The sequence below is a fragment of the Ptychodera flava genome, chromosome 19, assembly GCF_041260155.1.
Source record: "Ptychodera flava strain L36383 chromosome 19, AS_Pfla_20210202, whole genome shotgun sequence".
Taxonomy (NCBI): domain Eukaryota; kingdom Metazoa; phylum Hemichordata; class Enteropneusta; family Ptychoderidae; genus Ptychodera; species Ptychodera flava.
Window position 1 is genome coordinate 32546832 of NC_091946.1, and position 116792 is coordinate 32663623.

Sequence of the window (116792 nt, forward strand, 5' to 3'; positions counted from 1 at the left end):
TCGTAGCATCAGTGATCATAATCAGAAAAGTGGGAAAAATACATCGTAACTCACAATTGTAGTGTTTATAGAACGGGGGAATTCTTTACTCCATTCGAAGAAAGCATAACGCGCCTTATGGGCGATCTGAGTATGTGAATAGAAGCAGTGCGTGCTGTATTTTGAAAGCATTGGTGATTTGAGTGGAAACGTCTTTCGTACAGTTATTTTTTTCGCATTTTCCATCATTTTTGTTCAAAACGAAATTCTGAAATTATCCTGTGAGCTTCAACGCTACCAAAGGGATATAAGTTAAATGAATGAGCAATTTAAAGGATAATCCCACTGTCATTAATCTTATGAATAAAAGATAACCTTTCAACAATCATGACAAAAATTATAATAACAGTAATCACAGTCTAAATCCCATCAATCATTCATTTTTATCACGATCGATGTCCCTTTTTAAAAAAGTTTTCATCCTCTTCATGTTAAACTCCTTTCATCTTTGAAAAATTTTTAATCACAGTTTAGGACAGTCACTGTGCTTGCCTTTGAGTAATGAATGATCTCGGTTTGTCGTTCCATGTTCCATTTCGTGATTCCAAGACATTAAAATTTGATTTGATTTGATTTATTTATTTATTTAGCACTGTTAAAAAACCATAAAATACAAAAAAGAAACAGGACAAACACGAACGTGCTGGGATAACACAGAAAAGTTAAAAACTTATTTCCACTGTGGTCCCACAAGAAATTTGTTGTCATTGTTCTTTTAGCTTGTATCGAGCACAGAATATTTTGCCTTTTATAATTGTGTTGTAATTTCGCATCTAGGGCAGATATTCGGACGCTCAAATTTTTCCAATTCTTCTGTGGTCTATCGATTGCGGGGACTCATTTTGAACCTCTTGGAGGGAGAAAAGTTTTTGGGTTTTTTTTAAATCGAAAATTGCATTTTTCTTCATAGAGTTAATACTAGAATGGCAGTCATGTTGAATTTCAAATATCTGTAAATCTTGGGTGATTAGTATCTCTACTTTGAGCAAGTATTTGAGTATTTTATTCTGGAGGCGCATACTACCTTAATCTATCTTGTTATTGGGTATTGCCTGCTGGATGAAGTACGAATATGTCAACTCCTGATATCTCCATGCCTTGGCCCTAACCCCGTTTGTATTGAGGTCAATTCGAATAGTTGGTCTAAAGGCACACTGTTTGCGTAAGTTTAATCCTTTGATCTTCTTTGAAAAGTTGTGTTCAGTTAATAAATTTGTCGACAGATAAGGCTGATAAAAAGTTGGCCTTTAACCGTTTCACCCCCAGTTCCCTGTATACAGGTCCAACTTTACCATTGAAAACAATGGATTTGGGACAAACTATGGTGGGTGAAAGGGTTAAACCTAATTGTTAGGATGAAAAACTTCAATAGGCCTACCTTTTCGTGTAAACTTATTTTGTCGTAGGTCTCATATACGTGAACGAAAATTTGACGTTATCATTATGTTTCAAAGATAATCTTTCTCCCCACAAATATTGCAAATAAATACTGTGTTCGCTTGTACAGTTATCCAAAAATACGACGAATTGTAATGTTTTACCATAAATAGACAGTACAGCATCTGGCAAAGCGTTTTGATGCGGCGCCACGAGAGACACAATGGCTCTCCAAAAAAAGCTGCGGGTAAAGTGAATTTTTTGCGATTTCTTCAAGACATTTACAAAAATACGACAATTTTGTGAAGATGTGAAGATACATTTTCCTGTCTACGATTATTGCTATGTATCGTACCATGTGTACTTTTTTGCAGGCAGACTGGGTCGAATAGATCATTTTTTACCAAGGAAACTACAGAGTAATATCATCCTTAAACAGAAATGGTGTTAATACCCACAGTGCACAGCAAGGCACTTTTAAGTTGATCGGCCCTTAATTAGTGAGATTCTGTCATACAAGTTTCTTTATGGAAATCCAATTTATCATAGCAGATAGAAAATATTGTGTAAGAAGAATGGAGTGACAGAACCACGCGATAAGTCTCGATGTTAGGTTGATCAGATGTATATTTGTGAATATGCTAAACTCGCCGAATGCATTTATACTCAACTTCCTCAATAATGTCTTCCTTGACTTTCTAGAATCTTCATATCTATATAGAGATAACTTCACAACAGATGACCACACAACGGCTCTCAGTCTTCAGCAGGGTGTCTCTCAACTTCAAGTCTGTCTATTCCCGGATATTTTCCTCTCTTCTCTAGTTTTTTCTGTCTCTTCTTTTTCCTCCTCAGTTGCACAGCGCCCCGAAGGATCTTCTTTGCACAGCCCTGCTGATTCTGAGATTAACACATATCACTTTAGATTACTTCTCTTTATTGCGTAAATAAAGTTTTCACCGGCCTAGTTTTGTGAAAACTGGGAATCTTCTTTTCTTAAATTGAGATAGCACAGGGATGGCAGCAATTTTTAATTATAATATGAGCAATGTGCTTCTTTAGCACCAAATTAGCACGGTGACCCCCGATTTTTATGCTTGATTTTGAAATAGAATGATTGAAAGTTGGCTCGAGAAAAGTTTGAGCATAAATTTAAGTCTTCCATTGTCGAGGCGCGAATTAACTGAACAAGACAGTATCTTACAAGTTCATATCTCTTGCAATATCTTTCCACTACTGTCTCTGCAAATAGTTCCTCTATGGCGCAGACCTCAGTAAACAAAATTCTTTCACATACCGATTTCGGGGTAAATTTTTGGTTGTCGAAAGTCATTAATATTAAAATTTTAAAGTAGCTTACATCGACCTCGGCCATCCGCAGAAACGAGTCCAGATACCAAATTGACTCTAGACAACAACCGTCGAAAAGTGCCTTTAGGTTTTACGAGATTCTTGTGACCTTACTATGGTTCATATTCTGTACGTTTAGAAACTTCTTCAGCAAATTTCAGAGCTATTTGTCCGACAGTATGGTGTTCTTGTGAAAGCTAACTCTCTCCCTCTGAGGCGAGTCTTCATTGCAATCGAAGCTGTTTTCAAGAGGTGTGCACTGCTCGTGGAATTGGCAATTAAGGTACACTACGAAATAATAGCGAGATTGTACGACTATCTGTCGGATGTGATCATTAGGTCAGTAAGTATAGTTATGTGCGCAAGTTCCCGGTTGAACAAGAGCCGAGATTTTGACTGTCAAAAATAAGCGGATGGAAAAATTAAAAAATTGAAAGCATTTTTGAAACTAATAGAGCTGTTCATAGTTGAAGGCAGCTAAGGGACTTGACAGAAATTATAGGGGGAGGGCCGGTGCGTTTTTGGGGTGGTACGCCATTTTTCGGGCAACAATTTTTGAAGGGTCATGAAGTTTCACATGCTTTGGGAGGAGGGTCACAATTTTGACTTAACAGTAAGAAGGCAAGATGTAGCCGATGTAAGTCCTTTACCCAAAAATACCAAATCATAATACATGTGGGTCTATTGGACAAATTATTAACAATATACCCCAACAAACAAGCTATATCTGTACATTTATATATGTTTAATAGTTCATGTAGGCCTAAATGTACTAAGCATGAAGTAGGAGGTAAAAGGTGGATGTGTGCATAAAATAATTTAGTTTTTGGATTTCATCAAAAATGTTGATTCAGTCTATGAGAAAACTATGAATAATTTTTTTACGATACTAAAGTAGCTAAATCTTTGCGTTTATATGTGTTTGACAATGGACACAAATGTACTTGATTAGAATATTGTTGTTTGATAATGCAGATGTAAACAGCAAATATGATACTGGAATTTCACCAATCGAAAAAATATTAACTCATTTCTCATGGTAGTCTAGGGGTAAACTGTTTAACATGTTCCCTAGAAACCTGCTATATCTGTGCATTGATATGTGTAATGTTGTTCAATAGTGGCTTTTAGGCTGGAATAAGTTTCTTGACAAACAATAATAGTGTCCTCTCTACAACTACAATCCAAACTATAAATGAAGGTAAACCGCGCCCTACAGCTCCTGTCCCTATTGTTTATTGTGAAATTTGATCTCTTCGTCATCGAATAACTTGAAAGCTTGCATAAAACTGATTATTTGCAAAGATTAAAAAGTATTCTTTCAAAGTTCAAAGGTCAAATGAGAAATAATATGTATGAAGGTATTACTGTATGGACTGTAAATTGCAGGGGGTCACTTGTTTTCTCACCGACGCTTTTGAAGGGTCACTATTTTTTGTACAACATCATTTTGAAAATCACTGGCCCTACCCCCCTACCGTAATTTGTGTCCAGTACCTAAGAACCGCTTTGCGTGCACCCATTACAATGCCGCCACCTATCGCCGAAAGAAAGTCGAACACATTATAAGCCTGAGATCATTCCTTCTCATCGAAGTCGGATCCCCTTCACATAGAATTTCTATCGCCCCTACCCCCTTTACGTGGAATTTCTAAAGAGTTCACCATAACATACAAATGTTGGCAATAAAAAGAACCAGTTTTAGGTCAGTACAGTTGCTTACTTTCTGAAAATCTTAGAAATATAGGATTTCAAAATATATTTATATGTTGCACCATAATGGCAAAAATTTTCCTTTTCGTCGTTGTGCAAAGCACAAATTAGTCGCTGCAGCATTTTCCAAACATACGTGCATCACTCCCACACCCAATTTCTCTCTGCCTTTCTCCGATCCCGTCTCTGTTTTTCGAGTATGTTTGTTTGTTTGATTAATCTATTTCTGTTTTGGTTGTTTTTGACATAATTTGGGGATGGCGAATTTAAATGAACGTATGAAAAATGCTGGTTCATGGAGTAATTTGTGTCCCTTATAGTTAAACTTGACTTTCTGGATATATTTCGACTCGGAGAGAGAATTCAAGGTTACTTTGATTTGTTTTAAAAGTAGCACATGTTACGTGACTGACTGAATCATTAGAACTGGTTGGGGCCATTTTTGAACTCAAAAATCCTGGCCTTTATAATCTTAACTACAATATTTTTTCGTTTCTTGTATGCCGGACATTATAACACGTCGAAGCTCACTACGTGGGGGGGGGGAGGGGGGGCAGAGAAAAAATTGATCTTAGGTGGCTAACATCGTCAATGTATCTAATGGAGTTTTAAGGTATGTTAACTTCCAGCAGAGGAAGGCAAAGTTCACCATTTTTATTAGTCGATGATACTACTGTTTTGAGTGCCTACATAAAATTATAGGTAACGCGATCGGTGTAAAATGGGGCAGTAGATATCAGAGAAAATGTGGCAGACGTTCTGAAAACTGATCGAATGAAAGAGATGTAGTGACTGGTCGATCGCTCTACCGTGAACGTGATCGTTCATCAATCGAACCTTTACAAGATGGTTATTGACCTTGATGCCGCGCAATAAGAAGGATAAATGAACTGCATGGTAAGATTTCACTCTATGAAAAACTTGAAAGTCATTGGATGGTACTGCCTGCGGTTGGTATTCAGTGAACGAGAAAGCTTTGAATTGCAGCAGAAAGTCAAATGTCGTAATTTCTGCCTAAACAAATGCGCTTTATGCCGCAGTGCCAACACGTGAGGCTCGTTTGCAATTGCAAGCATCTTTGTCTGAGTTCTATGTGACAGTTCTATGTTGCTTATATGAGAGAGAGAGAGAGAGAGAGAGAGAGAGAGAGAGAGAGAGAGATTACAGACCTGTCTCTAATTTACCGGCTATTCTAAAGCCACTGAAAGCCATGTTCACTCTCATACTTTGTATGTCTAATCGATTGTTTAAATTCATCCCATGTCACCTCAGAAAAATTCTGTATTACAGTTAAATTAATTCAGTTTGCTATAAATTACTGTTGTGTAGTTTTGGGAAATACACCTGTAAAGACAATTAGAGAGTGTAAAAAGATGCAGAAATGAGCATTGAGAGTTCCTCTTAATGTTGATCTAAATACCTTAACCAGTTCACTCGTTGACGCAGCCAGTGTTTTTTTTTTTATGTTAAACAACGCATTTATTATTTTACATGTGTTTTAGCCTACAAATGTCTATCGAAGCCTATGTAGAGGTCAGAGAAAGTTGTACCATTTAATGATGTTCATAGTTACCAGACACGCTCTGCTTCTACACGTAAATTGCTTCTCCCTCAATTCCATCCAGAAACAGGGCAGACAAGTTCTCTATGCGTGCTTCAAATTTTTCTGGAATTCGCTACCTGATGATGTTTGTTGTAGCCACAATCTCGAAACTTTTAAAGTTCGGCTAAAACGCTTAATTAGGGATAATGTAGACAAAGAGAACTTTCGTTTTCTTTCATTCGTTTATCTTTGTACGGCGCGCCAAATGTTTCAAAACTATTTATCGATTCAGTGCAAAAATAAACTGTTTTTTCTCAATTGAAATAAAAATTCGGTCTCATTAGGAAGGAAATAAGTAAGAAAAGTATAATTAAAAAATAAAAGACAGAAATGCCATTTAATACTTCATTTTAACTTGAGAAAAAATCTTTTAAGCGTAATTAGGAAATAAACAATTTTCAACGATTTGAAAAAGTCATACATCCATACTTATCGACATACATACACGTATAATAGTTCGCGAAAAAGGTGCAATGAGTGCTGATTTTACAAAAAGAAAAAAGAAAAATATGTTATACAGTGATACGTCCAAAAAATTCACAAGAAAATCACTAAAATCACTACTAACACTCGGAAAAAATAGTACAAAAATAAAAACGTGAACCACATACAGAAAATAATTGTAAAAGAATCAGACAAAAAAAGCCATGCACACATAAAATTATTTATGTACTTCAGAAAATTAAAAAGCACTACGTCTCATAATAAACGTATTATAGATAATCAAAAATATAATATGAATCACCAGCCGCTTTGACAGTAAAGAGAGAAAATCAGAGAAAAAATTCGGCAGTGATGGCTCTAGACAAAAGTGGATCTCATCTACAAAAAATAAAATAAAATAAAATAAAAACGAAAAAAATAAAAAATGCCATGAACAGAGATACAAAAAAAACCCCGTAGGCCTGTGGAAAAAAAAAATAAATGAGGACTCGCCACAGCAAAAAAAAAAAAAAGAAAAAGAAAAAAAAGAAAAAAAACAAGCACTCGCCACAGAAAAAACAAGCCCGAAATTACAATTATTTTATTCAAAAAACTCATGGTTCACGGTTCCTTCGATCGATGAATCCCCAACAGCGGGAATCCGATCACCACATACTCCAATGTTTGACGAAATATTAATTGAGCATTTCAGTGATAACGTGACATCTTGAAACCTAGCTCTGTTTGGCTGGGCCCTGCTCTACTTGAAACCATACTTGATGAAATGAAGTGGGCAATATCACCTAAAGAACGTCCAAGTTAACAGTGAATAGTTCCAGAGAGTCAAGTTAACTGAGCCAATTTCAGGCAGTCCACAGGTCAGATCACGAGCGAGACGTACAACCCATGACCCTTCATAGCAACACTGCGAACATATCGATGCCTTAGGCGCGGTATGGCAGGGAGCCCACTGCAGGCCTTCCACCGAGCCGCACTGTCATCGCCGTTTGGCCTACATGATTTCTACATAGTTTTATACGTATGGTTCGATACATCGGGTTCAAATACCATGATAATAAACCACCTCGTTGTTTGCTAATTCCTCGTCTATCCTCAAAGATCACCCAAATCATGATAAAATGAATAGTTTTGAAGAAATCTGCCGCGTGTTGAGAGAACGTCCATCGCTTTCCGTGTTCGACAAGACAAGCGGCGCAACTGTACAAGCCTTACCTTACGACTACGAGTATGGCGAGAGTGTCCGGCCTTCGCAACGCCAGACACTCTCACTATACTCGCAGGGCTAGACAGGCACATACACGACATGTCGATCCCCATTGCAGAAATCTTTATATCCACACAGTCCAATATATGGAGCTACGATATTTGTGCAGTAGCCTATACATAGCTCTTGGTGGCAGGGCAGGGCTGTGAGTTACCGGCGTTATACGGCCTGGCCGTATAACGCCGGTGTTATACGGCCTGCCGTATCCGGTAACTCACAGCCCGGCCTTGCTGCGGTTCCGTAGCCCTACCACTCCCTTTGCTGGTTGTGTTGAGCTACAGTATACAGAGAAATAGCGGCTGCTTGATCAGTGTTTGTCAAGTCGGGCGCGTTCGCGTTCTACAGGTACTAGTGAAAACGTTGCCTCGAATTTAAACGGAGTGTTTCAGCCCGAGTATTTTTGCCTTTGCCACACTCCGTTTAGAGGCTAAACCCACGTGATACGTGTGTGGTTCGATACATAGCGGCCGCTGCTAGCTTTGCATGGCAGGGCTGTGTACGTGTTACCGGCGTTATACGGGAGGCCGTGTCACGCCGGTAACACACAGCCCTGCCATGCAGAACTAGGCCGCAGCGTGCTGCGTGGTATGCAATTTTACTATGCATACCCACACGGCGGCCGCTGTGTATCGAACCACACGTAACCGTGGGCTAGCGGCAAGCCATCGTTTTGTTGGGGTTTGGGCACAGACTGTCTATGGTTTGGGAGAGGCGGCCCTACACTTTACAGCGAGGGGATCGCTGGTTGCCGGCGTGTAGGCCTACTGTACTAGCGACGGGACCGCCGGCCGCCGGCTTACCACCTCGAGTGTACATTGGAGCGAGGGGACCGCTGGCAGCCGACGAACCACCACGAGTGTTTTGTCCACTTTTAACCAAAACTGGTAACTGTTTAATATAGAATGGGACGTGTCGGTAACTTGGACGTCCATGAGATGATATTGAAGACTAGAAGCTGAGAGTTATCGCTGAAATACCCCAAAATATCATGTCCAACATCCGAGTGTGATGATCCCAAACCCTCTGGCATTAAACTAACAATCATGACGTTGACAATTATTCAATTTTCATGTTGGGCTTTTTCTGCGGGGTGTCCCACTCTGTTTTCTGTTCTCGAACGGGCCTCTTTTTTTTCTACTGAGTTTTTTTTCTTTTTTTGGTAACCTCTTTTTTTTTTCTTTTTTTTTTGTAACCTCGCTTTGGTTTTTTTCCCAAGCTGACCTCGTTTTGGTTTCTTTACAGCCTCAACGCCGGCGCGATCTCGGTCGACTTTTCAATTGTGATTCTCTTTCTTTTTTTAGTCAGACCTGATGGTGGTTCGTTTTGTTTATTGTAGTAGTGCAAGTACTATTGGTGGTTTTGTTTTTAATCATTTCAATATTTTTTGTGTGTGCTTGATTTTTTTTTCCCTTATAATCAGCATTCATTGCACCTTTATATCAAATACACGTGTATGTGTACGTCAATAAGTATGGGAGTGTGGTATTTCCAATTTTTGAAAAGTTTATCTTCTCATTACGGTTTAAAGAATATTTTACAATTAAGCATTACATAACATTCTGCCCTTTTTGCAATAATACTTTTCTCGTTTATTTTCTTCCGTAACTCCATCGAATTTTTATTTCAATCAAGAAAGACGGTTGCACGTCATCTTTATCTGTACAGGCACATTCAAATATTTAATGACACGTATTTTCAAATGAATGCTATTTTTATGAAAAGGTACATTAATAAAATGCAATGATATGGACGAAAGAACTTTTTTCTTTATTATTCATACACGTTTAAGACTTTTTTTTAGAAAGAAAATTTGACAGTTTATTTTTACTCGATGACGATAAATATTTTTGAAACATTTTGCGCGCCCGTAGCTTTGTTCTCTTTTTACAATTTGTGTGCTTTTAAATTTTGTAAATATTTTATCACTTATCGGATTTTAATTTCCGTGTGTGTGATTAGGACCCCGTGGAAGATTACAGCCTTATTGGGTAATTGTAACTCGATTTGAGCTTGTAAATGTGCAATCCTTCAATGTAAAATAAAATAAATGTGAAATAAATCGCTGGCGTTTGAGTTTTTATAGTGAGCATGGCCCAGTAAAGTCTGGCGATAAGTATTTATATTCTGCCATGGAGGGCGCTATCACAAAATTTGACTCAGGACGGAAAAGTAGGAAAAAGCAGCTGTGTCCGACTTCAAGGAAAGCATGCATTCCCAGAATAACAGATATGTTGCATACTTACTCGATGCGGAACAATTCACTACTGGTCGGGGATATCTAGAATGATCCGCCTCATCAATTACTTTCTCTACCAAAGATCAGAGCTGATCAGACGGTTCCAAATGGCGCCTGTCGTCTCTTACTTCCCAACGGACAGCATCAGTTAATCTTCACCAGCCCTGTGGCTTCTACAGATGAGCCTTCATGTTACTTTTGTCCCCTTTTAATCTACAATATTTGTCCCCTTAAATATACAGCATGGCCCTATTGAGACGGAAAGACATCTAGACCTTCGCCAAAGAAAGCTCATCTAATCATGCATATTTTCTCAATGTGACAATTAAAAAATCTAAAATTTGATGGTTAATAAATATGTTACCTGTTTTTAAAAGCTTCACTCATCCTTTGACATAATGTTCTTTACACTTACATGAAGACACCTCGTTTTACAAGGTTGATGTCTGTATTTATACATGCACTGAAATTAACAAAGTTATTATATGAAAATCTACATAATTGTCCTGTGACAGACTCATTATTTGCCTGTCAGAAAACTATTAACAATGCAGAAGAAAACTTTTATAGCTATCTATCTTCCAAGGTATGTTTTGAAAGAAAGATTTTTACACGAACTGTATTTAAAGGTCACGCTTTAAGGATCTTTTCTAAAGATGGTTCAGGTTTCCTTAGAGGGATTTGTGAACTCGTGCATCTGAATTGAGAAAGTGTCAATGGAATTTACACAAAGCAAAAAACAATTCTCATGTAAACCTTTGCGAAAAAGCTTATTCCAAATGAATTGTTCACCCAGGCTGTAAGTTCGGCATGATTGTGTTGGTTCATTCATCATTTTAAAATCTTGTAAATTAATTTCAAACACAGGAAAGACAGTCGTAACAAGAAAAATAACCATGCATTTGGCTGTGAAACAGTACAAGTAGCTCTTGTGAAAATTTGTAAGCATGTCCCAACCAGTATCTTCGAACTGACATTGGTGAGTAATTACATAGTGACTGGAAATTTCAAGACATGGTAGGGTAGATGCATCATTTCCCCGAGTCACTGATAACAACATTTTCGGTATTTGAACACACAATTGTTGATTAATGAAATAATGTCTCCTTTCCCCATTCCTATTAAAGCTATGTTTCAGTGGCTATGGAATTGGTAACCTGGGTGAACAGCTAACACAGTGAGCGATTAGATTTCTCTCAAGGTAGGGTCACCGAGTTCAATAAGGCGAGATAAGGCTATTCAAGGTTAGAACTGGACCATCCTATGATGTTGACGATTTCTACAAAGACTGGTGTAAACTAACACTAGGTGCATGAAATACTGGACAATTGCTTTACTCTGGCACTGTCAAAGAAGAAGTCATGTTTTAGTGTGATATGCAGAAAAAATAGCTAATAGAATATTTTGCTCTTTCCCAACTCCATGTATTTTTCTTTATAGACTTTACCGTGACAGTTCATCTTTAGAAAGTTCCAGTTTCGTTTTGTATTTGTGAATAATATGATACTTAACTAATATGTGCCCACTACAAATGCTGCATATGAATTACAAAGATGCTGCCTCTAAAACTTCGCTACAATTGGCTCCTGACAAGAAAGTACAGTAATACCTTTAGGTAGCAACAGGGATCGACACAATATAACCTTTTTGAACAGAATGTCAATGCAGAGCTGAAGAAGATGAACACGTTTAAATGCATCCTTATTCAACAGCCTCCACAAATTGTTTTCACAAAGGTTAGGGTGATTTACATAACATGTCATTACTATACATCTACAATCAAGAACAATAGAATTTTGCGTGCTCTGAGAAAGCTGTACGAAACTCACTTACAATAACATTGACTGTATCCAGGCGTCAAAAAGTGCAGAGCATTCTACAAGGCGTCTGTGCATTCACTTATTGAAAGTTTCAATGGGCCCACTTTGACGATTGCCAGAATGTCTGTACGATAGGTGAATAGTGTCATTGCACAAACAAGGGCCATCACCTTTTTAACGTCACATTTACGAATTTAAGATAATAATGATGTTATGTCGAAAATACTGCAAATTTGTTTATGTAGTATGCGATATCGTTATGCAATATGCTTAGACTTTAGCCATGGTTATATTCCTTAGTGCTCGTCATGTACTTCTGTCAGTACCATGGCTTTCCTTAAACTAGAATAGTATATCTTTCCAAACAGTTTAAATTAAAAAATGCACTGTACAATGTAAAGGCATGCCTTGAATCTGTTCCATACGAAATCTTCTTCGAAGAATCTTATAAGAATCTTACAAGATTATTATAAGTATTTTATGCAAATTACGTGAAACCAATTTTTACTAGTAACATTATAAGAAACAAAAAAATTCTTACTCATTTATGGAAATTTCTTACTCATTTTTCATCCAACTTATTTGCTTTTAAAATTACGAAAGAAATTAAGTTTCTTATAAGATTTAAGAATCTTTTATAAGATTCTTATAGAATCTTTTCTAGATTCTTATGAGCTCTTATAAGAAGAAATCGTACGGAGCATGTCTCTTTTTGTGCTACGAATTTATAGTCATGCATGATCCATGGGACCAGCTACATTTCCTGGCATTATAGAAATTCAGTCATGTGTGGTTAGAGGAGCCAATCATTGATTTCAACGTTTGAGGCCATGAAATAAGCGGTCTCTAAAACTGTACAGTAGTACTATGCTTATGTGAGCAAGTATGGCTGACACACTTCCTTTACCACATATGGATATATGCAAAATGTGCTGTATCTAGGTAACTTGTAACAGCCATTATTGAGGCTAGATATTGATCATGACGTAGAACTATTGACAGCTATGGTGAAAAATTGGAATATGTTCGACATATATTTTCCCAGATCTTCTGGAAATACGCACATTCCTTTACGACATAACTTTAGACCTGCCTAGGTCATGGATTGAAAGTGGTAAATCTAATGTTACTTTTGAAGAAATACCAGGACCAAGAGTCGGACAACCAATGATCCTAGAACTCTGAAAAAGAACCTCACAGTGGCCTTTTGGATAAAAAGTAACTAGAGCATGTGGAAAGAAACCAAGATTTAGAAACGAACGCCAACATTTTATGAATGAATAAAGAACACTTCATTAAATCACTGAAATCTTCGAAAACTGCCTTTATCCCAGAAAATGTAATTAGAACTGATATGAATAATTTTAATGAAGAATAAAATTATGAAAAGATTGACAGATCATTGAGACATGTTTACTTCATAACACTTACTATGTGACCAAAATACATCACTATTTACATTCAACAAACCATATTGTCGTCCGTATATGAATAATACGCAACATCATAATCAACTTTTAAACATCTTGAACTGAAACGAAACATTTCTAATACTTCAAAATATTGGGACTCTACCATGACCAGACAACAGCATTCATTATGGCACCACCACCGTCATTTCTAAATAATAAGAGAATCGAGAAAGATATAAAACCCATGTCCTCCTTTGCAGAAGTCTGACTTTAACTACGACTACAACTTGCCGAATTAAAATTAAGTTCACACTCAAAGGGTTTTTGCTGACTATGGAAATTAAGATTTCTGATTGAAAAAAAGTAAATATGAATGTACATTATTATATTGGCTTCAAAGTATCTTCCTATAAACTTACTATCTTTCTAGGTCACCTGTGGTTTCTACACTGCCTATATAAAAAGACGTTATCTCTGACGGTACTGCTTAAAGTGTCTGAGTCACCCTCTACAGGCTATAGAATGGTCAAACCCTGTGCACGGAGTAACTAAGGGTGATCCAATGAGTCTTTGCAGAGATAGGGAAAGAGGTGTAATATTATTGGATGTATTCAATTCTCAGTAACCGTTACAATTAACTTGTGAGTTATGTACTACTTAAACACACCTCTATTATAGAAAATCTTGATTTTTCGATAATTCCCAGCAGCTAACAATCACGTTTTGTGCCATAAATTTACAGACAAAACAAACTTTGAATTCTCTCTTTGGAGTTTTAAAGTTTTGTTGTCCTATGCGGTTGGTGAGAGTTCACTTATCTGTTTTATCAAGTAAGTCTTCTCGTCATTGAATTGTTCGTCGTCTGTCCTGTCGTTGTGGAAGTCACCCAAGAACTCCACCAGTTTCTCTTTATTCTTCAAGAGGATGTCCAGGATTGGCTGGGTCTTGTTAGGATTTGCTACAAATACCTATCAATCAATCAATCAAATAATCAATTAATCAATCAATCAATCAATCATCAATCAATCAATCAATTAATCAATCAACCTATCATAGTCCAGTCGGGAACAAAGAATCCGTAGGATAAAAATAAAGCAATGAATCGTCATTTTCAATGTATATATGGTCTCGTACTTATTTGTATGTTATTGATCAACAACAACAGTTAAACTTGCATAGTTCTATGATTGACACTCTTTGATGCAAACATCAAGTAAAACTACAATGCAACTGTAGAATCCGAAGAAAGCCATGCAATTACTGGTACTTCTGAATACCTTACCTCATCACTTATCTTACTAATACATATAACATGTGTATTCACGTTTTTTGAAGCTACTTTAGTCTACCAGTGGCAAATTTACAGAGACGTGAACAGCGAATACAGTCCTCATGGAGTATCATTGTGTCTGTCTGTTGCCATAATAATGGCACAACTCGGGTATTAGACATAGCAGATGATACGCACACTATATGGTGTTTACACAGGCAGGTGGTCACTTTAGCTGATTGAACGTTTGATGCAGGATGTTTTATTTTTGTGTCTATGGATCTGCCACTCGCAGGTAATACTCAAAACAACATCTCCAATGTAGTTAGAATCAGAGATTTGACAAAGTAATCATGTAAATTATCTCACCGTCAACTCTCCATTGAAGTTTACCTGACAGTGTTTGACATACCTTGAAGACATGAAAGGCTTCAAATTGGATATTCCGGCTCTTGTCACGAAGAAAGTCCATCATTAACTTCAAATTGTCAGGATTACCAATATACTTTGTCATCACTGCGAGGTTATGTCTACCTAGTAGGAGCTCACTCAGCAGCTGAAAATCAGAAGTTTTTAACAAGAATTTAAACTGTGGCAACAGAAAATACTTGATTTTAATAAATATTGTTTTTTGCTGTGCCTATACAGCAAATTGTGAATGAGTTACAACTGGAAAATTGAACTGTAAATTAGACAGTACACTGTGATGAAACACAGGCAAGACACAGCAGCAACAGAGAGATATTGTGTCATTGTGTTATTTCACAATGTATTAGCCCAGGGGTTGTTCACAAAATGCCCTGTACAATTATGTTACTGTACAGAGCTTGCTGTTTTATTTCAAACAATGCAATCACTACTATTTATCTAAGCCTATGGTGGTAACATATTATTATACTGTAAATTATTGCATAGGAAATCAGAAATTTCTTCAAAAATGATTTCTTTAAGCTTAGAAGGTATAAAGTTTTAACGGTAGTTCTCTTGCATAACATGTGACACCAAGGAAGATTAATATCACTCAGATGCAATGATTCAAGGCAATGAAGTAGATTTTTTATAAAAGAAGGTGACTGCCTGACGGCGGCATCCAGGGATGATATAGCCTGTGGTGTCGGATACGAACAATGGACGTTCTCAAAACCCGGCTGAATTCTCAAAAAGTATTCATTTCATCGTGATTTTGGCGAGGTTTTTGAATTTATTGGATTGGAGAAATCATAAATCCAAGACAACAAACGGCGATGGGAGCCCTACATCGAGACCCCGCTAGACTGTGCCTGAGGCATCGCTTAATTATGGAAAGGCTGTGCAGAGCAAGGGAACCTTTAAGATGCAATGGGTAGCACATGCTATAAACAGTACTCCTTCGTGTATTGCTATGATTAGTGGTACTTCTCGTGATCTGAACTGTGGACTATCTGAAACTATTCACAGTTGACCTGGACGTCCTTCAAGTAATATTGCAGACTAAAATACATCAAGTATGGTTTCAAGATGAAAGTTATCGCTGAAATGCTCAAAATAAAGCGTTAAACATTGGAGTATGGTGACCATCATACCAGGCCTGTAGTTGTGGGGGATTCATCGATCAAAAAATACGTGACCCATGACGTCTTTCAATTAATTTCTTTTGCATGTTTGTTTTTTTTTTCTGTGGCGTGTGCCTGTTTGCATTTTTTTGCTGGCCGTGATATGTAATATGTGTTTTCACTCCTTTAGTTAGTGATGTGGACTTTTATCTGGCCTCATCACAGTCGATTTTTGAACTATAACTCTCCTTTTTTAACTATAACTTTCTCCTTTTTTACAGTCAACCCGGATGGTGATTCATGTTTATTTTTTATTTTTAATATATATTTTTTATGAGAGGAAGTGCCGCTCTTTTACTTTTTATTTATTGAAATAACATTTTTTTTGCATGTACTTATTCGTTTCTTTTATAATCAGCACTCATTGCACTTCTTATGCAAACTATGTCACGAGAATGTATGTCAATAAGTATGGGTGTATGGCTTTTTCAAAATCGTTGCAAAGTGTTGATTTCCTCATTAAGTTTTAATAATATCTTAAAAATAATTATTAAATACAGAGTTGTCTTTTTGGAATATCTTTTTATTTGCTTTCTTATACAAATTTGTCTTTTTTTTTGAATATCTTTTTACTTGCTTTTTTAATTCTCCCGCTTGCAATTCAATCAAGAAATACAAGTGCGCGCGATCTTGAACAGGTACAGACATATTCATACAGCTGATAAAATGAGATCATGTCATTTTGAATCAAATACTTTTCTCTGTGTTGGTCTATGCATTCTTTAAAATAATTTATTCAAATATAAAAAACTATCACAGTTTATTTTATACTGTAACGATCATATTTTTGAAACATTTGGTTCGCCCTACTTCAAGATATATATGAACTATGTTTACATGAAGAAACAAAGGCCTGATGTCAGTAAATGTAAAATATGTGAACTATGTACAAGATTGCTACTATTCCATATTATAAAATTAGGGAGTATAATTTTGATTTACGACAAAAACAGTTAAAATCACCTTGTTTTCTAACGATTTCATTTTAGTTTGACACCTAATACAGTTACCATTCCAGTGCTTAATAAATCGCAACATTATGTACATAAAATTTGTTTAGGTGTAAGAAAATCTTTTCACGATATGTAATGACTTTGTCATTTCAACATAATCAAAATACGATATAGTACAACCACTAAAGGGAGCCTTCATGCCAAATTTCAAACCGGCATGGGAAGTGGTTCTTGTAAAGATATTCTTTAATCGAATATAAAAGAACGCTAAAACAAAATTGTTCGATTGAAACCATCTTTATTCATCTCCTTCGGACTTGACAATATATGTATTAGAACATTTGTTTGGCTTTGCAAACCAAATTTCAAATAAATACAGTAGACTTTGTCTGAAAAAGAAAACTGTTTGATAAAAGAAAACAGTCAAAAATACAAAAAGAAGACATTTCTATGAAAATAGAAATACCTATCTTGGGTAAGTGAGACATAAAGTCACTATTTCAGTTTTGCCGCTCATTTGCAGATTTTTCGTTTTTTGTAATTATAACTTGATTTAAAAATAATTTTCATCTTTTGTTCAGCAGCTCTACAACCTAATGATGTGTAGGATTCTGAAATTTTTGGAATCAGACCATTGAAGTAATAAGTTATTTAGCATTTTTTGACCCGAAACACCAATAATTATTCCAAAAATACAATATTGCACGTTCCTTCACGATTTGAAGAAAAGTCGTGTAGATCATCGCTAAGAATCCGATATCAAATTTCAGAGCAACCCGACAAATGGTGTTGGACAGAGAAAAAGTTTGACAAAAAACAGAAAAAATTGATCAACAAATACAAATACAAATACTTCACCATCATTTCAACAAATCTTACCTTACCTACTTCATCCCTTAGAACATGCCTGCCAATTTCAGACAATCGGTTTCACAGAAGATGTTTTGACCCAAAATTGGGGAATTGCCTCTAAGTTACGGAAGACGAGAATGTCAACACAACTAGAAAACACATGTGTGAGGGTAACCCGAAAAACATGCACACGAAATTTTAGAGTGCAAGATGTTTTTTACCAAAACGGAAAAATTACCGAAGAAATATGAGCATACAAATTTCACCAGAATTTGAAGACAGTTAAGTAAGGTTTCCTAAAAATACCCAGCACACCAGATCTGCAATTAATTCTTGCGGTCAAGACAACAATAAGATATGCATTTACTAACCCACAATTTGCCTTGCACAAAGTACTAGACCTAACATATTGTAGCTCGTTTTATTCAATAAAACACCATCAACAAAACAAACATGGCTGTCTGAAAGCCATATCAGATCATATTGATAAAATAATTTACGTCAAATGTGAGTTACAGTGTGCGTTGTGCCTTGTGCCAAGTTTGAAAGACATGTCTTACTTTAGGCTGTAGACATCAATTACAGGAAACGCCATTTTGGGTTATATCACAAAACCGACGTGAATAATCATGACATAGGGAGTAATCCTTGTACGAAGCTGTAAAGAAATCGCTCCGGCCTTCACTGAGAAATTTGCGTAAACAGACGCCTTGATGCACGCATGGACGCAGGGACACGACAAAATCTGTAAATGCCCACGGACTAAAAATCAGGGGTCATGGGCAAAGTTTTCTGTTAGAGAACCAAATGGTTCCCCAAAATTTACCGATATTTGAAATTCAAAATGGCCACAATCCCTGTGCTAACTGTATCAGGAAAAAAAGAAAAGTTTTGAGTTTCAAAAAACTAAGACTGTGAAAAAAATCCTTTATTTCAAGAGCTTTAAAAGGAGCTCTTTGAGGGGAGGATCAGAAAGGATTTTTAAAATTTGCAAGTCCGAATAGCTGTCCCCGAGACGCGTTTTACCTTAAGAGAGCAGGGATTTCTCTCTTCATGATTTTCATATTTTCTTGTGTTGAGACATTTTATTCACTCCCGTTTTTCCATACTCACCTTCAGTGACTGTGCCTTTAATATAACGTTGGATGAATCCAGAAGACCTCTATACAAACCAAATACTCTTGTATAATTTTCGTCCAGGAATTGGGCACACAGGGTCTTGTGTCTTGTCAGGAGATCCTACAGAGCGACGTGAAAATGCAACTTAGCCCGACTTTCTAACTTTGAACTGCACAAACCACTAAAACCAAAAAAACTTGAACTTTAAAGAAACAGCTGCGCTACTTTACCTTGAATGTGGCGAATGCATCTGATGCAAGGTCAAAGGTTGACATCTCCACGTACTTGAATAAATTGTAGAATTCTTCAGATTGGAGGAGAATCTTTGCTAAAGGCTCATATAGTACACATTCTCTGAGAATAACACCACAGTTCAGGGCTATTTCTTGGTTTTCATACCTGTTGAAGATGCAAGACAGAAAAAAGTCCACATTGTATGATATGTGTGATTTTTTTTGTTTATCTCTAAACATTCAAGTTGTGGCAATATTCCGATATTTTTTCTTTCTGCAGCTGTCTATTCTTTTCCCAAGTAATGTCAAAATGCTTAGTGCACAACTTGTAAAAGCAGCTTGTATGCCGATGTATTGAATGTCCATTATATACTGTTGACAACTGAATTTAGGTCTGCACCGATACCAAGTTTGTACTTTGTATTTCAATCTCTTGAAGGCAGATTTAAAGGATATATCTTTGTTTTCTTTCTATGCTAAGTGTTTTGTTACGTGTGTTTTAGAATATGTGAGATAATTTATTGTATGCAAATGCTCTCATTAATTTGTGATGTTTCGAATTAAGGATCATCTCAAACATCCCTAGCTCTGCTCTTTTTTCTGATAAATAACAAAGACCAGAAACATGTCTTTCATCCTTGCCTGCACAAGTTTATGAAGTATTTCGGAAATTCATGTTTCTTGCAGATTTCAAGCACTAACTGGCAATACTCTGTCTCAAAACAGTATGACTTTTACAACGTACACCTGCTTATCGTACAGAGTTTTAAGCCTTCCTACTTACTTTGGCCTCACATGCATGTGTCTTGTCATTGTAACTCATCAAACCTTTGTAGGAAACAGTTACTTACCCTTTAAGAAGAATAAATAGAATTTCCTTCTTTGCGGTGATGTACTCCACCGTGGGTGACCGAGTGCCTATCTGTCTTCTCAGTACCTTTTTAAAAATTTGTGCCACATCTTTCTTTGCCTGTGGGAATGGTGTAAAGAGATCAATATTCCAGATTAGATTACCTAGGCATCTGATTGATTCCATGGATTTAAAGGTCGAAAGAAAATGAAACTCGCAAAGAATAACTTACACAGATATCATTTATACACTAACCAAAATCAAAGGAATGCGCCCCTATAAAATCAATGTCTAAGTTTCTATTTTATACTTTGCCATATGTTTGTGCATTTGGGTTTATGAATGTAAACTTACCTTGTGAGACTTATAGTTAAATGTAAATCGTTTCAATTTGACAAGGTGTCATTTGTGTGGTAAATAAACCTTTCATTACTATTAGCATTACTTTTAATTTTAATTTTCACAAGACTTTTTATTTTGTCAGTTCAGCCTGGTTCTATTCAGCACTGTCACTTTTTACATAAAGGGCCGGTAGGTGAAACTTTTAATTTTTTCACTCAAGTTTTTGCATTTAATGCCAACTACGGTTTCTTGTTCTTATCTCTAAAGCATGTTGAAACACATACCTTTTGACTTGTCAACATGTGTCTATATGTGTACAATGTGCTGCTGTTACTGCTTACGTCGATTACGTTTGAGTTCTAGTCTACATTAGATTTCACTTGTCTACAAAAACAATCAAGTCTACAAATACAGTGAGAGGACAGGCTGAATAAAATACTGTGTATGTAACTATGCTAAGGGGAGTAAAAGGAGTAACTGAAGCTGACATCCATATATCTTTCTTTCATGAATTTGACTTTGTTTGTACCGTCTATTTACTGTCTGTTCTGTGCTGTTTTGTGTCTATGTTTACAACTATTGTCTTACAAATTTGACCTAGTGTTATTGGATTATGGATTGGTATGATTGCGATTATTAAAAACAAAACATGTGAAAAATCTTCAAAAGTTTAAAGCTATTGGTTTCATAAAGCCATGTTCATAAGGCAGTCTTGGCAGACACACACTTTGCAGAAGTAACATTTATATGTGTTAAATGTTCGTATTTGTGATGTTGGTTCAGCACTTATTCTTGTTTTCTGCTTTCTGTTATACCATGAACGGCAAGGGTGCGGCATTTATTTTAGTGGAAACAGCTAAGTGCGGTACCTTTTGCTGTATGCATCTGTGCAAAAATTAAAGTGCCTTGAACTTCTCATACCTTTGATAAAATAAAAGATTTAGCAGACAAAATTCATCTCTGTGAAAAAGGGAATTAATTAGGCAGTTCAATGAAACATATTTGCTGGAAGAGAATTCATCTTTCATTAGGGCGTAACATGCCGCCAGGTACATCGTTGAGAGTTCGACATATGACAAGCGTTATTTCCCCAATAGTCTATGTCAGAAAAATCAGAGGTCACAAAATCTGTGTCACTTGTTTTAATTGCTGGTTGTTTCTGTTTATAGCAAGACTAACAGAGGTGACCGCGTAAATCCATTCCATCAATAATGAATCCTTTGTGCACACTCGAGTACTCAGTAGTGAGACAGAATCTCCTGTACCCGTGTATGTGATAACTTTAACATTGAGACTGAATATTAGCTGACACAGAGGGCATTATGCTTCAATCACAAGAACCAGTATAGGATATTTGTGGACAATTATAACAAGAGAACCAAAAAAGGTAACTTTGAAAAATTGCCCTGATATGTACGGCATGGCAAACGTGAACTATACTTTGTGCACTTAATTTTTGAAATCATTCAAACCAAAACTCAGAAAGTATTTCCACCTGACCATCGGGCATGTAACTGAAAAAGTTTGCTGCCCAGCGGGATTAACCTACCTCGGGCAGACGGACAAGCATTCATTTACTACTCTGTTAAAACATAGACCCTCGAGATTTTCTGGAGGGTCTATGGTTCAAAATGGCAAAAATCATTGCAGTTATGGTTTGGTATGAGTGTAGACAGTTACGTTAAGCTTCCTATTCCACTTTTTATGGATACTGTATGTAACAAGAAGCCCCCTTAGAAAACCCTTTCAGTTCATAATAAATGATATGTGTTGATTATTTTTCATCCGTGCCATACACACGATCCATGGCAAATACATTGTTCATGAAAAGTGATTATCATCAATTCGCATAAATGAATAATTATCATTACACAATTTTCATAAATATAAGAAAGATTATACCACTTTAATAAATAAATCCATGCAGAACATCATTTACTCATGACACTTGACACTGAATAGCAAACTGGTATACAAAATTTTGAAATAAATATCAGAAAGTGCTTTTGAATGGAATTCAAACTATCTGGCAATTTTCCTGTTGAGTGAAACTCTGAAGGAAAATTCTGATTTTTTCAAAATAATTTACTGTTTTATAACATGCGTGGACTTATACTTGTTTGCAAAATGCATGATTTCTCACTTTAGTATTTTGTTCAAAGGTTTAATGCAGAGTTTGCCAACCACCACAAGAACCAGAAGTACACGGGATTTGGTTTTTGTCCCCCAAAATGTGTGCAGTGACATCTTATTTTCATTCTTAATTGTGAGAAAGAACTAGTTTCATAATTCAGAGATAATTTCCTTGAGCACAGTGCATTTGATGAGTGACAGATTCAAAGCTACACACTAAAGGGAGCCAACACATGTACAATGTACTGCATGAAGAGTATGGCTGGATAATAGAATTCAGTGAGGAATACTATGGTTGATAATATCAAGACCCTTCAGAGATTTGATGATTACTTTTGAAATGTGCAAGCATATATCTCTACAGCTGTCGCAAGATTCGGATTCGCAGACATTAGCTCAGATAGTACAATAATTTTTTCACAGATCATGAAGGGACCTTTTGATACATAAAAATGATATCCCAGCAGTCCAATAACTGTAAGATTCTGCAACATTCATTTCAAGAGGTTAATGAAAATACTGCAGTGAATGAACCCTCGGAATCTGGCCACACAATAAAGTCAATATAGAGGAAACGCACCTCAAAGCCAATCTTCTGCAGGTTGTTTACAAGATTGAGTAATATATCAAGGTTGTAAAATTCTTGCACTAGCTGGGCTACCAATTCAGGTTGTGGTTCCTGATCTCCAGTGCCGTACAGAATATTCATCATCTCTGCCAGAATTTTAGAAACATCTTCTGATGCCTGTGGGATAATAACGACACATGATTTCAGTCACTGCAATATTGAATATGGAAGAACGTACCTCAGTTAATGCATTGTTTTTGTGGACTCGATTGGATTGTTATTTTGTTGCAGTGAAAATCGAGATTTGCAATTCAAAACATCTGCACACTTTAGGTCATGTGTTTCTCTGATTTAAATTAAAAATTAAAATTGTGACTCCGGACTGATTGTTCTTCACTGTAAGAGAACAGTTTTCAGAAGAGGCTAAACAAGAAAAGATGATATGACACATAGCAATGTTTACCGGTATATGTAAGCGTTATTCTTGCCGGTAACATATTCTTATTGCCACATAATTCTCACTTCATAAAAATCGCCAAGGAACACTTTACTACCTATGCACATATTAACATTCGACAGGAACACTTCGAATACATGAGGTTCTTCAGTCCATATTATTACTAATCGCCTATAATATATTTTAACCATCAACTGAGAACTACTGCATTCAGTGGCAATTAAGGCAGCATCAGATACAATCAGGAGCCGCTTAGTGAAATTAACTGACTATCACTGCAAGCTAATATTCAGAAAGCTTTGATAAGGTCATTTAGTATTCTATTGTTTTCAGAATGAACGCCAAGTGAAGATGAAATTGTTTCAGGTTCTAAAAATGCTGTTGTCTATTTCATATATTTGCATATTTATTATTTTTAAAAAGCATGCTTCTTCATTTCACATTTCACATTAAAGGGCATTGGCCCACCATTATTTCTTGTTTATTATTTTAAGACACATTTTCCTTTATTCAAATGGGATTTCACACACAAGACAATTAGACGTCATCATTCTCTAATTTACAAAATATAATCAATATAACTATTTAAGTCTATGAACAAAATCATATTCTTATCTTATCGTCAATCCACACCTGCAAGATTCCACTCCGTTTTAGCTAACCATATAAGCATTTCACATATCAAGGCTGGTCACATTTGATGTGGAAATGTTTTAGTTAGGAACTCGATAAACTTGGTCAGACCGACAGATGGATGGACAGACAGACTGACTGACATACACAGACTATCATAGTGATATCATTGGGCCCCTAGTGTGTCTTGGCCAACAGACAGTGACAAAGAATCATTAGAACTATTGATACATGTAACAAATAGCTGGATGTCTTAATAAAATAATAAAATACACAGGCATTCGGGACGCTTACATTGCATCAATTCGATTAGTTTTTTGTACATGTACATTTTATACTTATATGATAATTTTAGGGCAATCATCCAGCAATCCAGTCTCTATGTTGATAAATATGTTAGATTTTGTCGGCAAAAAGCTACCGTTTCTCGATTTTCCATAAACAGTAGATATTTACATTTTGCCCATACTACCGATACATGGAGAGATTTTAATATACATGCATTGACTCAGACACCCTACAAGGTAAAGTAAACACTGTTTTGTTCTGTCTCAAATACACCTGGAGCATCTACTTTTGGAACAACTTACAAAACCAAACACATAATGGTGACGACATTGAGATCACTTTCAGCATGATTTTCACTGTTCCTTTCCAATCTTGGCCAGGCTTGGCATCATAAACTGAGATGCATTGTTCATTGTGTGCTCAAAGACATTGTTGTTCACCATATTTACATAAAGAGATACAGAAACCAGATGGCAGGAAATATAAAATATGTGAACTATTTACAACCTTGATACTCTTCAACATTATATTGATAAAACTATGGAATATATTTGACTGGAGACCAAACCTGTTAAAATACCTTCAGCTTTGCTTTCTAATGATTTTTTACTCCAAATTAGTTATGGAACTACAACTCAAAATAAACTACATAGGAAAATCTATTAAATTATTGCAATAGTTCATCTCATTCTAACTTGACAAAATATATTTATGAGAACATTTGCAGAGATTGCAAACAAATCTTTAAATCAATACAGTGAACCTATCTGAAAGAATATTTTTTCGTCAAACATTGAGAAAAGAAAAACTTCAAAAAATTCCAAAATGAAGCTATGCATATGAACATTGACAAAAAAATCTGTCTTGGGTAACTAACACTGAAAACTCTTTTTTTTTCAGTTTTCCTGCTCATTTTAATATCATTGGTAAACATCTGTATGTTCTTGTACAGATAACTTCATTTGAAAAAAATCCCATCCATTATTCATCTTGCGTCTGCAGAACAAATAATGTGCAGTGTTTCTCTAAATTTTGCTATCGAACTGTTCTAGGAATAAGTCATTTGGTATTTCGTGACCAAAAGCAACTACAAGTGTCAAAAAAATACAATAAAGAAAGATTTTTCATTATTTGAACAAAAGTCATGTAGATCATCCCGAAGGACCTCATATCGAATATCAAAGCAACCTGACAGGCAGAAAGGACTATGCATAAAAACAAAAAAATAGATAGATAGATAGATAGATACATACATACATACATACATACATACATACATACATACATACATACATACATACATACATACATACATACATACATACATACATACATACATACATACATGCATGCATGCATGCATGCATACATACATACATACATACATACATACATACATACATACATACATACATACATACATACATACATACATACATACATACATACATCGACAAGATAGATATACAGACATACAAACATACAAACGCCACCAACTTACTATATAAGCTCGGTTTGGTAAGTATACATGTAACAAATGTGAGCTAAAAACCATTATTTACCAAAGTGAACATCATCTTCCACCAAGCTACAAGGCCCAGGAGATGTAAGATACAGACTATCACAATACTTGGGATATTTCATAAATCAATGTGATTTTGTACACTTGGAGTAAACACAGAGAAGTCTGGGTAGAAACATTTGTGGCCCAGTTCAATAAATTATGAAAACGTTCTTTTAAGCACCACATTTCTCTCAATTTCCATATGAAAAAAGTTTCATTGAGAGAGGAGTTAGCGTTTTTGATATGTTTTGCAGAGCATGATATTGATATGTTTCGATTGAATACCGAACTATCTTCATCTCGTCATCATTTACCCGATGTGATTATAAGCCAGCGGCTTTCCCTTATGCACTTGTAGCCTTATCTGCCTCCTCTACGGAAACACAACTATGGGAACGCCCTGGGCTAGCATGTATATCACTGCCGCTAATTGTCATTCAGAGTCATATCATTCACCTGCAATATTCAAATCATCACTTCCTATTGACTTGTCTTTAAGTAGAACATGAAACATGTGTAGTAAAATATGCAAGTACACCATGGATACTCAACTACCTCTCTCTATGCAGTGGATGATAAGCTGATAAATCTCACCCTGATTGAGTACAAGTATTCATAAATCTTGCCTACCTGATAACAGAGTTGGTGTTTTGAATCACACAAAAGAGACACTGATTAATTTGCAGCACTCATTACCTTTTCCACTTTCTTGTCACCCGTGTTTCCATTCTGCAGTACGACCAGGGCGTCCCTGAGAACCTTGGCCAGCTCCTGGGGGCTCTTGATTGCGCTACCAAAGAGAGGCATTGTGATTAAGTTATCAAAGTCGTATTACCTCTCCACCACAGAGAATGTACTTTTCAGGTTCCTGGTACTCTGGCCCCTTGCTACTGACAGCACTGGAAGGGAATCAAAAAGAGAAAGTGTATACATGAGTATAGACGGGAATACAGAATCACAAATCAATAGTTTGAGCACTGTACGGCAATAAAATATGTACGTACCTGTACTATGTGCAAATGATGCGAATGTGAAACTAAAATGGATACCACAATGTAAGACCAGGGTCTATGGTTACATCGCTACTTAATTTGCATGTGAAACACAAACAAGCTAATGATTTGTAAAACAAGCATTGTTAGGGAGCCATCATTATTTACGGCCTGGGGGTTAGAATCACTCAGAAAATTGAAAACTACAAGGGGGTTACTTAAAATGTGGAAAGGAAGAAGGGGGTACTCAATGTTTGGAAAAGGTACCGAAACATTTAGTACAACTACGCAATGATATATAAAAATCGCAGAAAAGTATGAAAAACACAATAGATTATAAAATTGCACAAACATGGTACAATTTGATCTATGTCTACCAAGTATCTTAACTATCATTACTAAATGAGGATTTTTTCAGTATTTCCTAATAAAAACTGTTTACTTGCCTAATCAAGCATGAGAAACATCTACTTTCCATTCTATAGGGTACTGATTTCCAGAGAATGCATGAAGCTAAATTCTAAAACTATACAAAACGTTGGACTGCCTCGATGACAAACCCATCTTTTATTGCAAGAAAATAATTTCCCATAATATAGTCCAAAAATACCTGAGCAATAAAGATATTTTGTATCTTTTAACCAATTGTAAATTTAGGCCCGGCTTTACTTTAAAGTTTTATTTTTGTTTTCTTAAATTGTTTATTTTCTGTCCTCTTTAATACAAACTTTGGCAATCTCATGATAAACATAATATTGAAGAAACAAAGTTAATGACCATCTAATATAATATGTTTTACTCTTAAACGTTAAACATAAAGAAGAGGCCATGGGGGAAATGCTATCAGCAGATACCATTGTTAATGCACAAGATCTAGGACAAAACTGAACTGTTGTGAATCCATCCTTTACTATCACAGAAACATACACTTCAATTGACTTAAGTTCGATACCCGTTTTGACATTTAACCATACCGTTCAGGTTTTCATTAGAAGCCAGCAGTCGGAAAAATGGCACGGCTGGTGAGGTCATTTCTCTGACTGTAAGATCTTAATTCGATCTTAGTTCTTGCACAGATTCATTTTAACGTTCCTGTTTTTACATTGCGTCGTGCTGTTCATTTTAGACCAGTGTCAGCACGTACGAATATCTTGAAACACTCATTTCTATCACGATCTCAGACATATTTTAATTCTATCAGTAACAAGCAAAATTTAGATATTTTTAATAACTTTAGTAATTTTCATCATGGATTATGTAAGATCTTTTTTCTCAATAATTACTTTTATCTGGATGTATTTCTGTGTATCTTTCACGGTGTTGCTGTTTTTTATGCGAATTCTGTTTGTTTGTTTTCATTGTAACTGTTATACATTTATTGTTTTGTATTATACTTTTATTTTCAAACGAACCTGTTATTGGGGCAACCTGTTGGTTCGAGATCAAATAAATAAATAAATAAATAAATAAAGAGGCAAGCAAACAAATAATGGATTAGGAAAAATACTGACTCTGACTGTTGGTCAATTAATATCGTTTACAGAGTGTAAGACTTTGGTAAGACAGAATAAAATAAAGACTGCTCCCTTATAATACAGTACACTTGCTTACGTAATCAACCTTTGGTTTTTCATAACGAAGGACGGTGTTCTGCACAGCTTGAAAAACATTACAGGGAGTTTGATAATTTACATAACAATGCATGCTTTGGTTGGCTATCAAACCCGGCATTAAGGTATGTCTTTATTCAACACTACATGTACACAACAAAACAAGTTTTGTCTACAGATGACAACATCAGCTATTATTAGTAAGTCAGGTAACATTATTCAACACTATTATTTACAATATCTACTTATGTACTGGTAAGATAGCATAATTCTCTAAAACCCCTGTGGCATCACCTGTGGTTCATTTTTGAATAGGTATGTTGTTACAGAATGTTGAGACAGGGACACAAAGGTCCTGGTACTGTAGTTTGTTCTGCAACTTGTTCCGTACAAATAACAGCATTTCAAATCCGAAGTTAATTCTCCATTATCTTTAGAGTTTTTTGTTATTTTATTTGTGTTTTGCTAGTTGCATAGAGTTTCTTGTTCAACTCCCTGCTCAAGTCAAACGTTGATTGGCAAAATTGTAAATTGCTTGTGTGTGATATGTCCAGTGCCACTATTGAAAAAACGAATTACTGTCTTGGCTGCATTCTTTTTTATTCATCTTTTCTGTTGCTGGACACTAAAGTATGGCTGGCAAGAAGTCATATAGCTCTTAGTTTTGAAGTTGTGTTCTTTTAAACATGAGAGAAAAATTGACAAGTTTTGGAGAATCATTTCATTCAACCGCAGGAGATAATGACCAGCAGGAAAATCATGCACTCAAACTGGAAACACTCGGCTGAAAACAAAATACAAAATAGTAAAAGCTCTTCTTGCTGAAATTATGAGACACTCTGTTTCTGGTAAATTTGGCGGTCAAAATGAAGTGTGATTCAATGAAGTACAAACTCTGTGACCACTTTGGGGAAAAAGACTCACGTTTATGCTAATGCACACGGAGGCAATTCCATTGCTTGGTTCATAGTTCTGCAAAGAAGGGATTTTGCGCACAGTTCGTAGAACCTTCTACAAAGAAGGATATTTAGTAAGGGCGGACCATTAGATCTTGGGAGGGGGGGTGGTCAAAAACAGAAAAAAAAATTTTCAGAGCAGAAAGTTAGGGGAAAAAAATCTTCAAACTAGTTTGCAAAATAAAAAAAAATAAATAAGAAGACAAAGGCGTAAAAAAATCTGCAAAAGTCTTTAAAATTTTGAATTTTTTTTAGATTTTACTGACAGAAAGCAACTTTCTGTATTTTTTAGTACATCCTCCAGGCACATTTTTAATTTTAATTTATACATTTAGAGTGACTGTATCCCTTATACTGGAAGTTGTGATTATCTTATCTTTTCAGGACTTTTGTATTCTGATCACTTGAAAATTATGAAATTATAGAGCCTGTTTTCTACTTGTTTCCTGCGTACAAACCAAGCAGGTACACTAGGTAAAACATTGAAACTATGGTATGGTTGTCAAGACAGAAAGTTGTATTTGCCTTTTAAGATCAAGGTAAACAGATGCAGGCCACATCACTTTCATTTTTTTTCACAGCATTTTATTGCAATGATGAATGCAAGAATGGGTGAACAAGTAGGAACACGTCAATAATGATAAAACAACATCATTATGTATTATTTTGCTTTTAAAAGGCATTTCAATTCTTTTTTCTTAAAAAACAACCTCAAATACAACAGCAACACATGTTTTAACATTCAACAATACACTACGTAGAATGCCATCTATCCAACAAATCCCAACACAAAAACACACAAAAGGGTTGAACTTTGAAAGTTTCTCGATAGCAAATACTGAATAAATCTGCATGAATAATCGTTTTGTGTAGCAAATTTCAAAGAAATTGGACAAGCCCTTTCAGAGAATACAGATTTTTTGACCATGAATGGCATAAATTGCCCTAAAAAGACAAATATTGAAATTTCAACACATCTATACACATCCAATCAATTTGGACATGCTGCTACAGAGAAATAGATGTTTTGATCAAAAAAGGCAACAATTGCTCTAAAAACACAAATATGCAAATTTAACTATATTATTTAGCTTATTTTAGCTTCTCAGCTTGTCAAAATCAATTGTAAATCATGAGATATGCATGATGTTTGGTGGGGTGAATGTAGGCATTTCACCACGCAGTAGAAAGGGAAGCCAGGAAACCAAAATAGTCAATTTTCAAAACTATAGGAAGCTCCTGAGGAGCAAGAAGACCATGTTTCAGAGGAAGATGTGTAATCCGAAAAAATGCTCCCAAAGTGCCACAAATAACACCATTTTTATCTCTATTTTTCAAAAGCTCCAACAGCAGGAGGGGCGACAACCCCCCTCCTGACCTCCCCCCGCAAAAATACTCCCCAAGTGCCACCAAATAACACCATTTTAATCTCTATTTTTTCAAAAGCTCCAACGGCAGGAGGGGGACACCCCCTCCTGACCACCCCCCGCAAAAATACTCCCCAAGTGCCCCAAAAAACACCATTTTAATCTCTATTTTTCAAAAGCTCCAACAGCAGCAGGGGGACACCCCTCTCCTGACCTCCCCCCCCCCCCCCCCGTGACCGCTTGCGTGGCCGCTTGTGGTGCTTGGCACCACATCTTTGCCCTCTTTATCTTCAGACAGCGACGAACTAAAAAAAAATTATAAATCTGAAAATTTACTCTGAAAAAAAAAATTTGCACAGCTAATCTCAATTGGAAAAAAAAATTTCAGAAATTTACAATAGTAAAAAAAAAATTTCACAATTTCATTGTGACCACCACCCCCCTCCCAAGGTCTAATGGTCCATCCCTAACCTAAATGTATAATCGGAGGTTAATCCTGGGCAGGAGTTCTGCTGCTTTCAGACAGGTAATCTATGAATATCTTTACACATAGCAGACTGTGCTAACCCCCATTCAACTGCATTGTGCATGTTGCAGTACATGTACACCTGAGGGCGGTGTTGTCATTGACATCAGGGAAGAAGTAAACTCACGGTTTCTCCTATATAAGAGTCCACTCAGACAAATAACCCTGTTCGTAAGTAATGATAGGGAGGATATGATAGGATGGATAGTAAACTCTGAAAGTTCGTAAGTAAGCTTAGTTAAGACCGTAAGTTGATACCGGCGGTGTGTAGTTAGTTCTGAGAGTCTGGAAGTAAGTCCGTAAGTTGATAAAGGGAAATGCATCGTTAGTTCCGGAGGATGGTCAGTCCGTAAATTGAAACAGGGGATTGGGTGTATACTAGTGTATATGGTTAACTGCAATAATTATAGCCTTGGTGGGCTGGGCCGGGCGGCTTGGGCTTCTGTCGTGCGGCGATTGCGCGAGCCGCACGACGGAAGCCCAAGCCGCACGTCCCAGCTAGTACGCTAAATGGTTATAGCTGAAAGTTCGTCAGTAAGCTTAAGTAAATCCATAAGATAATACAGGAGGTGCATAGTTAACTCTGAAAATGTGTTATCAGGGGTACGTATAGGTCGCTCTGAAAGTAACCACTTCTTTAGTTGATACAAGGGGTGCATAGTGACCTCTGAAAGTTCGTCAGTAAGTACGTAAGTTGATACAGTGGGGCGCATAGTTAGATCTGCAAGTCTGGAGAAGGCAGGCATAAAAACTTTTCTCTTGACTGAAAGTTGATTGACAGCTTGTGAAGCTTTTGCATTTTGCATATATTAGCATATCATGGTCGGCAACATGGACTGTCATGCCCTTGTAGTGTTATACTGAACTGCCCGACGAGAAATCATTAGTTTATTACATTAGTCGTTAGATAATAACACTGCAAAGTTGACATGACAGTGCACCACATTGGTATTACTAATACTTTATATCAAAGGTAATGTCACCTGTTCCAATTTTGCCACAGTTACCATGGAAAGAAAATCTAACCAATCACAGGTTTTAAGCGGGTGGCCGCTTTTTAAAAACAGCGCCCTGGCATGGGCATTTTGAATACCAAGGAACGCCCCTTTGAATATTTAGATTACAGGTGACTGTATACCTTTAAGACATACATTGGGAGAATAATAGGAAAAGTGTCTATCTATGGAACAGAAATAATATTTGATGACTAAAGCTATTGTCTTTCGAAATTTTAGGATAAATGAAAACAAAAAATAGGCAAAAAAGCAGTTTGAGTTGTCAGCTTATATTACTTTTCTCTCATACAGATACAGTGGTGTGAAATTTCAATTCGTGGCCATAGCTTTATTAGTAGTCAAATATTTAGCAGATCACGTTGTCAGAAATGTGATATTATCGTGACCAGAGCAGCCTGTTACAAATCTTGGTCTAGGAAATTGACCATTAGCATGTGCTGCTGCACAAAAATAGAAAATATTATATCATCAAAAATTATGTGCTGACATATGGTGCATTAACATTACTACTAGGAAGACCCTTCAGTTTCATGGAGTTGAACTGTGTGTTAAAATTTACAAGTCACGTCAACCTTTTTACCTTTATCTCTTTAAAGAAGATTGGTCTATTTTCCTGCTTTCACAGTAAAAAAATCGATAATGCGGTAAAAGTGGCAAGATATATGATCGGAATCTAAGAATTCTGCTGCTTTACATCGATTTGGTAGACAACATAGGGGGCAACGGAATTACTCAAACATTTTGCGCTTGTCCTACTTTATTACCAAAATATGTTAATTAAATATCAATTTATTCACGGAAAATACATTTATTTTCTGCGGCTGAACACTTTCACATGTTTGAAGTGATATTTTTCGCACTTTTCTGTCGATTTTTATTCGTACCTAGCCCACTCTTCCACTGTCATTGTCTCTTTGTAGCCTTTGCTACAGATGTATTTTTTCAAGTCTCTGGGAAGGTCCAAAGCTGACAACGGTGACTTGTCAACGAGGCGGGACAGCCCAAGTGATCTCCTGATAACTTGCCGGCTCATGGGTTTCAGCGAAGCTGGCTGTATGCTTTTCGCAAGAAGTCGTTGTCTTAGCGGGGCCATGTGCGGATCCTGGAGTATGGCCGCCATGTATCCACGATGGTCGTAGACGCTGTGCTGAAAGCCTGTCATGTTGTTTATAAGGCAGCCGAAACCGACGAGCGACTCGATGTGGCGGTAAGTTAGGGGCGCTTCAGTCGGCGAGACGGTGAGCATCTCTGCCCCGTCAAGATATTCGTATAACGGCGTACGTCCTTTCTTGTTGACAGCATTTGGGTTGGCTCCGTTGCGGACCAGGTGTACAATAACATTGTCGTCTGGACCAAGGCGAGCTGCTAAATGCAAGGGAGTGTTACCGTGTCGATCCCGCCCGTTGACATTCACCCCTCTCTTCAGAAACCGTTGAGTCCAATACGATGCGTTGCGAGAATCACTAAAACCTCGGATCAAAAGGTGCAAAACATTTTCGCCGTCTGCCGTTTGCGCGAAACAGTCAGCTCCACATTCGATGAGATTGTCCATGGTGGACGAAGACCCAAAAAGTGCTGCCAAATGCAACGGCGTTTTGCCCTTGTTGTCTTTCAGTTCTAAATCAGCACCGTATTTCAGAAAGATTTCAGGACTGCCTGTGAAACTATACATCGCAGCATAGTGGAGGGGTGACCGACCAAGACTGTCTTCTTCCGTTCCTGCCATCATGTCCGCCCTGTACGCCCCAAGAAGTTCCAAGACCTTGCAAGATCGCCTGGCTAACTTTTTGAGTTTCCGATACGAATGCACATAAAGACGAAAGTAGTTTATATTTGTGACCAATTGATTGAGGGCAGTCTTTCCTTCATGGTCTAGGAGATTCGGATTCAATCCCTCCTCCAGTAAAATTTTCACGAACTTTTTGCACTTTTTCATTTTTCGACCTGTCCTGTAACGACTGAAAAGCAATTGAAGGGGTAACCTCGTCGAACAGTCATAACCGAAGGAATTCTCTGGAATGGCTGGACAGGGTTTCGGCGGCGATGTCTGTCTCCGCACGAAGTGGTTCCAGTCGATATTTTTACCTTTGGCGAAGAATTTCTTTACCTTTCTGTAGTTACCCTTTCCGATCATTTGCCACAAGTAATCTTCGTCATTTAGCATTTGTTCCTCTCGACTGGTTCGACCTCCCATACTTCTTACCTAGACCGGTCGTAACAAACTTAAAAAATTCTGATAAGGATATAACTTTTTATATCGATAGGAAACGGCGAACGGGTAGCTGTTCTATTATTCACATCGCGCTGTGTTCCAAAAGAACAAATACAGTGACGTCATCAAAACATTAAAGATTCTAAACTTTTCAGCCTCATCCCAACATAAATTTTTGCTTGCTATTTAGAACGTGTAGTTTATCAAATAATAGAAAAACTCTTGAATATACTTTCACTAGTTATTTAGTTTGTTTTAACCACAACCTGATCAAATAAACGCCAACAGAATGAAAAGCACGGTTATTTTATGGTGCAGTGACACCGGCTACACATGTGACCCGCGAATTGGAGGAAAGAAATGACGAACTTTGCGTGACCCGGGGTCAATGGCGGCGGTTTATTTGAAAGGAACTGCACAAATACCAACTACAAACTTCGTACCTGGACCCCTCTTCATGCTCTGATAGCATTGTTAGATCAACAAAGCAACATAACCTTAACAACGATCTGTTCACGCCTTCTGCTAATAATTCAAATGTTGGACAGCACGGAAAATCCCAACTTTTTCCACTTGTAATTTGCATCGAGACGACGTACACGTACTACAGGTACAGTACCGAGGTCTGGTTTGAAGTGCCACTGTATATTGTTATGATATGTGTACACGACATGTAGAAACGTGTTCCTTCCTGATCGTTTTTGAGCGTAGTCTAGAATCTTAAAGTGTGTATTCATCTCTGCTGTTAAGCTGTTCTTACATAGGTCCTGATCCTATCCTAACGACAGCTGAAGTTGCGACTGGAAAAAATTGGTAAGTAGGAAAGTACGTTGGAAAATTTCGCGTGTCTAGTGCACTGCTTGCTGCGGTTCCGTAGCCCTACCACTCCCTGGCTGGTTGTTGTTGTTCCCCACAACAACCAGCCAGAGAGTGGTAGGGCTACGGAACCGCAGCAAGTGCACACATGTGCTATACTACTAACTAGAGACGGCTTCCCGTGTGTATTCGAAAGCATGATAACACACATTGCAGGACTTGCCACAGGGTACAGGGGACAGTCCGCTGGGATGGGGAGGAAGATGTTTTTTGTGCAACGGACTACGTTTTTTGATTTATTAATTTTGACTATGATATTTCAAATAAAGAGTTCAACTCTACACCGTCTTACTGCTTTATTATTCCCGACAAGTCCTCATCTCCTCTCCAACTTGTGTATACACCTCTGTAATTGCTCCGAAATCATTGCCAACTTGCTAATCCGCTGTCGTTATCCCATCCCTGAGTATGCACTTTTGTAAGTCTTCTTTAGTAACTCAACCATTTGTGGTGTGTGTGTGTGTGTGTGGGGGGGGGGGGGGTAAGCCTAATTTATGAACCAGACGCATTTTCAATTTAATTTATTTATTTCTGGGCCGGCTTCTTTGTTTTTATTTTACAGGTTCTTTTTTTTGGTGATGGCTGTTTCTAACATGCCTATGATGACACAGATGCTTCTCTTTGGCAACGATGCTGCTCAGATAACCTATTCAGACGGCTCACAGTTGCAGCTTTCACCGTGTGGTGCTGCCTTTGTGCACACCAAACAGGTCAGACACACAGATCATCCACTGCAAGACTTACACAGGTATGTCTCCAGACTCAACACAGTCACTGCACCTAGCAGTGTTCTCCATAGCTGAGAAAGAAAAATGGGCATCTATTTACATAACAATGCACAATTTACATATTATTTTGTTGTGTCAATACATTCTTTTATAGGATAATTAACATATGAATAGTTGCTCTGAAAGCAGAGGGGAGGCATGCCCCTGAAAATTCCCTAGTTCTTTGGTATGACTGTGTAAAACATTAAAAACATATCCAGATCAAAACAAAAGTTGAACCAGTATTGCCCTTTGGCTTTCCAAGAAAAGACAAGATGTATGATTTATGGTATTCAAATGCTGTTGTCATTTTACCTTCTTTTCTCAGAGTGCAGCAGAGAACACAGTTTGTGACAAGTGAATTCAAAGGCAAGGTGCTGGAGGCCCTTGAATTCAGAAATCGATTTGCAGAGAGACCTTACATCTGTGCGGAGCTGCTTGATGAAAATGATATAGTGGTAGGTACATGCCAACTGCCATGGCTTTATCTGCCAATCATAACGGCATTTTGCTATGGATGGTCAGCAGAAGTATATCGCTAGGACTGCCCATTCTTGTCCATTCTTGTAAGAAAGTTGCAGTTTCATGTCGAAGACGCGGGTTCCCTTGGAAATGGCACCCAAAAATTTACATAAGATCAATTTTCACATGAATAGGATAGCAGTTTTGGATTCGGAGATGTATTGGAAGCCATCGATGCTGGTTTATTAAATAAATTGTGCCTTTTTGTGAGGGAAATCTGTCTCTGAACTCCGATACATGCATATAGCGGCCATTCTGTTTCCCAACTTCTTACTTTTCTCATCGTACCGCACAGTGGCCATCATGTATCATTGCAGAAGCATATGTGCATGAACAGACGCTCCGTCTGCAACTGTATTGATTAGAACATCACTGGATGTATGAAACGTGGTTTTTGTAGAAAGAACAAAAAACTGAGAATTCTGAAAGTGGGTGAGAATTTAAACTAAAAGGCTTCAGAAAATAAAAAAAAATGTCCTTTTTTGTGTTTTTCATCACAGAATGTGCACAGTGATGTTGATCACTTCCGATGGCCGGTGGAGGCTGATCCTGGTTCAGTGAAAGTCCATCAGGATGGCTCAGTGTGTGTCACTGCAATGGACGGCCATGCCAGTCTGACTCTAGCTCCACAACAACAAGAATTCACTGTGAAGTACCTGGCCAAAGTCGGCGCTATACTTACGAGGGATGCAGGAAGTACTCATGGAAGAATTCCAATGGGAAGAGCAAACCGTTTCCTTGATGCAGACATGGAAATGGACGGTAGCTTCACTGGTATGCTTCAAAATCAGTTGTCCAAGAGATGTAAGGATGAGGGGTTGCCAGGCAACAAAGGCAAGGCTGATGCTGAAGATGAGGGTACACGCAGTGATAAGCAGAACAAAAGTGAGCAAAACAAATCACCAAAGATATTCTATTACTGGATGATTCAACACTTTTCAGTCGCAGCATGTCCAAGACGATGGGAACATGCCTTGAAATTAGTATCAAGCGTGTTACCAGGCAACAATGCAAATGAAGTTAATGCAGACGGCATGCAGATAAACAGCAGTGATGACTCACAAGGGAATCAAGAAAAGATGAGTGTTTCAAAAGAGAGGGAGAAACGGTCTACAGGAGGCAAAGTCATCACTTCTTTGCCGCCAACAACTCTGACCCTGAGCTGCCGTGCATCTCATTTGCATAAGTGGAACAGTGTTCCCCCTCCAGGTATTAGCGTTCTGGATGATGTTTACAATGTGCGGCAAGAGAAGCTGAAAATAATCTATGTGGACGGTGTGGTTTACAGGTATGCTGACTTGCATTGCTGTTAACTGTGAACTTTCTTTTTTTCCCGTTTTGCCTCATATTTTGGGGATGTGGCTGAACATGAACATGTAGTGTAGCAGTTTTGACTGCCGACGTCTCAAAGTTTGATGGGTGTAGATATACCGTAATTTGTGAATATGAATCCTATCAAGAATTACTGAATTTGATGACAAGGGATAAAAGTAGTTAATCTTTCAACGCTGGTGAACTTTCCACACAAAGGTTTATTTCTGTACATGGTTACAACGTCAGGGTTGACAACAGTTTGCATTGCGCAAATGATCTGCTACTATCACACACAGGTTAAACTGGGCTGTACCACCTTCAATTGAAGTTTGCCCAGGGGATGGCTCTATGATACGATCAAAAGGACCCACCGGATGTTTCTTCAGGCACTATCGTTACACAAACTCAGCAGTGGAGGAGAGGGTGTACTCCACTGAAAATCCACCCCCTGACACGGCAAGACTGCAATACTCCATCAGGAATCTCATTAACCAGGCATCCAGGTTTGATTTCAAATTTCTCTGACTTTTGTATGGTAGACTTCCCCAGAGTATGGAGATAGAAGTATGTTTTGCTAGAGTTTAGGTCTTTTTTTTTCAATGCAATTAAGTCAAATACAGAACAATTTGTAGGGATAAATTTCTATACTGCTTACAACCTACCAGTGATCCTATTGGTTTATACATGCTGTCTACCCCTTTGAGTGCTGTAATTATTCCCTCCAAATCTTAGTGCGACATTTTACCAATTTTTATGAATCTTTCTGTAATGATTTTGGTAATTTTGGATCAAATGGACATAAGGTTTCATTTGCTACAGTTTTTCATAAAAATTTTGGATAAAACCTGTAACGTCATCTAGATATGAAGAAAAAATGGTTTGCGTGGTATTTTATGAAGGCGACAAAAATTGACTGACAGTCAAAGGGTTAAAGAATCTCAGAAATCAGTTATCTGCCATATTACAGTCACATTGCAGATGAATGGCTTGCAATATAGGGAAGTACAGCTGTAATTATGTGTTTGTTTTCAATCATATTTTTGTTCTTAGCAAAGAAATAATGTATTTTTCAGGCTGTATTACCACATGACACATCAAAGTTTTGCCATCATTGAAACAGAATCCACATGCTGTTGGAAGGTGAGTTTGACATACTACCGTAAAAGAGACAAAAACAATGCAAAAGTCATGGAAATTTTGGCTCTACAATGAATCTTTCACATAGGATACTATCAGATAATTACAGTATATCTACTAGACTAGATACTGTTTGTATTTCATGGTGGCTTCTAAGTGACCATGGCTTGAAGAATCACCGATCTTCAATGAAGTATAGATCACCTGCCCTATAATAGTGTATGTGTTAGAATACCTGTTTCTTTTATTCTTGTTGCCGATTGTTATGTTTTTTGATTTGTGGATGTTGTAGTCAATGTAGAGCAAGCTGTGTATTTACTTCAGAGTCTGACAAAGACTGGATATTCTGTGAACTAGTTCATCATTCCCTGGTATATACGCTTTCCGATATAACAGTTATCGTTTCGGATTTTACAGGTCAAACCAACCCTCATACAACCGACTGTACCCTCGCCAGCATCATTGCTAGAAGAGACTCAGGTACCAGAGCTGGGCCGCTTTTCTGCCTTCACTGATGGCAGGGTCAGAATTGTGTTTGCTGACAGGACCATGCTGGACATGAAGTGGGATTTCACCAAAAGACTAAAGAAACAAGATGCAGATAACTCTGGTTTTCTAGACGAAGTGAGTAGAATAACATTAGTCTTGACATACACTGCTAGATCTTTGGTACATACCCTTGCCGACACTCAGATTATAACCAGCTGCCTTTTTGGATCTGCTTTCATCTCGTCTCCTGAAATTTATTCTCTTTTTGATTTGATTTTTAGGTTAGGATTTGCCTTGAAATTGTAAGACTTACTCTTTTGCTAAAACTCCATAGAATGTGAAAGTTTGAGAGTCCAAATGTCTGTTCCCAAGGTGCATGGTATCTGAATTGTTATGTAGGCTTGATGTTGGTATCATGAATTTACACTAAATAGGATATTGGTTAATAAGTTTAACGAAGAAAATCTCTTCAAGAAAAATTAAAGTCTAGTAAGAATAGGCAAGTAAAGTCTGGTGACGATTATTTATATTCTGCCATAGAGGGCGCTATCACAAAATGTGACTTAGGACAGAAAAAATAGGAAAGTGTATCAGAGTCTGACTTTAAGCAAAGCATGCATTCTCCTGAATAACAGCTGTGTGACATACTTACTTAATGCAGCTCAATTAACTGCAGGTCTGTGATATAGAAAATGATCCACCTCATCCATCACTGAGTCTACCCAAGATCAGAGCTCATCAAACAGTTCCCAATGGCGCCTGTCGTCTCTTACTTCCCAATGGGCAGTATCAGTTAGTTAGTCTTCACCAGCCCTGTGGCTTCTACAGGTGAGCATTCATATTAACTTTGTCGCCTTTTTAACCTGCAATGTGGCCTTTTTGTTGAGACAGAAAGACATCCAGACGCCAAAGAAAACTTGGTAGTCTAATCATGCATGGTTTCTCAATGTGACAATTAAAAAAAAATTTCAAATTTGATGATCTACATGTTGTACCTGTTTGGTGAAAAAGATATTTTTGAAAAATTTCCCTCATCTTCTAACAAAATGTTCTAAGCTTAAACGAAAGACACCTTGAATGACAAGGTTGATGCCAGTATTTATGAATGCGATGAAAAGAAACAAAATAATTATGAAAATCGTTGTCCAATGAAAGAGTCTTTAGTTGCATGTCAGAAAAATTAAAAAGAATGTAGAAACCTTAACATTTAAAGCTTGACATAATCTGAGGTCTGTTATAAAAAAAAAAGATTTTTTTACAATAACTGAATTTACAGGTCACACTTAAAGGGACCTTTCGACTGATGCAGTAAGTTGTGTCAAGTTTCCTCAGAGGGATTTGTTAAAACTTTGCATCAGAATTCAGATAGTGTCAACGGAATTTACCCAAAGTAAAACGGACATGAGATAATTATCATGTACACCTTTGTGAGAAATGCTTACTCCCATTTGAATTGTTCAGGCAGGCTGTACATTCACGAATGCATTTGTTCATTTATCATCTTACAGTCCTGTGAATAAAATTCAAACACAAAAAAATTAACCCTAACAAGTAAATAATCGTTTGCCTGTGTTACAGTACGAGTAGCGCTTGTGAAAATCTGTAAGCATGTTCCAACCAGTATATTTGAATTGATATTGATGGGAACTTACTTTCTTCCATTTGAGTGTGTGTATACAAGTTACTGGAAACTGAAGACATGGCACAAAAGATGTATCATTCCCCTGAGTCACTGATAACAACATTTTCAGTATATGAACACACGAGGAAAAAACTCTGTTGATTAATGAAATAATTTCTCCTTTCCCCATTCCTATTAAAAGGTATGTTTCAGTGGCTATGGAATGGGCAGCCTGGGTGAATAGCTCACCAAATGAGCGATTAGATTTCTATCAAGGCAGGGTCACTGAGTTCAACAAGGCAAGGTAAGGCTATTCAAGGTTAGAACTGGACTAACCTGTGATGTTCTCAGTTTCTACACAGACTGGTGCAACCTCAGACTAGATGCATGAAATATACGTAACTAAGGTAGTGAATTGACTTGTCAAAGAATAAGTCCTGTTGTGGTCTGACACGCAAAAATATAGCCAATAGTGTGCTCTTTCCCAACTCTTTGTAGTTTTCTTGATCGATTTTACCAAGACAGCTCATCTTTGGAAAGTTCAAATTTCATTCAGTCACTGTGCATATGTAGCAACAGGGACCTCATCTAACAGAGATTTTTGTTTTTGAACAGGGCTGTCAATGCAGAGCTAAAGAAGATTGAAACATTTAACTGTATCCTTAATATAGTAATCTCCACAAATCAATTTTACACTTCGTAGACTGATTAACATAATATTTCATTATTATACATCCACAGAACAAAAGAATGTTCTAAAAAAGCTGTGCAGAATATGAGGTCCCTAACATTGACTGTTTCCAGGCCCCCAACTGCATAGCGTTCTACAAGGCCTCTGTACGTTCAAGTTTAGACAGTTGGACGATTGCCAGAATGTGTATCGCACTCACAATGTGTAGGTGCAGTGTCAGAAATGTATCAAAGATTGCATTCTATACTTGTGCTATATATTGGAAGAAAAACTGCTGACATTGCACAAAAAAAAGGGTCACTACCACTCATTCCATTTGACGTCCCATTTATGAATGTATGATGTATAATAATGAGGTTATCACAAAAATACCACAAAGGACGCACAAGGACATTAGCGCTGCACCTCACCCTCTGTGACAATTTGCACACCAACCAATTTGTTTATGTTGTATTCAAAGTTGTTATGAAATATGCATCCTAAGCCTTGGTTATAATTCTAAGTGCTCTTTATGTACTGGAATGTTTGTCCAAATCTTAGCTTTCCATAGGCTAGTATAATTTTCCGAACAGTTTCTCGTGAAAGGTACACTCGGTAGTAAAGAGTAAATGGCATGCACAGAATTTGCCTGTCTCTCTGAGATACAAATTTTTAGTCATCCATTATCCAGTGGACCAGTTACATTTCCTGGCATTATGGAAATTCCGTCGAGTGTGGTTTAAAGGAGCCAACCATAGAGTTTTTTATCTTTGAAGCCATGCAATAAGTGTGCCTCTAAAACTTTACAGTAGTACTATGCATGTTATGTGAGTAAATATGGCCGTCACACTTCCTTAAACATCTATGGATATATGCAATTTGCTGTGTCCAGGTAACTTGTAACAACTATTATTGAAGCTAGATATTGATTATGATGTAGAATTACTGATAGATTTGATAGTAAATGTTATGGTCAAATACCAGAATGTCCTTGACAGACTTTCCCTAGATCTTTTGGAAAATACGCACATTCCCTCAAGACATAACCTAGGACCACTGCCTGGATCACAGATTGACAGCAGTAAATCTCATGGTGGCATTGAAGCAATACCAGGACCCAGAGTTGGACCAGCAATGATCCAGGAAGTCTTGAAAAGAACCTCACAGACTATCAATGACATCAGCAGCATTTTGGACAAAAAGTAACTGATGTGGAAAGAAATCAAGATTTGGAAATTGATGCCAACAACACAGCAGTCATTTTTCATTGATTTATCACTGCCAGGTGTTTATTACTGAATGAAGGATAATTCTTTGAATCAATGAAAGCGTTGAAAACTGCCCATTGTCAAGAAAACAATGATGATGACAATGACCTTTTTTGTGAGAATTCAAATACACTTAAATTATGATGATGATCAATAGAGATATATGATCCGTTGGGTGATGGTCAGCATTTATGGTTCAATGTAAATTTTGAACCATCATGACACTGTACATGTACCGATTGCATTGTGCATGAACACAAGAAATAAACTACCAAAGAAACTTTGATACTCTGCTTTGATGTTGTGTGTGTGTTATATTTGGTGGACTTTTCTGATGGTTAGTCAGTCATTATTATTTGGAGTAATATGCACACAAGAGTTATGTACATCGTTCACTAGCTTAAACCAAAGAGCCAGTACAGTATTTCATCTTCAAAATATTCTCATTATTGTCAATCAATCTTCATTTACCAATTTCATTGAGATTAAGAACTAATACCACTGGCTAGACCTGCAACAATTATACAGTAGGAATTAACATGGTGTTGTATCATTTGTACACATTGATGTTTTGTTGCAGAGGTCACAAGTTATACTAAAGCCAACTTCCTATCTACTTAAATATTCTTCAAAATATGTAGTTAATGTCATTTAAAAGGGATCAACTATTCATCTATTTTGATCAGTAATTTCCCTTGAAATTTTTCCCCATGATGACGATGATTCAGTGTGTACATTTGAAATCATCCATTAAACTGGCCAAGTATATGTAAATGACAATTTACCTCTTATTTGTAAATAATCTACTCTATTACAATCAGCTCCAGCTCCATTAGAAAACGTTCCTTGGCATCAAAATCATGGGATCCAACATTGGATGGGAATGGAAGATCTGGAGAAATATTCAACAATCCACTTCACACAGGAAACAAACTGGGTTAACCCTTTGAGTGCCAAAGTCAATTTTACCAGTCGCCTTCCTAAACTATACCTGAGTCAGTTTTTTTTCAGATTTTGCCAAAATTTTGATAAACAAATGTAGCTAATGAAATGTGATGTCAATTTGGTCCAAAATTATCAAAAAAGCACACAAAAATTCATTAAAATTAGCAAAAGTTTTAAAATTTTTGTGGGATAAATTACAGCACTCAAAGGATAAAATTAGCAGAATAACTGTTAGAGAAAAACAACATCACAGAATACCATAATATAGTGGTCTGAAAAGATTCCCTTTTTTATTTGCTTGTGAGCATGTTATATTAACATTATGACACACAGAGCTGATTAGTTTGCCAGGAAATCAAGAATTACATTTTAAGAGGAATAACATTGCATTGTCTAATACAAGATGACAGGCTGGGTAATAAATTACAATGTCATCGATTAATCACTCTGTGCTAGGCAAATATGAAACAACAAAATGATTGGCTTCCAATAAACTGTCTCAAACGGTCAATTTCGACTGGTCACTACTCAAGCTACATGCTGTCTCACACCAGGTGCTGTGGTATCCTTGTATATACGCGACACCATATTGTTTGAATATTTCCGCACCTTCTCGAGCAGTACTATCCACACACTACATGTACATATGAAACTTAACATTAAATGCACTGCCAAAGGGTGATTTTGCTTTTTTTCACTCAGATCATGCTCAGATCAAGTGTTCTTTATGGGAGACTGGTGTTTCAAATGTAAATTTGAAGTGTAAACCAAAATATGAAAGTTATTTCATATTTGTGCACATCACAGTTCCTGTTGATATGTGAATTTCATCAGCGTAACATAGAGATGCAAGCAACTGGCTCTTTCAGCAATTAACTTGAGTAAGATTTTTCCCAGTACGTGTTTCACTCTGAACCCTTTCAGTTCCAAGCATTGGCGCAAACCATCTCTGATAATCAATGAGTGGATGGACTGTTACATTGCTATACAGGGCGAGAAGGTCAAACAGCTACCTCTCTCCAAAAAAATAAGATGTGACAGATCAAATAATACAAATACTTTTTGTTAAAGTTGGTTTTCATAATGCCTAACATTTCGCCTTGGATGTGTCTAAGTGGGCCTCACATGGATATAACTTTACCCTTTTTGACCAAACAAGGTATGGCTTTGCCCGGTTACTTTCAATGACGCTGTTGTACCAATACACATGGTATGAGGAGGCAAATGGGTTATCCTGATCAGAGAATGAAAGATTTTATGTGCAGCCACTTGTGAGGTTGTTGCTGATTGGCAACTTGGAAATAATTCCTTAATCAAGTTGATGACACAAAGCCAACACACTACAATCTTCCAAGACGCTGCACATCAGCCAAACAAAAGCAGAATTGAACTCAAATTATGCAGGTATTTTTGAGATGGTGCAGCCATAGAAGTGTACACACCATCCCAAATTGTGAGTTACCCAGATTACATTCTGAGATGAAACCATAAAACAGCATGGTACAGATTATAGCTGCCTCAGTACAGTCACAGCAAAGATTTTTCTAGCTTCAACACATGGAGCAGTGAGGAACTGCTAGTACACACAAACACACACCAGATCACAGGGATACTTGCAAACCGTCCCACACTAGTTGTAAAACACCAGAACACAACTATAAATACAGTCTCTACTATAACATACACTTTTTCAAAAGTCTGCGTAGCTTTCTTGTCAACACGGGATATACATAAAACTATTTCTACAAAACAGAAAGTGCTTTGGTACAATTTAAACCCCACTACTGACTCTCTCTGTTCTTCTATTATCAAAGTGTATGAAATATCAAATCTCTCTAACAAATCCAACATTTCTATCCTGGAAAAAACAAATCGAGAAATATTACACACATAAAGAGAAAGACAATCACTGAATACTGGCTTGGTTTGGGTTTGTTTGCACAAACTTCAACAAGGTTCATCATATCTCTGATTGCTACAAGTTTTTATGTACATTGAATTCCATGAAAAAAATTTGCAACAAATCTGCAACATTTGAAAATGAAGTTTTCCCTGGAAGATGGTACTTTTCATGCGTGTGCAGTTATTTGGTCACTGTGAGATCTCACAAGAAATTTTTATAACATTGTAAAAAGAAGTATGCTATATGTGCTGCACAGTGCACTGACTTTATTATAGAATGTGTCCCATGGACAGATATCCTCAATCTTTTACAAAACCTTACTGCCTACCACTTGAACTGGCTCATTTTGAAGCTCTTGGAGTAGATAGAGTTTTCAGCATTTAATTTTTGTGAAAATAAAAATTGAATTTTTCCAAAAAGAGTTAGGTCAGGTCATGGTAGCCATTTTGAATTTCAAACGGCAGTAAATCTTAGGTAATTTATTTTTTATTTCTAAAATTCAAAAATTTGCGTGGTGACCCCTGTAACTTTTATTCTTGAATTTGAAAGTGAATAGTTTAAAAGTTTCTTAAAGGAAAGTTTGAGCAAATGTTTGAGCCTTTCAGTTTTTCAGGCACACACATACCTTGAAAGATAATTAGAATTGAGTTGGGTGCTGTGTTGTAGAAGTCCAAGCATGTCTGTCTGAATGACTGATCACAACCTAATGCAAACACTGGGCCAAACCATTTACAGAAATGGGTAAACTTAGGTGGTGAGGGATGGTGCTAGATGTAAATTTTGATGACCAATATTTGCTGAGTGAAGAATCCTGGGAGTTTTGTTCTCCTGTTTCCTGAACTTAATCCAGCTAATCTTATCAATTTTACTCAACAAAATTTGCAAATTTACTATTTGAGCCATGTAAAATATAATGTTTAGATAAAGTCCCTTTTGGGATTTTTAACTAATACTTCAATGGATCATAAGTTCCAATTTTATAGCTATCTCAGTCAAGCCATTTCAATTCAATTCAATCTCAAATTATTTGAAATAAATTTAAAATTTAGCAAATTGCATTTTAATGTCAAAAGCCATCTGCAGATGCAAAACTCAATTCTAACCAATTTCCTATAAACAGATCTTTGTTTTACATGTAGTGTTTTTGGATGCCTTTTCAAGTTCAAATACATCGGGCTTTCCTTCTGAGTGACACAAGACTTTAGGAATCACCAGATGTTGACCCCTTCACCTCTGTGAGAAATGTTTACTCCATAACACTTTCAATGTGACCAAAATACATCACTATTCACATTCAAAAAACCATATTGTCTTCCGTATGTGAATAATACGCAACATCAACATTCATATTTTTAAATCTCTTGAACTGAAGCAAAAAAGTTCAATACTCCAAAATATTGGGACTGTAAGATGACCAGACAACAGCATGCATTATGGCACCACAACCATCATTTCTAAATAATCAGAAAATCTAGAAAAAGACAAAACCCATGTCCTCATTTACAACATTCTGAATTTAACTACATCTTGCTGAATTACGATTTAATCAAGTTCACACTTGACGTTTTTTTGCTAGACTAAGAAAAATTAAGATTTCTGTTTTCAAAAAAAAGTAAATATGAATGTACATTATTACATTGGCTTCAAAGTATCTGCTTATAAACTTACTATCTTTCTAGCTCTGCTATGTTTTCTTCACTACTTTATGTCAAAAAATACGCTATCTCTAAAACGGTACTGCTTAAACAGCCTGTGTCACCCCCTACATGCTATAGAATGGTCAAACCCTGTGCACGGAGTAACTAAGGGTGATCCAAAGAGTCTGGGCAGAGATGGGAAGAGAGGTGTCATATTATGGGATGTATTCAATTCTCAGTAACCCGTACAATGAACTTGTGAGTAATGTACTACTTCAAAACACCTCTATTTTAAAAAAATCTTGATTTTTCGATGATTCCATCAAGAAATAAAATGCAGCTAACAATCAAGTTTTCTGCTAAAATTTTACAACCACACAGACGTCAATATGTATTAGGTACATGTTGGCAAAAAAATAGTTTGAATTTTCTCTCTCTCTCTCAGTATCTTTTGAGTTTTGTTGTTCTATGCGGTGGGTGTGAGTTCACGTATCTGTTTTATCAAATAGGCCTTTTCATCATTGAATTGGTCGTCCTCTGTCCTGTCGTTGTGGAACTGGCTCAGGAAGTCAACCAGTTTCTCTTTGTTCTTCAAGAGGATGTCCAGGATTGGCTGGCTCTTGTTGGGATTTGCTACAAATACCTATCAATCAATCAATCAAATCAATCAATCAATCAATCAACCAATCATAGTCAAGTCAGGAACAAGGAATCCATGGGATAAAAATCAAGCGATGAATCGTCAGTTTTAAATTTCATCTGTTGTATAATGCATATTTGTATGTTTTTGATCCAAGGCAAGAGTTAAACTTGCATAGTCCTAATATTGGAAATCTTTGACAGGAACAGGAAGTAAAGAGCTACAGACCTAGTGTAGATTCTGACGACAGCCACGCAATTACTTGTACTTGTGAAATACCTTACAGCATCACTTATCTACATGTACATAATTTGTCTCTGCACGTTTTTGAAGTCAATTTAAATATCGTCTACCAGTGGCAGATTCTCAAAGACATGAATCAAGAATACAGTCCTTATGGCGTCAACATTGTATCTGTCTGTTGCCATAGCAACAGCACCACTCAGGTATTAGACAGCAGATGCTACACAGACAATATAGGCATTTACACAGGCAAGTGGTCATTTAGTTGACTGTTTTATCCTTGTTTCTGTGTCTCTGCCACTAGCATGTGAGTCTTAAAACAATATTTGGAATATACAAAAAATCAGAGATTTGACGAAGGATTCATGTATTTCATCGTTAACTTTCAACTGAAGCTTAGCTTACAGTGTTTGACATACCTTGAAGACGTGAAAGGCTTCAAATTGGATATTCCGGCTCTTGTCTCGAAGCATATTCATCATTAACTTCAAATTGTCAGGATTACTAATATACTTGGTCATCACTGTAAAGTTATGTCTATCTAGTAGGAGCTCACCCAGTAGCTGAAAATCAGAAGTTTATGACAAGAATTTACATTGCAGCAAAAGAGGACACATGATTTTATCGCATAGAGGATTTTTACTGAGCTTATATAACAAATTGGAATAAGCTAGAAATGGAAAATTGAACTGTTAATTTGACAGTACACAGTAGCAAGAGAGAGACATTGTGTTATTGTGTTATTTCACAATGTATTAGCCCATGGGTTGTTCACAAAATGTTCTGTATAATTATGTTACTGTACAAAGCTTGCTACTTCATTTCAAATATATCATGAAATGCAATCACTATTGTTTATCTGATACTGTAGTGGTAACATATTACTGGACTATTAATCATTACATAAAAAAATTCAGAAATTCTCAGCAGATGATTTCTGTAGGCTGGGAGAGTATGATCTGTGTCTACTGTTGTTCTCTTGCATAGCATATGACACCAAGGAAGATTAATAGCACTCAGGTGCAATGATTTCAGGCTATGAAGTAGATTTTTTTTTCTCAAAGAAGATTGCATATATACACTGCACATGATTTATTGTGTGAGGTGATTGCCTACTAGAGGCAGCCTGGGGTTCATAGCTTTAGGTGTGTTTCACACTGGTTTTGTAACTTTTGCTAGGCGAATCAAAAACACCATCTTTAGTATCTGTCATTTATTGATGCTAGCATGCTTGAATTAGCATGATAAAGCAAAACTGGTATGATGCCTATCCCAGACAGTGCAGTTTTCATGGTTATTAATTTTTTCCTGATTTTATTTTTCTCATTTGCATTATTTTAGTAATAATAACAGACTGAAGTTGAGTGATAGTTTTATTAAAGGTATTAATTGATGATGCATTTTTGCTTACTGTTAGTGGTAATATCAAAATAATGGTAGCGATACTGGTAGATGCTTCACTTTTTTGTCAGTAATGATAGAAGATTGTGGTGGTGATATTTTTAGTAATGGTAGCGATAGACGGTGTGTTTCTCTTAGAAGTAGTAACAGATTAACAGAGTGCAGATGTAGAAGTGTTGCAATACATTATAGTGGGGATATCATCATAGATGGGATAGTAGCAGGAACAGTGTGCTGTAAGTTATAGCAGACATATCGGAGCAGCAATAGTCACATGTACAGCATTACCAGTAGTAGTGGCAGAAGTGTATTTATAGAAGCAATTGTTGTTGCACAAGCAATACCAGTAACAGCAGATTCAAAGCAGTAGATATCACGCTAACTATCATTGTAAAATTACAGAAGCAGTTGTGTAATAATTGTGAATAGTTAGTGAGACCAGTATCCTTCCCCTTAATTTACTAGCTGAATGGACTGACATGTATAAAAGTTACTGCTCAGACAAATGCATATCAGAAGATAGAACTTCATTTCTGATACATGTAAACTGACAAACAACGTACAGTAATAATGTCAGCGATTATTACAGCAAATCTATACAAATTCCTCACAGTTTCTTAACCCTTTGACCACAACAATATGGTACAAACCCCCTTTATCTCAATGGCATAGTTGGGCCTATATACATGGAAATGGGAGTGAAAGGGTTAAAGGGGCCATAGCTGTTACTTATATTTCGATTAATTTGTTTTTCTTTTAGAACACAAATGTTTTCCTGTTTGGCTTATGGTAGAACGTACCTCAGGGACAGATATTCGGACTCTCAAATTTCTACAATTCTTTTCTGATCTACCACTAGTGGGGGCTCATTTTAAAGCTCTTGGAGAAAGAAAAACTTTTACAGTCTTAGTTTTTCAAAAAACTAAAATCTTATTTTTACCCCATAGAGTTAACACAGGGATGGCAGCCATTTTGAATTTCTAATATTGCAAAATGTTGAATAATTTGTATCACTAGTTCCACAATTTGTACGGTGACCCCTGATCTTTATTGTTGATTTGGAAAGAAAATGGTTGAAAGTTTCATTTAGGAAAGTTTGAGCAAAAGTTGAGGGCTTCACTTTTGAGGCACGTGTAACCCTAACAAAGTATGGTGTGTTGAAATACAAAGTATCATTCCAGGCAACGCAACACATTGAGTTCAAGATGCAAATATTATTGTAGGAAAATGAATTCTAGTCTTGATTAAAATACCACTGCACATTACGCACACACAAGCTGTGTTGATAAGCTGAACACTGAGCATTTAGATACAATTATGAAAGTGCTATAAAAAGAGCTGCATTTAATAGAACACAAAAATACATGAAAGCACATGAAAAGTTACAGCTGAAAAAGCACTGAAATAAATTTGCCAATGTAGGGTACTATATGTATTACCAACATTTTTTCTGAATATTGTTTCAGAGATTTCCACATCCCTTTTACCGTACTGTAAAACGTGACTGCATTACCAGATCAGGCTTCACAAATCAATCCATTTACTACCTGCCAATGATATTTACCTTTATCGTAGATTTTTTCCTAACATGTCATATTCTTCTTCTTCATTAAATTGATTGATGGAGCAGCTATCATATCTCTGGCAACACCTGTCTACCTACATTATCTTTATCCTTTTCATGCGAAACGTAAATGAAACATTCCAAGTGTTTGACGGGCTTTTACAGACTTTTTTTATTCAGATGCAGAAAGGGAGTCAAAGGTCACAGTTTTCAAAGCTTGCAGTTTGTTGGTTTCCATGGAAACTGGACATCCCTTCATTTCCTACACGCCATGTTTTGAAAACAGTTTCAGGCTAGGAAAGAGTTGAATACATGCCTACCTATCTCCATAAAAATGATGTTTGCAACTGACAGCTCAATTTAAAAAGCAAACATGCATCCAAACTAAATAAGGACATCATCAACAACTGAGTTTTATAACATTTGAGCTGCTACCGCAGCTGTTACCATAATATCACCAAATTTTGGCATTAGAAGGATTAGCCTAAACATTAGGAAATGAGAAATGAATATTGCCTGTGAAGCTCTGTACTATCATGCAAATGATTAAAATGTGTTTTACAGTTAATAATTTGGAGGTATTAACTACGATGTACATATTCTGTTTTTTGTAATGATCTTTTGGAACAATGTAGTGCACATATAGAATACACAGTCTTGAGATAAAGATAAGTAGGATTAGTGGACAAGTAAATAATAATATGTGACATAGGTGTAAATACATGTACATTTTACTTTAAGATACTATGTGCCTCGGAAGTGAATAATAATTAATAATAATAATAATTGGTTTATTTACCCGATTTGAAAAAGTCAATTACATGACACATGAACTCGAGAGGGAGAAAATAACAATGTAGAGGGTAAATGGGGAGTCGGGAAATAGCTTACAGCTAGTCTAGCCCAACCCCGTCATGGTAGCTTGTCTGAAAAAAACAGTGTTAGCAAAGGGGGCTCATGATAACAATAACAAATAGTTCTTTAAGTAAATAAAAGAAAGTGCTGAAATAATTACAATATCGTAGAAGATCACTAAATTACTACATGGCAAAAGTGAAATCTGTTACTGATTGATCAAATATTGTCTAAAAGTGTGTTTGAAGTTATGGAGAGAGTTTGTGGACTTTATATGGAAAGGTATGTCATTCCAAACTCTTGCTCCAGAAAAAGAAACAGCAAACTGGCCTGAATTTGTCATTGCATGATATGGACGTAGGTTTTGAAGTTGACAATTTCTAGTATTATAGTCATGGCAACTGACACTGAAGTAATCTGATAATATATGTGGTGAATGCTTGTGAATCAAGCTGTACACGAAGGTACCTAGAAGGAATTTAGGAGTTTAAAAACATCAAGAATATTAAGTTGAGTGAAACAAGGAGCTGAGTGGTCTGTGGTTGATTTGAACATCATCGTGCGAACAATCATTTTCTGGGCTGCTAAGATACAGTTTAAGCGTAGGTAGAGTACGTACTTCCCAGACTTCTAGGCCGTAGCTGATGTGGGGAAGTATAAATGCATTGTACAAAAGTAACAAAATGTGTAAAGGTAAAATGGATCTGAGTCTGTACAAAATTCCACATTTCTTCCGAATAATCTTATTTATCTTATCAATATGTTCAGACCAAGAGAGATGCTTATCCAACAAAATACCCACAAAAGGGGCAACATCAACCTCTCTGATTTGCTCGTCACGGATGTAAACAGAACCCGAGACATTCAGTTTCTTACGTCGGCCTCTAAATATAATAAAATTTGTCTTACTCCTATTTATTGTCAGTTTGTTGGAATCACACCACAATTGTATATCGTTTAAGTAAGATGATACAGCAGTAAGATCTATAAAATCTGAACCAGAGTAAGTATGGAAAAGATTGGAGTCATCACAAATAAACGGAAATCAAAAAAAGGACAAGCATTTGGAAGATCATTTATATATATTAAAAATAAAGTCGGACCCAACACTGATCCTTGGGGTACACCATGATGAATGCTAAATTTCTCTGACACATTGTCATTTAATTGAACAAATTGAGAACGGTTTGATAATAACTTTGTATCCAGTGTAGGCAGGGGCCCCTAAACCATAATGCTCAAGTTTTGACAACAAAATGTCATGGTTTATGGTGTCGAAAGCTTTACTAAAGTCGATAAATACCCCTAAAGTAGAATTTCCTTCGTCAATTTCATGCAACAAATAATTTACTAAGTTAATCAAAGATAACTTTGTGCTGTGCTTCTTTCTAAAACCATACTGATGTTTGTACAGTATGTTAAACTTATTAAGGTATGAGGTAAGCTGCTTGTTAACTACTTTTTCGATGACTTTACTGAACAATGATAGAATAGACACTGGTCTGTAATTCCCAACAAGTTCTCGTTCTCCCTTTTTAAAGATGGGCGTAACTTTGGCAATTTTCAAAGCGGTGGGGAACACACCTGTTGAAAAGGAATCATTTATAATATGGGCCAGAGGTTTTGAAATGACAATGGCTGCATCAATGAGAAGTCTCGGGGGCAAATTGTCCCATCCACTCGCTTTTTTGCCATCTAAATTTACTAAAAGTTGGTGAACCTCATACTGTGTTACTGGTTTGAGAAAAAAAGAGTGTGTCATTGGCTTACTTAGGTAATTCCTAAAATCGTTTGCAGAATGTGGAATATTTTTTGCCAAATTTTCACCAACATTTACAAAAAAGTGGTTAAAACCCCGTACAATATCAGCTGGGTCAGTCAAAATGTGTTCAACACCATTTGCCTCAACCTGATTCAAAACATCAACCATTCTCATACCAAATCAAAATAACAATCAGGGGTCACTCTACAAAGTTTGGTACTAGAGAAACAAATTACCCAACATTTACTAATATTTGAAATTAAAAATGGCCACCATCCCTGTGTTAACTCTATGGAAAAAATACAATTTTTAATTTTCGAAAAACTAATACAGTGAACATTTTCCTGACTCCAAGAGCTTTAAAATGAACCTCCATACGCGGTTAGATCAGAAAGGAGTTGTAAAAAATTTTAGGGTCCAAATAGCTGTCCTGAGATGCATTTGACCTAAGAGAAGTAGGATTCTCACATTTCCTATTGCTTGTGTTGAGACCACTTATTCACTCCCACTTTTTTCATACTCACCTTCAGTGACTGTCTCCTTGTTACATAGTTGGATGAATTTAGAAGACCTTCATACGAATCAAATACTCTTTTATAATTCGATTCCAGGAATTCAGCACACACAATCTTATGTTTGGTCAGGAGATCCTAACAGAGCAACATGGAAATGAAAGTTAGCTTCAACTTTGAACTTTGAACTGCGCAAAACCACTGAAAACTTGAACTTTAAAGAAACGGCTGCGCTACTTTACCTTGAATGTGGCAAATGCATCTGATGCAAGATCAAAGGTCGACATCTCCACATACTTGAAGAAATTGTAGAACTCTTCAGAATAGAGGAGAATCTTTGCTAAAGCCTCGTGTCGTACACATTCTCTGAGCATAACACCACAGTTCAGGGCTATTTCTTGGGTTTCGTACCTGTTGATGATCCAAGAGAGCAAAATATGTATATTGTATCATCTATGTGCTTTTTTGTTTATCTCACAACATTCAAGATGTCACAGTATTCCATTATTATTTTTCTACAAAGTATAGCTGCTTGCTCTTTTCCCAAATCATATCAAAATGCTAGGTGTACAGCTAGTCAATGCAGCTTCTATGCTGATGTGTGGAATGTCCATTGTGTATTGTTGACAACTGAAGTTTGGTATACACTAGCATCTATTTCTCAACAATAGCAAGTTTGTACTTTGTATTTCAACTTTTTGAAAGCAGAGGAAAAAGTATGTTTCTTTGTTTTCTTTAACAAAAATAATAAAATTATTACTGAAAGTTAGAGCTAATATATTTGTCTCTTCAAATCATCACATATTTTGCTATGGTCTGTGCTATGTTCCGTTGTGTGGTATGGAAGTATGTGAAATGGTTCATTGTATTTGGGCGTATGACATTGTGTTTTGGATGAAGGACAGCTGTCAATGATTTCATTATTTTGTGATCTTTCTGGTTGAGAAGGATCATTTCAAACATCCCTCTGCTCTATTTTCTGATAAACAAGTAAGAAAAGACCACAAACATGAAATTCATAATCAGGCAACCGTTATGAAGAGATGACTGTCTTGTTTTCCATAAGACTTTACAAAGATATCCTGCCAATCTTGTGACTGACAACATTTGTACTGGGGATAAGACAATCTTGGCTGGTAGTGTCAGGCCAAAGTAAGAAAATTCTGTCTTGCATCCTTGCACACCTTAGGGTTTTGGAATTTTTAAGAAAAAAAATCACTTGCAGAATTTTCAAGCTCTGGCAAATATTCTGTCACAAAACAGTCAGGACTTTTACAACATACACCTGCTTACCTTATGGAATTTTGAGCAGATACAAAAGTATGAATTGACTTACTTTGGCCTTACATGCATGTATCTGGTCATTCTGATTTGTCAAACCTTTGAAAGAAACAGTTACTTACCCTCTGACAAGAGTAAATAGAATTTCTTGCTTTGTGCAGATGTACTCCACCGTGGGTGACCGAGTGCCTATCTGTCTTCTCAGTACATTGTTAAAAATTTGTGCCACATCTTTCTTTGCCTGAGAGAATGGTGTAAAAAGAGGAATATTTCAGATTAGATTAACTAGGCATGATTCCATGGATATAAAGGTCAACAGAAAAGCAACACTTGCGAAGAATAAGTAAGGTGTTGTATATACATCAAACTTAAAATCAAAAGAATACATCCTTATAAAATCAACATCTAAGTTTCTTTTTTAATACTTTACCATATGTTTGTGTATTTGAGTTTAGAAATGTTAATTATTTTGTGAGATTTTTAGTCAAATGTAAATCATTTCAATTTGACAAGCTGTCACATGTGTGATAAATAAACCTTTCATAACTATTAGCATTATTTTTATGTCTTACTGTGTCAGTTCCAGCAGGTTCTGTACAGCACTGTCACATTTTACATCAAGGGCCAGTAGCTGTAACTTTTGTTGATTTTTTTTCACAATTTTCATTCTTAATGCTAACTACATGTATGGTTTCTTGTTCTACTCCCAAAAGCATGTTGAAACATACTTTTTGGCTTGTCAACACAGCGTCTGTACATGTACATTGTGCTGTTGTTACATTGTACCTACATTTGAATTCTAGTCCAGACCAGAAATCGCTTGTCTACAAGAACAATAAAGTCTATGTACATGTACACAGTGAGTCACAGGGCTGAATACTGTGTATCTAAACATGCTTAGGGGAGTAGAACAAAAAACTTAACCTAACATCAAAAACAAAAAAGGTGAAAAATATCATCAAAAGGTTACAGCTACTGGCCCTATAAAACAGGATCAATGGAAAAGCCATGTTCACAAGGAAGAGTGAGTCTTGGCACACATCCTACAACTTACAGTAACGTGTACCGGTACATGTTGTACATGTCAGTGTTCATATTTGTGATGTTGTTTTAGCACTTAGTTCTTGTTCTCTGCTCCGTGCCACCTTGAATGGCAATGAGCACACTGTTAGTTTTAGGGGAAACACACACATCTGTGCACAATTTTATCACCCATACAAGGATTCATGAATGCAACGTGTTATGAATGAGAAACACATATGACAAGTACAAGTACACAGTCAGTAAACTGAATGATTTGTGATTCAGCTAGATGTGTACTGACCATAAAAAGGATTATGTGATTTGGGTATACAGCAATGTTTTTGATATCATCAGCAATCAAATACGTGATGTTGAACGGGACCAGATGTTGTATTTGATGATCAAAATGGTTTATTTGGCCATGGATGTTGTCCACAATTGCTGATGTTCAGAAGGGCAAAGAAAGGTGTTTGACAATTACAATGTACACAGAGCTCTTGGGCCATTGATGATGTTGGATTATGGAGTGACACGTACTCCCAGTCTACCCAGACACACTGCCTTTGAAAAATGTGATGACACATTTTAATTCCTTTCTCTTTAACATGCAAGCTACTCTTTTCAAGTTTGTTTACATAAGATGTTGCATATTATACTAAATTCAACATATCAGATTTAGAATGGCCAACCCATGTCTTAGTTTTCTCATGAATCAAATAACTATGTAGGTGTCCTCAAGTACGGAGTATAGCCTTCAACTAGACAACATTCTTTAATCTGCACACCTTTGATAATGAATCACACTTCTGTGCTGCCATCTACATGTAATTTATACCTTTGAGACTCAAGCTATTCATTTCTTCTGAGAAAAAAACACTTGTATCTGCCACATAACATGCACTGCAACTTGTCCAGGCCGCTGAAATGAATAATGATTTCTCTTCGTCTTTTTTAAATAAAAGATAATGAACTTGTTTTCCAGAATGGATGTCAAGATTCCAGGAAATTTACCTGCCATTACTTGATGTCAATACACTTGGGGATGTGCATTGTGGAGACAGTGTAATGAACCATGCTAGATTTCAAAACGGGATTTCTCAAGAACCTGTCAATGCCATCAGTTGAAACTGTCAGCTTACACCTGCCAATCAAGATATTTCATACAGAGGAACACCTTCCACTAGAGACTGCAATGTGTATGTTCTCATGTATTCTTTATCTCCCTGAGGCTTTTTTGTCATGGAGTCCATGATGTTGGGACTGCAGTGAAGTGACAGTGAAATCTTAGAAAACTGGCCATGGGAGAAGATTATCCAGTCCATGGGGATTGGGTATACCGTACTATACTAAATACTGAAAGTAGGACACTATACTAAACACTGAAAGTAGGACGTGTTAGTGAATAGGAGTCATATTGTGTCTGTTTTAACCCTTTCACCAACATGGTTTGTCCCAAATCCATTGTTTTCTATGGTAAAGTTGGACCTGTATACAGGGAACTGGGGGTGAAAGGGTTAAGTTATTTGGTCCATGGGTTGGGTGTGAGCCATGGTGAGTGCTAAGCTAGTTCTCTTGAGGAGAGAGTGCTAGTGAAAGTCCATTTGTCTTCTGGTAATGGGTGTGTACGTGTAGTGTTTATATGTGAGCGAAATTCTGTAAATCCAAGAGGATAGCATACAAAGGAAAGTCATACCGTCCACAGAGTAGGGTTTGTTAGTCCAATGGCTGAGTATAAATCATTATACACATGGAAATGGAGTGTGAGTAAAATATGCTTCAATCCATGGAGATCTGCCTAAATATGAACGCTACACTTTAGTACGTCTATGGGAATGGATATGAGTGAAATTCTATTAGTGAGTAAAGTTGGGTGAAGGAAAAGTAAGTTAATTCCTGGGTACAAGTTTGATAAAATTCTTGATCAGACATCCTTGTATTTGATTTCATTAACATTGTTGTCACAAAATCTTGATGTAACACCTCAGAAATATGTACAGTAAAAGGCATTTATGAATCTTCCTGGATGTACAGCCTGTCTCCATTGAAAACAGGATCCACTGTAGATGAGTTTGAGACACATCTTTTTCTGCAATGGTGGGATAAAGTCAAAACAAACACTTGCAAATTTGTGACTGTTTCAGATTATTGTCAAATTAGTAAAATAAGGTGACACTTGAATTTGTTTAATTTTGCATATTCAGTTATTCTGGAGGTTACTAAATGGTCTGTGATTCATAATTTCATAATACCTAACACTAGGTAGAAAGCATTCATAAATGTAGAGTCCAGGTGTCAATCAAAGGTTTGTTGATCAGTGGTTTGGGATATTTTCTGCAGCTTTGACGTTTACTTCGCCAAGCGGATTACAAGTCCAGTATGCTTTGCACGCTGGAATGAACATTCATGCACTGTGAAGCTGATTGTTGAAAACTGACGGCAATTGGCTGCTTATCCGTAACTATCTCCAATACTTGTGCTTTAACAAATCCTCTTGTATCAGCCTCAAAGGTACATGTAAACAGTCATAATGAAGAGTTACGGTAGCGTGTGCCTTGAAAGAGAAAGATTTAGACTTTTGCTCAAACTTTTCTCAGGGAAACTATTACCCATTCTCTTACCGAATCAAGAATAAAAATCAGGGCTAACCATGCTAAGTTTGGTATAAGAAAAACAAATTCTTGAACATTTACCGGTATTTGAAATTCACAATGGCTGCCATACTGTACCTGCGAGGCAGAATTAAATTCTTGATTTTCAAAAAATAAGAAGGTGGAAACTTAAGTTCTTGCGACAGCTTCAAATTAACCCCCACAAGTGGTAAACCAGAAAAGTATTGTAAAAAATACCGTCAATGACGCTGTACCTTCTCTAATGTGTGGCCAGGTCAGGTAATTGGTTGTTGGCATGGAGTTGTTGGTAAATAGTTGATGATGTAGGGGCATGAGGTGGGATATGGACCCAAAGAACCCAAAAGATGATTAAATACATCAATCAAAAAAATTCTAAGCTACAGTATAAACTGCCTAAAGATAGTTCAATGTGGAAAAAAGTTAAACAATTCAGAAATAAGAATTAACAGTCCAAAATAGTAATGACGCACTTCCTTACTGACCTGAGTGCATGTAAAATACACAACCTGGCATCTGTAAATTAAATGTATACCAAGTGATCATTTCCAGTCACTTTTAACTGTTTTTAATGGATTTTCCAAAGAGTCCTGTGGAAATGATGAAAAACGCCTATCTGGTCTTGTGTTTGTATAACCTCATGGCTGATAATTGTCATAGTATTGAAAAAAATTGAAAGTGAAGAAATTACTGTTTTTAATAGGCATATTTTCCTTGAAATACATGACCGTGTAAAGAATATATGCTAACAGTGTTTAAGAGTAAATTTCTTTTCAAAAAATAATTTAATTTGTGACCAAAGGATTTTTATTCTTTGAGTTTACAAATTCAAACATTGCAATTTGTTCAATCATCTCAGTTGTGCAGTGCAAAATTTATAAAATGACTGAAAAACAAAAAAGTTGGCAGAATTACAGTCTTTGTGATGTAAAATTATGGGTTGACATCACGATAACTGTTAATCTGTTTGAAGTACTAATATACTATAATTTAAAAAAGAAAAATTCATGCAGAAACGGTAAAATATATTGTCAGCAATGTAGTGTTAATTTTGACTTTACATCAAAATATGCCTTTGCTGGATACCAAATATATAGGGCGAAATATCAGCCATGTTCAGCAAAATCCACACAACAGCATTGATCCTTTTCTAATTTGATTTGATTTGCTTATGTTATCCTTGTATGACAGTCAGTACAATATGGAACTTGAACACAACACAGTGAATAAGTATGCTGTAAATGAAATGGTGTGGCTGCATCCACATGCAGCAATAGGAGTGCCTTTGTCTCTCACCCCTCATTTCCAACCTGTCCCATCCCTGAAAAAATAGTTTGGTCTTATATTTATAACGTTAATAATTTCTGTATTTGTTAAAATGTGCGCATCTCAAAAACTTTTGATCATAAACATTTTCATTGTTTTTTATAGCTGACCAATCAGTTAACCTGTTTATTTTGAATATTTGCGCATTTTTCCTCAGTATTTGACATTTTCTGAATACCTTCTTATTCAGTTTGTCATTTTCTAAAAGTTTAAATGCTCCATTGTGTGGTCAAGCTTTCCACAAGCATCAAATGTGGTACTTCATATAGGAGGGTCTGCCTCTAGAGGGCGGGCATCATGAACACTCCTGTGTTTGTTGGTTAATTCCTCCACGTAAACTTCTGATTGTACTGTAAACATTGAACATGGCCGACGTCCGATTTTCCTGTCTAAAACTTTCACTCATTTTCGTTCATATGACTCTGAAACTCCAGGAAACGATTGGGAAGAAAGGGTTATCTTGAAATATTGAGGTACTCGCCGATATTTTGCAAATTAAATGAAAAAAAATGCAAGGAAAATGCCGACAGGCTTACACAATGACAGTTTTCAGACTCGGAAGGCATATGATCATCTCTGCAGATTATGCAACAGGCCCAGATCACGTGAGGCCATGAGGGGATATCCACGCAACCCAGTACCAAACACTAGCGCTCACAGAGTGAGCAAACACAAAGTGAGTACCCCTAACGTCAGCTCAGTAGTCTGTAATAGATTGTAGTCAACTAAGAAACCTTGGAGAAAGGCTTAACACTGTGGCTATGCCGCTAAGTCCCTTTTGATTTTTGTCATAGCTCAAAATCGTTCTCCCACACCTCAACCTGAGCCATGAACACCCCCACCAGTTTATGATATGAACCATCACAATGGCATGACGTCAACGGATCTTGACAGACGGAAGTCTTGACAGACGGAAGTTCTTGACAGCAGCATATTGGTTTTCAACTCTAATACCTTCTCTGTCTATAAATAGACACGAGAAGGTAAAAACTTGAAGGTCCAAATATCAATCACCAAGGCTTATTCTACCTTAAAGGAAATGCTTGGCAAGTATGATTTATCATATTTGTGAACACATCATCTTCTTTTGGTTACGTGTAATAACAGAGACTCATTTTCGCAAATAAACAGCTGTACATTTATACTTGTTGTGTCATTTCTCTACTTTGTCTGAATCAAAGGTGGAAAATTGACAAAGACATATATTCATTCTATTCCTAAACAAACTTTTTTTCCCAGTTGATAGCACAGAACATTATAGCATTGCTACAGGCAATGTTTGCACCATGGTTACAAGAGTACATGTAGCCATGTTTTAAACCATTGAACAGCAAACACAAACAATAGATCTTGTAATTCCATCCAGGCAATTGAGTGATCACCATTCTTGATCCCATTTTCCTCTGGTTCAAATTATAAGATTCCTGAAGCCCCTTGTGATGCTATTTCATAAATTTATTTTTTGCCCGTTTCAGAGAAATTCAAAGGAATCGTGCAAATCTGTTTGATGAAAGTGACTGCTCTTAAAAGCAGCATACCCATATGCATGTATATCACAAATAACCCTGGGCTATCAAATCTCCTTTATGAAATATTCATGTGAAGCCTGGCAGGTAAAGTAATGCTTGACTAGCAACGCATATCAAACACCTGAAAAAAACTCGTAAAACTCAAAACGAAAGAAATGTTCCATGTAGCTAATTCTAAAAATTTTAAATTTTTCTGCAATTGATCAATTCCAATGAAACAGCAAAAACAAACTGCTTACATTTTAAACATGTTAATTCTTTTTCTCTTTACAGAGGAATTTACAGTTTACAATTATCAAACTGAATTTAGTTGAAAGTGCTTGTCAAACTGTCTTCTAGGAGTGCCATCTGATATGGACGTTTCATGAAAGGTTCTCTTCAGTGACCATGTATGATCATATCTGAATATGGATAATAATTTTTGAAACATAAAAATTTCACAGACTATTAGAAGTTGCTTTAAACTTGAACTTCTCATACTTTTGACAAGATAAAAGAGTTAGTGGACACAATTCAGCTCGGTATAAAAAGGGATTTAACAGTGCAGTTCAATAAAACATATCATCTGCTGGAACAGAATTCATCTTTTTTATAAAGGTAAACATAGGTCCAAAGTCCCTGAAGCTACTATAGACATGGATACAAAGTTAAGTATTTCCTGACTGTATGAAATTATCTCACTTAGGTCATCCTAGGGACTTGTAAACCAAATATTAAAGCTATCTGACCAGCGGTTTTGAAAGAACAAGCAACTCAACAGTTGACAGAGCTCTGCTGTGTTATGTAGCAAATAACCTTTTGTGACACATGTATTGATGAAGAAGGTGGATATCTTTGATTAACATTGTAAGTGAGTTCTGTTGAATAAGTTGAGACTGTACATACTCAGAGAAAGCACACTGAAGAGACAAATGTTTGAAACCTAAGAAGTTCAAGGTCATGAAAAGCATTATAAGGAATCATGTAACTTTCATTGCACTGTTTACACAGATTGCATAATTGCTATAAATAGCACATGAGGAATCTTACAGCCCAGCTTTACCATAAAAACCCTATCACTTTGACCACTCTTTTACTTAACCACTCTATTTTTTTCCTCAAAAAGTAATTTTATTTTATCCTTACCAAGTCAACCATAAATGGAAATTAGAACTTTCTCTATCTCTATCTCTATCTCTATTGACTATTTTGAGCAATTTCTCTTAGATAACATACAGGGCACAATAAATGACGGTTCAGAATATGTCAAAGTTGGGATTCAGGAAAGTTGCCTTTACATGTTTTAATCCTCCAAGATGGTAAGCATTTCACTATGAACTGTCAAAAAATGTTGAACTTTCTGATAATTCTACACTAAAATTATTTTGGCTTTGATGATTTCCTAATTAATTCAATTATTTAAAATCATATTAATTATTTTTTTCTGGGTGAATTGATAGGGTTTATACAGTACAAGAATTACATACAATGTAAGTCAAATTTTGACCAAAAATGACAAATTATAAATACACATTTGCATATTTCATCACAATTTGAACAAATCTAAGTTGGGTTACCCCTAGGGACCTGTATACCAAATAACAAAGCTGTCTGACCAGCGGTTATGAAGAAGATGATTTTTTACCAAAAACACCTTTTTTGGCATTAATTTGCCTATTTTCAACAATATCAAAAAATCAAAAAAAATAGTTTCTCAAAATCATATTTTTCATCTACAAAACAAGTATCAAATCAGTAAGTACTGCGGTTCTCAAGATATTTGAGTGGACGGACGCCTCACAAACGGACATACATACATACATACATACATACATCCATCCATACATACATACAGACTGACGCCGGACGCCGGACGGATACCCATCCCAATAGCTTCTATAGACTATAGTCTATAGTAGCTAAAAATGCTGCCAGACACATTGGTGGTTGAGTGGTTCTGACAGTGGAGAGCATTTCATCATATTTTCAAAATGGACTTAGCCATACTGAGATCTCCATTATGCAGCAAGAGACAATGTCGTCAAACCTAAAGTAGCGCACGCAGAGTATGTTGCTACCAGATGGTAAAGTAACAAGCAATAGATCATCATTGACAGCTCAGCCACATCATGATTTTGCTGGTAAAGATAAATACCCCAATGCAGCCATATTCTTACATTCCATCCACCCCCAGAAATTCTTCTAATAATGGTCAATACTATAGTGTCATAGTCATGAAATTCAGATACCCAGTTCTCACTACAGCAGCTCCATGAAAATCCTTTATGCTTATTGATTCATTTATTCAGTGTTGTACACATAGTACTCTGCTTTTTAAGATATGATATGTTTTACTTCCCTTATATTCTACGTCTGTTTAACCTTGCCTTAGAAAGATCAAAGGTCGCAAAATACTGTGTCATTTGTTTTCATGGCCGGTTGTTTCTATTAGCGAGACTAACAGGGGTGACGGTGTCAAATCCATCGCATCAATCAAGACTACTGTGTGTACACTCAGCAGGGAGACAGAATTTCCTGCATCTGTATTGTTTGATATTTAACATTTGTAGACTGAAAATTAGCAGACACAGAGGGTATCTTGTTTCAGTCACCAGAAAAGGTCCAGGAAATTTGTGGAAAAATAACATACATGTACAGACAACAAGGAAGGTAAATTTGAAACACCGCCCTGATCAAATTATGTCCAGCATGCATGTATTGTATACTTTAATAATAAACTTCACTTCTGATGTCATCATACCAAAACTCAGAAAGTATTTCCACTTTCCATCAGGTAGGCTGTTAATTAATATGCATCATTCATGAAGAGCGATTAACATCATTTGCATAAATGAATAATTGTCATCAAGATAATTTGCATAAATGAATACCCTCATGCCACTTCACTAGGTAAATTCATGCAGAATATCCTCTACCCATGTACTCTTGACACTGAATGGCACAACTGTGTAAAATATCTCAAAATAAATATCACAATGTTTGAATGGAATTCAGACTATCTGGTGACTTTCTTGTATTTAAACCACTGAGGTATAATACAGTTCAGAGACTGATTTTTTTTACAACTCAAATCTCACAATTATTTACTGTTTTGTAGCATGTCTGGACAGGCTTTGGAACTTCCACTTGTTGGGAAAATTCAAGATTTCACACTTCTATATTTTATTCAAAAGTTTAATACAGAGACTGGCAGGCACATTGAATACCTTCAGAACCAAAAGTACTCGGGATTTGTTTTTTGTCCTGAAAATTTGTGCAGTGACAACTAATCTTCATTCTTGATTGTGAGAGAGAACTAGTTTTATGGTTCAGAAATAGTTTCCTTGAGCACAGTATGAGGGACAGTTCAAAGCTTCACACACTGAAGGAGCAAATACATACAATGTACTGTATGAAGAGTATGACTGAATAATAGAATTCAGAGAGGAATGGTTGATCATATCAAGACCCTTCTGAGATTTGGTGATTACTTTTGAAATGTGTATACAACTTTATGATCCTGCTGTCATACATCTGTACAGCTGTTACAAGATTCTGATTTGCAAACATCAAGCAATCTCTAATCCTACTGTACAATAATTTCTCCATGAATGATGAAGGGACCATAGGGTGCATAAAAATTGTACCCATCCGTCCCATAAATGTAGGATTCTGCAATATTTATTGTGAAGGGTTAATGGAAAGAAAGCAGTGAATGAACCCTGGCAATTTGACCACACAATAAAAGTCACTGAAGACGGACACTCACCTCAAAGTCAATCTTCTGCAGGTTCGTTACAAGAGTGAGTAATAGATCTAGGTTGTAAAATTCTTGTGCAAGCTGGGCAACCAACTCAGTTTGCGGTTCCTGATCTCCAGTGCCATACAGGACATTCTTCATCGCTATCAGGGTTTTAGAAACATCTTCTGATGCCTGGGGGATATAATGAAACATGATTTCATCCATGACAATATTGAACATGGAAGAATGCGCCTACAATACATCCCCATTTGTGGATTCAACTGGAAACATGTTGAGTAAATAAAACTTAAAATTGTAACCCCTGATTTTTATTCTTTACTATGACAGAGAACAATTTTCAGAAGAGGCTCAGTTTGCCAGCCATGTACATAGTACATGGGTAGTAAACTGAGCCATGCACATGTTAATATTCAACAGAAGAACATCATATATATGAGGTTCTACCTTGTACATTACTAAACTTCTACAATCTATTTAAAAGATCAACTGAGAACTACTGCATCGAACGGCAATTACAGCAGCGACAGATACAATCAGGTGCAATTTAGGGAATGAAATGAAGTTACCGTCACTGCAGTTGATATTCAGATAGCTTTGACTACATATTCAACCATTTAGTGTTTTATTGTTTGCAGAATGAACACCAAGTAAAGATGCAATTGTTTTAAATTCTAAAAATGCTGTTGTTTGCTTCATTTATTTGCCTATTTCTGATGTTTTAAAAAGTTTGTTGACTTCACATTTCACAATCAAGGGAACTGATTAATCATTTTTACTATTTACTACTTTTAAGACACCTTTTCCTTTGTTCAGATGGGATTTCACACACAAGAGAATTAGAACTGATCATTCTCCAACACTGGGAAGGCGACTGAAAACACATAAAATCTGTATTTTACCAAAGTGAAAATCATCTTCCACCTGGCTACAAGAGGCCCAGGAGATGGAAAAACGAACAGTATCACAATACTGGAGATATCCCATGATTCTTCATTATGATTCTGTACCCTTGTAGATCACACAACAGTCTTTGATATCTCCCATGTGTAGACAAATTTTGGACTAGTTCTATAAATTCTGAAAGCATTATTTTGAGCATACAATTTTCCTCAATTCCCATTTTCAAATGTTATGAAAAAATGTTTGATTGAGAGAGGAGTTAGCATTTTCATAAAATTGTTCGACTATTACATGTATGTCCTCAATCATACAGAACAGGGTGCTAAAACTGGGAGACTAGTTACACCAGTAGCACATCTGCATCTGAAGCCCGGTGTGCGTTAGAAAAATGATTTTAAAATCACAAATCCATCAATCTTTGAATGGTTTCTTTTCTACACAAGAATCTAATGAAGTCTGAAGTCCATTAGCTGTAACTATGGATTTATTTCAATTTTCTCATCATTTGTTACGCCACGTTTCTCTTGCTACTGCTGAAATAACTGTGTCCAATTTGCCAACACAAGGGAATATACTCATATCATTTTTTCTTAAACTGAAAATATTAAATTTTACAGCAATTGTCCCTTTAAATTTAACAGGTATCATAATTATGTGCAGACTTTCTTGTAACATTATATCAAGCAATTACTCTCACTGGATAAAATCGTGAATGTTTTCATACTGATGGTGTTCTATTCCACATAACTGACTGGCACACACTTGTCAAGTTGCTACGTCTGTATGTCATCAAAGCATTCAGTAATTTCTATGAGGTAGTTGCACTATATGAACGAGTAAATTTTCCCATTGTTAGACAAGGCAACTAAAGGCAAATTTACATTGTAAAGTACCACAACTACTTTATGATACTAAATTATCCTGCAGCCTGCTAAGTCTGGCACAGCACCAGGAGTTTTTGAAGAGCTTTGACGAGTGCGGATAAAGTGATATGTAAACGCTGACCCTGAGATAGTCCAGTTTCGACCCACCTTTCCTGAAGTGCACTGAAACCTGAACTAGCTCTATCTCATTATCATTTAGCCACTGTGATGTAGACAGCAGCTTTCCCTGATGCATTTGTAGCCTTGTCTGTCTTCTCTACAGAAACACACATTTGGGAAAGCCTTGGGCTAACCTGTATATCACTGCAGCTAAATGTCATTCAGAGTCATGTTATTCACCTGCAATATTCAAATTATCACTTCCTATTGACTTGTCTTTAAGTAGAACAAGAAATATTTCAATAGCAAAATATGCAAGTACACCATGGATACTCAACTACCTCTCTCTATGCAGTGGATGATAAGCTGATAAATCTCACCCTGATTGAGTACAAGTACTCATAAATCTTGCCTACCTGATAACAGAGTTGGTGTTTTGAATCACACAAAAGAGACACTGATTAATTTGCAGCACTCATTACCTTTTCCACTTTCTTGTCAGCAATGTTTTCTTTCTCCAGTACTGCCATGGCCTCCCTGAGAACCTTGGCCAGCTCCTGGGGGCTCTTCTGTGATTTGCCGAAGAGAGGCATTGTGAGTGAGTGATCAACGTCGTATTACCTCTCCACCACAGAGCATGTACTTTTCAGGTTCCTGGTACTCTGGCCTTTTAATACTGACAGCACTGGAAGGGAATCAAAAACAGATAAAGTTTACATTAGCATAGACAGGAATAAAGAATTGTAAACCAATGGCTTTAGCACTGTACAGCTATAAGCACAGATGTGGAAATGCACAAATTGCAAATGAACTTGAAGTAAATGTGAAACTTGGATGCATGCCATACATGTATGTAGGAAACATCCCTAGATTAATAATTTACATATACAATATAAAATGTTAGAAAGAGACACATTCTAATGATTTTGTACCACACGTATTATTATATAGCGTGTAGTAAAGGGATACAGTCGTCGGAACTGCGCTCAAAGGTTGTATGGGACCCATACAATCAATGTAAACACTGTATCCAAGGTACCGGTACAATGGCGATTGATGAAAGTTAAAACCTGTCTGTCATAATCTACATCGTATAATTTAAATGTTGCTGGTTTGATGATTAGGTGCATCTAGATATCGGGCACAAAATACACGTACATTGTTTGTAAACAAGAAACTCGCACAGGCGCAGTTCTGATGATGGTTTCCCTGTAAAACCTTTGACGTTTCATTACAAAGAACAGTGTTCTCCACAGCTTGGTAAACAGAGGGGTGGCAAATTTTCATAACAATGCATAAAATGCATATTTTTATCGTGAAAAATTATTCTGTTGTATGGTTATTTTCATATGAGTAGATTGCTGGAAAAACAGTGCTCTTGGTGGCCCAACCCGCAAATCTCTTATGGAGAATCCTGATGTATGTTTTGGTCTAAATAGACTCAGTCTTCTGACTTCCCGACAACCTGACAGTGACAGGATACACGTATGTTTACCTTTTACAGAATAGCCTCATCATAATTAATTCACTCAATAAAACGATGATCAGTGAAAGTACTTATGAACATGTGAAATAATTCTGTTGAAATGTACAAAAACATGTTGACATGAATTCTTAAGTGACAAACAAAACAAAACAAAACAAAACAAAACAAAATCGTGACAAATTTATGCCAATCAATAGTTACAGCAATGGAACTGTAAAGAAGCCTTGAACTCAACTGGAACTTGCATTGGCAGAACAGTAAATAGAGTAACCCCACTGTGCAAAAGCAATATGTCAAAACAAACTAATTCAGGCTCATTAGACAGACTGCAAACTATTTGTACTTTTATAAGCTGCATTTGTCCATGCTTGCTTTTACATCATCGCAAACAACATGTACCTGCGTTTATTAGGGTGTTGTAATATTTCAAACCAGGCAGTGACCTCAGCTAGAGTCAGATTTCAAAAACTTGTCATATACACTACACTGCCTTGTACAATGCCAAGACTTTGTAGTCTGTCTTTTGTGGGCTTACTTGTAATCCTTGTTGTGACTGAGAATTAACTTGGTGGATCTGGGCACAAACAGAGATACTGTAATGTCATCATCATAGTATGATTATTGAAAACATGCATACATGTACCAGTACATGTACATTCATTATCTCTACAGTGATAGTGGCCCGCTCATGTCAAACATTGATCAGTAAAATTGATAATTGACTGTACACATACATGTACCGGTATTTACTGCCCAGAGCATAGGGGGTCCAATCTCCGATGATGACGATGATGATGATTAAATATTTAAAAATGAAGATAAATAAACATATATTTGGACTCAGTAAATTTGTTGTTATTGTTGTTGTTATTGTTGTTGTCGTTGTTGATACTATTTGCAGAAAAGAACAAAGTATGCGCTGCAAATTTCAACACAGCCTAACTATACATGTGCGTCGCAAATTCAATACAGCCTAACTATACATGTGCGTTGCAAATTCAATACAGCCTAACTATACATGTGCGTTGCTGCCTAACTATACATGTGCGTTGCAAATTCAATACAGCCTAACTATACATGTGCGTTGCTGCCTAACTATACATGTGCGTTGCAAATTCAATACAGCCTAACATTACCCAAGGGTGTCACTTCATTGCCACACACTTTTTTTCGATCGCCAAAAATGCACCTAGCATGCATCGAAATCGTAAAATTCGACGTAGGGTCAAAGCACATTAGTCCTTCTCAATAATACTCTAACATTTTTACCTCTACCGATGAAAAGTCGAGAAATCAGCAAGTTTTTCAGCGTATCTGACGTCTCTTACATTTCAGATTTAAAAGGCGAGGCAGTGTATTGAGTCACGTGGGCGCTTTTCAAATCGAACCAATAGCAGAGCTCGCCAAAATGCACCCAGCAAGCATCGAGAGCGGTAAAATTCGATGTAGGGTCAGAGCCCGTACTGAACGAATGGGCCCAGCGTGAAAACCCGGCAGTAACGTAAGTTTCTCACGTCTTTGGAAGACTATGGGTGACACTGTCTGCGTGCGTCTGCATACGAAATTCTGGTAACTTTAACAGTTCCAGTTCACCCGCAGCAAGAGATCGTTCTTTCCAAAGATGTGAGAAACTTACGTTGCCTCCGGGTTTTCACGCTGGGCCCATTCGTTCAGTACGGGCTCTGACCCTACATCGAATTTTACCGCTCTCGATGCTTGCTGGGTGCATTTTGGCGAGCTCTGCTATTGGTTCGATTTGAAAAGCGCCCACGTGACTCAATACACTGCCGCGCCTTTTAAATCTGAAATGTAAGAGACGTCCAGATACGCTGAAAAACTTGCTGATTTCTCGACTTTTCATCGGTAAGAGGTAAAAATGTTAGAGTATTATTGAGAAGGACTAATGTGCTTTGACCCTACGTCGAATTTTACCGATTTCGATGCATGCTAGGTGCATTTTTGGCGATCGAAAAAAGTGTGTGGCAATGAAGTGACACCCCTTGGGTAATGTTAGGCTGTATTGAATTTGCAACGCACATGTATAGTTAGGCAGCAACGCACATGTATAGTTAGGCTGTATTGAATTTGCAACGCACATGTATAGTTAGGCAGCAACGCACATGTATAGTTAGGCTGTAGGCCTATTGAATTTGCAACGCACATGTATAGTTAGGCTGTATTGAATTTGCGACGCACATGTATAGTTAGGCTGTGTTGAAATTTGCAGCGCATACTTTGTTCTTTTCTGCAAATAGTATCAACAACGACAACAACAATAACAACAACAATAACAACAAATTTACTGAGTCCAAATATATGTTTATTTATCTTCATTTTTAAATATTTAATCATCATCATCGTCATCATCGGAGATTGGACCCCCTATGCCCAGAGTCATTATTGACAAACAAATTACTGTCTGGATCAAATTCATTTGTCAACAATAACATTGAATGTTGTACACAAAATAGTGTGTTACAATCATACATGTCCGTGTATTTCAACATACTTTTAATAGGAAGAAGCACATGTACTGTAGTTGTTTTCTTGATCAAATATGTCATTGAATGCTGGATCTCTTGTCTTTTTAATATGACCTTTCTATCAATGGTGCTTCTCAGAACAATAACAATAGACACTAAATGTCGTTAAGGATCAAGTATTCTTATTAATCTTAAGGTCACAGAAAGACAATATTTGGAAACAGTCTACACGATGTAAACACAGCAGTCTTCATGCTTTATTTGTGATGAATTATCTGAATTCACATGAAATATTCTTTACATACTTAACTACCATACTTAACTACTCACAACATCGTGAAAGTTGCTCTTGTTGTCCTGACCATGTAATGGGCAATCTATAAAATTTATGAACATGATATTTTAATATGATGCAAAAATTAAGTCATTTAAGATTTGATATGTATAGTTTCACCCTTTTCCCATCCTTTTCCACTACCTTAAGTAAAGGAACTTGGTAATATTGACTATTGTTCATCTTTAGGCATGTCTTGTAGTGTATAGTGTGTACACGATATTGGCACATGCGCACATATTACATGTGGTTTGTTTGTCAATAATTGCTGCATTGATAGAAAAGCCTTGCTTCCTTTTAGTTTTAGGAATAAATTTCACATCCACCTACAGCCTTGACGGCAGTTTATACAATCAGTTCCTGTACGTGTATTATTAGTCCACATTGTCTACAGATACATGTACAGTACATGCACTTTGAATAGGAAAGCAATGACTCTCAAAATAATTTCACTGAACTACTACTTGTACAGCTTAGGAAAGTGTATATTTTCCTGTACTACTGTATAAATACACATATACTATAATGCCAGACATCAATCAATACTTGAGAAATTCTCATTGACTGCAGTCTGCCTCCACTGGTCAAGGTTGCTTGCCTAAGCTTCATTTTAGGCTGAGAGTTTAGTAGTAGCCACTGTGCACAGACTTGCATTTCCTACAGGTGTTTTATTTCAGTTCGAGATTATTGTTGTTTTTTTTACCTTTTAAACCTGTACATATTGATGAGTTTGTTGTTAATTATTATGTGAAATTATTGTTGTGTTTTTCACATTCTAATAATTCTATATGTAGGTACATGTATGGCCATTGTATGAACTTGAACATGCAAATACCGGTACAAGATTGAGGTACATGTAAGATTGACGTACGTATGTACATGTATGTCACAGTCTCAGATAAGTAGCATGCAACCTTTAACACATTCACAGAAGGTGTCTGAAATCTGAATGTCTCTAGGTCAGTGCACTGCTGTGAACTGCAAACACTCCTTCTTGGACCCATGCTTAGCTTAAAGTAATTTCATTCAAAATGCACACCAACTTTATCCCAACTTGTGGCATACTGTGTCATTGTTCATAAGTGGATTTCAATTTCAGTGACGATTAAAAATCTTGTCAAAGTTTCTGACAATGCAACTTACAACTTTAAAACAAGTAGATGTAAACATTTTACTGCATGTGTCAATGGCAGATTTTAACTGGAAACATGCAGTGGATAATAAAATATGAAATAGTAAAACCTCTCGTTGCAAAACTATTCAGAAATACTATTTTCAGTAAATGTGACAGATAAAATTGAAGTATGGTTCAAGGAAATACAAACCCTGCAACCATATTTGAAAAAACACACGTTTATGCAAATGCACACTTAGGCAATTTAAGGCTTAGTTCGTAATTCTACAAAGATTGATTTTTTTGCACACTGAGGTAATTTGATGCTTTAGTTTGTAGAACTTTCTACAAAGATGGGTTTTAAGTAACCTAAATGCATTATTGGAGGTTTATCCTGGGCAGGAGTTCTGCTGCTTTCAGACAGGTAATCGATGAATATCTTTACACATAGCAGACTGTGCTAAACCCCCATTCAATTACCTGCATTGTGCATGTTGCAGTACATGTACCCTAAGGGCTGTGTTGTCATTGACATCAGCGAAGAGGTAAACTCCAGGTTGCTCCCCAGAGTCCACTCAGACAAATAATCCCATCATAAATCTATAATCTTGAATTAACATGTCTCACAAAAATATGCTATTAGCATTTATGGAGTGATAATCTCATATAATTGTCGCATGCAAATTAATTGCTTGGTGTCAATTGACAAATTTTGTTCCTGAAAAGGGCAGCAGGCTTGTGACCATGAATGTGATAAGAAACAGATAATCATGGTGATAATGATGTTGATAATGATTATAATGTATCTAAAAACCATTTTGATTTATTACATGTTGATGTATATGGCATATATACACACAGGTAGGCTATTTTATGCTTGTGTCACATGAAATTATATCTGTAGGCTATAGAACCAAGTTGATGCGGGCTATTAACATTTCTGAATAGGATTCTTTTGCTGAAAAATGATTAATGGCTTGAGTTGTTTGATTGCACATACGTAAGGTCTTGACTACCTGTCTGTATTTCCTGGTTCAAACGCTCCTGACAATTACCAGACATTTGTGAAACAGTTTTATCACCATGGTAACATTTCAATAGATGGAGTCATGTTATTCTTTCAAGGTGCTGTCACTTAGGCTCCCGTGTCAGACCTTTCTAATTCACTATCTTTGTATCACCGCTAATTATATATCATATACTGGACAGTCTCAATTCAAACATGTCATGTTACCATGACAATATTGTGAGAAACTCTATTTGTATTTAAGAGCTGGGAACTGTGATATACATGTAGAAATGCATTAAAACCACAATAATGAAATAAACAACAGCATCTTTGGCCACTCCCCATCATGAAGTATACCGTATGATGTATATGCACTTTACAAACTGGAGTCATAGAGGGAAAATTTACCTAGTCATGTTGAACTAAATACAAGCCATTAATGCTATGTTGCTGTCAGTGTGTCTGTATATGCACAGTAGTTCAATTGATTGTGTACAAATTTGTGGAGGCAATTTACCATTTTTATTTTGCAGTGTGCACAACAAAAAGTTGAAACAATGATAGATTTGACAAAATTGCTCTTTCATTGAAATCATGAAAACAGGGCAAAGGATATCCTCTGAAATTGGCACTGCGCATCGTCCTCTGCTTTGCGTCGAGTGATACGCTGCGCCAATGTCCTACTGCATCCTTTGCGGTATTTTCGTGAGAACCTCATATTGTACAGAAGCACAATCCTAAAAGTTATGACAACTTTACCAGTATTTTGCAAAATTTATAAAGCAATACTGGCACTTGAAAGTTGCAACATTGTATGTACTGGACACATGATCTGCCCGTGTAGAAACACATGTATGATTCTCCCGGATACTTCCCATGGAAATACATAATGCCAAAGCCAAGTCCTACAAATCTGTATCTCTGACACCAAACCAAGTTCTTGAATATCATTTTAACACAGCTGGAACAGAGCAGAGTGTCATGGTCGTGACAACTCACAGCTGGACTCGTGAATTTTCAAGTTCTACTATACCCATGCAATGATACTGACCAACACCTCTTATAAACATGCAAAATACACAAGTGGTGACCTATATGTACATGTACACGTATGATGTGTACAGTCTGCTTCAAATAACAGACACAGTAAACCTACAAAGAACATTTATTCACTTATTGATCAAGTTTTTATTTTTTGACAGCATCAACGTTAGATTTGTCAATGTGCTTTCATTCCAAACATCAAGCTATTAATGTACAGTACCTGTGTATGTTATCGAGCATGGCCTGGAGTGGTGTTTTGACAGCAGATTGTTTTGCCACAATGCAGTAAAAACAGTTTACACCACACATAGCGAGGACACATACTGTACAGAATGTGAACTGTTCATGGTGTGGTCAGCGTAATCTTTTTTTATTTTTCACTGACAGCCAAACCTGTGGTACAGCTACATTTGACCTCCATTATTGGCTTGTTTTATACACCAACTCACGCACTGAAGCTAAACAGCAATGCTTTCCGACTAAAAGGCACATTTCAACTCCACAATCCTCTTCAAAGCTGAAGTGTCTAATTCCTAGCAGTGCTGTTCATGCACCATATGCCAGCACATAATATTTGATAATAGCCGGAGCATTTCTATTTTTATTCAGCGGCACATGCTAACAGTCAATTTCTGTGACGAAGAAAAGATTAAATGACAGATTTGCAACAGGCTGCTGCGGTACAATTATATCATATTTCTGACAACATGATCTGCTAATATTTGACTACTATAGATGCTTCCACCGTTGATTGAGATTTCACACTGTTGTCTCTGTAGGAAAGAACAGTTTCATAAGCTGACAACTCAAACAGCTGTTTTGTGCACTTTTTGTTTTCATTTATCCTAACTATTCAAGATGCAATAGCTTTAGTCATCAAACATCATTATTTCTGTTCTATAGATAGATGCTTTTTCCTCTTATTCTGCTATTATCTAAATAGAAAGTAGTAGCAATGCCAAAGTGATGCACTGTCATGTCTGCTATGAAGTGTTATTCTTGAAGTGACTATTGTAATTAACTTATGAACTCTAACTAGGAAATTCAGGTTTCAAACAATTCCATGCAAACGCTAAGTTGAACTCTGGCCGTTTTCCCATCGGGTGTCTTAATTTTTTATCATATACCCATACCAATATCGCTCCACCCTGGTGACATTGACAAATTCACAATGATAAAATTTCAGCAATGATATTTTACAGTAAACATACACACGATAAACTTTGTCAGTTTTGGAGTGTTCCGAACTATATTTGCTAAAGTAAACAAACAAAATGGCTGATGTTATCTACCTACATGTATATGCAATGATGATGCTGATATAAAATTTGAAGGGCTCTGAGGAACAAGGATATTTTATACAGAAACAATAGAATCTTGTCATGTTATCTCATAGTGATTGCATGCAAGTTCTTGTCATTTTTTGGACAAGCTCTAGCAAACATTTTTAAATGTTCATACATCTACCTCCAAACAGGTATTTCATTGTGAGTGCATGATGTGAGAGTTATGTCACACACGCGACTCCTGTTGACATGGCAACTGTCAGAGTAAACTGCATGACAGGGAACTCTGAACTCTATCATTGAAATCCTCTTGATTGCAGATTACTGTCAGCTGTAGTTGGATTTTCAACATTTAATATGAACTGAGACTGTACCTGCAGTATTTGCCTTCACTTCAGTTCAATGACACTCAGTCAACTGTTTGCTTGGTTCTGTGACGTGCATCAAAGAACACTGTACCGGGCTAAGCCAAATGAGAAGCAAACAAGGAACATGAGGTTTCTTGGCTGTATCTGGAGGCACAGCAACTACAGAAGTTCAGAGTTCAAATTAGCAAAAGTCACTGTAGACATTTCTTCTAAACTTTCCGGAATCTTGTTTCGATGGATGATGATTAATGCAAGCCCAAGGGCCCAGCAGGGCAGATTTAATGGGTTATTGAAGAAATATCACAGCGACTGTTTACAAATGTATGTTTTTCTGTTTATAAATGAAAAATAATCCTGCCTTGATTTTCATTTGGTTATAAAAGATAGCTTTCATATCAAGCATGAGTGAATATGAGTAAATATGCCTGATTCTGTTTTTACATGAAATATTATCCCATGATGCAAAAAGGCAGGATCCATGATCCATCATAAGATTTGAAGGAAGATGGACAAAAGTGAAAGAAATCTGCAGAGCAAAACTAACTGATTGCATATCATAATTCTGATCATTTCAATGCAAAGAGGTACTTGTACATGTAACAGTGCATTCCTACGTGTCTTACTGCCATCTTGGTGGTACAGAAGATGCATGTGTGCAATAATGGCTCAATGACAGACATTCTGTAAATGCAAAATTTTTACATCTATCAGTATCTCATAATTTGGCCGATGGGTTTAACCTGGAATTCAGATGGGCCGCAGTACAAACAAAACCATGTGCACAAACGAGTATAAAAATATATGTATTTCTATGTACACATGGTTTGTTTTATACCATCACGTGATCTCCTGGGCATACTGAGCCAGCAGAACACTAAGTAGAACCATTGCTCTTGTATTAATATCCTTGAGCACCGTTCATGTGTGTCAATAATACAACTTCTCACATCCTAGTATCACAGGCATGGCTTCTTCATTTCCAGCACATACCAAAGATGGATCTTTTCACAGCAAAATATAACGATTTTTTTCTGTACTTGATGCATTCATGTGAGATGCACCCGTATATTTCTCCATGAAAATGCATTTATTCAAAAAGTTCCTTTCATTTTTATGAGCACGTACCTTTTGAAACACATTGCCTAATTATGCTTATAGTATTGTATAAGTATTAAAAGATCAATATTAGAGAAATTTAACTGCAGCTGGTTTAATATTATATACACTACGTTGTATATTATACTTTTTTACTGACCTGTAAATATTTATTTAGCTACAGCTATGATCTGCTGCATAAGACAACACTGCAATATTGAGAGTTCTTGTGGCTCTATTCTGGTCATATAAACACCCACTGTGATAACATCCCTTACACATCAGAGAATCAGGTGTTCTGCACAGTTAATAATCCTCTTTCTCCCATGTGGTTACAACTCACAGATGCCGGGTTGAATTTTAATCAGGCATTACCGGTAGACTGATATTTAATGAACTTGGAAGTTCATAATTCCTTCAACTGTATGTGCGGTATGATATCCAGTTGGTTCTAATCAGTAAATCAGAAATCTGAATAATTCTGAAATATTTGAATTACATTTTAATTTTGAAATATTTGAATTAAATATAATTTTACAAATTACTCTTTATTAAATTGAATTTGTACTGCCCATGTCACGGATATTCAAGAAATTTCACTTGGCAAGCTAGGGACACTAATTTATTCATGTTGCACTTTCGAGATCACAAACTTTCTTTATCCTACACGGAACGTCCTTTTAATTTCTTTCTTTTAATTATCGAAGGGTATATTATAAATGACAAACATGTAGTTGATAAGACTGTATTCTTTTTCTTCCTTAAAATGACAGCATTACAGTGTAGCAGCTTGTAGCACTTGATTCCTGCTATATTGATTTTGCATACATGCATGTATTGAACCTAGCAGTATAATGGTATATGAAAGCAAATGTTTGTATGTACAGTGTAGGCACAGACTTGAAGAATGTGAAAGTTCATATGGCAGTGATACTTTCATAAAATCAGCCCTACATGTGCGTAACTTGAAATGAAGAGACAGGTGTTCGTGAATTGTACATGTACGCTATCTTATGAATGGAATGTCATGCGCTTCACACACGTGCATGTCTATTGTAGGTGATGACAGATAACATATGCAAAAACTACATATTGTTGAACCATCTTGCCACCTATCACAGTTATTGGGAAAGAGTAACCATGCAACTATGGATTATGCTTAGGTATTTACAAGTCATATATTTTCCATTGCATGATAGGAGACAATGCTTTAAAACATACACTTGATAAAAAAAAATAAGGTCATAACCATCAAACCTTTTGTAGGTTGGTGATAAAATAATAAAGATAAAAGGATTCAGCCTACAAGTACATGTATAATATTGTCTTTGGTCATGCTAGATAAAAAGAAATACTGTTCTTCAGGTTTTCTTTGCATGATAACAGCTGCAACTGATAACAAAATATTTGAACTTTAACATCAGTAAGAAAATTTCCATGATAACATTGAAAATATAGCCTCTGCAGGTACATTGTAAGATAGTAGTGACACTCACACACTATTGTTGACATATTCACATGCTAATTACATAATGAAACAACATGAACACAGTCACTTATGAAACTCAGGCACAAATTACTTGGTGTAAATTCTGAAGAATAACTTCTCTTCCGCGTATAAATCAAATGTTTTCAGTTCGTGCGTGTCTGTACATCAACATGTGTATCGGTCTTACATGTATGCACAAGCGATGATTTGACCTGCGGACACTGTTTTGAAAGGTCTCATTTACAAATATTATAGCATTTATAACATCAGTAATTTGTCAATTCAGCTATAGGATTAGATCAGAATATAATAAGTTTACCACATTCAATGAGCTGATACATATATACAAATGTATCTGTGTGTAAGATACACTTTCAGATAATTCCATCTTGGAATAAAATACCGTCAATGACGCTGTACCTTCTCTAATGTGTGGCCAGGTCAGGTAATTGGTTGTTGGCATGGAGTTGTTGGTAAATAGTTGATGATGTAGGGCATGAGGTGGGATATGGACCCAAAGAACCCAAAAGATGATTAAATACATCAATCAAAAAAATTCTAAGCTACAGTATAAACTGCCTAAAGATATGGAAAAAGTTAAATAATTCAGAAATAAGAATTAACAGTCCAAAATAGTAATGACGCACTTCCCTACTGACCTGAGTGCATGTGATATACACAACCTGGCATCTGTAAATTAAATGTGTACTAAGTGATCATCTTAAGTCACTTTTAACTGTTTTTAATGGATTTTCCAAAGAGTCCTGTGGAAATGATGAAAAACGCTTATCTGGTCTTGTGTTTGTAAAACCTCATGGCTGATAATTGTCATAGTATTAAAAAAATTGAAAGTGAAGAAATTACTGTTTTTAATAGGCATATTTTCCTTGAAATACATGACCGTGTAAAGAATATATGCTAAAAATGTTTAAGAGTAAATTTCTTTTCAAAAAATAATTTAATCTGTGACCAAAGGATTTTTATTCTTTGAATTTACAAATTCACACATCGCAATTTGTTCAATCATCTTGTGCAGTGCAAAATTTATAAATGACTGAAAAACAAAAAAAATTGGCAGAATTACTGTCTTTGTGATGTAAAATTATGGGTTGACATCACGATAATTGTTAATCTTTTCGAAGTACTACTATACTTTAATTAAAAAAGAAAAGTTCATGCAGAAACGGTAACATATATTGTCAGCAATGTAGTGTTAATTTTGACTTTACATCAAAATATGCCTTTGCCGGATACCAAATATATAGGGCGAATATTAAAATCAGCCATGTTCAGCAAAATCCACACAATAGCATTGATCCTTTTCTAATTTGATTTGATTTGCTTATGTTATCCTTGTATGACAGTCAGTACAATATGGAACTTGAACACAACGCAGTGAATAAGTATGCTGTAAATGAAATGGTGTGGCTGCATCCACATGCAGCAATAGAAGTGTCTTTGTCTCTCACCCCTCATTTCCAACCTGTCCCATCCCTGAAATAGTTTGGTCTTACATTTATAATGTTAATAATTTCTGTATTTGTTAAAATGTGTGCATCTCAAAAACTTGTGATCATAAACATTTTCATTGTTTTTTATAGCTGACCAGTCAGTTAACCTGTTTATTTTGAATATTTGCGCATTTTTCCTCAGTATTTGACATTTTCAGAATACCTTCAATCTGTCATTTTCTAAATTTAATGTTTAAATGCTCCTTTGTGTGGTCAAGCTTTCCACAAGCATCAAATGTGGTACTTCATATAGGAAGGTCTGCCTCTAGAGGGCGGGCATCATGAATAGTGTTTGTTAGTTATTTCCTCCACATAAACTTCTGATTGTACTGTAAACAATGAACATGGCCGACGTCCGATTTTCCTGTCTAAAACTTTCACTCATTTTCGTTCATATGACTCTGAAACTCCAGGAAACGATTGGGAAGAAAGAGTTATCTTGAAATATTGAGGTACTCGCAAATATTTTGCAAATTAAATGAGAAAAAATGCAAGGAAAATGCCGACAGGCTTACACAATGACCGTTTTCAGACTCAGAGGCATATGATCATCTGCAGTTTATGCAACAGGCCCACATCACGTGAGGCCATGAGGGGATATCCACGCAACTCAGTACCAAACACTAGCGCACACAGAGTGAGCAAACACAAAGTGAGTACCCCTAATGTCAGCTCAGTAGTCTGTAATAGATCGTAGTCAACTAAGAAACCTTGGAGAAAGGCTTAACACTGTGGCTATGCCACTAAGTCCCTTTTGATTTTTGTCAAAGCTCAAAATCGTTCTCCCACACCTCAACCTGAGCCTTAAACACCCCCACCAGTTTATGATATGACCCATCACAATAGCATGACGTCAACGGATCTTGACAGACGGAAGTCTTGACAGACGGAAGAACTTGACACCAGCATACTGGTTTTCAACTCTAATACCTTCTCTGTCTATAAATAGACACGAGAAGGTAATAAAATTACCTCTCGCTGATTCAAAACTGATTGTCAGGCCATTCACAAATTCGAGATAAATATCAGCGAAACTGCTTTGATGATGCATTTGGCCCATCCGCTCTGGGCTGTACTACTACTACAGGACAAATATAGATTGTATTACTATTTGCATGACATCCAAGACAGCTGAGGCACTGCGCCTGTTACATTATCTCATCTACATCATACATGTTGCAGTACATGTAATCAATATTTGTGACATCTCTTGCAAGAACTTTGAACAACCAAGTTTTGAATTAAGTGGTACAAATTTGTTCTCTCTAGTCTATTGGTTCATGTTTCGATAATGTTACATTACATATTGCGTGAACATATAAACATCAACTATGAACTATATAATCTGGAATATAGACAGACACAGCACAGCCAGGCCCAATCATACATGCAATTACTAGTAATACCCTTCTAAGACTTACCCTATTTCCTCACCTTTGAAATCCTTTCATTAACATAAGTTATTACACATGTACCACAGGCTATCCAAAATATCAATCTTCCCTAATGCGTCGTAAAAGCTGGTCAAGTGTTTTACAAAATGAGTATTGAAATGTGACCTTTCCATCAACACAGTTTTGTCAAACTGAAGGTACACTGTTATCAATGGACAGACAGTATGGCCCAACCTATCTTGGGAAAATGTGAGTCCATGGTACATGAGTGAGTCATTTTGAGAAAAAATAGCTTCCTTTATCAAAAATAATCTGTGATATGTTAACTAGTGTTCACAAAGACACTATTCCAAAGATGCATTGCTCTTCCTTTCAATATACCGGTACTGTATGGTAACTGTGCTGTCAATCCTGCACAAAATGAAATTTTTCTTAAGTAAATTATTACAGATATGCTGAAAAAACACAAACAAATGCATGATTTTGCTAATATTTTTCCGAAGGAAGTTGCCTAAGAATTTTTACATTTATTGGAAATTTAACTTTCATTTTGGAAACTGGGAAGTTTATTAACAAAGTTACGGCATGGCTGAAAATAGCTTGCATATTAAAAGCAGTCTCATACATAGCAAAAAACTTCCGCTGTCCTCTCAACAGGGAAATACATGTAAATTGCCTGGCTGCATCATCACTATTCATTGGTACATGTAGGTACAGTATGAACACAGAACACATGTAAACATTGGTCTATAGTACCGGTATGGGATCTACAAGGGAAATGTCTCTGTTGCTTCCTTCACCACCTTCCTTATAAACTTTGCCCCAAAAAGGTCATTCACCCAAATACGGCCTGCTGCAACAAATGGCATCAGTCACTGTGATATGTGCTTGTAACAGATTATAATATAACATGCTTCCAAAAGTATGGAATTTTCCACTGGACAACATAGTAATCATCTAGTTTAAGTATAGCTGATAACATAGAAAGGCAAGTCAGACAGCAGTCTCAGCTTCTACTGTGCAAACTGAGACTGTGGTCTGTGATGTGACAAAAATTATAATGTGTACATGTACATACTGAAGTTTACTAATATTACCATGGTACATTATATGTAGCTGCTCTCTCCCTGGAGACAATCTAAACCTCGTAACACATTTGGGGGCAAGGTAATCACCTGGCCTAAGGCATTTAATCCTTCATTTTGGGCATTTTATGGTGAGATATTACAGTGCAAACGCAGGTACAGCCATGATGTACTCCATGGAGAATTATGATGCGTGAACATTCAACTTAATCTCGACATTAAAAATATCACCATAAATGTTGACAAATGAACTCTCTCTTGGTTAGGTCATGTAAATGTTTGGCCAAGTACATGTATCAGATCACAAGTAAATATCTGTGTCCAAGCTAAATTGTAACTGGGAGCAAAAGGTCTGACAGAAAGTTGTAATTTCAAACACTAAATAGACAATGTATAGAGTGTGTACATGTAGACTTGTAAACCGGGAAATTTGATTCCCTCAATTTCTGAATGACAATAAGAATTACATGACCGAAAGGTATGTACAGTCATATATGCAAATTTTAAGTTATACAGAGAAGGAAAACTTCAAGCTAATGTGCAGCATCTCAGAAGCTGTTATCTAATTGGTTGGCTGAATCTTACCGTTATAATTGAAAAATACAAATAGACTTCCTAAGTTGCTGTGAATAGTCGCAATCAACCAATCAGACATATCCTTCTGAGCAGGCTGTGTGGAAGATTTTCCCTTATCAATGGTACAGTACAGTTCTAATACTCGTACATATGTTTTACCAAAATTTCTGATTTCTGATTCTACAGCCATCAACTGTCAAACTTGACCTTTTCATGGTTTCATGCTCTATATAACATGTGCTGTACAAAAAGAAAGATGATTTTCTTCCTTGCCCGTCACTGAGCTTTAATCAAAAGGAATTGATATTTAGTTTTTCACTTGTTTAAAATCATAAAGACTGAAGAAAGTATAGAAATTACATGTAGAAAAATTGCAAAGTGAGAGAACATGGATAATCTATACATCACTTGCCATATTGGGACATGAGTAATTCAGCTGACAAAATATTGAACGTTTGGCAATGATTCTTTGATAATACATCATGTATTGGAGAAAATATTGCAAGAGGACAGGGCCCACAAAGCAAAATACATGTACAGCTTGTCATTACGAACGTAACATGAGCTTTTCTACCGTAATATTAGTTCAAATCAAGACAGGATGTAGTCTATCGATTTATCATTCGATACCTTGCTTGAGAACATGAAGACAGACAATCATGTGGTGTAGACACTCAAAATAAAAATATGACTCTCACAGTTTCTCCTTTCAATCCACTAAAATTTATATCAACTTGTTCTGCTTCCCACATCCTTTGAAGGAAGTATCAAGCCTTGACTTATTGTTTGCTTAATAAATTACTGTTGGCAAAAAGTTTCCTTATAAGTGTACAGTACATTCACAAGATAAATCAACAAACCCCATCTATCAGGCTTATCGACGTTCTCTAACCTGCGATGTATTACAAGCCAAATTGTCTTAAATCACTCTCTATTTCACAAATCCCTGTTCCAATAAATTTTTTTGCAATTTTACTTGCCTTGCCAAGAAAATTAACTCACACTAGCGTTCACATTTATTTGCACATAAATTTGGGCAAAAGTATTAAAGTCTGATAATTGCTAGACACATTATACGTACAAACGTACATACTACATGCACCATGATGCTGTTATACACAACTTGCCAAGAATAAAGAGGAATATACATTGTATTTGTGGTCACTGGTGGAAAGGCTGTGTTTCCTCTGCCACTCTCAAATTCGTAAAATTACTAATTTTTTAGATGATTTACTAAGTTTTTTCATTGTTGATTCGTAAATACATGTATACGAATGCAAGGAAGCAGCTAGTTGATTGAGAGCTGAAGGCCCCCAAACCTCAAAATAGTTCTGTCTAAGCACATGTTGTACTTAATTTGAATTTGATTGAATGATATTCGGTATTGGAACGGTTAAGTTTACTTATGAATTTCAAAATTTACGAAAAGTTTCAATACTCAATTTGTAAATTTACTAAAAAATTTCAGAAGCCAGAGGAAACACAGAAAGGTTGGGATTTCAATTCGAATTTTAAACATCCTATGGCTGTGCAAACTATACAATGCAAGATCCGAGGTACATGAATATTCCGCATTGATTAAGGGTCATTAGCATAGAATTTTAATACCGAAACAATGCTCATTAGTGTAATCTGCATATTTGAATATCATTATACCTCGCATCTTGCACTAATAGGTGCAAACTGGTAACAGCATGTACATATCTGCTTTCACATGTGTTTAAATACACTTTTACCATAATATTTATTTGCTTGCAAAATGTATGCTCCGTAAAGGTCAAAGAATACATGTACATCAACCATCTACATGTAAATGATGTCTATATCTTGCAGTGACATTCAAGCAAGTGATTGAACTCATACAATCTCACAATTAAAGCATTTGAAGTTATGTTTGCATGTATTCCTATGTAAGAGTGTTTGAAATTACCGGTATCAGCATATCCAGTCTATGATTTATGATTTTAAATCAACAGCCTCCATTGTTAAAATTTCAATCCGTTAATTTATCATATCTCAATTTTGGAAAGCCAAAGACAAAAAACTAATACAAACATTTGGTTTCGTGTAAACATTATGATGACTTGCAATACATGTACAGATTCTTTTCAAATGATGTCATATCTGGTCAAGTGTGTATTCAAATTTCCAGCTGACGGCAACGTGTACGTACTGTGTGCAATGCGATGTGCAGATGACGAGGTTGCTTTGCCCATCACTTGGTAATGACAGTGTCGTGGGTCACATGTTTAGATCATGTGATTGATATTGAAGAGCACCTGCCCTTTTACATCAAACCAACAATAACAAAATGGCTTTTTATGAGGTGAAAGGTAATTTTTTTATGTAAATATTATAGTTGCCTCAATTGTACACCTTGAAACTTCCTCATTAAGATGATGACACAAGAAATGTACTTGAAATGATTTAGAATGATCATGGTCTGCAACTATGTCATACAATTTACATGTCCATGGACCTGAAGGCAACATTCACACAGATCTTTAACAAAACAGTACAGGTCAATTAGTGGGTATTTATAGAACTAGCATATTTCTAACTTGTAATTATTTACACTGTAGGATGACTATCCTCTGTAAACAGATGATGCACTGTAAAAATCCTGGCCATAAAAATGAAAAATATTAAATTATCAAATTATGATTCATTTTGTCAAACTTTGAGATTTTCTGTAAGGTCAAATCTGAAGTCTTGAAATGAAGAAGAAAATGTCTTATTCCATTGATAAATACATTTATTTACTTCTAAGATACATTCAATACAGATCAGGACACAGGAAAATCTGTTCAAAATTAGCTGTGGTATATGTAAATTGTAAGGCCCCGCTTATATTCACCCTATCCAATAGAGACAATTATGCAGGAGGTCACAACAGCTGACAAGAACAGCAAAGGAAAGGCTTGGTTGAAATGTCACTATCTCTAGATCTGATTTGAAACTGGATTGCTCAGAATAACAGTTGCATTTTTTTTTACTTTTTTATGGACATCAGATATCAAGCCTTACATTTAGATGTCAAATGTGATTTCAAACTTTATGTTTACTCAAACTCTCTGCTGCTTACAAGAACGATACTCTTCAAGACATTACTGAAAGGCAACCACTCTCCAGCACTGATGCTGGAAGGTTACTTTTATACGTAAAATCAGTTTCTATGGATTTTATCTTGTGTATTAGTGACACAGGATTAAATCATTGCTTTTCACAACATTGTACTGTTACAAATACATCACTCTTATTTCGCCCAGTAATCCTTTGCCAGGCACAACTGATAATCACTAAATGATATCATCTCTCAACAATTTTCCAGACTGATCATCATTGAATCAATTTACAAAAGATATTGAACATATCAATGACCCTTCATAATGCTACCTCGATTTGTTTGGCAAATTTGCAGTAATGATGCTAAGTACTTTATTTCATTTATCCTTTGCTTACATTTGTATGCCAAATTTGATAAGGATTTCTTTACCTTGATCCATGACTTCAAAGGTAGCATACGTGAAGGCCTCTTTGGAATTCTTTCTCATTCTTTAAATATCTAACGTTCTCTTTTAAATTGTAGACGACTCAAATGTTTAAAAAAGAAAAAGAAAAATTACTAATACTAAAATAATATAAATAACTATGCCATTTTGTTAATATAAGGAAAAATATAAATCGTTGGTTTTTGCGAAAATATGATTGCAATAATGCATGTAGCCTTGGTTTTTTTTGTGTACTATAATACTTGTTATGTGGTTTATAATAAGGTGGTCAGAATAAGATTATAATTTTCATTCCCTTAAAAATGTGATACTAAAAGCACACTCTCCTTTCAACTGGTACAATAATTTGTAAAGATATTAGAAAGTGGAAACGTGGCTTACACACATAGAGAGTAATATATTTTGTTTAATCCTCGTTTCCAACAGCAATAATAAAACCGGAGTCAAGGATAGTCTTTCTAACTGAATTTACATGAGAGTAGAAATTGAGTTTCTATTCTGAGATGAGGCTGAAGGCATCTTGTGTTGCTTGCTTGGATCGATTCATTGCTATGATAGATGGCTTTTAAGAGCAGAATCGTTGAAATGACGCACGATTACACTGATGGTGGAGTCAAAATGAAGTCTATCAAACCACTGCAGTGCAAAGGCTTTGCACACTTGATATCATTCAGTATGAAGTTCCCAACCTATGCAGGGTTTTTCCACTAGAGAATTTTGGCTGGTGAGCTATCCCCACCTTTTTTTTTGAATAATATATTATATGTTTGTGTTCAAACTTTAATAGTTTTAAGCGTTTGCTAAAAACCTACCTGTTTAGACTTGCATTTTTAAATTAGATTTTGTGTTTGTGTTTGATTTTAATTTCTTTTTTATATCTGAATTTTCAATCTTGTAGATTTTTTTAAATTGCTTTTGTACGTTTACTTTTTAAAGTGTATTTTAAGCATCTCTGATCACTGTTTTTATGTGGATTTAGACGCTATAGAAATAAATTATTATTATATTATATTATATTATATATTTATATATTGATAACTATACAAATACATTTTCATGACAAGGAATATGCAAATCATGCATTATTATGTAAATCAGTCACCCTCTGTTTATGAAAGTTGTGGAGAACACTGCTACAGTCCTCATCACATCCACTTCCCTCTTGGATAACACATCCAAACACTCCTAGTTTCACACCTAATGATTGTTGTCAGATGTGTCATGGATCTTAAATTATTGACATGCTGGAGAAATTCAGTGCACACATGAAGATGCCAACATGCAGTTTGTCCTGTCACCTCACTGTTTGAACACAACAGTGGCTCCAGACAGCTGTGACACTCCTGTCAAATAACCAGGACCAAATCATGTTGACTTTACCATCACATATACGTCATTCAGTATTTTCATGAATGCTACATCCCAACCTGTGCCAAGCTTTGACAGGCCACTGAAGATGTCATCAAGCTTTGGTTGAATAGCAGTACAAGTGGAACACACTGAGCAATTAGGATGTTACATGTACCCTACCAGCTGGCAATATTGTAGCTTTTAATTAATGCAAAACTTGATAAGTTCAGTACCACTTTGAGTGAGTTAAATCTCTCTACCATACGTGATTCAGATCACGGTCCCACAAACCGTGTTCAGATTGAAAGAATGTCACTGATAGTCTCATTGAATAACTGCAACCCAGGCTACAATCGCAGACACATATGCATGGATTAACTTCCTTGATCAATATCAAGTTGGGTTCCTGATTGACAAGGAAACAAGGGCAACTATATTGACATTAACATGTGATCCAGTCACTTCAAAATAGCAAAAAGCATTAACAATTGCAACTTGTGACATTAATTTAAAATAGTAACACTGCAATGGATACCAAGCTTTCACCCAACAGTCATGTCAGCAAAAATCTGGCAACAAGGAAAATATATTTCCCATCACCTATTGCATCCCAATCTTGGCATGTACAATGAGCATTTGCCCTTGGTGCAGATACATGTATGTAGTGTACATCTTTCCTTGCTGCGCTAATAGTAACACATCACTAAAATTTCCTCAGTGCTCAATCAATGCTGGATTTTTCATTCATGTTAGTCAAGTCATGTAATCCTGGCCTTACTAATATATGTCGTGTGTGTCCGAGTTACTTGGACATCAGGTGCACATTGATATTGTCTATCACTATGACAGATGCAGAAAGGGTAGCCTGTTTTGAGAAAGTGGAAAAATAACTGAGAAACACTTTATCAATTTTCATCTTCTTTTGAAGTGAACTGACTGTCTGCTATTGAATGCAGTATGTGTATGTGTAATTGACATTGTGTAAAGCGCCTTGAGCACATGTACTTGTGGATATGTGCGCTATATAAGAACCCGTTATTATTATTATTATTATTGACACTTTGATACCATTAAAAATCCAAAACAGAACTGGAAACATGGCTGGATCCTACACCAGCAAGCTATAGAAATAGAAGAGTACAGGATGTAGATGGTGAGTGGTGAATATAAAGTTTATGATTGATAGAAGACTCTAATTGAAAATCCCCTTGGTAACCATAAAATGAGTTACATGTATGAAAGTTTCAAACTGTATTGTCTGACAATAATCACAGACCATAAAATAGTAGCCACCTACCAGTCCACCCTATGCTATTGTTAGCAACTGCATGTTGCTAATGGCTATTACTCATTCAATTATAAGGAGGGGAATTAACCCTTCTTTGCCCCTGTCACTGGGGGTGTCAGATTGAGTTTCAATCACAATTACTGGTGCTTTATGCAGCATCTACGTCAGTGGTCCATGCCATGACAATGATTGGAGGTCCAGATATCACATTGAGTTAGTATTATAAATTTTGTACATATTCACTTCACATCTGACTATGGTTTTGAATTACATGAATCATTAATGCTGACACAAAACTACTGTCTCCAACATTCTCAGTCTGTCCTTCCCGCAATTTCTGTGCCCAAGATGTACAAACTTGTTCCCTCACATCCTGTAATATTGAATGATGTAACAGGGAAAACTTGTCTTATTGAAAGAATCTGCTAAATGGTGAAATTTAAGGTGCAGAAGGTAAGGTAATGCTATCAACTCCAGGATCTCCATCACAATAAATAAAGCATAGATGCCTCTCCTCTTTATTTTGGTGAAATAATTAATTAACAATTAATATAATTACCAATACACAATACAATATGGTGGATATGGAGACTTAATTTCAAAATATGACACATCTGTCACGCAAATGATGCTTGACAGCATTCTTAACTTTAATGTATATAGTGGTTCTGCAGCTTCACCGGATTTACTATTGATTTTGTCAGTTTTGGACCATTCTTAATGGATGCTAGCACTAGTAGCAGGGTACAATTACTCCTTCCAGACACTTGGTACCACCACTCATTAATTTGATTTGTGGTTCATGACGATCCTTCCCTATATTATAAATATTTTTGGCTACAGGACCAGGTGATTTTATTATTACCTTGTATTTTTTGGCCTACTGGATTTGTTTTGATATGATGCAATACACTACCAAACAATAATATGCAATGTTGAGTGCTAGTCTGGACTAAAACTCACCTATCAACAATCAACAGTAGCATGGACATTACACCCAACTGGACCCATACATGTACAAATAGATTGTGATGAACTTGACAAAGTGGACACTAGCAATTACTACATGTACATAACTTTGAGAGTGGAAGAAGTCACAAGTACTGTATTTTGCAAAAGTGACCAAAGTAACGGAACATAAACGTCACATTTACACCTAGGAAAAGAGCTTTAACCTTTCATCACCATGGCTTGACCAAAAACCCATTGTTACAAATGGAGGGTGTAGACCTGTTTACAGGGAATTGGGTAGTCTGGCAGAGACCCTGCGATTCGCGTTCTTCCCTGTTCATGCTGTCGGAACACGCGCGCGCCCTTCAGGGACGCGACGCGAATCCCAGGGTCTGGACGTTCTTGCAAGCGACCGGTCGGATTTCTGCCTGATCCGGGTACTTTATAGAACTCCGCACATCCGTTAATCAAATAAAAATTGACAAGTACCATAGCCAAACAAAATGAAAAATGAAAAATAAAACCATACCGCGTATATAGATTTACTAGCTACTTGTATACCCCCAGTTAGATAAGTGTTTCTTTCGAAGTCACAACCCTTATGAATATTCATATCTTGCAAAAACCGACAGTCGCTGTGTCTAGCAGCGCGTAGCCTTCGAATGCAGTCCCATCGTTGGCGCGCACAAAACAAGGCACAGCGACTGTGGAGAGTCTACAGGGAATTGGGGTGAACAGGTTAAAGCCCCACTGCTTTCAGGCAAAATTTTAAAGGTTTGACGCTACTTGAGATCAACATAAAACTCCAGATGTTGACACTAATGGTAAAATGAGAATATGGGTAAAATGGAGATTTTCTTTTCGAACACTAAAGAACACCATTCTCATATAAAAATTTGACAAAATGCATGAAAAGTTTTAATACTAATACATTTCAAACTCTAGTTGATCAATGTGCAGTTGCACCTTCTCTGAAAATTACAGCACAAAATCAAAACAGGGAATTCAATAACATCACTGTTTGTTCTTCCACATAACTTCTAGTCTAAAGAGATCAAGTACAAGTTCCTACATGTATATGGTTTCACATTTTCCTGCAGAATATAAATATCAACAGCATTCAGTTTCAGAGTGCTATGAAAATCACAGACCCTGGAGCTTGCTCCAAGGTCTGTGTAAAAACAAAATCTTAACTTATATTTGTAAAACAATTTCTTTCACATAATACACACTACAGGTGAGCTGAAACTCTCATTGCCAATGGTGTTGATCTGAAAAGATACCTTGGTGCAAGATTATCACCGTGGCAACTGCTTTCTAAATTCATGAATATAAGATGAACATTTCACAATCTAGGCTAGATACCTCTTCATCCTTGAATTCAAGACCCCTGACATTTACATCTTAATATATGGTATCATTTTTCTTCAAAGAAAAGTGATAATAGCCTGGTCATTTTTGTTACATAATCAGTCAAGATTTTCTAACTGCACAGGCTATTTATAGGAGACACAATCCACAAATTCCTTGTATGTTTACTTACACCTAATCATCCTATGAAAAGCAATCAGGACCCAATTTCTGTTTTTATTCTGGTTTACTAACAACACAATTAGCATATGATTTGATTGTTTTCCTGAACACGTTAACAGCTCACCCTAAGAAATTCACATGCAACAACATGACCAACCAGAATCTCTTTATGATATCTTACGGTGGGAAATATTAATTCTACTGTTGTTTCAATGACCATGATTTGAATACAGCTTAGGTCACAGAGTCTGTTTGACTGATCCAATACCTATGATGTTAGAAAATTATACTGAAAAACAAGGCTGTGGCTTGATCAAAAGACGCATTTGATTCCCATAAAATAACTATTTATTGTCACTGTCAATATTTTTACATGTACTTAACCCTTTTCCTGCCAGACAGTAATAACTGTATCACTTCCCCATCAGCCAAGTCAGTAAAAAGCAGTATTGAGCCAAAACATGACGTATTTTCACACACTTGGCTTGGTATGTTATAGCATCTTTTGTCCAAAAAAAATCAAGTTTACAGTATTTATGTTTTCAACAGCCTTCAAATGTACAGTGTTATGTTAAAATACACCATATGGAATATGTTGTGTTTCATTAATTTTAACCATCTTGACCTGGTGGTGAAATATGGACTTGGCAGGAAAAGGGTTAAAGTTGTGCTTAGTAAAAAACCGGATTGTGTTCAAGCGTAGTGCAGCCTTGGCTTTTCAGAAATGTAGATCAGTTATTCATTGTTGGAAACAATTACAAGGTCGAAGAGCAGAACTGTGCACCAAGTATGTGTTGTGGATTGTACTCACAGCCCAGACTCAAAGACCCTTTTGTGGAGGGGCTGTGGGTGTACTGTACGTTCAAAAGAACAGGCTTGAGTCATCATTCGCGAAACCCCTGTGATGCAACAAGAATATTGCCATGACGTCAATGGACACAGATGAGGTAGCTGGTCACATCAACAATCTGTGCAAGAGGCACATACACCTCGAACACTGGATGAAACATGACTTTTGGAAAATCCATAAAGGTTATGTTTTTCATGACCTGTTGACATTTTCTCTCACTCTTAAAAAGTATTATGAGGAAGGGAAAATTACTGTATATCTCACGCAATAATACTCAAGTATGCTCCATGGCCCTGAATTATGTTTGATTGATTTGAGTTTTGACAGGTGGAAAATAGTTACAACAGGTTAGGAAATATCATTTCTCATTGTATATCAATGTTAATCAGAACACTGTAACTTCGATGAAATGAAATTTTGAATTGGACACCATTGCCAATGAAGAACCTTTTTCTTGTTGCATCACAGAGGCTTCCCGATATGCGATGCGACGAGTAAGAGCGCCTGTCTTCAAAGGCATGCAGAAACTATGCAAGTTGCAACAGTGGGTGAGAACAAAGGGAATTTTACGACAAGTCAAAGAAGGAAAGTGTTTGTCTGTACAAGCAATCAGTTACATGTAAATTGTTCTAAAAGTGACCCCAGACTCTCTACATTTCTACGCATTCAAGTTATCAAGTCAACAAGGGAAACGACACGACAAGAAGTCCAGTGGTACATAAACCGAGCTGCTCTGAACTTCAGATCATGTGTAACCCAAACCAGGTTTTCTTATACCGAAATGGCTATGCAGAGAAAGAAACTTTCGGCTTATATGTCAACATCTCTCGTGGTGCGTCACATTATTGAAGAACCCTTCACTATCAAATTTGCTTTACGCGCAGTGATTTTTCTAAGGGACAGAGGTGAAATTTCAAAACATTGCCGTTTAGTTTGTACACCCGGAGCCTGAGGTCTCATTCCGGCACATCCGTGCTATGCAAGCATTCCCAAAACAATATTCAACGGACAGTCAGCCAGGACACTATTATTTAAGCGATATTTGGTGACTTCACACTTGTATAAATACCCAATGGGATAGGGTGGCGACATCAACCAATTTCAAAGGTGAAGAGAAATAATAGACCAGTGGTTTAGATTGCGTGTACGCGTGAATGAACCGAGTGTTCACGATAACAGTGAGTGAAGCCGTAACCACCCCGCCTCGTCTTAACTGAACCCGCCCATGCAACACATGTATGATACTTCCGATAATTACGTATTTGTACTCACCATCTGAAGGAAACTGTATCAAACCACGTATTCGTTTCAGAACAAACTTAAAGCGCGGTAAGAAGAGATGAAAATCCACGGTATTTTATAACTTCGCAGACGACCAAACAGTGTTTCCACAAGTAAACCGAGTTGAACAATGACGTCACATAGTGAGCTTTGCGCATGTACGGAAGTAGATAAAGTAGGTCACGAGCACTTGCCCTTTCGTGAAGAGGAGTCGGGTCCACATTGTTTTGTTAACTTCATCTATCTTCGTCTCTAATTTACATTCCCGATTATTTACAGGGTCTTCAAAATTGACTTTGTTCTATAATGATCTTACAAATCACGTGCTTTCGCGTGAGATAGATTTATTTGTAGCGAGAGGGTCAAAGGGTATAATGTAGTTTGTACCTTGTCTGGCTACCAGGCTAGTGTCACAATCATCAGCTGTACAATCAGATAGTGACTCACTATGTGAGCACGAATATAAATTTCACACGTGTATTTCATGTGACCGCGATTATACGCGTTTTCCAAAACTTAGCTAGTGCTGCACAACTTCGTGACAATGCAAGAAACGGTAAGTGTTTGGGTATTCCTGTGGGCAAAAGTATTGCTGATAACGTCGTGCTTTGTGAACATTTTCCGCCAAAACTGAAGAGGCGTGTGCTTGCAATTGCATGATTTACAGACTAAGTTGTCAGTGCACCTCGTGTCCAGTGACAACTTTTGAATTCAAAGTCACGAAGCTAGCTGATGTGATAACACGATAACTAGTGATTACCGATGTAAGTTTCCAGAGGTAGAAATTAAATAGCTGAAAGCAAATTAATTCATAGACCCTGGGGTCTATATGGTAATTTTTGTCAATTGTCGGCACACCCTAGTAAGAAATGTAGGTCCAATGTTCAAGCTGGCCCAGGGTAGTGTTTCATTATACAGTTATATACTGGCAACACTAGTATTTATCGCTTCCATGTAAAATACAACATGACTGTAACATTGCATTTTGTGGCAAATGTGAATTTATTTTAAAATATTCAGATGAATGATAATGTAAATGTGCAAAGAAGAGTGGAGGAATGTGAATATAGTATCATGCACATGTATATACATTAATCATAAATATAACTTTATATTTCTTAGTTTGTTATATATCAGAATGTATGTTTCCAATTGACTTAATTGTTTTAGTAGCAGAATAATTGATGCAAAGGAAAAACATTACTGCTTGCTTGAAAATGTACTGATACAGTTAAACCAGGAAAAGGAACCCAAATGCAATTTTTTTTGTGTAAAAGGTTTTCTTATGATACTATCTAATATGTGACTCAATACAATTTTATATGGAGAAAAGTACATCTCTAAATTTTCTTGATTTTGTACTGTGGATAAGTAGGAACCAACCATTCTTGAGTCTTGCCAAAATCTTTATTCAAACGATTTTTGCATAACAAAAATGAAACGTATTAACATGTGTTCACTTTTTATTTCCTTGTTACTGTGACTATATTTTATCTCTAGCTAATCAGAAGAATTTTAACTGTCAGCCCACATGTACATATTGAGATTAATGAAGGATTCGCTCAGGAGGGCCCAACACATGTTTTAACATTTTGCAAAATACTACTAATACCATAGTCTGTACAAGATTTCTTGAAAGATTTCACATGAGAAGAAAAATTTATGATTCACTAGTAAAATTCGCTATAGCCACACTGCTGTATCACGATAGATAGTGGATGAACAATGGATTTCATTTCGTGTATTCATTAATTCACAAAATACAACGCTTTCACTGACAGATAATTAACTGTGACAGCGAAAAGTGAGAAAGAAGTGTCTTTGTCCATTCATCTTGTTTTAGCAAACATTACTGGGATGTGATATGGTAAATTTTTACGAGAAAATGTTCCGAAGTATAACAAAAAAAGTAATAACTATATAGATTTAAGTGACTATAGGGTAAAAATTTGTATTTTCTTCAAACATAATATCATAGGGCCATTTCTGTCAAAAAACAGCACAGATACATTTTACATGGTTCTCATTTATGTTTTGTGACAAGTCATTTTTTACAGCAAGCAAAACTCAGATCTAAAGGTATTTTAATGACCTCTGGTTTGTCCATGTCATTCAATATTACATCCTACAAAGTTTGTGTCACACTTGTCTGACAAGTTAATTTAGTGATGACACCTCTAAGAATACAAAAGTTTGTCAAACAGAGTATAGTCTCAAGATGCCATCAGTAAATCTGTCTGAATTCTTTTACATAAAGGGCTTTTTTAACTGAAGCTCAAGGTTTAAAATATTCTCAAATACTAAGTTTCCCTAAGCCACAATATCCATATGTCTTATACCACAATAAACAGACAGTTTTGCAGAGTATGTTCTACAATCATCTGTAACTCATAGCCCTGCGTACCGTGCTGTGTGGTAGGAGGCCGTATAACACCGGGAACACACAGCATAATGGTACGCACGGCTACTGCATAACTCATTGCCAACCAAAACTTTTCAAGTCTGTTAAATGTGTCAAAATACCAAGCTGGCAAATTGCTGATTGATTACAGGAACCTTGTGAACATTCCATGAGTGTGACTCGGTTTTCTAGAGGCACACCACAGGATTATTTATTTAATTTTCAAGGGCTCTGAGTGGAAACTTGATACCTTTGTAGGAATGAACAAATCCTTTCTTTTCCGATCAGGTACATATTTCACCATATAAGGTCAGGTTGGCTAAAACCATTTTGGCATAACAAGACCTTGTAAACAAATGTAAATGATTCTCACTTAATTGCATGGCTAAGATATCCAAAAATTATTTTGATTAGAATTCATTTGTCAATAATAACAATGCTGTTTATATATGTACAAACATTGTTGACAAGCTGATCACAGTGCATCTCCCCATGCTTTTGAGAGTAGAACAAGAAATCTTGTGAGACTACCCTCAAGAAACTTACAAAAAATTGTACAAAAACTTCAAGAGTTTTAGCTACTGTCCTTTAAATCTTGAGCTTAGACAATTGAATAATTCATCTGACCCAGCAATTCAGTGAATACAAGCACACCTGAGCAATCAAAGGGACAATGTCTTTACTTTACTGTTTTCTAGAGGCACAAAACAAGTATATTGCTTCTTTTAAACAATATTTTGAAATAGGAGATATTGATAAATTGCCTTGTAAATTCAGTGAATTGTATACTGTATAAGCTGCCATTGTTGATGAATGAATCCTTGTCCAGACTAGAAATCCGCTGTCTGCAATGACATTCAATACAACACACATATAGACTTAGTTGACATTTTGAGAACTTTGCAACATAATTATTGGATATAACAAGAAAGTTTATACGTGTGTATTTCCTAAACTATGTATGACATATGTGCCTGCTTGGCTTAGTTAAAATTCGGTGACTGAGTTATGTGTGCAGTTTACCCACAATACATTCCAAGTCATCCTCTTCCTATCCCTATTTAAGTTCATTCTTTTGCAGTCAAGGACCATATGGCCACATTTAGATTTTGTTTTTGTGTGTTTCAACATCTCTGCACCAAAGTTTAATCACGTCATAGCTTGATTGGTATGCAGCTTCTGTGTCAATTCAACACATTCACATTGTCAGTAAATTTAATTTGCAGCAATACACTTAAAATATTGACATTTTGCAAGACAAAACAACCAAAAGCAAGATGATTTAGCATGTTGAGGTAAAGACATGCTAATTTTCAACATCATATTGCGTACATTGTCTGGCAATCTAACCGCACTGTATGTGGTAACATTGACATGCGCAGTGCAGCGTGCACCCCCATATTCAAGCCTTGATAGGGAATGTTTATCTCTCATGAAATCATAAATTGTGTCGTGATTAAAAATTCTATCATAAAAATTTTTAGTGCTTAAAAACCCTATTGTGAAATGTTGATGAATCTGATATTCACATCATAATGGGGAATACTGATGTTTGATATAACCATCAATTGTATCGTTATAAAAAATATAAACACTGTAATTAATTTAACCAAGGCATATTTATTTCAATGTGTCTGTAAAAGACATGGTTTGAAATATATGAATTGCATAATTTTCAACATAGTGCGGTCTGGGATATTAATCCTCTGGTGTATTCGTCAATACTCTATTCATGGCATGTTAAAACACAGCTACAAATATTACAACAGTCACTGGTACTCAAAAGTGATCGTAACATATCATAAATATCAATTTTTAAATCGTTTTATTTGTAATTGATGATGAATCGGACGGCACCACTGTAATTAGTCACCTTCAGGAGTTCAGTAAATTTGTCATACTGAACTAAGTGATAACATTTATTATTCTTTTAAAAATAAAAATGTTTATACCGTGCTAATCAATAAATTTCCTTTGGCATTCTGTGGTGGTTATCTGTCTTGTAAAACTGAAGCTGTATACATGTGCATTGTAGTCAGTGTGACTTAACAACTAACCACATTTGGCTAAACAAGTGATCCAAAATGTGTGACAAGAAATTCTCAACCAAATAAAGTCAAAGAAAACAGATATGTATTATGGAAAATGAGAAAGTGAATCGGCAATTACCGGGTAGTAGGAAAGGAAAATATTGGGTCAAATGAACTTCCAAGCATCTAGTGAGACTGCCCTCAATGACTTGAAGACGGTGATCATGTTACTAGAGAACATCTCTATTCATGACTCATCAACAAGTCTGATATGTTGCGTGTCATTTGCATTCTTCTTCCCATTGTTTAGAGATATTAACTCAAATGACATAGGGTCAAAGGTTATATTTATTTGCATATATTTTTCATTGTGGTTGTATATGGAAATTTATTTACATGTCTGTATTAGAACAACCTAGCAGCTGTCATTCCCCCCTCTGTTCTTTCATAGAAATGTTATCCATATTAATCATATTATTAATTTATTTGGAAGAAAGTTAAAGCTGGTTTCAATTGATAAATACGTTTTTTATGTGCCTGTAACATATTGCCAAACTTGAGGAAACATGCAAGACACTGCATAGGATGCTAACTACATAATCATAAACTCTAAAATCCAGCAGGACAGAATTAATTTGGCAAACGAGAAGCATTACCTGTAATGTTGCAGTCATAACTATAAATAAACTGAAAAACACATGTATTTCTTTAACCTGATTAAATGTGTTTTTGATGGTTTTGGCATTCACAAGCTACCAGCAATGTTAATTTTCTAATTTTGCAATACCTGTACCATCACCTTTGATCCAAAAAATAATTAAAAACCCCAAATTTTCATTCTTTGTAAATCACCGTAGATTTATATCTAATATAAAATTGATACTTTATGTCCTTTTGCTATATTTAGTAAAATGAATGAACTTGTTCAGAGCCAACTATATCAATGAGGTAACTGAATGTTATTGTTAATGCATACTTAGGCTATGTGGTTGAGGGCGCCCTCACAATACCTTTCCCAGAAACTATCAGAATATTTTCACACAACTCAAATACTAATGTGCATGCCCCTTTTTATATTGTCAGTATGTTTGCTGTATGTTTTATAATGATACCCGAGTCAAAATAGGTGGTTTATTTAGTGAGTTGGTTTATCATAACCTTTGGTCAGGTGTTTCTGATTTTGTTTTCCAGTATTATTTTGATAATGATTGGTTTGTGTATCCGATCACCATATGACTAGAAATTATCAAAATTTTAGATTATGTTCATTTTTAAAGGAAAGTGTGTATCAGAAATCATTTTAACAAAAATAATTATGATCAGATTTAAGTCGAGAGAGTGATGGTATTCATGTGCTTTTGTTGCAAAGCCCAGCTTTGCGAGACTTTAGCTTCATCCTCCATGGCTTGACAACCAGATATTTCTCTCCTCCCATCATGAAATTAATAAATGATTGTCAACTGTATAATATATAGTGAGTGAATTGCAAAAGTGCATCATTCTGATAGAAGGACAACTAGTGCAAGCCTTGGTAAATACCTTAAGTGATTTACCAGTTTAATTCACTCCAAATACTACCGGTACTTGCCGGCCAGCTTGTGCTGTGTGTTGCACATTGTGCCCAAATCTTATCGATGCCCACATGTAGCTGGGGTTATTGTTCTTCGGAGGTGTTTTCTCACAGTTAACAGAGTTGTTTGTCCTGAATTTCAATGTGGGACAATGTTCAAACATTGCCCATGTAGGTGAAAAATAGACAAGGTCTATTATTGTGATTTTCATTGTCAAATGGGCCTCTACACAAGAAGTCTTTTACATGTACCAGCACAGAACCTCCACAAGATACAAGCATTGTGACAGAAGTAAATTTCTTTTGTTTATAATTTTTTGATAAGTATCTGCTAACAATGAAGATTAGTCTGTACTGTGATGTCAAAGTGAACCACTTTCTAGCGTGCAACACTCAACCCCAACACTCTATGATGTGAATGTACATGCCCGTACATTACTTTAATTCTGATGGAACACATCATACAAACAATTTGAAATGTCTTTTCTCAGCCCAGTACTTTTTGAATGTTTAACACGGCACGGTGTAGTGGTACATTTCTTAATATTGAAATCAGCTAAGATTGTGCAGAAAGGTGCAGGTACTTGTGTTTAGTGATGCAGTCGGATTCTGTCTTGTCAGCCTCTGATATGCTGGAAATCTGCTATCGCCAGGCACAGAGTCCCAAGCTTAGCTACAGAGAGCCATACCATGCCAAAACCATCTTGATCATTGCATACAGAGACATCATTGAAAATCATGTTTTGATAATCATAGCCTGTTAATCTTGTAATGTGGTTGACAACTCTGACGTTCCTTGAGGTTACACCCATGTACTTTATGTGTAGAGTAATTAGGGGTCTGTATTAACCACTTCAACAAATGCAACTTTACCAGGAAAAAATTATATGCACTGTCATATTTCAAAGTATTTTTTGAAACCTCATATGCACTTATCATTTTCTTTTTGCAGATTTGCAGGGACATCCAAAGGTGACATTCATATCATGCAAAATGGTTTAAAAGTCATTTACATCACCTCTGAAAAATACAAATAAGTTGTTAATTGCCATCACGTCAACTGGTCAACCTCCCTGCACTGCCATTCCATTAATTGCTCAGCGTCCTCCTGAAAGATGGACCATTCATCAATATTTCCCTTTGTGAGTAAATGTTCTTACACCCATGCTTCATTGCTGTTATTCTACTGTTAACTGGACACACCTATTCATGCACACTGTACATAAATAGGCATAACTTTCAACAACATTTTCATTATTTTTGTCCCAGAAAATATTTTTTTCACATTTTGATGTGATTTTTAACGGTAACAAGGAACACTTTAATTGAGCTTCAGTGTCTATTTACAACCAGTTTTCATGATAAATGTGTTATGCTAACCTGACTTTACTGTTTTACAATCTGATGAAAGAGTTCGATGCTTCTCTGTACATTTTTCATACCGGTTACAAATTATGCAAAGTGATTACATATGGAAAGATATTTAAATTGTAATACATGATATGACATTATCACTTTTTTGTTGCACTGCATTCTACTAAATCAGCAGTTAAGTTTTTTTCACTGACTTTTTCCGTTTACCAATCAGAAAGCAACCAAACCAGTGACACACACCCAGGTTTGTGTGATTGGTGCTGGAATCTCGGGACTGGTAACAGCCAAGTGTTTCAAAGAAGCCAACTTTGATACTGTAGTGCTTGAACGGACAGATGAAATTGGTGGTCTGTGGACATTCAGGGAGAAAATCTCCTATGGTGTCATGAGATGTACACACATGTGAGTAAAATGGGTACAAGTACAGTGAAACCTGTCCGTACGGACACCCCTCTAAACAGATTTATCAAACCAAAGTTGCACTTTGAATAGAATTTCACCTGTCTATTAAGGACACCTTCTATATTAAGGACACTTTTTCCATTTCTGAAGGTGTCCTTAATAGTCAAACTCAAAGCCTAATGTGTTGGGGGTTTTTTTGCCTGTTTTATCTTGAGAGTTGGTCTTTTCTCTTGTGAGAAAACTTGTGAGCAGATAAGATCAATGTGACTAACCCTTTCAAAAACATGGTTTGGCCTAAACCCATTGCTTTCAATGCTTTGTGTGGATTTATCCATTATAAAGTCTAGGATCATTAAATAAAAAAAATGCGATTCCTACATTAACCCATGATCTTTTCACTGTATTGTCACATCTGTTGGTTGATAGTCCTGCCATATTTAAACCCAATGTCCAAGGATCTATATCGGCTACTATACCAAAGTCTGATTGATGGTGAACGGGTTACAGTCATTAGTTGAACTTCTTTTCTTTTCACAGAAATGTCTCCAAGCACAACTATTGTTTCTCAGACTTCCCGTTTCCGGATGATGTTCCGGATTATCCTCACCATTCCCATATGGCCAAGTACATAGTAGATTATGCCCAACACTTTGGAGTCACCGACCTGATTCGTTTTCAGACTGAAGCCAAGAAACTTGAAAAGAAAGGTCTGTAACAAATTACATTGACTCTGTCTGAAGTTTAGTCTCAAAGATGTATTGAATTCACCCTTTCACCATCATGGTTTGGCCCAAACCTATTGTTATCACTAGTGTTTGTGGTCCAGTTTACAGGGAATCGGGGTGAACAGAATAAACCTTATATGTACCTGTAATTGAGCAAATGAATAAGACTTTTTTCCTTTCAAGGAACCAGTTGGCGCCATGTTACAGAAAAAAGTACTAGTATTACTACAGTATATTACAGTGGAATTTGATTGAGTGTCCGGTTTGCCTTGCAGAGCTCGACGAGTCTACAAGTTGCTTATCATTAGAAAAGTAAACATTTGCAACAAGTTGAGTCTTCGTCTTTGGTTGGTGTTAGATTACAGCGCGCGGCAAACGTTTCAGCATGTCACTCACAACAAGCATAACACTGCACTACATGCACATCACCAGTTTTCTTTTAGGTGTTTACGTTTAAATTGGGAACTTTATGAAGAAACAAGTAAATTCTTTTAAAAAAACTTTTCTTCTCTTCTCGATGTCAGCAATCACGACAACTGTTCCTTCAGCATGCAGTCTGTAGCATTGCCAGTGCAGTCTACTCTATCAACAAGTCTGACACGATACAACACTGAATATTGTCAACCAGAAAATGCTAAACACTCCTGCATGAAACTTTAATCCCGCTTTCTCTTTTGTCTCAGCTAAATGAAACTTTCTCAATTGACACTTCTCTGAGCTACAAAATAGACTTGAAGAAAAGTGTTGATTTTGCACATGCAAGTGCAATTCAATCAACACGGTACATTTTGTGCCATTGAATAACACATCCAGTGTTTCTGAAATAATTCACTGTATTTTGGCACTTAATTTCCCGGACGGCATCATACACGGCAACGGGTTAGCATGGAGGGGACGGTGATATCTCTCTGCCTTCAAAATATTCTTTACCTTGCTGAAGAAATACAATGTTCTACTTAATAAAACGCCCAGAGTCAGTCCGGTTGATGTTGAGGACTTTCCTCGAGATATAGATCCGACACTCGAAAAATATGCCAGTGAGTTTCGTCTGAGTTGTATTTCCCAAATCAAAGTACACAAATAGCTGAAAGAAAACTTTGATGATGTGCTATAGCCATAGTGCGGTGTCAAGCTTGTTGTGCATGAGAGGCATGCTGAAACGACTGTCATGATTGCAGACTAGACAGTGTATGGGAAACGTTCGCCGCGCGCGCTGTATAATCTAACATCAAAGACTCAATTTGTTGCAAATGTTTACTTTTCTAATGATAAGCAACATGTAGACTTGTCGAGCTCTGCAAGGCAAAACGGACACTCGATCAAATTCCACTGTAAAATGTAGCAACACTCACTGGCGATGGGAACATCAGATTGTATAAATGTGAAATTGTCAAGCAGTTTTACCAGTACATGCTTTTAAAGTCAATAAAGGGAAAGCAGCTCCACACATCATTCATATCTTGGTTGTTTGTGTTTAATGTATGGTAGTGTGTATTTTATGTTTCGCTTTCTTGTGTATAGAACCAATTAGGCACAATAAGACACAGCTGTAATCTGGGTGGCAGTGCAGTCTGTCTCCAGAGTGGAGAGACTGCGTACGACACTACGATCCTTTAACGTTATGTTTCGAAAATTTGCCAGACTTTCCTCATCAGTCGCCTCAAGTTCATTTTCGGTGGATAAATTGTGTGGAATAATTGATAGATTGTATGTATTCCTGTGTTGTGTTTTGTACCGGTAAGTCATCTCTGGTTAGGGACATCACATGAAAGAAAATGCCAGAGATTGGCTGTGGCAATATTTTACCAGGAAGAGCAGTAGGATTGTTGACATTGACGTGCCAATTATTTTGAAAAGCCCTCATCGTGACAATTGTGCATATCAATCATCTGTGGTACTGGACATGTGTGCTTCTGTCGAATGCTTTAATGTCAGGGAATTCACCCAAATTTTATCTCAAATGATGATTGAATGTACTATTTTAATAATTTTTGGCCAGTAATCAATACAAGCTTCAAAAAAGTGAAAAGCATGGACAAGTAAAATATAAAAATAGTTTAAAAACATGACAAAAAGGAATTACATCTGCCATAGCAAAGTACTTCTTCAATTTTTTGGGAAAGATTGAATCTTAAAAATGTTTTATCATCAGTATAAATAGAAACATGCTAGTAATTATGAGATTACTGCAGGAACTTAAATGTATGAAATATTAAACTAGTTACTCATCTATGCTGTTTACTTCAGATGATGAGTGGCATGTAACAACAGTGAAATTGGAGGATGATGGGAAAGGGGGTTACATCAGTACTGACGAAGAACTCATCATTGCCAAGTATGTTGCCATAGCAACTGGCCATCATGTTACACCAAGTTGGGCAAAATTCCCCGGACAGGAAAGTTTCAAAGGTAAGTACAGTGGATACTGCCTGTCACAATTCTTCTAACAGATCTGTGGAAAATTGGTGTATACCAATACAAATTTAAATCAAAGTACCATACATTGTCAAAGCATAGCCCCTCAAGAATCAAGGGGCACGTTAAAAGGTACCTAGATCAATGTGAATGTGAATAGAACATTTTTGACAAATTGTTGTTCAGTTTAGATAAAAATGTTGACTCATGCTAGAAGTTCCTCTGAAACTTCAGTGTTTTCTAAAGTGAAAATATTCACAAGTCAACATCCTTTGCCATTGATTACGTTAAGTGCATTGCATAGTATTATTTCAGACAATGTTGAAACTTATGCCTGATTTGTCAAAAATATATGTCAGTCAAAATTCTGGCTTTTGGTGACTTTTTAGTCCATTCAAAATGATGCCAATGTCTCGGTGTGCAAATGGAAACACAAGAGGAGTTAATTTGTACTTCTTATGTTGTTACATGATTTAGAACAAGTATGTTGATGGGCATGTTTAGTCCATGGGACTATGAGTTTCCCATTTCAGTCATTACCTTTCAGTGTAATAGATGAGCTGGTAGAACTTACATGTAATAGAATCATAATTGACAAGTGGAAATACTGGTATATATGCACAGTGCAGAAAGCCAGGATCAGGCAATTAAAAGACACCTTAATGTGCTTTGCATCATTCTTTTGCAGTCAGTCATACTTTTCAAGCTAACAGTTTTTAAAGGGCGGTGGTCGTCAGAACAGTGCTCAAAAGTCGCAAGGGGCCCCTACGACCGATATAGACACTGTATCCAAGCTATGTTGGCAATTGATGAAAGTTAAAACATGTTTGTCTTGATGTACATCATAAAATTTAAATGTTGCAGCTATTTTGACATCATGCATCTATATATAGTGCATAAAATACATTGTTTGTAAACAAGAAAGTTGCACGTGCGCAGTTCCAATGACCACTTCCCTTTAAGTTTCTGACTATGGATCAAGATTTCTGACCTGATAAAAACTGATTGACCCTGGAAATTTCAGAACCATAATGAATTATTTTATTCCTTGAGTTTCGGAAACTTCCTGCAATATCCTATAGGTGTTAACAGTCAGTACAGCAATTTCAATACATTGTTGTAGTGAAGGAGTCAAGAGCAAGTGCAGTCAATGTGTCTAGAAAGATATGAATATGGTCCAATTATGCCCAGGTACGGCCCTTCAATAAAGGTATATTTCATTCCTTATAAGGAGTTCAATTATTCAGTTTTCCTGTGCATGATTCTTTGGAACAGGTGAAATTATTCATGGCGTGGATTACAAAGACCCGGTGACAAACAGACTGGTTGGTAGCAGAGTGCTGGTTGTTGGCATCGGCAACAGTGCAGTCGATGTGGCCACAGACTGTGCATCAGTGGGCAGGTAAGTGAGAATTCATCACGCCTCAGAAGAGCATGTCAAATCCTGCCCAGAATTATGGCCTACTGTTCGATAATCTGTGCACCACCCGAGTCGTTGCATGTATAGTCATTACTAAATCAAGATTTCAAGGAAAGCAATGGTCAAATTTGCACTCCCCAGTATGACTTATATTGTGTTTGATTAATGATATTATGAACAAAGAAGTGATGTTGTCTTGCATGAAAGGTGAAAACTTGTGGAAAGTTGAAAGACTACGTGTTGAGCACTTGTGTATATTTATAATACAACTGTGTTTCTCATGTAGATCTCAGGAAGTCTCTATAATACTCTCAGAGTTTAGAAATCATTCTGTGATTCAGTAACACGTCCAAATCAAAGTCATCGGAGTACAGTATGACAATTAACATTACAAAATAAAAGTACATTTTCAACATCATATAACATATACTCAACTCATAGAGTCTATAAATAGTCAATTTTGTGGGGATGTCCTGACATATAGTTTCTCTAGGACAGTTACTCTTAAATATGTGCACTCCATATTACCCAATCCCAAACCCTCAGAGGCCCAACTAGCAGTATTTTGGGTTGTATATGTGCAGAGGGTAATCATCTTCGTACTAAACATAAGATCAGTGGTAGCTACTAGTGTAGCAGGACAATTACCCCTAGATATTAACCCAATGGACAGTTACCCTAACCCTGTCCCAAACTCTATCCTAATGTAGTGAATAGGAAATGTGCTGGTAATGGTTGTTTGCCCAGGGGTAATTATCCTGGTATCAGTCTTTCTCTTTCTCTCTCTAACTCACACTCTCACCACTCTTTTATCCCAACAGATGCAAAGCAGTTCATTTGAGTACAAGATCCGGTGCATGGATTGTTCCAAACTATATTTTTGGTTTCCCTACCGACCACTATTCTTGCCGAGCGTTTCTATGGTTACCATGGCAGTTTGGAAACTATGTTTTTGAGAAAGTCATCACCCTTATCAATGGAAATCCAAAAAGGTATGTTTGATACCTCTGGTACTTCAAAATTTTAAGTCATTCTTCAATATCTGTGAGGTTGTCATTTTCTTTTTGTTACTAAATCTGGTGTAGCATGTGACTCAATGAGACAGTAGCTGTAACTTTCGATAATTTGTTACCATTTTTGGTTTGTATGTCAATCACAAGTTCAGGTTCTACCCCAGAAAGCATGTTGAAACATAACTATTTAGCTTGTCAACACAGCGTCTGTATGCACAAAGTGTAGACTGAAATTCACTTGTCAACAATAAACAATACAGTTTACACATCTACAGGCTTAGTTGATAGGCTAAATACTGTGTATTACAACTTGCTTTTCGGAGAAGAACAAGACAGCGTAGTTGACATTCAAAAACAAAAATAGTGAAAAAGTCATCAAAAGTTGTATCACACCGTCTCTTAATTATTGCAGATATTGACAAGATTACTGAGATGAGATTCTGTGCGTAAGACAGTTCCATTCAGTGTTTGTTTCTTTTGTCTACACTGGTGAGACACCACAGATATATACAAGAAGTAATAGGCTCATGTAGTGCTATTATAAGAGCATGCTCTGGCCATATATGAACTTTCTCCTTATGGTATTGATATTGGGCTCTTCCGTTTTCAAAAACGATATGTGTTCGTGTTTGATCAGGTGGAATTTGAATCCAAAGATGAAAGCTTTGCAGACTCAACCTACGGTCAGTCCGACACTAATCCACATGATACAGAGGGGATACATAGAGATACATTCCAACATTAGCAAGATATCTGGGAAGACAGTTCACTTCACTGACGGTTCAACAGCGGAGGTAGACCATGTCATCTACTGCACAGGTTACAGCATCAGTCTGCCATTTCTGAGCGATGACGTCAGACAGAAAGTTCTTGAGGAGGGTAGCAATAGAATCAAGGTAATGTGCCCCCTTCCCTCCGCCTCCCCTCTCTGGATGCTAGCCTTGGAAAGTAATGTCAACGACCTCCTTGTTTTATTACCCTTTTCATAGTCAGTGTTTACAGTTTGGCAAAAAGAAAACTTCACGAAACTATCAATATACAAGCATGTGTTTTCCACGTACACTAATGATGTGCTCAAATTGGGCACGATTACGATGAGCAATTATAGATAGCTCTACATTATTGCAATAACCAGAGCAGATATATTGAACGCCCAACTATGTATAACTTGTTGATTGTATGCATTACCAGCCCAGTGCTGTCAGTTGAAACCTGAGAAACTCTCATCAACTCCATTTATTTTAATAACATAATTGAGGAAATAGATTAAAAATGAACATAGGAGTGTGATGATGACAGGCAAAGTCAAACTCCAATCTGTGTGACACCACATAAATAGGATTATATTGATTTTAAACTTGTTCATGACACCATTCAGTTAATCGTGGGTCTGGCATTGGGAATTGTTATTTGGAAGGTAAATTTTGACCTCTCCTGCCAAATTGTACAAAACACTTTAAAGGGACAGTAGCTGTAACTTTTTATAATTTTATCCTCTGTTTTTGTTTTTAATACCAACTACATAAAGTTCCTTGTTCTACTTCCCAAAGCATATTGAGATACACAGTATTTAACTTGTCAACTCAGCCTGTACATATGTAAACTGCATTGGTACTGTCAAAATTCGATGCTCATTACTGATAAATAGGTTTCATTATTTTTCGGTAAATTCATAATTTCAATAACCTAATTTCAGTTAGTCTATCATAAGTCATTTCCTCTGACTTTGCTGTCATATTTATATGCCCTTTTCATGGCTATTCTAAATAATTTCAATCACCCCCCTGGAGTTACAAAACTTCTCTTTTTCCCACCCTGGAAATGTTGTAAATAAGATTTATATGATTGTGATATACTTGACTGATGTGGTATCTCAATTTAAACTACTTTTCACCTTCACTGATTAATTGGCTCCAGGGGTATATTAAATTTATCTGCTCTTTGCCATTTAATATTTACCCCTGCTACTGTTGACCATGAGGGCAATATTATGATTTGCAGCCTGCTTGTGAGGGTGCTCCCTTGACCGTTACATTAATGTTATCATGGCTACAGGCTATAACTCTGGATTTTATTAATGTCTTTGGTCTTGAGTTACAAATCAAGCTGAAGATACAAATCACTGGGATGTCAAAGGTCATCAAATCAGTCCTGTGCTTGAGAAAATATTGAACGTTCTGAGAATTTCCTGAGCATAGTAACACAAGTTTATGATTTAAGATCAGAATATGTCTTTTTTACTAGCGACTCTGTGGAGCTCAGGTAATAAATTGGCACTTTTGTAGTCAAATATACTAGTGGAATGAGCAACAATGTCCTTTGCACCCTATTACACTTTTTTACAGCCAGCACAGAGAGGTCTTTTAAATAGAGTGTTTACTCCAATTTCATCTGAATCAGCTGTTGAAGAGCACTTTACAACACTTCATACAAGCAGAGGAATGATTAAAACCTGTTACCTGCCAAGTTCATATTTCAGCATCAGGTCAAGTTGGTTAACACTAGTGAAGCAAAACATGTCCTATATGGTGCATTTTAACAAAGACTTGAAGATTTGAAGGTACCTGTAGACAGAAATAGTGTAAATATGATTTTTACAGACTAAAGCTGGTACCAAGTCAAGTGGGTGAAAATACATACATGTATGGTTTTGTCCCAATACTGCTTTTTACTGACTTGGCAGATGGGGAAGTGATACTGTCTGGCAGGTGAAGGGTGAATATACCGTAAATATCTGTATGTTCTCCTTACAGCTGTATAAGAATGTCTTTTCCCCGGAGTTGGACCACACTCTGTCCTTCATTGGATTTCTGCAACCAGCATCGGGTGGACTGCTTTCGATGTCTGAAACTCAGGCCAGATGGCAAGTTGAACTGTGTAAAGGCAAGGTCAAACTGCCCTCCAAGTCTGCCATGCTGAGTGGCATCAAAGCTGATCAGGTGAGCAAGGAAATTTTGACAAAATACTGAGACTGAGTTATGCAAGTTTGTGTTTTGATTGTGTCAGAGATTTTTCTACCAATCCATTTGTTACATACGGTACCTCACTTAGTAAACAACAGTCTTGCACAATATATCCATCAAAACATTGCTAGGAGTCAACATCGGTTTCAATCATTCATTACTGCAATGCATCACTTTCTTTTCTCAACCTGTTTGTCAGTATGTTGCACTGTGTCCATATAATTTTAGTAATCTATTACATTTAATGCATTGCTATACATCATCATCAATGTCAATGTCAACTGGCCGTCGTTGGGTTGAAATCCATCATTACATGTTCTCCTTATCATACGTCATCAGTATCAACTGTTCATGCATTTTCTCTTTATCAAGCATTGTCATCATTGTGTGTTTGCTTTTATCATCATCAGTTTTTACAGTAAAGCTGCCATGTTTCATTTAACGTCACGTTCAAGTTCATGATCATGATGTCAGAGTATTGCAAATGATAGAGAACACAGGCAAATGGTTTGCAACCCTTGCAACATTTCATCATTTCCATAAAATTAGTGCATTGTAACAGGGGACTCAGGAATGCAAGATTGATGATTAGTGGACACAGTCAACATTGTGCTTGAATCGTTTGTAACCTAGGGAGTCATTGGGGTCATGGACAGAGGGCATAGCTAGATGCCCCCTAGGAAAAGTTTTTATTTCATATTAAAAGGTCCATTACCAGCTTACTACCCATAACAATAACACTGGTAGTCATAGGTAGTTTTTCATGTCTATGTCAACCATTGATCACTGCAATGAAGCAATAAAGCAACGCATTTCATCAATTTATCTATTTTTCACCCATCTGTCATTATTTCCAGGAGAGCTGTGACAAGCGTTACTATGCATCAGCACGTCACACCATCCAGAAGGATCCTATTCTGTATTGCGACGAGGTTTCTTCATTCTTTGGTGCCAAGCCACAAATCTGGAGACACCCAACTCTTGCTTGGAAGTAAGTTCATCTGACTTAAATCTGTATAACAGTGTATTCATAAGGGAGCAAAATTATTTATCATTTGACTTTATTTCTGTGTTTCTTTCATTTAAAAACCAAGATTGTTGATATAATGTAAGATTTTGGTCAATTAATCCAGCTTATTGACACTATATGTACACACTGACGTGAAATAATTCTGGACAGGTGTATACCAGAAATTTGGTCATAAAATTAGACATGAGCATAAATTATCCTTTAGAAAGAAGTCTTTTACAAGGACAATGGGTTAAATTTTGATGATAGATGACTCGGCACATTTCGTTCAACACAGGATTATTTGTCAGACAAAAGTGTGATAACCCCCAAAACCAAAAGATACTAACTTATATATCATGTCACATTGGTAAGTCCCCATCAGCCATCGTCGCATCCTTGGGTGCACCACAGACTTTCTAGATTTTGGTCTTCTGGTGGATTGAACCAAGGTAAACTCTAGTTTTGACGTTGTGACATTGTATTATTTAGTTGTTACACTTCTGTACCGGTGTTCAGTGGACTAGAATTGTAGAGTCCCTGACTCAAGTTTGATATTAATACATGTAGTTCTTGATCTCAGACCAGTTGACCAATGACCAATCTCTAGCTACATTCAGCGAAGACAGAACCATAATTTCATCTTACATACCGGTATATGTTCTTGACTTGAAATACAATGCTACAGCAAAAAATATTCATTTATTCCTACCAAAACTATTTGACACTCAAATTTTCAAAGAGAATTTCCCTCAATCGTGCATGTCAAACATGTATGTCTGTGACTTTATCATTACTGTAAACCAAATTTTCAAAAGAACTGAAAGTTATTATCTAGTGTAGATGACTTCCATCAAATTTGTCAATCGTGGCTTACCTTCTCCTGTTAGTGCAAGGTATATTTTAGGTCATCATGTTGTCACAAAATTTAGTTTAAAAAATAATGGCAATGGCCTGTGATAATTGGCCTACGTAGACCGACTTAAACTCCTTTAGTCATTTTTGTCATTGTTTAGAAATGCTTGACCACAGGCAGTAATGACCTTTGAACCTCTATTTGAGTTCAAAGGTGAACCAAGCTAAGCAATTTATAAAAAGCTGGGAATCATGGTTTTAATTTTTTGTACCAGTGACATGCCTAAACATGACTTTTATGTATTTGCTTCCAGTTGCTCTTTGGTACTTGTGGAGCTGCCCAGTATCGTCTCCAGGGCCCTCATCAATGGGACAAAGCCTATAAAACTGTCAAGAGTTTACCAGTGACGGATTTGATCCATTATTCTGCTGTTCTCATCATTGGTGTCTTGTTCTTCTTTGTCATGTCTATAATTTTTTCCTTGTCATGAATCTACAATTGAAACTAATTTTTATACAATGCAGATATATGAAAATGAATATTGTTTGTATTCTAGAGATCAGATATTTTAAAATGATATAATTTTTTGTAAAAAGTGCATTGAAAAGTTCAGATTATGTCGGGAAATTTTCCAAAGGCCCTGAGACATTTTATTAATGTAAAAGTGTGCAGTAACTATATGTACGGCTGCAAAGTGCAATAAATATGTTTTCCTATTTTCACAAGCTTATGAATGAATTGCAGTATAGATAGCCAAGAACACATATTACCAGTAGGAACACACAGGCATCTTTCTTTGTTTGTGAAATAATAGTGTGTTAGCACTCACAAAACATTTGTGTCACTATTTTAGGACATTTTAGTGTTTTTATTCTCTTTAATTTGCTTACTTTAAACGTCTGTTTACATCCTTAGAATCATCAACAATTGCAATGCAAAAAATATATATGCCATGATTCTATTTGGTGTTACAGTGAAAAGAGTACGCATCTCCTGTACAATATGTATCAAGTATCTGATGTTTTTTTCCAATCAATCTAAGCAATGAGCAAAGTAGTTGTGCCGTGATTTTAGCCAGAGGAGAAACAAACTGACCACCATACCAAAGAAATAAAATTGAAAATTAATCATAAATGCTCACAGCTGACAAGCTTTCAACATAGAGACATAGAGATAAGTCTATTGTTCTATGTTGCCAAATGTTTCCCGCAATGTTTAGTGACCTCAGAAGGTCAGAGAAGTCTCTATGGTAACAGTTACCTATTAACACTATGGTAAATTTTACATATGAAAGTTTTCAAACAGCTGTCTCCGACATCGCAAAACCTTTAATTTCATTCAACCTTGCTCCAGCACTTGTCAAATATTGTAACAGTTGTACATATGTTGGTCAACCTTTATGGCAGGCACACTTCAGGGTAGGGTTTCCAAAAAAAAAGGTAGTCCTCAAAATCATTGCCACTCTAAGGTACACTACCGAACTCTACTTGAAACAATCCCACATCCAAAGAAATCACAAAAATTCACCCAAAAAGAGTTTCTGTAGAAAACGTCTGTTATTTCAAACATCAACACAAGTGCAAGTCAATTTCAGATAACTGCTTTGCAATTTTTCTCTTCTTGTAAAGGGACCTGACTAAACTTTCGTTGGAAAAGTATGAGATACTTTCATTTTAATAGAAATTCATCACCTTTAGATTATTACAACCAACATTGCCTTCAATTATGTATCACTTACATTCACTGTATTTCTAGTATTTTGAAGTTTCCCTTTTCAAAGGCAATGAAATGGAAATGTGTACTTTTGATGTTTATAGCAGTTCAATGAATTGAAGATTTTTTTCATCCAAGTATTATATTAAAAGAAAAACTTCTAAAAATAACGACAACCGACAAGAATGCAAGAAGCTGATTCTCAATTCTATTAAAATCAAACCAAACCACAATTCAATTAATGATATTATCATTCAGCCACTCTATTCATGAATAAAATAGTTCTGTTTAATTCAGTCACTTTTTTCCACATCTGTGTTTGTCACTTTTTCAAAACAAATAATCAAAGTATGCAGTGTATCTTTTACCGTCAAAACTTCATTCTGTGAACACTGAAGATATAATAATTTATCATTTCATTTTGACGTATTTCACATTGAATCAAGGATGTTCAGAACATTTGCATGTGCATACTTAACATCAATAATGACAGCATTTACAACTGAATAAAGTTTACAGCTTTAGCAATTGAATACTGAAATGTACAGTGATTTGCCAAATAAATAAAGTGATCTGTCTGCCAATGCTTAATTCTGTGGTATTTTACTCGCTGGTTTGTTTTTGTTTTCATTCCTTATTTAAATGTTATAGAACTAAGGCAAATCTGAGATGAAATGAACGTTCCACAAATCTTTTCTTGACTTTACTGAGAAGTTTCCAAACTTCCATGCAGCTAGCCATAATTGGAGCAACAAGTGAAATGTTTTCCCACCATTTTTCTCTAGTCAAGTGAACTATATCAGTCTGCTACCGCTACTGACCAATGGTACCACCAAAACACATAGAAGAGCTCATTGTTTAACAACTTCTTGACCCATCCCAAAGTGCTGGAATTTATTCCTTCCATTCCCCAACCTTTCCTGAAATCAATTATGAGGAATATTTTCTGTGGCAAATCCTGTTTGTTATTCTCATCAGAGGTAGTTTTTGATAGGAGGTGAGTTACAGCACAGTTCACAAAACCAGATTTAGGAAATTCTTTAAGCTCAATTTAATCCAGTGGAAAAGTTTATGTGAATCTTCCATGACGCAATTACCTAATCTTTTGACGTTGATTATTGTTACTAGTAAATTATCACTGAATCTGCTTTACTTCTTAAAACCATGGAGGTAGTATGTAAAAACTAAATCCAGCTATTTTAATCAAAGTAAAAGGGCTAATATTATTTTTATTTTTATTTTTAAACATATGTATTCCCGAAAAAATGGCAATTGTTGTCAGTTTGCCAAATACGAAATAAATGTGAATAAACTTTCAAACAGGATGAAGAACTATAAAGTGAACAGACAATTCGAGACGAACTAATGTTAGACACTTTGATCGACGATTTAATCTTTTTTAAAGTTTGTTGCCCCAAAATCATCAAATTTTACCTTTTACCTTTTTACCTTTTACCTTTTGTTGATTATCACAAGTCACTTTTCTGCCACCGTTACCTTGGCACTGAAATCCTTTTCAAAGACAAAGTTTGAT

The 116792-nt window shown here is 36.3% G+C and overlaps 4 protein-coding genes across 6 annotated transcripts; 2 read left to right on the forward strand and 2 right to left on the reverse strand.

Annotated features, from left to right (window-relative positions):
• Positions 1-13184: 13184 nt before the first annotated feature.
• Positions 13185-27216, reverse strand: LOC139119306 (calcium-binding protein 39-like). Of its 2 annotated transcripts, XM_070683054.1 has the most exons (8): positions 27117-27216; positions 26809-27011; positions 23183-23347; positions 20129-20247; positions 19275-19443; positions 19039-19164; positions 14941-15084; positions 13185-14226 (listed from the first exon to the last, which is right to left on the reverse strand). In XM_070683054.1, exons 2-8 carry the CDS (start codon positions 26917-26919, stop codon positions 14050-14052), a joined length of 1011 nt encoding a protein of 336 aa, XP_070539155.1. In that variant the 5' UTR covers positions 26920-27011; positions 27117-27216; the 3' UTR covers positions 13185-14049. The 2 variants fall into 2 exon arrangements, with proteins under 2 accessions (XP_070539155.1, XP_070539156.1); XM_070683055.1 differs by lacking the exon at positions 19039-19164.
• A 7947-nt stretch (positions 27217-35163) lies between these two features.
• LOC139119320 (uncharacterized protein C5orf34 homolog) lies at positions 35164-43748 on the forward strand. Its single transcript, XM_070683082.1, has 11 exons — positions 35164-35604; positions 36230-36415; positions 36763-36892; positions 37457-38244; positions 38567-38773; positions 39344-39410; positions 39825-40031; positions 40573-40724; positions 41720-41821; positions 42133-42173; positions 43197-43748. Exons 2-11 carry the CDS (start codon positions 36246-36248, stop codon positions 43391-43393), a joined length of 2061 nt encoding a protein of 686 aa, XP_070539183.1. The 5' UTR covers positions 35164-35604; positions 36230-36245; the 3' UTR covers positions 43394-43748.
• Positions 43749-44665: 917 nt separating this feature from the next.
• Positions 44666-95520, reverse strand: LOC139119323 (calcium-binding protein 39-like). The gene is made up of 8 exons (XM_070683085.1): positions 95359-95520; positions 68811-69013; positions 66452-66616; positions 56321-56439; positions 55160-55328; positions 54930-55055; positions 49243-49386; positions 44666-48583 (listed from the first exon to the last, which is right to left on the reverse strand). The coding sequence occupies exons 2-8, from the start codon at positions 68919-68921 to the stop codon at positions 48407-48409; spliced, it is 1011 nt and encodes a 336-aa protein (XP_070539186.1). The 5' UTR covers positions 68922-69013; positions 95359-95520; the 3' UTR covers positions 44666-48406.
• A 22-nt stretch (positions 95521-95542) lies between these two features.
• On the forward strand, positions 95543-115554 carry LOC139119322 (flavin-containing monooxygenase 5-like). 2 transcript variants are annotated; one of them, XM_070683083.1, is made up of 11 exons: positions 95543-95923; positions 102321-102510; positions 102957-103144; positions 103682-103851; positions 106117-106278; positions 107560-107686; positions 108526-108696; positions 109355-109613; positions 111471-111656; positions 112538-112670; positions 113857-115554. In XM_070683083.1, the coding sequence occupies exons 2-11, from the start codon at positions 102484-102486 to the stop codon at positions 114033-114035; spliced, it is 1602 nt and encodes a 533-aa protein (XP_070539184.1). In that variant the 5' UTR covers positions 95543-95923; positions 102321-102483; the 3' UTR covers positions 114036-115554. The 2 variants fall into 2 exon arrangements, with proteins under 2 accessions (XP_070539184.1, XP_070539185.1); XM_070683084.1 differs by lacking the exon at positions 102321-102510.
• Positions 115555-116792: the final 1238 nt, after the last annotated feature.

Bases quoted from the DNA above. Each gene is read 5' to 3' on its own strand.
- LOC139119306 (XM_070683054.1), bottom strand. From the start codon at position 26,919: ATGCCTCTCTTTGGTAGCGCAATCAAGAGCCCCCAGGAGCTGGCCAAG. The intron at 20,248-23,182 runs GTGCGTTTCCTC...CCATTCCCACAG, and splicing joins TGCAGAAGATTGGCTTTGAG to GCAAAGAAAGATGTGGCACA. The intron at 19,444-20,128 runs GTAAGTAACTGT...CATCTTCAACAG, and splicing joins CTATTTATTCTTCTTAAAGG to GTATGAAAACCAAGAAATAG.
- LOC139119320 (XM_070683082.1), top strand. From the start codon at position 36,246: ATGGCTGTTTCTAACATGCCTATGATGACACAGATGCTTCTCTTTGGC. The intron at 40,725-41,719 runs GTGAGCATTCAT...TCCTATTAAAAG, and splicing joins CAGCCCTGTGGCTTCTACAG to GTATGTTTCAGTGGCTATGG. The intron at 41,822-42,132 runs GTAAGGCTATTC...GTTTTTGAACAG, and splicing joins ACTGAGTTCAACAAGGCAAG to GGCTGTCAATGCAGAGCTAA.
- LOC139119323 (XM_070683085.1), bottom strand. From the start codon at position 68,921: ATGCCTCTCTTCGGCAAATCACAGAAGAGCCCCCAGGAGCTGGCCAAG. The intron at 66,617-68,810 runs GTAATGAGTGCT...TATATCCCCCAG, and splicing joins CTGACAAGAAAGTGGAAAAG to GCATCAGAAGATGTTTCTAA. The intron at 49,387-54,929 runs GTGAGTATGAAA...TCTGATTTTCAG, and splicing joins CAAGGAGACAGTCACTGAAG to CTACTGGGTGAGCTCCTACT.
- LOC139119322 (XM_070683083.1), top strand. From the start codon at position 102,484: ATGGACCATTCATCAATATTTCCCTTT. The intron at 103,852-106,116 runs GTCTGTAACAAA...TGTTTACTTCAG, and splicing joins CAAGAAACTTGAAAAGAAAG to ATGATGAGTGGCATGTAACA. The intron at 106,279-107,559 runs GTAAGTACAGTG...TCTTTGGAACAG, and splicing joins CGGACAGGAAAGTTTCAAAG to GTGAAATTATTCATGGCGTG.